Source organism: Lutra lutra, chromosome 15 (genome assembly GCF_902655055.1).
Source record: "Lutra lutra chromosome 15, mLutLut1.2, whole genome shotgun sequence".
Taxonomy (NCBI): domain Eukaryota; kingdom Metazoa; phylum Chordata; class Mammalia; order Carnivora; family Mustelidae; genus Lutra; species Lutra lutra.
The window spans coordinates 52,543,921-52,688,099 of NC_062292.1; the positions used below are offsets into that span (position 1 = coordinate 52,543,921).

A 144,179-nucleotide genomic window follows, 5' to 3' on the forward strand; every position below is an offset into this window, starting at 1 on the left:
CAACTGAGCCACCCAGGCACACCAAGTGAAGTGAAATTTTATAGGCATAAATAATTTCATTAAGATATATTTAATAATAATTACCTTCCATAATTATAATACAATTAATTCAGATTGTAAATGATCAAGTCTAAAATTCTGCTGTCTTATTTTTGAAATTTATTTTCTGTATCACTTTAGAGAGAAAAGTGAAAAAGAGGTCTATTAAGATAACTCAACATACTTTTGAGGAAATTAAGAGTAAAGCCCCATTTCATAAATTCTGTGTTTCACTATATATATATAACTGAAATATCCTTCCTGAATTAAAGGATAAAAGCCTTTTATGCACATCTAAAGTATTAAAGGACTTAGAGGGCTAAGGACTTGAAAAGTTTGAAGAATGTTTCTAAAAGGCTTTTGATGGACTCAATGTGGTCTGAGGAAAAGTGTGAGAAGACAGTAAGGGCATCGAAATAGATATAACTAAATACAAATTCTAGAATCTTCCTTCCTTTTACTATTCCTTCATTTTCCCACTTCCTCCTTCCCTTCCTTTATTCACCTGTCCTGCAGAAATCTGTGATTTTTTCCCCCAGTTCTCAACTTTCAAGGACTCCCTCACTTAGGAATTATTTGTTGTTATCCCCCATTTATCCCTCTCTGTTCCCATTCCTTCTCTGTGTATACACATACCAACTTTAGTGTATGTGGCATATGTCTTTGAATATGCACACTTCCAAAATAAGGATGATTTGTGTGTATGTGTTTTTAACTCACTTGAATATTACATGATGTGTTATTTTTTACTTTAAAAATCACACTATTTTAAAATATGACTGTTATTCTCTATATATATTAATCATAGCTTCTGCTTGCTGCATAATATAAACTGGCATCTACACATTTCACTTATCGATTATCCTCTTTATACATGACATGTGATTCCACACGTTAATGCTTTGCGCATAGGATTACTGGTTGGGTCATAGGGCAGAGACATACTAAACTTCATTAAGTGAAATGCCTTATTCATTAAATGAATGGCTTCACTAAGTGAAATGTAAGTATTAGCTTACACTCCCACTTACCGTATATATGAGTTCCTCTTTTCCCACGCTTCCTGTGATCTGGGATATTTCAGTTTTCCAAATTTGGCTATTCTGAGGGTTGGGTTGAGATGGGAGGTCAAGGGAGCTGTTAATGGCTAACCTGGAGGATGGCAAAGGAATTTGAGGGGGGCTAAGGAAAGGGGAATGCCTTGGTGACAGGACTCGAGGAGCATATAGTGGTCCCTCATAATTATTTTAATTTAAATTTGTCTGATTTCTATTGATTTTGAGCATCTCAATTGATAGTCTTGTTCTCTGTAATTTTTATCAACTTATGAATTGTATTTCCTATCTTTTTGAAGTTAATTTGTAGTTGTTTCTTATACACAATGACAATTTTAAATATTAATTTTATAATAATTAACTAAAATGATTACCAGTGTATATATTTTATAGGTAAACACACATATTTTATATCACATATAAATATATAATATGACTATATAATATATAAATGCATACAAATATGAATATGCATTATAAAATATACATCATATTTGAATATATATGAATGATTATGGACATTCTAGATACTAATACCTTGTCATTCTAAAGCTCTGCAAATTATCAGCTCACAGTTATCATTGACTGATTTGGAAAATTATGCCTTCTTTTGTATAGAAATGATTAAGATTAGTGTAATCAAACCTGTTATTTTTCATCATCCAGTTTAAAATTTTTAAATAGAATGAGGAAACTTCCTAGCCCATAAGATACAAAACTAGTCTAGTTATGTGTTCTGTTAGATTCACAATTTTCTTTTCACACTTAAGTCTTTACTCCAACTATTATGTACCTATGTGTTTGGTATCATGTGCCCATTTAGTATTATTTTACTCCATATTTTATATCAATTTTCACAACATAAAAATTGACAGGTTCTGCATAAATCTGTCCTATCTTACATATATTTGAAGACAGGTTATCAATTAAAATATTTTATTTTTAATTTTGGTAACATTGTAAATTTCAGAGACTATTTTTTTAAAAGATTTTATTTATTTATTCGACAGACAGAGACCACAAGCCGGCAGAGAGGCAGGCAGAGAGAGAGGAGGAAGCAGGCTCCCCGCTGAGCAGAGAGCCCGATGTGGGGCTCTATCCCAGGACCCTGGGAGCATGACCTGAGCCGAAGGCAGAGGCTTTAACCCACTGAACCACCCAGGCGCCCCTCAGAGACTATTTTGAAAAGAAACATGTTGTTATATGTTAAGTCACTCAGTTGAAGAAATTATTCATGTTATTATCTAGTCAGTAGTAAGAAATGCTTAGTGCAGGAATGCCTGGGTGGCTCAGTCCGTTAAGCAGTTGCCTCTGGCTCAGGTTATGATCCTCAGGTCCTGGGACCATGTCTCCCATCAGGCTCCTTGCTCATCGGAGAGCCTGCTTCACCCTTTGCCTGCCTTTCCCTCTGCTTGTGCTCTCTCTCCGTCTCTCTGACAAATAAATAAATAAAATAAAATAAAATGCTTAGTCCAAGAGAAAGAAGTTTTTGTCCTCAAAGATTCAGATTATAGTACATACTATAACATTATGATATGTATTCCGACATTTTATGACCAGTAACTTATGCATTTCATTGAATTTACTAGATTTTTATATTTATTAATTGTATTATTTGTAATACTTATTTTAATTGAGGTTAATTTATACGCCATAAAATTCATCCTTTTAAAGTGTAACATTAAGTGATTTGTACAGTGTTAACAAAAATATACAACTACCACTAGTACCTGGTTTCAGAATATTTATGTCACCCCCAAAAGACACTCCACACCTTTTAACAGTCACTCTCATTTCTCCTTCCCCCAGCCCCTGACAACCACTAATATACTTTTTATCTCTGTGAATTTTAGTATGGACATTGAGTTATAAATCAATATATAATCTATTGTATAATTATATAATTGCATGACTGTATGGTTGTATTGTATAATACAATATGTGACCTTTCGTTTTTGTCCCTTTCACTAAGAATTGTATCTTTATGACTCACTATGTTGCATGAATCAGTACTTCATTATTTTCTATGTCTGAATATCATTACATGCCAATTTGTTTACTGGTTCATCAGTTGATGGACATTTATGTTCTTTCCACTTTTTGACTATAAGAATAATGATGCTGTAAGAATCCCTGTACAAGTTTTTCTGTGAATATGTTTTTAATTTTCTTTATACTTAAGAGAGGTATTGCTGAGTCTTATTTGATCTTCATATTTAACTTTTCCAAAATATCTTCCTTATCTGAGTCTGGTTCTGGTGCTTTTGCTCTGTCTCTTCAAACTGTTTTGTTTTTGTTTGTTTGTTTGTTTTGTTTTGTTTTGTTTGTCTTTTCCTATATCTTGTGATTTTTTTGTTGAAAGCTGGACATATTGTATTGGGTAAAAGGAACTTAGGTATACATACCTGTAGTGAGAGGTTTTATGTTTATATGACTAAGAGTTAGGTTATATTTACTGTTGGGTATAGCTGCAGATGTCAAGGCTGTTAAGTTGCTCTAAGGTTCTTACTTGTGTCTCCCCTAGAGATTTCTTTTAAATAGGACCTAAGACATGCAGGTCATTCTGTTGTAATCTCTGTTATTATACAATGGACTCCAGTGATGCGGTGGTGAGGTTCACGTTGGGGGGGCAAGCATTCTAGTGTCCTAAGATTAGGACTTTCAGTGAGCCTCTGTTCCTTGCAAGTGTGTCTCAGGTTTTTGGATATATGTAAGACAGGAAACCAAGAGGGAGCTGAAGTCAGATATTTTCCTTCCCCAGACTAGCTGGGTTCTGATAACCTGAGTTGGTTGGGCTCTGGTAAAAACAGTTTTCCTTGAGGGCAGACCTTGTTAGGGAGAACAGAATGTTTTAACATACTTCAAAATAGCACATTTCCCCTCCCACTGCTGGAAGCATGAAGGGATTTTTCTCTGATCTGAACTGTGAAATACTGGTATGGCTTCTAGAGATGAAATTCAGTAACATGTGGGGTCTTCTCTAAGAATGGGTCTTCCAGAGTTTTTAACTGACAAGTTTGTCTACAATGAGCATCTAGCAATTTTTCAACTGCCATTTAAGTTTTCCCATCACAGAGTTGGCTCTAGCAGTGGTTTCTGTTCCTGGGTTTCTCCCAGGTAAACTGTGATTCTCGGTACTTGTCTGCCTTTCCATTTTGGGGGACGGAAATTTGCCTTGCAACCTCAATTCTCGAATACTCTAAGTTAATTTTCAAACTGTTCTTTTTCCTTGTTATAAGGAAGGGGATGATGTCTGCTAAGCACCTTTTATGTTCAGACCAGACTGTGTTTAAATTTTAGAGAAACCATATTTTTTTTCCAAAGCAACTGCACCATTTTTACATACCAAACAGAAATGTATGAAGGTTCCAATTTACCCATAGACTTGCTAACACTTGTAATTATCTCTTTGTGATAATAGCAACTTTAGTGGGTATGAAATGATATCTCATTGCTGCCTCGGTTTGCATTTCCCTGGTGACTAATGATTTTGAGCCATTTTCCATATGTATATTGGTTATTGTATATCTTCCTTAGAAAATTGTCCATTAAAATCTTGTATCCACTTTTTAAATTGGTATATTTGTTTTTATTTTTGTTTTTCTGAGTTATTAAAGTTCTTTATATATTCTACGTACCAGATCTTTATCAGATATATGATTTTGCAAATATTTTTCTCATTCTATGGGTATTGTTTCACTTAATGGTTACTCTCATTTGAAGTACAAGTATTTTAAATTTTAATAAAGCTTATTTTATCTATCTATCATCTATCTGTTAGTTGATGTGTTTTAGTATCATATCTAAGAAGCCATTGCCAATTACAAGGTCACGAAAGGTTATACCCACATATTTTTCCAAGAGTTTTATGTTTAAGTGTTCCACTGCAAATTAATTTTGTATATAATGTGAGTTAGGAGACAAACAGCTTCTTCTTCCTTTTTTTTTTTTTTTTTTTGGTAGGTAGATACCCTGTTGACACAGTACAATTTGCTGAAAAGACTAGTCTTTCCTCAATTTAGGGGAAAAAAACAAGGGGACTTATTAGGCAGATTACCTCATCCTTCTTTGGGGGATGGAGAGTGTGCAGGTGGAAGACTTGTTGGTATGGCTGACGGGGTCAGATTACATTTGTGTGAGGGACTGAAACTGCAATTAGAATACAGAGTAAGCAACATTTTGGGAACTCGGAGTGATACCATTTGGGGCCTGTGGTTTTCTTTGTAACACCATGTAAGGCAATATATTCCCCGATTTGGAGGATTAGGAAATAAATACCTATGGAGGAGACCATTATTCAGCCTACCACAGTCTGCCCTCCAATTCCCCAAAATTCATATTCACCTCACATGCAAAACTTATGTCACTCCAAAGTCCACAAAAGTGTCATCCTACTGCACCATCAATACACATGGAAAATCTTATCTGCATTTCATCAGATTCAAGTTCCTAATTTCCCCATATAAATCATCTAATTTCCTATGGATGAGGATGGAATGATGTATGGTCGTAATCTATCCTGAGGCAGAACTCCTCTCTGTCCACTTATGAAACTAGACATTAAATTACCTGTTCCCAAAATACTTGGTGGGACAGGAACAAGATAACAGTTATAGATGTTCCTGCTCAAAAAGAATAAAATGACAAAAAAAAAAAAAGAAAAGAAAAAGAAAAAAAAAGGTCATCAGTCATTTCCAACCAGACAAACTCCATTATTTTTTCAAGTTCTGGAATACTTTTCTGTGGCTTCTAGCTCCTGCCTTTTAAGTTCATAGATCCACTCCCTAAACTTCCCTTTCTTTTTCATGAAAGGTACCACACACGAAGCTGAGTAGTTTTATCAGTCTGTTTCTTATGTTTAGAATTCAGGGAGTCCAACTGTCTTCTTGCATTTTACACTTTATACCTTTCACTCTATTTGGCAGGTTTTCTGCTCTTAGTAAATTCTCAAGATCCTTGTCTGTCTTGTGCACATAACATGGGTATTCACTCTGTAGAAAACTGTCTTCTCCATAGAGATTTCTTGGATAATCACATCTCTGTTACTAACTTCCTCTTTGATAGCTGAGGAGATCCATGAATCATAAACACAGCATCTTCAAGAAGCCCTCTGCGTGATTGAACGCTCCGACCTTCTGATTCAAGTTGCTCTCCAGTGTTATTTCATTTCAGGATGGCGTACTCCCTTTATTTTTAGTTCATCATGCCTGCTACTGACACATTTTCTCTGTTTTTGATATCCGAGAATGTTTTAAGTTTTCCTTTATTTTAGGAAGAGTAATTTTATTGATTATAGACTTCTTGACTGACAGTCTTTTGGCACTTCAAATATGTCATCCCTCTGCTTTCTGGCTTTCACGGTTTCTTAAAACAACTGGTAATTATGTTGAATCCCTTATGTCATAAATCACCTCTCCTTTGCCTCTTCATGGTTCTCTGCTTTTTGTTTTGATAATTTGATTACAATGTGTCTGAGAGTGAATCTCTTTAAATGTACTTGACTTGGAGTGGTTTAGATTCCTAGACATATAGGTTAGTTTTTCATCAAATTTGGGAAGTTTTGGGCTACTATTCATTCACTATTTTTCATACATCTCTCTCTCTCAGCTCTCTGGGACCCCCATTCTCCCTACACTAGCATACTTGACAGTGTCCCCATTATCTCCGAAGTTTTGTTCATTTTATTCATTTACTTCATTCTTCTTTCTGTTCCTCAGACTGGATAATCTCAATGAATCTATCTTAAATTTTCCTGATTCTTATAAATCTTCTATTGAGTCTTTCTAATAAATTTATCATTTCAATTCTAGACTTTCTATTTTATGTTTTAATTTCTATATCTTTACTATCTTTTATATTTGGCAGGAAATTATCCTCATATTTTCCTTTACGTGTTTAGACAATTATTTCTTTTTTTTTTTCTTCTGATTATATTTAAAATCACTGCTTTGAAACTTTTGTTTAGAAGTCTACATCTGGACTTCCTCTAAAAGAATTCCTACACACTGTATTATTTATATACATATTTCTGCTTAGAGGCCACCAGTTCTTGTTTCTTTGAATGTCTTCTAAGTTTTAGTTAAAAATCGGATGTTTTAAGTAATATAATTCGGCAACCTCATTCATCATTCTCTCACCTCCCATGATTTGTTTTGGTTTCTGTTTCTTGTTTGTTTAGTAACATTTTTGAAGTAAGTATGTTATGTCTGTATTCTCTGGTGTTTGTGACCACTAAAATCTGTTAAATTAGCTTACTGGTCTGTTAACGACTGGACTAAAATTTTTTTAGACACCTAAAGTCAATTAAGTCCTCTGTTCATCGTCAAGGGTCTCTGCATATGAAGGCTCACTCAGGCTGTGTCAGCCTTCACTTGCTGTTTGTCCAGAGCCTCATGGTTCACCAAAGGTGAGAGTTTAGAGTCTTTTCCAGCCTTTTCTAAATACACCCAACTTGGGCATGCACACAGCACTGCTCATACATGTGGCCTCTGAGATCCTCCAGAATATGTTGAAGCTTTACAAAGACTTCCATAGATATCTCACTTCCCAGCTTTTCCTTTAAAACTTTTTAGTTACCCTATTGTGTGCCACAACTGTTATCCATCACCTCAGGCAGCTGAAATATTCAGCATTTCCCTCTGATTGCTTTTGACAAATGGCCCAGGGAAAAGGTGCACTCGTAAGCTCCAAGTTTGTTCAAAAAAAGCAACTTTGCAAGTTGAGTCTTCCAGGGAACCAGCAGACTGTCTGCAATAATAAAAATTCTCTGGAATGGGGCCCTGAATGAGCTCCAGTTCTAATCTGCCCATACCCCAGGGTTGTCAGACTGCTGTTTCATCATCCTGAATTTAGTTTTTGGTAGTCAAGAATGCCACAGAGTTGGGGTGGGAGTGTTGGAAGTGGGGCAAATTAAAATATCCTAAAACCCACTGTTCTTCCTGAGATTCCATAATTTTTCTTGAAAAACCACTCTTGGGACTGTTGTCAATGATTGGTTAATCTTCAGAATTCTGGAAAAAAAAATTGATTCTAAAAAAATTGATTTTTTTTGGTTGTTTTTTTTGTTTTGTTTTGTTTAAATTAGTTTCCTTGTTTGTTTAATGGAGATGAGCACTTTGGGAGCTCTTTGCTCTGCCGTTTTGCTGTTGTCACCCTGCCTATATGACTTGAAAAAGTTGGGCAAAGTACTATTGTATGTTTCTGTTAACTTCTTTTTATATTTGGTTAATCTTAGTATTGTCACTTTTATTATTACATATTGCATTGAGCTACATACATTTTTCACTAAAAATTATCTTTTCTAATTATCACTTTTCTAACTTTATTTCCTAATTTCTATTTTATCAGTTATATTAACTTTTTGAAAATTTATTCCTTGTGTTTTTGTCATTCTTAGGAAGAACAACTTATTCAAGTCATGGCACACAAATCGCACACAGATAACATTTTCCTTTGAAATTTCTGAAACTGAATATCACAGTTTCAGGTATGTAATATTTTACTCACAATATTACTCACTGATTTATCTTTTTGTTGTTTGTTTTTGTTTGGTTGGTGTATTTTTTGGTCAAGATTGTTTTAAGATATTTTAGCTAACTTTAGCAAGGACAGGAATTTATTGTAAGCTCTTTTATGAAGCTCACACACTCACCTGGAAGACTAAAGATAAGGTGTAGAGATGAGAAGGTGGGGAGATGGCTATACAAAAGAAGTTTTGTTAGGGCAAACTGAACATTCTCTCTTAGTCGTTTATTACATTCTCTCTTAGTCGTTTATTACATTCTCTGTGCTATTTATGTATATTTCTAAAGCACTATTTGATACTTGAAACATTATTATTTATTTCTTCATTATAATAGAAATTGGCTGCTTTTTGCCTTACAATGATATGAATCACTTAAGGACAAGAACTACTTTCTGCAATTAACCATGCCTTAAAACAATAATTTCTGATTCATTGATTCTGCTTGATGATATATATTGTATATAATAAGTGATTTCATTTCCTCAGGATATATATATATATATATACATATACGTATATGTATATATACATATGTATATATATATGTGTGTGTGTGTGTGTGTGTGTGTGTGTACATATATATATAAAATTTATAAATATATATAATTTCCTCAGTGTCTCAATAGTTGTAGGCACAGAGTATTGGAAAACAATAGAGAGGTCTATTGGGAGCTAAATCTGTTCTTAAATTCATTGATGAATATCATTGATATTTGAACGTTTGGGTATGGAAGAATTACAGAAACTGTATCAAAAGTTCTTGCCTATCATTTACCAAACCAAGAACATTCTCATTACCTGCTCTCCTCTAACTTCTGCTTTCATCTTGTCAGTTGTTTTCTCATTCGGGTTGTCTGGAGATTGTCACTTTTTCTCTCTGAATGAGATGACTTTATTATGTTTTTCTCCTCAAGATGACATCTATTTTCTAGCACACACTGTTGATCTTTCCTGTTTGCCTTTCTATCCCTTATATAATTCCATACTCCTTTCATCAAGCTTTGGTGGGTTTTTATTTTCAATGACTACAATTTATGAACACATAGCCACTCCACTTCTGGAGCTGTTGTGTCTGTGCGATGCCTAGAGTGGGAGTTTTCATACCTCACTATGACTCCTTTTGACTACACAGCTCTTGGGGCATGAATAACTTTCAAATATGAAAGCCTATTTCCCAGAGCTCCCTTTGGGTTAGGCTAGACTTTTATTGAAACTACACCCATAGTTCCTTCCTCCCTTTGCTCACCTTCTTTCCTGTTTATGCTCCATTCTATTTCTCTTTTCCTGGCCTGTCTCAGATACCTAAATCATTCTTCAGTTACTTAAAACCTACTGCTAAATTCATACATTTAGATCTTAAGTTTAGTTACAATTTTAGATAGTTTATTTTTCCTATTGGCTTTTTGAAATTGTCAATATTATATATTTCTTTTCATTAAATATAGTAATATGATTTCTATTCAGATATTTGAAAATATTCACCTTGTTTTCTTATTTATCTGGAACTTATGAGGTTGCATTTTATTGTTATTTTTAATGGAAGTTTTTGCTCTCCATTGAGTGCCTTATTATGAGAGCCACTTTTTGCACATGAAAATGTATAGAACGTGAAATCAAAATGACGTTATTTTTCCCCTCAGAGATGCCTTGCTTTTCTCTTGTTACCTAGTTAGCATTTTGATGTCTTTGATTACAACTTTTATATATATATATATATATATTTTTTTTTTAAAGATTTTATTTATTTGTCAGAGAGAGGGGAGAGCGAGCGAGCACAGGCAGACAGAATGGCAGGCAGAGGCAGAGGGAGAAGCAGGGTCCCCGCCAAGCAAGGAGCCCGATGTGGGACTCGATCCCAGGACACTGGGATCATGACCTGAGCCGAAGGCAGCTGCTTAACCAACTGAGCCACCCAGGCGTCCCACAACTTTTATATTTTTATATTTATTTATATTTTTATGTTTTTTTCAACTTTTCTCCAGCAAACTATGGTTTTCTTAAGGACAGTGACCTTTTTCTTCTTAGATACTAGGTATCTTCCACAATGGTGCGCACTGTAACTGCTTTCCATAAGCATTTATTAAATTGTCTATGGAAGATCAGTGGACTAAGATAGTTGAGAATAAAACAATAGGGATTCTGAGAAATTTGATAAACATCCTAGACAGATAGAGGCATTCAGGAATTACGACAGGCATCATAGCTACTGCGGCCTGAAAGATCTGGCATCATATCCTGCTGTTATAAATTCACTAGCTCTCAGAATTTGTGCAACTATTAAAACTGTTCAAACTCATTTTTTTTATGTAATATGAACTAAAGTTGTTCCAGTGATAAAATGAGTTAATGGACAAAGTGCTTAGCAAAATAATGATGCTTGAGTGCTCGAACATTGAACTTTTTATTATTGTAATTATTATCACTTGATACGTGTACTACACTAGCATTCAGCCTGTACTTATCAAGTACCGTGTCAGGAGAAATTTAAGATGGAAGAATCAGAATGAACAGGGCCAGAAGAGCTAACACCTTTATAACTTAAAATTACTAAGTTAACCATAGTATTCATCTTATATAGATAAAATTTCTTTTAATTATTTCTCACAGGCCTTATTCTCTAATCATTGAGTATTTTTCCTCTTGCTTTCTGGAAACTCTTCAAGAACCACTCATCCCTTTTTACTATATTCTAGACAGGAAAGAGAAATGCAGTAACATGAAAAATGTGTCAGAATTCCTGAATTACCTTTTCTGTTTGTATCCCCTCAAAATTATTAGTAACTACAATTTCACCTGTTGATTGGCAGTAAGGAAGGACATACAACCAAGGGGAAAAAAAGAGAACTGAACTTTTGTAGCACATACACGCTTTTGCTGTCCAGCATTCATACCACATCTGCCATGCTAACTATGCCTGGAGGACATCTCTTGGGGAATCTCTCTTCTCTTGTTTGAAACAAAGCTATTTCGGTGACATTCATTCCAATCTCAGATTCATTGCCAAGGTCTCAATTAAACACACGCCTCAGGGACTGTCATATAATCCAACTCAGCCATGGCTAATTTTGAAGATACTTAGTAGGAGTCTGGGGGAAAAAACCAACCAACCAACCAACCAATCAACCAACCAACAAACTTCACTTTCTTCACTATAGTTTCAGAAATGAAATATTCTCTTCCCACTGAACCTGAGCAAGAAAGCTTTAGCCCACAAAAACTTTTGGCAGCCAATTGCTAAAGAAATCATTTTGAAATGTAGAGAGGGCCTGAAATGAAAGTATGATTTTTATAACATTTTCAGCCATATCAATTCTTACCTGACTTCAAACTTTTAACTTCCTATTTCTATAAATCACTCAATTATATTTTAAACTGGTTAAATTAAGCTTTTTAACTCCAGTTGGAAGTTTTTAATAATTTGCAAATAATTCTGAATGACACACATTGTCTGTTCCTTTGATCTGGAAATACATGTCTTTCTTTGAATAGCAGACACATGCTTTTGATTTAGTTAGTAAGCAAAAGCAAAGATTTAGGAACTGGAACAAGTATAAACCCCTTTTAAGATAGTGTCCATTTGTTGAAGATAATTTAAAAGCTTTTATTGTGTACATTTTCCCAGCTTTAACAACTTTACCTTGATTTTGAATGGCATGTATAAACAATGTTTATTACTTCAGTAGATAATCTTGAATCTTACTTGTACCGTGCATTGTTCTTAGCCTTAATGGTACAGTAGTGAATTAGGATGAAACGTTGTACCTCTTCAGCTTGGGTGTGAGAAGGTAAGTAGGCAAAAAAACACAAATAAAAAATCAAAACATGTATGTCAGATGGAGATGCTTACTATAAAAAATAATCTAGGGAAGGAGGGAGGGTAAGGAGGAGTTAGTTAGTGTGGTCAAGAAGGCCACATTAGTTAAATAGTGTTTGGGTAGAACATGGCATGCCACACTAGCCACAGCACTGCACTCTCAGAGACTCTTTTTTTTTTAAGAAATAACACCATTATCTTGTTAAAAAGGATATTATATGTAACACTGTTAGTTCTTCTATTTATTTGAGTGTTACAAAATGTGCTGGGTATTGACAAGAAATACATTATGTATTACTCCAAAGAACACTGATAATTTATGAATTTCTATTAAATCTGTTCTACTATATTTTATTAAACTTGAGAGTTGTGACCTATCTAGAGATTCCAGTTAAATTAAGCTAATTAAAGCAGAGAAACAGCAAGGGTGAAAATGGGATACATGTAAATTTCTTAATGCAAATATAAATTAATGAGTAAAGCAAATTTAGGAGTGCTCTGTTTTTATGCAGTTAATATAAAGTTGTTTCTTTGCCAATACAGTAAAGTTGCAATTATTATATCTATAAAAAGTGAACATTTTTTTGAAGCCCAGCTTTTGTACATTTTTATATTTAGAGATTCAGGATAAGTTTAATAGAAATACTTCTTTTTGAATTTTACTGATGTGCTGGCATTTTATCTTAGGGTTATTATTATAGAATTTACTTTGTTAAATCAGTATGTATTATTTTCAGTGAAATCACATTGTATTATTGTTTTATTGTTCTCCTTATCTGTAGCACACACACATACATATATATTCATATATTTAGTATATTAGTTTTATTGTATAAAATAGTAATATGGGAAAATGCAAAAACAAAAAGGTTGAGATAAACAAAATTGATCTAATTTAAAAAGATATTAAAAATGGAGAAAAAAAGAGCAAGCTAAGAATTAAAGATATATTTAGATGTTGCCTTGGATATATGTGTCCCTGTACACACACACACACACACACACATAATTTAAATACAATTTCATGGCCTGGATTTTTCTTAGCAGGTTTTTTTCCAGCTTTATTAAATATAATTGACAAATAAAAATAGTATATATTTAAGGTAATAACATGATGATTTAAAACATATACACTGTTAGGGACTGGCTCAGTTAGTGGAGCATGTGACTCTTGATCTCACGGTTGTGAGTTTGAGCCTCCTGTTGAGGGTAGAGATTAGTTAAAAAGATAAAATCTTAAAAAAAAACTATACATTGTGAAATGATTATCACAATCAACCTAATTAACACATTTATCACCTCAGATAGTTACCATTCTTTGTGTGTGAGGATGCGTGTGTGTGAGAATACTCAAGATCTACTCTTGCAGCAAATTTTAAGTATACAGTACAATAGTATGAACTATAGTGACCATGCTATACATTAGATACTCATTTTATACATGAAAATGAACATTTTTTGACCAATATCTCCACATTTCCCCCACCTACCAGTCACTAGTCCTTAGCAATAATTCAATGAGTATGGTTCTTAAATTCCACATAGTAAGTGAGATCATACACTGTTTATCTTTCTTTGTCTGGCTTATTTTATTAAACATAACATCTTTGAAATTCATTTGTATTGTTGCAAATAGCCAGGCGCCCTTCTTTTTCATGGTTAAATAATATTTCATTGTATGTATTCATCACATTGCCTTTATCTATCCCTCAGCTGACAGACACTTAAGTTGTTTCTGTATCTTGGCTATTGCAAATAATAACAATGAACATGAGAATGCAGATTTCTTTTCAAGATCCAGATTTCATTTCCTTTGGACATATACCCAGAAGAAGGATTACTGGATCATATGGTAGTTCTATTTTTAATTTTTTGAGAAATCTCAATGCTGTTTTTATAGGGGCTGTACCAATTTACATTCCCATCAAAAACATACAAAGTTACTTTTTCTCAACCTCCTCACCAACATTTAACACTTTTCTTTTGGGTAATATCTATCCTAATAGTTTTGAGGTAATATCTCACTGTATTTTGGATTGCATTTCTCTGATGGTGAAAGCCCTTTCATATGACTATTGGCCATTTTTATGTCTTCTTTGTTTTAAAAACTTCTATTCAGATCCTTTGTCCAATTGTAAAATTTGGTTATTAGTGTTTCTGCTACTGAGTTGTAGGAGTTTCTTACTAATTTTAGATACTAACCCTTTTATCAGATACATGGTTTGCAAATATTTTTTTGCAATGTGTATGCAGATTGATTTTTCATGTTGATAGTTTCCTTTGTTAAACAGAATCTACTTAATTGACGTAGTCTCACTTATTTTTGTTGCCTGTGCTTTTAGTGTCATAGCCCCAAATCATTACCAACAACAATATCAAGAAGTTCCTCTGGGGCACCTGTGTGGCTCTGTCAGTTCAAAGTGCAACTCTTGGTTTTCGCTTAAGTCATGATCTAAGGGTTGTGTGATGAAGATCCAGGCTGGGCTCTGAGCTGAGTGTGGAGCCTGCTTAGGATTCTCTCTCCCTCAGCCCCTTTCCCCCCATCTCTGCTTGCTCTCTCTCTCTCTCCTCCTCCTTTAAAAAAAAAAAAAGAGCTTAAAGCTCTTAAAGCTTTCTCTGTTTTTGAGAAGTTTTAAGATTTCAGGACTTACAGTTGATTCTTTAATCCATTTTGATGTAATTTTAAGTATGTTATAAGCTAAAGATCCAATTTCATTATTTTGCCTGTGCATAACCAGTTTTTCCAACATCATTTGTTGAAGAGACAATGTTTTTCCCCACTATGTGCTACAAATTGGAAGGAAAAAAATAAGTTAAATTGTCCTTGTTTGCAGATTTTACATACAGAAGACCTTAAAAATCTCTACAAAAACAAACAAAAATATCTATGAGAGCTAAAAAACCTATTATAATAAAACCTATTAGAACTAATAAGCAGGGGCACCTGGGTGGCTCAGTTGTTAAGCATCTGCCTTTGGCTCAGGTCATGATCCCAGGGTCCTGAGATCAAGCCCTGCATCAGGCTCTCTGCTCAGTGGGAAGCCTGTTTTTTCCTCTCCTACTCCCCCTGCTTGTGTTCCCTTTCTCGCTGTCTCTGTTTGTCATATAAATAAAATCTTTAAAAAGAAAAATGAAAAAAAGAACAAATAAGCAAAGTTTCAGGAAAAAAAAATCAGCATACAAAATTTTAATGAACTATTAAATAGGATACTAAGAAAACAATCTCATTGAAATATTATCAAAAATAACTAAATTCTTAGGAATACATTTAACCAAGGAAGTGAACGATCTGCACACTGGAAACTATAAGGCACTAGTGAAAGAAACTGAAGAATACACAAATAAATGGAAGGATATCCCGTGTTCATGAATCAGAAGAATTAATATTGAGATGACCACACTACCCAAATCTTCTACAGATTCAGTGCAATCCCTATCAAAATCCCAATGGCATTTCTCACAGAAATAGAAAAACCCCAAATTTGTATGAACCCACAAAATCTCACATAGTCAAAGGAATCCTGAGAAAAGTACAAAGGTGGAGGAATCTCATCTCCTGATTTCAAACTACATGTTCAGAGTTTAGCTAAACTGCTCCATGGTGTTACTATCTCAGTATCCATTTGGTTTGGCCAAGTAGCCTGCAGTGATCTTTAATTGACACTGGCTCCCTATACAAATACAAGCCCTAGGTTAACAGCCTGTGGAGTCATAAGCAAATCTAAGTCTTTGAAAGGACATTATGACTTCCCCAATAGTCCTTGTGATCACCAGTCTCCCTGTGCTTCCCACAGTCTTACGTACTCTTTAGATAAAACCCCCATGTAGCTTACCAATATCCTGACCTTTGGATTTGAACTGACCAATGTGGCCCAGGTACCCCTAAGCAATCCATCCATGAACCCTAGTAAAAGCATGTGTCCAGGTCCCACTTCTCTGCACTTCTGTTTTTGACTTCCCAGGTGGCCCCTTAAGACATGCTAGGCACTTCCTCCAAAACCTGTAATAAACTTCTTTATTTCAATTCCTCTTGTGGACTATTACTGAAATGGTGCTCATCTTCTGGGATCCTGTACTCCACTTAATGCATTAATTTGACAAATTCATGACACCATAACTGCTTCTTCATGGGTCATACATTTAGTTATTAGTTCCAGTACATTTTTTTCACAATTTAAAGAAAACTGAAGTTACATATTTTTTAAGATTTTATTTGAGAGACAGAGAGAGAGCATGAGCAAGATGAGCAGCAGAGGGACAAGCAGACATCTCACTGAGCAGACAGCCTAATGTGGGACTCAATCCCAGGACCCTGGGATCATGACCTGAGCCAATGGCAGATGCTTAACTGACTGAGTCACCCAGGTGCCCCTGCAATTATATATTTAAATGCTAAGAACTGTCTTTGGCTTTGATTACTTTAACTCATAGCTATCTGCCAGTTAATTATGATTGTTACATCATCATTTTAAGCTTTATGGTAACTTTTAATTAAAAACAATTTTAATGTTTTTCTCTGTTCCACTAATTGTCTATTCCCTCTGGTGTCAGCTATCCTCTTTATTCAATGTGTACCCCCATCTGAGATGAATGTTTTATCACAAACCTTGGGAATTTAAAAAATAAATCCTTGGGCACCTGGGGGGCTCAGTCAGCATCTGCCTCTGACTCAGGTCATGATCCCAGGGTCCTGGGATCAAGTTCCACGTCGGGATCCCTGCTCAGTAAGAAGTCTGCTTCTCCCTCTCTCTCTGCCCTTCCTCCCTGCTCATGCTCTCTCTTGTTCTCTCAAATAAATAAATAAAATATTTTAAAAAATCCTGGGCGCCTGGGTGGCTCAGTGGGTTAAGCCGCTGCCTTCGGCTCAGGTCATGATCTCAGGGTCCTGGGATCGAGTCCTGCATCGGGCTCTCTGCTCGGCAGGGAGCCTGCTTCCCTCTCTCTCTCTCTCTCTCTCTCTGCCTGCCTCTCTGTCTACTTGTGATCTCTCTCTGTCAAATAAATAAATAAAATCTTAAAAAAAAATCCTTTATTATAAGCTAAGAACCAGGATTATTTTTATTTAAATGATTTTTTTTGAAGATTTTATTTATTTATTTGACAGAGATCATAAGTAGGCAGAGAGAGAGAGAGAGGAAGAAGCAGGCTCTCCACTGAGCAGAGAGCCCAACATGGGACTCGATCCCAGGACCCTGAGATCATGACCCGAGCTGAAGGCAGAGGCTTAGCCACTGAGCCACCCAGGCGCCCCAGGATTATTATCATTATAGATAGCCATGGAGACCTCTTTTGAAGTTAGGGTTGTCACTCACTAAGATTTATATAAAAGACTGACCATGTATATTTTTTATTGAAATATTTTATCAATAAAATGAAGTATCTCTTCACTCTTATGAACTTAAACTCCCCAATTATTTTAATATTTTTTTCTATTTTGTAATTTCTCTTATTATATTGCTCTAACTTTGTATTAATCTTTATTATTCCTATTCAGGAATAAAATATAATTTCACATCAAAAGCCATACACAATTGTCTAAAGTATTTTTCCTATTATGACTAAAATATTTGAAGTAGTAAATGATAGGAAAAAAAATATGAAAATGTGTCTGGACCAAAATCCCAATAAAAGTCAAATAATTTAGGCTTTTGTGTGTACAACACCAATGTACCTGAATAGCAAGTACAGTATTTTAAGTTAAATAATTTCAAAGTGCTACTCTTTTGGGAATCTCTATGCATTTGACTTTTTGAAAACAAAACATTTAATTAAACAATTCATATGTTTTGCTGCTTTTTGAGATATTCTTACCATTGTTCATCTGTAAAATAGTAACAATTTTAATCTCATTTTACTTATTTTTTTCCTCTATTTTACTTAATTTACTTTTCTTCTTCTTAGGGCCCAGCTTTTCCTGACTTTTGATTTTAAATTACACTGACATCAGTTTACATGCAGTTAGTAACACTGTATACTACTTCTAAAAGGCCGGGGCGCCTGGGTAGCTCAGTGGGTTAAAGCCTCTGCCTTCGGCTCAGGTCATGATCCCCGGTTCCTGGGATCGAGCCCCACGTCGGGCTCTCTGCTCAGTGGGGAGCCTACTTCCCTTCCTCTCTGTCTGTCTGCCTCTCTGCCTACTTGTGATCTCTGTCTATCAAATAAATAAAATCTTAAAAAAAATAAAATAAAAAAAAATAAAAGGCCAAAAGTGGGGAAAAAAAAAAAAGAAAGAAAAAGAAAAAATAAATAAAAGGTCAAAGATGTTTCTTTCTGATTCATCAGTATTTAAATAGTGGGGGGAAAAAGACATTTGGTCTTGCTTATTTTGGAAATTTTGCATTCCATTTTTTTCATACATTGAGGGCAGTCACATCTGAATTTAATAAAATGACTTATTTGTTGTAAACCTTACATTAATCTATGAAATACAATTGTATTCAAGCATATATTACCTTAAGATATTAAGAAGAAAAAAAAATCTTGCTAAATGTAAGGACGTAAATTATCCCATGAATACTGTTTGATGTGCATATCAGTGATAGCCACAGTCATTCTATTTGCTCACTACCTATCCATATATTTTGAACCTCACTGACATATCATAGAATTAATCACTCATTAAATTACTTATAATCTGCTAATGTTTTGTACAAGCAGAATGGCATAAAGGCTTGCTGAGCATTGAAATAAAGTAAAGAAGGCATAAATTCAAATAGAATTTTACTGACTTAAGCTAGAAAACTGTACTTTAAAAGATAGTTTACTTTTTATCACTCTTTCACAAAATGATCAAGAAGACTGTAAAATGGTCTTTGTCCTTTCTGAATTTGAAAAGTCCTTATAATACCATACATCTCTATAGTCAAACAGAAGAAATATTATTTGAGGAGACTTTTAATTTTCTTTTTTTATAGACCTGAAGACGGAGACCAGATAGGAAGAAAGGGCCTCTTCCATACTGGGTAGGAAAAAACAACAACAACAACAACAACAACAAACAAAACAATAACAAATACCAATAAAACAGAAAAACAACATTTTTGTTTTCATAAAAACAAAAACAACTTTTTTTTTGTTTTTGATAAAAACAAAACCCAAAAAACCTAAGTAGCAAACTAAGTAACATAGAAATTGTGTATATACTCTGAAAATTGGGAAAATGAAGCAAAACCAGACAATCAATCACTATTTTTAAACATCCAGTCAAGGGTATGATGAATTCCACAAAGCACAAATGACATCATAACCTGAGAGGAGCTTACTTAAGACATGGTTCTTAAGATGATGATGGGTTGTAAGAAATACCCATAAATCAGTTAAAAATTGCTTTTATTTTCTGAAAATGGTTTGAGGAAGAGTCCAGGCTAATTACATATATTTGTAAAGTTTGCATGTTGGTGAAACATCTATCTCTGACTTATCTCTACCTTCCTTTGGCTCACTAACAGGCCAGGTTTACCAACCAGAGGGACTTCAGCTTATTCAGTTACTAAGTAATTATGCAACATTATTCCAATTTAACGAATAAGAGTATAAGCCCTAAGAAAGTAAGTAAGTTTTAGGCCAACTGATTTTTGGAGTTTTGAGCCTGTTGATTTGAACCAAGACTATGTCACATCAAAACACATGGTATCATCTCCCTATTGAGAACACAGCATCAATTTCAAGATTTCTGAAATAGAATAGAGAATTTGGTCACTGCTAATTATACACCATGTTAACATGGATCTTTGTTTGACAAAACAAGAAAACCTCATCAAAGGATTACAGAATATTAATTCTTAATTTATCTGAAATTGTATTACATAACAGCACATACTTAAAATAGCATCGAAAATCCCAAAATACATCGCCTGTATTTTAACTAAATGGCCTAGGAATAAAATAGCCACAAATCTACAACAGTGTCTGGCTGCTTCATAGAACTTTAAGGAAGAGTTTTATAACATTTTTATACCTTTGTTCAAGTGAGACTATGTTATAGAACATATCACTTGATTTCCCAATATTTCTAAAAATATATTTTTATATTCAAATCTCAGAACAAATCTTAGAGGCATGTTTATGACAATAATATTATAATCATGTACAAAACCAAAAGGATCACATTTTTAAAATTATCTTAATCACAGTAACGATTAAACTGTATTCCATTAACATGAACTTATGAATATATTTCTTTCTAGTAATTATATTTATACTTGTGTTTAGATTTATAGTTATATATACAAAACTAACTCTGGTACATATAATGTATCCCATTTATTCCAAGTTTCTTTCTTTTTTTAAGACTTTATTTATTTATTTGAGAGAGAAAGAGAAAGAGAGAGAGAATGAGTGGGGAGATGAGGGAGAGGGAGAAGCAAGACTCCCCACTGAGCAGGGAGCCAGATGAGAGGCTCCATCCCAGGATCCTGGGATCATGACCTGAACTATAGGCAGATGTGTAACCGACTGAGCCACCCAGGTGCCCTCACAAGTTTCTCTTGTTTTAATATCTGTCTCTTATTTTAAATGTTTTTAAAAACTATATTCTTTACTATATAGTGATGATATTTACCCTTATCTCATGTTTGCTTATGCAACATCTAGTTAAATATACTTGTTTGCGGGATACTCAGTGTGACATTCATTTCAGTTTGCTATGGTACATTCTGTGTTGAGCAATAAACTTGTATATCAATTTTTTTTCAAATTACACAGAAAGAGAAGATAAATAAAATCCTATATGTTATTACTGATCTCAGTATTAGAGCAGAAAAAATTATAAAAAATTGGAAAATAAAAAAATTGGAAAATTATATTTAAAATTTAAAGGGTATGCATAGAAGAAAGGATAGTCAATATGCAAGCATAAACCTTAAATTGTTTATTAGGTGAGTATTAAATTTCAAATGCTTTATCAGGTGATTAAAATTTCACTTGGCAAGTTTCAAAAGCAACTGAAATCAAAGAAGCTAAAAATGAAAACCAGAGACACATTAATCTTTCTATCTCACCTTGGTAAAGTGCATTTAAGTAAAATGTATAAATGAAGTAGAAATCTCACATACCTGCTAGCTATGCAGAGAATAAGTAAAAAATATAAAGGGCAGAACCTTAGGAAGTGAAATGCATTTCAAATTAAATACAAGGTCTTCATATGTGGAAAATGAACAGACATGACTCACCATTCCTTACAGCTCATCTTACATCTTATTAAAAAAATTGGAAATTTTATCATATGAAAAAGAACTTCACATTGAAGGGCATGCTACCCTAAAACACATCATCTCAGTTCCTCACTTAAGAACATTTTGTAGGGGCACCTGGGTGGCTCAGCGGGTTAAAGCCTCTGCCTTCAGCTCAGGTCATGATCTCAGGGTCCTGGGATAGAGTCCCGCATGGGGCTCTCTGCTCAGCGGGGAACCTGCTTCCTCCTCTCTCTCTGCCTGCCTCTCTGCCTGCTTGTGATCTCTGTCTGTCAAATAAATAAAATCTTAAAAAAAAAACAAAAACATTTTGTAGAACTTATCTACTAGACCAGTAATATCTGCAATATTTTTAAGTAAATATTTTATGAAGAAAAAGACTGTAGTCCTCAGGAAGGTAGGAATTTTCTTACTTCTGCCCAACATTATACTTATGTCACGTGATTTTCACACAACCCTGTGAAATAAGCAGTTATTATTATCCCTTTGGAGCAATTAAAATAATTACAATAAAAAGAAAAAAAGTTTTATGTGACTGGACTAAAGTTACACAACTTGTAAACAGAGAAACAAAGGCACAAAAGTGGTCTTCTGGCTGCTATTCTTCTGCAAGATTTTGCAAACACTTGAGTCAAAAAAAAATATATATATATATATAGAGAGAGAGTTCTGTAAATTAAGAAAAAAGTTAAAATAATGGCCAATGAAAATATAAAGGACTTTCTTTATCATTTTATATCCTTAGCCCATTTTATATAAATGCCTATAAGGGGGGCGGGGGAAACGGAACAAAAAATCAGAGTGTATAGCTTTGGTTAAATATTTCAAAACTGTGTGTACTAAAAACCTGAACATTAGAGAAATTAAGTGAGATCATTAGCTTCATAAGCAAGTAGTGGCATCTGTGACATATTGATTTGTGGCAATAAACTACATGTCAAAATTAATTTATACATTTTATTTAAATGTTCTGGATATAACACAGGACTCTCAAGAGATTTCATGCAATTTTTAAAAGTGCATCACTGAGTAATAAAATGGCATACTTAATATTTGTAATCTAATACCTACAAAAAATTGGTAAAGCCAGAAAATGATGAGTTATTGACAAATTTATCAGGTAAGAGTTCTTTATAAATAAAACAATAAAAACTTCCTGAGAGCAGGGAAAAAATGCATGAGCATCAGCAGGCAAATCAGCTTGCACCGGGATTGCCGGAAAGGGCTTGATGCCTCAGCAATTCTCTTCTCTGTGGAAAGAGACCTACTCTTGAATTAAAGCTGGCTAAACAGATAAAGGTTGAACTTTTCAACTGCAAAGTAGGTATAGGAATTGCTCCCTTTTTTACTGAGACAAGCAGTAAAATTTTACTACACATCACCAATTGGGCTTTTCAGCATTAAATACCAGAAAGTCTATTGTGTAGCTGTCTGCAATATAAATGAGGACTGGAGAGGTAAATAGTTATCTAAAATGTTTCATATGAAGATAGAGAATCAAAAGGTAGTAAAGCACTTGTTTTTCTTTGATGAGGTTTCTGACTTTTTGGTATTTCAACATTCACGTTACAAAAGCACTCTAAAGGAGTGGAAAAGAAGGGTTGAATGAAAATAAGAAGAGTGAAAACTGAAGTTTGTATGGCTGGGCCAGATGTATAAAATCATTAGTTTTATCCCAGTGACAGAATTTTATGGAAAACAATAAAAGCTACATAAAAGAATGCTGATAGCATCACTTTACTCTCTATTAGCATTAGTTTAGATGTGTATGAGAGCGAATATGCACCAGGGAGAAGAAAGTATGGAGAAATTTTTTTTTTTTGACCATTAAGTTAATGGAGCTGATAAATGGAATTGTAACATTGACACTAAGTGACAGTCTTGTTCCTTTAAAATCTGCTGTTTCATTCTAGTTACTTCAACCTTGAATTTCTAATGTGTGCAGCTATTACATTTAATAGTTGTGTTTGGTGATTTTATGTGATTCCAAAGAATAATAAAAGAAATGCCACTTCTGCCTGAGTAAAGAAAGTTAAAACACATTAGTGAAATTTCAGATATATATCTACATATCTCTTAGAATTTCTTTAAATAAAATCCATTGATTTTCAGGCTGAAGATCAGAAAGAATGGTCCCTAGTAGCCAATGACAGAGCTTTTTTTTTTCTTCCTGTACTTAAAGAACCAGAGTAGGGAATAAAATTATCTTTTGTTTTCATGTAATTGTTCTGCTCCTGTGAGGGCAAAACACATTCATGTGTACATTCCTGGAGAGAGAAAAGTGGTCACTTTACAACTTTTCATATGCAAATCTAACATCCAGAAAAAAAAAAAAAAATACTCATGGGCCTATATATTTTTAGATGAGTAAAATTTAACATCATTTTTAAAGAGAGCACATGCAGTTCTTTGTGTCAGTATTCTTGGGAAAATGTGTTGTTAGAAGTGAAGAATAAGGACTGAGTTTCCCCTTTGTTAAATTTACTTGAATTCCAGCCAACATACTGAATTAGTCATTTATATTTTCTTAGAAATCTAAATTCTTTATCAAACTTTTATATCTTCACAAAATTTTAGAAAATTATATTGTAATATTTTTAGTAAGACTAATGAAAACTTAGTGCCAGAATTTTTAAAAGATTATTTATTTTAGAGAGAGACATGGGGGGACAAGAGGGAGACCGAGGGAGAGAGAATCTCAAGCAAACTCCCTGCTAATCATGGAGCCCATGGGAGCAGGGGTTAATCCCAGGACCCTGAGAGCATGATCTGAGTTGAAACCAAAAGTCGCTTAACCAACTGAGCCACCTAGGTGCCCCTAGTACCAGATGTTTTTTACTGGGAAAATTAATCATGAATTTAGAACATAATTTTATGGATTTTTATACCAGAAAAAGAACAACTCTGTCTTAAAAATGACATCTGTTGAAAGGAAAGGGTGGGGGTTTGTGAAGAGAAGGTAAAAGGAGGGGAAGCAAAGAAGATGGAAAAAAGGAGGAAAGAAAGGCAGGCAGGCAGATAGGAAAGAAGACAGGAAGTCCGACTAAAGAAAGAAAGAAACAAACAAATAGATTAAAAACCGATCCTTGAAGTTGTTCAACAGTAAGTTATTCTGCTTTTAATAATGAAATTTTAGAAGATTCAAGCTCTTAAAAATACAAAACTGGCTAAATACATATATGAATGAAGAAACAAACTCAGGGAACAGCTGTTCCCAAAACCGCATCTTCCATATTAAAACAAAACAAAACAAAATAAAACGGACCAAAGGACTACTTTTGTAAAGTTATCATGTACATAAATGCTTTTGTGGGGGTTGAGGGAGGAGTTTTCTCTAGTTTACATCCATATTTAGAAGGAAATATTGAAATTGTTGATTTAACTGTTGTGACTGAAAGTAAATTAAGATACACTGACATAAGCATTTTATAAAGCTATATTAAATAAGCACTAGCTAATCCTGGCATGGTTGATCAATAACCAAAAGTTCAAGTTGACTAATACTACTGTTTTGTGTTTTTTTCCCCCAAAGGACATTTCAATCATGTGTAATCTTTGACTGTAAAATTAGCTAGCATAAACAGATGCTTTTACAACTTGACTGTATTTATTGATTAACCATGAGAAAAATAGCTACTCAGGTTGTGTAGCTCACCCTTGTGATATGAAAGAGAAACCAAGACCTTATCCATTCTTACTGTCACTTAGTTGTTCATTTATTTAAATAGTTTCAACACGAGTCTATAAGAGATCTAGGGGAAGAATTTTAGCCAGTCTTTCTATTATATATTGTTGTGTAACAGGTAACTCCAAAACATAGTTATGTAAACACAATTCTTTTTATTTTCTTACATAATTCTTTTTTCTAATTTTATTGAAGTATAATTGATGTATGGAATTATATTAGTTTCATGTGTACAACATAGCCATTTGACATCTATACAATTATGAAATGATCACCACAGTAAATCCAGTTAACGTCTGTCACCATACAAAGTTAATACAGTTTTGTTGACTGTACTCTTCATGGTATATATTACATTCCCAAGACTTATTTAATTTATATCTGGAAGTTTGCACCTCTTGATTCCCTTTACCCATTTTGCCCCCCTCCCCTTCTTACAGGATTTTTTTAGGGTGAGCTGAGATCAGCTGGGCCACCCTTATGGTGTGGCTACATTCGGATGGAGAGTAGCGATTAGAATCAGCTGGATCACTGAGGTGAATGGTGTACTGGGTTGAATGGTAACCCCTTCCAAATTTATGTCTATCTACAGTCTCAAAATATGACTTTATTTGAAAAGAGGGTCATTACAGAAGCAATTAGTTAAGATAAAGTCATGCCAGATTAAGATGAACCCTAAATCCCAAAACTGGTGTCCTTAAAAGAGAAAGGAGAGAGACTCACAAAAACACAGAAGAGACACACCCAGGAAAGAACACTATATAAAGATATTGAAATAGTCCGTATAATAGCCAAGGAATTCCAAGGACAGCTGATAACCTCCATAATCTAGGAGAGAGGCATGAACAGATTTTCCCTCCAAGCCTCCAGCAGAAACCAACCCCACTGAAAATTTGATTTCAGACCTTTGAGCTCCAGAACTGTGAGGGAGTAAGTTTGTTGTTTTAGAGCACACAGTTTATGATAATTTGTTCCTGCAGCTCTGGGAAACAGATACCACTAGCCAACTCTCTTCATGAGCTTAGCATCCCCTCCCTTTCATGGGGCTTTGCCACCATGTCTCTCTACATGGTCTCTCCAGCCAGACAAATGAAATTCTTCCATGTGTCCTTAGGGTTCCAAAAGAAGAAACTGTCAGGATTCTAAAGGCTGAGACCTGCAAGGATCATAGTGTTATTTCTGCTAAATTTTATTTATTTATTTTTAAGATTTTGAATATTTTTAAAGGTAATCTCCATACCCAATGTGGAGCTCGAATTTACAAAGCTGATATCAAGGTTCTCACGCTCCATTAACAGAGCCAGTCAGGCTCCCCTCTGTTAAAGTTTATTAACTGAAGCCATATCCAGATTTGTTGGGAGGGGACTGCAGCAGAGATGAATGCCAGCAGATATATGTTTCATTGGTGACCTCTGGTGTCAACAGTGTAATACAATAGTCTTCCTCACACAGTTAACAATGACAAATCTCAATCGGAGGTATGTATTAAAATATGTTGTAAAAGCTTTAAGATTTTATATCAAGAAACAGTCATATTGTGAGATGAAGAAATTGGAATTTAACATTTTCCTTCTTACTATTTCCATTTTATTAATATCTACTAAAATGAATTTTTTTGGTATACACGTATGGAATATTTTGACTAGTAACTACTCAGGACAAGCCAGGTTATACTGCATTGTTCTTAATTATTCACATCTGACTTTGAGTTCCTTAGTGAAAAGGCCAAAATTCATGCAAAAATAACAGCTTTTAAGTTCTAAGAATTTCCTAAACATCTCAGTTGGAGAAAGACCATTGCTGTTTAACTATGTAATGTGATGCTTTACTGTAGAGTGTAAATGTGACATTCAAAGATAATTTACTTGCCTTCATGAAGCTTTTAATCTACTGGATAATATAGGCAATGCACAAGAGTAACATAGCAAACAAAATTCCAGAAGCAATAATAACAATGATGAAAAATAGAGTAGAATAAGTGGTGCAGTTTTCATTAGAGTTCACAAAGTTCTTAGACTATAATTTGAACAGAGACATGAATTAGCTAAGAGAATAAGCCACTTGAAGATACAGGGGAGGGGCGCCTGGGTGGCTCAGTGGGCTAAAGCCTCTGCCTTCGGCTCAGGTCATGATCTCATGGTCCTGGGATGGAGCCCCACATCGGGTTCTCTGCTCAGTGGGGAGCCTGCTTCCTCCTCTCTCTCTCTCTGCCTGCCTCTCTGCTTACTTGTGATCTCGCTCTGTCAAATAAATAAATAAAATCTTTAAAAAAAAAAAAGATACAGGGGAAGTTGCAGGCATAGAAAATAGTGAGAAAAAAGTTCCACAAATAAGAATACAGTAGCAATTTCAAGAATTTGGACAGCAACATTTCATTAGTTTTAGTTTGGTCCTAAATAAAATAAAGATTTTTATTTCTTCCATGCCTTATTCTTCCTTGATGAGCCAAAACCACGTGACTCAGCTAAAGCTTCTATACTAATCCTTGTCAATTAGCTCACCATTTAATAGCATCTTGCCAAGGCACTAGATTTTACTGATGGCTTTTAAATCTTAGCTGCCAAAAAAGATTTACTTCTTTAAGGATTTCTTGGCAAAAATTGACGCATTACTCCCATGAAGTTAGACTCACGACTCAAAATCAACTGAAAGAAATCATATGTGTGCCTGAAAAGCCTATTATTTATCTCAATTCCAAATACAACTTTCTAAATAAAGGTTCCCAGAACTTTTTGGAACCTTGTAAATTACTGAAGTACAAAACCTATCAAAAAAGTTGGAATGGAAATTCTAACTTAAAAAAAAACCACTACAATATTCATGTATGCTTACTATTTCATTACCCCATTATATGAAGCTTCACCTCAAAGAGACATATGTTTAAAAAAGTGAGAAAAATATTCACAACAGGCATTATTGAGCTCATTTTACCAACATTAAAATAATTTTGAGAAAAGTACCCAAAAAGTACAAATGCATTTTTCTATCACCTTTGTCAACCTGATGTCTTAAGAAGAAACACATTTTCTTCGACAATTATTTCATTTTATGTGGTAGTCACCATTCTAAGGGCCTTGGTGTTTTGTTTGTTCATTTGATTTAGTTCCCCACAGAGTTTCCCTTACTTTTTGTACTGCCTACAGTACAGTCTAACTACTGAGATTATTTTAGCAAAATGTGGCTACCATCACTGGAAAACAAACAATATGCTGCAGAGATTTCTAAGGCCTACCAACACTGTTCTCTTGGAAATGTAAGTTTTTTCTTTCTAACTGCAACTAGAGTCAATTAATGTACTTGTAAAATTATCATTACTGTCTTTACCTTTTAATCGGAGTGTTCAGGTAATTTATATTTTGCATAATTTTGATATGTTTGAGTTTAAAACTATGACTTAGACACCTGTTTTCTATTTTTCTCATTTCTTTATTCCTTTTTCTCTTTTTCTACCTTCTTTGTAATAACTTCTTGTGATTTTATCTCCTTTTTTGCCTCTTGCCTATAACTCTATGTTATTTTAGTGGTCATATAAGTACAGCACTGTACTTTATCATATTCTGTCTTCAAGCAATATACTATGTCCCATAAAATCATAAGAATCTCCTGCAATATACTATGATTTGTCCTTTCCTGGCTTTGATGTTCATGTTGTAACATTTTATTTCTATATGTATTATAAGTCCCATAATGTGTTGTTTTCAAAATTTGGTTTAATCAGTTCATTACATTGTGTAGAGATTTATAATTAAAGCATTTTATATTTCTCCACAATTACTCTTTTCTGTGGTTTTCATTCTTGTTTGTATGATTTTCCTTCTACTTGAGGGTTTTCAGTTAATATTTTTTCTAGTACAGGTCAGTTGTTTATTATTTCTCTAAGCTTTTTATATCTGAAAAAAATTCCTCATTTTTTCCTTCACTTTGAAAGATAATTTTATAGGAGATCTCTTAAGTTGGCAGTTTTTTTTTTCCTTTCAGTACTTTGTTTCTCCTCTGTCTCCTAATTTATACTATTTTCAATGAGAAGTTTCAATGAGAAGTTTCAAAGAGAATAAGGAGACTTATCTTGACTTACCTTTGGAACTCTGTCTATAATTTGTTTGTGTTTACTTGGGTCCCATGCCGCTGTCCTCTGAGCCTGATGCCCATGAGTTCCTGTATTTTTTTGGTCAGAATCTTATCTCCCAAGATAGGGAACACAAGATATTTATCTGGAGCAGGGCTTGAAAATCTTGGGGTCTGTCCTGTGCAGTGAGTTGGCTTGGAGTCAAGGACGGAGTTGGAAGCATAGGCATCTCTGGGGATTGAGTAGTTTTTGCCCTTCATCATTTGAACCATCATCTATGTCTTGCACTGGGTGGTCCTGATCTGCTGGAATGGAGGCTGCCTGGCCTTGCACTGTTTCTCAACCTCTTCATCAGACTGACTTCCATCTTGACCTCCTCACTTTCCCCAATCTTCTTCTAGTGTTCCTGAATGAGGATTGGATCCCCAGCTCCTTGCAGGTGGTGGAGAGAGAAAAGTTCAAATCTATTGTTTCCACTACCACAAAATCATGCTGACTGATCTGATGATCTGCAAATGGGCACCTGCTCCTTCTTCTCCTTTTCTTTCTTTCTTTACTTCTCTTAGAACTTGGCTCACTCCACTCAGGAAAAAACCTGGTCCAAAATTCCTTTTTTTTTTTTTTTTTTTAGCTTTGCAAACAAGCCTTTGAGGGGAATTAATATCTTGGTATAACGTTCTGCCAGTTTGCTGAAATAGTTGAAAAGTTGGGCTGCAAGTGGAGGAAGTCAAACGGACAGGTGTGCTGCTCTTTCTAGATTGGCTGTGTGAGAAACTGGTGTCCATTCCTAGCTACAGACTGAGTCATCAGCTTCATCACATCCAGGTAAAAGGCTGAGATGAGGCTGATTACAAGAATGAGGGACATGCTGTGGTTCAACTTCACCAAACTCAAGAGGGGGCTCTTTGGGCATGATGGTCTCCTAGGTCACCTAGGCTTAGGCATTCTTAGGCAGCTGTTACTGGGTAGCCTGCTGCTGCTGCTGCTGCTGCTGCTGCTGTATGACCTTGCAGATGGTGGCTGGAGCCTCCTGAACCTTCCCCTTCTTGAATTCACTGACCTAGTAACATAGTAGGCATGGTAAGGGTCATTGGGGTTCAGGAAGTTGAACTGAGAGTTGATCTCATTCTGTTGTATCTTGGTTTCAAATTTATGTTTGATTCTGGTCACAAATTTGTCAGTGCTATCCATGATATTCCTGACCTTTGGAGAAGGGTTAATAATCCCCATCACTGGTTTGGAAGGGGTAGGATCTTCCTTTTAAGATGCTCCCTTTCTCTGCAGTCTGGGCATGGTAGTGTGGGCAGTGGTAGGGGCACTCCCCTGGATGGGTCTGGCCTGCACGGCTGCAACACTCAGAGCTGTCCAGGAGTAGTGCTGAATGTATCAAGACATGCACCGGTTGAGGACGGTGTGCATATGTTTAAATGTGTGTCTGTGTGTGTGTGTACTCCTTTTAAGAGTTTATCTGTGTCACTGGATTTAAGCTATTCGATTTCACAGTGACTTGATTTAGTTTTCTTTGTGTTTCCTATTCCTTTTTTTGTTTTTAGCGTATTTGTAAGTTTATTATTTTACCAATTTGTAAAATTTTCAGCCACATTTATTCAGATACCTTCTTTTACACCCATTTCTTTCTTCTCCTAAAGAACTCCTAAAGTTTAACCTATATGAGAGTGCTTCAAGTTGTGACTCAACTCACTGATGTTGTATTTATTTATTTATTTATTTATTTCCTGGTTTCATTTAATTTCTATCTCTATGTTTTAAAATTGTTTTTCTCTTATAAGGTATAATCTGTTATTAATTTCTTGTAGTATATTTTGTAGACTTTCAGTATATATCTCCTAAAGATAAGTTTTATTTCCTACATAAAATAATTATCAATTTGAAAAAAATTAACAACAGCTTGATGAAATTATCTAGTATCCAGTCCACAATAAAATTTCACCAGTTCTTCCCAAAATATCTCCTAAAGTCATCTTTCTCTTGAAAAGAATTCAAGTAAAGTTCACATATTACAATTAATTATTATCTTTTTTTAATTTTTTAGCTTAAGTATTGTAGGGTTTTCTTTTTCTTTTTTTTAAGGGATATTTATTTATTTATTTATAATTAAGTTTTTATTTCAATTGCAGTATAGTTAATATACATTGTTGTATTAATTTCAAATATATAAATAGTGATTCAACAAGTCTATACATTAATCAGTGCTCATCAAGATAAATGCATTCTTAATCCCCTTCACCTATTTCTTTTTATTTTTTTTAAAGATTTTATTTATTTTTTTGACAGACAGAGATCACACGTAGTCAGAGAGACAAGCAGAGAGAGAGAGCAGGAAGCAGACTCCCTGCTGAGCAGAGACCCCGATGTGGGGCTCGATCCCAGGACTTGGGATCATGACCTGAGCCGAAGGCAGAGGCTTTAACCCACTGAGCCACCCAGGCGCCCTCCCCTTCACCTATTTCATCCCCCACCTACCACCTTCTGATATGCTAGATATTGTTGTTTTGTCTATATAATTTTGATGTAGGACTTCTTTACTGCTCCATATTCCTTCTAACATGCTATATAGTCCCTGCATCTTCTTGATATGAAATGTACACTTTAATAATAATTGAAATGCATTTTCATAATCATTGTAATAGTCTTGCTTAATAATCCTATCATCTAGGTCGTTTCCAGGCCAGATTTGATTGATTTATTATTTCCATTATATTCCATTATATATTATTCCATATATATATATATAGTATATTTTGTATAATAGTCCATTTCATTCTTTTATTTATTTTTATTTATTTAAATATAAATAAATACATATTTATATTTATACAAAATATAAATATAAATATACATAAATTATATTATTCCATTATATGTAGTATATTTTGTATAATAGTCCATCTCATTATTTTTATTTATTTATATTTTATATAATATAAATATATAAATATAAATATATATTTATTTATATTTATAGAAATATATTTATTTATATTTTAATATAATAATATAAAAATAATATTATATATTTTGCATAATAGTCAATGTCATTCATTATGTACATAATGGACTATTATTCAGCCATAAAAAGAATGAAGTCTTGCCATTTGCAATGATTGGATGGAGTTCAAGTGTTAAAAAGTAAAACAAGTCAGTAAGAGAAAGACAAATACCATATCATCTCACTCATATGTAGTCTTCAAGAAACAAAACAAAGGAGCAAAGAAAAAAAGTAGAGAAAGAGAAAGCAAGAAACAGATTCTTAACTATAGAGAACAAACTGATGGTTACCAGAGAAAAAGGGGGGTGGGGAATGAAATAGGTGATGGGAGTTAAGAGTACTCAAATCATGATAAAAATAAAATAATAAATCAAAATCAAATCAAATCAATTGATACATTAGAAATCAAAGTTTAAGTAAAAAACTTTAAAATACACATACTTAGGTCCAAAAACCATCATTGTATTCAAAAGGAAAACATTAGAGATGGTATTACTAAGTCAAAGATGTTTACTATACCCTCTATCACTGAATTAGAGGAATTAGTTAATATAATTAGGGGAGATAAAGGAAATAGATAACAAATATTAGAAAAGGAGGAATGAAATTATCTCTAATTTTATGGATTATAAAGATTATGTGGAAATCTAGGACACTCTCAAGCATGTCTTTATGCGATTTGGCATGAGAAATATGAAATTCCAGGGGAAGGTAAGGGTGGGACACTGAGAAAAAGATGAAATTTGAAGTGAATAGAGAGCAGTGTTAGGAAAACCATTTGCAAACTGAAGTGTTTGGGGACTGTAAGATAGATATCATTTAAGCCTAATTAGTAATAGCTTTTCTCATTTAAATTCAGTAGACTTTCTTAATGATGTATATAAAACCAGTCAGCAGTGATATCTTAAATCACGTTTTAATAAAATTCATTGAGAAAGGAAAAAATTGATTTTCACATATATACCTTCCCTTTTTAAGAGAAGGGTTCATATTTGAAAGCAATTGGAAATGTATCTGGATTTCAGAATATGTATATAAATCTATCAAAAATTATCTGAAAATATCAATTAAGAATCTTTAGTTTCAGGAGACTGTGAACTTTTGGGAGGTTGAGAGGGTTTGGGTGTGTGTGTGTGTGTGTGTGTGTGTGTGTGTGTGTGTGTGTGTCTGTGTGTATTATGCTTTCATTTCAGCCCATCTTGGACACTTAATGATGGTAATAAATTGCCTTTAGTTTTGCCATGCAAGGAATTTCTTTGATTTGAAGAGTATTTGAGAAAGCTTCCTGTATTTTAGGGGAAAAATAAATGCTACAGTTTATGAAACTTAAGTTTTGATTCTTCTAAATTTCCAGTAAACACACCCTTGGATATTCCACATATATTGACTTGAACATAGCCCAAAGGAATTAGGAAGCCTTGTAGACAAATATTTTGCTTTCTCTTAAACATTTTACAAGGTAGGGGCACCTGGGTGGCTCAGTGGGTTAAAGCCTCTGCCTTCAGCTCAGGTCATGATCCCAGGGTCCTGGGATCGAGCCCCGCATCGGGCTCTCTGCTCAGCAGGGAGCCTGTTTCCTCCTCTCTCTCTCTGCCTGCTTCTCTGCCTACTTCTGATCTCGGTCAAATAAATAAATAAAATCTTAAAAAAAAAATTTTACAATGTAGAAAATACACACACAAACACACAACAATAGAATGTATTACCCTTTTATAAAGCAAATATAGTGATTGCTTTGGGACACAAATTGAGAAAACTGCACTCATATTTGAAATTTTTAACAACATCCATATTTTTGAAATTTTAAATTCTGTAATTTGGGAAATAAAAGGCTCATCTTTCATTCATTGTTATTGCTTTAAGATTCAGTTTTAGTGATTGAATTAAATATTACATGAAATGCTCTACCTTATTTAGGCAAATAGATTTATTTAGTTAAAACAGTTAAGAATATTGTTTAATTTATATTTGCATTTAAAACTTACTTCCCCAGCACAATGTCTTATTCTCATCTTTGTTTCTAATCTTCCAAGATGAGAAATGTCATATCAGTATTATGAAAGAAAATGAATACCTGCTCTATGGTTCGCCATACAAATTTGAAGATAAAACAAAAGTAAACAGACTTTAAATGTTAGTCCATACTATTTTTAAAAAGTTTTACTATTGCCTATCAGCCAAAACATGACATTATAAAAACATAAAATCAATCATGTATCAGTCCCTCAATTACATGAAACCATATCAATTATTTCAGATTTTTTTCTTTGAGAAGCAAACATTATGGAATAATTGAAGCCCCAATATCTTATTTATCAACATATTTCTTAAATCTCTTCTGAGAAAAAACTATTCTAAATTTGTTTATGATTCCCATTTAATACATTAACTACATTTGTATGTCCTCCTAAACCATATTTAAAATTGCTTTAGGGCACCTGAGTGGCTCAGTCGTTGGGCATCTGCCTTCAGCTCAGGTCATGATCCCAGGGTCCTGGGATCTAGCCCCGCATCAGGCTCCCTGCTCAGGGGAAAGCCTGCTTCTCCCTCTTCCACTCCCCCTGCTTGTGTTCCCTCTCTCACTATCTCTTTCTCTGTCAAATAATTACATAAAATCTTCTTAAAAATATATGAAAATAATGAAATTCATATTTTTTCAGATTCTCTGATATATTGGATATTAGTAAAAATGCCAAAATACCAAATAATATTATTAAATATGTAAACATACTGTATATTTTGAACAGGTTTCAACAGAGCATCTTTTATATAGAAGTTTCTTTATGAATTTCTGCATTCTTTTTCATTAGCCAGAATTCACTCACAATCTTAATCTTCACTGTGATAGTTATCAATGAGTAATTGTGAAAGTTTCCTAATGCCAGACATCTAGGCAGTGTCTCCAAGAACAGTTGTTTGGAAAAGTGCCAGTTTGTAATGGAGTTAATAATATAAGACGATAAAACGGGCTTTTCACAAAACTTGAATGACTTCAATTAAAAGGAGGTAACATTTTTAAATATGTACTGGGCATATGACCTTTGCATTTTTATTATGCTGTTTTTTTAAATTGCAGTAACATTAATGGTAATAGATACAAACTTATATATATACATATATATATATATATATATATATATTTTTAAGATTTTATTTATTTATTCGACAGAGATCACAAGCAGGCAGAGGAGGAAACAGGCTCCCTGCTGAGCAGAGAGCCCGATGTGGGGCTCGATCTCAGGATCCTGGGATCATGACCTGATCATGACCTAAAGGCAGAGGCTTTAACCCACTGAGCCACCCAGGTGCCCCATAAACAATATATTTTTATTTGAGACTCTTGGAGAATAATTTATTACATTTTTCTTTTACAATGAGGTAGTTTGGTTCAAAGATCATGAGATGTAAATGCAATAAAACAGTAACAGAAAAATAATGTCATTTTAACTGATTAATAAACAGCCTCCATCACTGACTTTGGGAGCTTTTGATGTAGGTTTTATTAATTTTAACAAATGTACCTTTCTGGTGTGGGGGAATGTTGATAGGTAAGGTGGCCATGTGTGTGTGTTCACAGGAGTTTATGGGAGAACTCTGCCTCTCAATTTTGCTGTGAACTTGAAACTGCTTTTTAAAAAATAGCCTTTAAAATTAAACAAACAAACAAACAAACAAAAAAACTAACCATCATAGTCTTAATAGTTTCCTTAGCTTAATTAAACTGCAGACAGATTTCTTCCTGCCTTTAGGCCTATGACCACCCTCCTACTTTGGCCTTCCCAGATTCCAAATAGCCTAACCGATGAAGTCCTTCCTCTCTCTCCTCTTGGAGCATTTGTTTTAGAAAACTTATCACTGTAATTTCTTAACGTGACTCTTTGAGATGTACATCTTTTTTTCAAAACTTTCTTAGCAACTTTTCAACCCAGGACTACCTTTCTCCAGGACCTGGAAACTATCCATTTGAAATGTCACCATCAAGGAGGCTAGCTAGCTTCCCTGTGTCTCTGTAGTGAGCATAGGAGCCCAACCTCAGTGAGCATCTTGTTCAGACTTGTAAAACTACTTCCTGTTATGAAGAGAGGAGAAAGTTTACATTTCCTATGGCAAGTCCAATAAGCAAACACGGGTGGCCTAAGATTCCCCCAACTCTGCTCTTAAAAACTCCCCTGCCCCCTCTCCCCACCCTTTAAAAAGGAGTTAAGGCTGTGTTATATTCTCTCTCCACTGTTGGCAAGAGCCTCCAATAAAATCTTCTTTGACCATTTACTGTGTCTAGTGCAATTTTTGCTTTAAGAATGTTTAGTGTCATTTTTGTTTTATGAAATGACACTTTCAAGAACTGTAGGGTAGAAAGTACAAATGAATAATACTGATTATAAATAAACTGTATTAGAAGAGTCATCTCTTTTATTTTCTTCAAAATGTCCTCAAGCACAGATACATACAACTTTTAATTCTCAAACTAGAGATAATAGCTTAAAAAGGTTGGACTAACAAAAATTCTTTTTCACTTCACTACGATAGAAGTATAGCAATTGTGTTCATTTTAATACTTCTGATTTAGGGCCGCCTGGGTGGCTCAGTGGGTTAAGCCGCTGCCTTCGGCTCAGGTCATGATCTCAGGGTCCTGGGATCGAGTCCCACGTTGGGCTCTCTGCTCAGCAGGAAGCCTGCTTCCCTCTCTCTCTCTCTCTCTCTCTCTCTGCCTTCCTCTCCGTCTACTTGTGATCTCTCTCTGTCAAATAAATAAATAAAAATCTTTAAAAAAAATTAAAAAAAAAAAACTTCTGATTTAATGTGTAATTATCAGAATTTGCCCTGCTTAAAAGGAAATACCTCAGACTAAAAATCAATAATAGCAGTTTTGAAAATCATTTTCTATTGATGAGGTTCTGCTTCCAGAGTAAGACTTAGCCCACAATTTGAAACTTTGTAGTAACATGAAAACAGTTCACAATTACTGTAATTTAGAATTTAACTCACATTCAAATTGAAATGAGTGGAAAAATAAAACCTTGTATGAAACTGTTTTCGCTGTATGTGTTTTGAAGTATCTTTTAAAATGTAAAATCAACATTGCTATTCTAGTCACAGCAAAGCACTTTCCCGAATGTCGTATTAAACTCATTACTGGGAGAATGACAAGACTTTCTAATGTGATTGTTATTTTCTCATAATAAAGGCCAAAATTGCCAGTGCTTCTGAACTTAAAATAAGATGTGATCAGAATTGGATGAATTAACTCTGATGAATATGTATATCAAATGGTTATATTTAAAAATATTAATATATATAGCATATATAAAAATATAAATCTGTATATGCTTTGTTTCCATTCAAACCTGTATTTGGCAGACTTTTTACTTAGAATATCCTCAATATTAACTTTCTTGATATAAAAGTTGCTTTGGAGTTACATTTTTAAGAAAAGGTTTTACAAATTAAACATGCTTTGGCTGTCTTTCTCAAGTCTTTGTTGTTTATTTTTATCATAGTCATACTCTTCATCACTCTGTTTCGTATTTCATTGGCTTGTGTTTAGAATACTATAATGTGTTTTTCTCTTTACTAAGTAAAATGGTTGTTAGGAAAAGAAAATTGATGGACATTTCGTGAAACATTTTAACTCTATAAAACAGAATTCCAATTTTTAAAGCAGATTATAATAGGCTATTTACAATAGACATTTATTATTATGTCTCAACTAAATCCACAACTGTTAGATTTATGATATATAATTTTCTTATTTTAACAGATTACGTTTTTGATATGTGTGAATAGTTTTAGGCAAATGATAAAAGCAATCTTGATTAGGGAGAACATTTGACAAAAATAGAACCATTTTAGTCTAGAAGATTAAGTTTTCAAAGATATGTCTTTGCATGTAATTTTAATTTCTCTTCAATAATTATTGAATGAATACCAAATACTTTCTCTTCTCTAGAACCTCCTCCATTTTGAAATTACTGTATTTTTTCTTCTCTCTTTTCTTCACTTCACTGAAAATGACCTTGCTTATTAGGTTGTTAAATTGAAATGACATTTTTCATTCTTCATTTTTCTTGGCTTCTTCAGAAAACTCCAAATATTTGACCAACCTCTGCTTCTACAAATGCTCTTCAAATTCAATTCCTCACAATATAGAGAATAATTATTTCCCATACTTTACCAGCTTCTTCTAAATTATATCCTTCACTGAGCCAAAAATATTCTATCAGAAATGAATGCTGAAATTCCTTAGGGTGTGGTCTTAGGGTGTTTTCTATTCTTAGGTTTCACTTTATGTCTAGTCCATTTGTTCCCAAGCATAGTCAACATCAAAATCATCTAGGAAAAACTGAAAACCTGCACATTTTTGAGACACCTCTTCACAGATTTACTAGTAAAATGACAAACACTGTGGACTGTCTCCATAGCTCTTGGAGTGGATACTGAAGACAGGAGTCCTACCAAATCAAAACAATATCCAGACTCTAGCTTTTAGACTTGCCGAAATGATTGAGGAAGGAAATCATGCTCAGAATTTTATCTGACCCAGGTAAAAAGACAGACTTGAACTTCTACTAAGTCTTGGTGCCGTAATGTGACTGTTAAGACCTTAGTTTTCAGGGGCGCCTGGGTGGCTCAGTGGGTTAAGTCGCTGCCTTCGGCTCAGGTCATGATCTCAGGGTCCTGGGATCGAGTCCCACATTGGGCTCTCTGCTCAGCAGGGAGCCTGCTTCCCTCTCTCTCTCTCTCTGCCTGCCTCTCCGCCTACTTGTAATCTCTCTCTGTCAAATAAATTAAAAAAAAAAAGTGTTTAAAAAAGACCTTAGTTTTCTTCACTGAAGGGATATTCTATTGAATCTGAGTACTGTACACACACTAGCACATTTTCATTATGCTAGAGAAAGAACTTCAAGAATATCATTATTCTGAGTTGCATCTATTTTGAGCAAAAGGCTGTGTTTACATTTGTTCAATTTAGAAAAACTTACCTTACTTAATAAGAATTATTTTTTAAAAAAGTGTTGGCTAGAATGTGGAGAAAAGTGGCTCTTGCACATTGTTGGTAAAAAAAAAAAGTAAATTGGTATATACATTATGAAAACAGTATACAAGTTTCTTAAGAAATTAAAAAGAGAATTACCATATGATCCAACAATTCCATTTCTAGGTTTATATTTAAACAGACTGAAATCAGGATCTTTTTTTTTTAAATTTTTTTTAATTTATTTATTTGATAGAGAGAGATCACAAGTAGGCAGAGAGGCAGGCAGAGAGAGGGGGGGGGAGGCAGGCTCCCCGTGGAGCGGAGAGCCCGATGCGGGGCTCGATCCCAGGATCCTGGGATCATGACCTGAGCCGAAGGCAGAGGCTTAACCCACTGAGCCACCCAGGCGCCCCTGAAATCAGGATCTTAAATTGATGTTTGTACTTCCATGTTTATTGTAGCATTATTCACAATAGCCAAGGCATGGAATCAACATAAATGTTCATCAGTGGATGAATGGATTAAAAAATCTGGTACATACATAGAATGGAATATTATCAGCCTTGAAAAAGAAGAAAATTGTGCCACTTAGATAACATAGATGAACTTGAAGGACATTATGTTAGCAAAGTAAGCCAGAAAGAGAAGTAAAATACTACCTGGTACACTTATATGAGGCACTTTAATATAATCAGACTCCAAAAGCCAGTAGTAGCATGGTGGCTTGCCAGTGACTTGGGGAAGAGGAAACAAGGGGGGTTTGAAACAAACTCAACTAACTTTGAGTTATGCAAGATGAATAAGTCGTAGAGATCTCTTATACAGAATAGTGTCTATAGTTAACAACACTCTATGGTATACATAAAAATTTGCTAAGTGTGTAGATCTTGTGCTGAAGTGTTCTTACTACAAATAATAAATATTGATAACAATAAACAATAACAATAAAGAAAGAGGGTGAGAGAAACTTTGGAGTGTTGGATATGTTATGGCATAGATTTGGGTGATGGGTTTTCACAGATGTATACACTTAATGCAAATCATGAATGTGGTGCACACTAATATACGTACAGTTATTTTTGGACAACCCTACCTCAATAAAATGGTTTAAAAAAAAAGAAGAGGAGGAGGCATGCAAAGTAGCAGGAAAATATTAAACAAAATAATAAAGGCAATCACTTCATCAAAATTGAGAAATGAGACCAATTATTATAATCAGCAGATGAAGGTTATTAAGAGTAAGGGGAGTCCAAGGCACCTAGAGATCATAGGAGAAATCTCTGATTCTGATAAGAGAAGTGGGAGGAGGTTATCATATGTTCCTTACTTCCAAATAACGTTTATAAAAGCTATAGTAAGCAAAACAGTGTGGTACTGGTATTAAAACAGACCTATAAACCAATGAACACAGAATAGAGAGCCCGGAAATAAAACCACATATACATGGTCAATGGATCTTCAACACTGATTTAGGTTCTTAATCCCTGGAAACCTATACATGTACTTTATGAGGAAAAGGTGTTTTGCAGATGTGATTAAATTAAGCATCTTGATGTGGACAGATTAATCCAGACTATCTGAGTAGGCCCTAAATTCAACTATAGGTGTCCTTATAAGAAAGAGGCAGGGAGATTTCATACACAGAAGAGAAGGAGGCAATATGACCATGGTGCAGAATTTGGGGTGATGGGCCCACAAGTCAAAGAATGCCAACACCACCACAAGCTGGAAGAAGCTAGCAATAAATTCCTACAGCTTCTAGAGGAGCAAAGTCTTGCTGGCACCTTGATTTCAGCTTAATGAAATTGATTTCAGCCTTCTGGCTTTCAGAGCTGTGAGAGAATAAATCTCTGATGCTTAAGCCATCAGGTTTGTGACAATTAGTTACAATACACAAAAGAAACTAATACAGTAACCAATAAACAATAACAAAAAATATGCATAACAAACACATGGAAAAACTGATCTGTTGAAAAGAAGGAAGGATGAGAGAAACACATGTGAAACAAATAGTAAGATCAAGGACTATTTTTTAAAATTTTTTTAAAGATTATATTTATTTATTATTTATTTATTTATTATTTATTTATTTGACACAGACAGACAGACGTGGAGAGAACACAAGCAGGGGAGTGGGAAAGGAGAAGCAGGCTTCCCACAGAGCAGGGACCCCACTGTAGGCTGATCCTAGGGACCCTGGGATCATGACCTGAGCCAAAGGCAGACACTTAATGACTCAGCCAACTCAGGTACCCCAAGATCAAGACTTTAAATCCAAATACATAGCAGTCTGTTTCATGAATTAAAACATGAGTTTTCAGCTTTTGCCCCATGCCTGGTATTGACAAGTCCTGGGGAAAAAATACTGAATATATCAGTTCCTCATTCTGTGATATCCTCCTTTTTTTAAATGCTGGCCCTTCTATCGTGGTAACCTCAGCAACCCTCCAATGATTTAATGTATGAACATATATGTATGTTTGTGGTGTCATTAATGCATTTTCCATATAAGCACTCAGTATAAAAGTTGTCAATTTTATTGTTTAAGAAAATTCCCTGAAATAAATGCATTCAAATGGAAAGTTCACTCATTATCTATTCTCTTAAGTTCATCAATTATCTAAATAAATTTATAGTATCACCATGAAGACTAACAATATACAGATATGAGTTCCCGAGATTACTACTTCCATTTACTCCAGAAATATAATTCACTCTAATCCCGTTATTTAAAAACAAAGTTATTTTCATAGGAAAATTGTGAGTAATGGAGGCAAAGGGAATTTTCAAGGAATAAAATAGTGAATCTCTAGGCATACACTTGAAATAGAAAGAGCGGGTGAGTTTCAAGATTATCCACGATTTATCCTTTTTAAATAAAAAAAGAAAGAAAACTTAAGAAGTTAAGATATGCTATAAACCAAAAGATAATTTTAATTGTCAACAAATAAGTGAAACAATGTAATTAGCAACTTATTAACTAACTGCATGGTTGGTTCATAAGAATATATTCAAATTAAGATATGCAAACATATTATACTGCATTATCCTATTACAAAAGTTAATCGTATGTTTATTAAAGTCTGTTAACTTATGGCCTTTTAATATTCAGAGATAATTCACTTGCAATGTCATTTAAATCTCAGTTTATGTTGTCATGGCCTATCTTCCTGGAGTTTATTAAAGAAATTGTGAGACAAATGATGTCTCTTATTATTAGCCCGACCATATGAAGATTCAGAAACTGTACCCTTTGCGAAAGGTAGTTAAGTAGTGGGGGAAACAGTTATTTGGTTTTTAAGTTAATGTGATTAAAAAATAAATCTTGAATCAACTTGGTTATTACCTTCTCCATAAATGCTATTTCTTAGTCTTTCAAGTAAAGTTACCCACTTTCTTCCATAAGTTTTGTGATATTTTATTTGCAATTTTTAATTTAAGTTTTTTACTTATATTGTGTTTTCATTCTTTCTGTTTACTTCCCCCATATACCGTGAATGGTCAAATCCAGAAAACTATGACCTAACAGTATTTTGTGTTTCAAAGCTAAAGGATTCACTGAAGTCATCACTAATGGACAGACACATGGAGTGAATTTCTCTGGTTAAACTGAAATAATCTCTGCAGAATTGTTCATCCTTTCATCAGATAATTTTTAAAATTTAGATAAATTTTCCATGTACAAACATTGTATTCATTTCTGTCTTTTTTTCTCTTCTTCAACTGCAGAACCAAAAAGCTACATCATGATTATCTATTGTACCTGTTTTTTCATTGAATGAGAGCAGAAATTTTATCTATTTATCATTTTGTTCTGAGATTCTAGAATCCCATCTAACATAAATTGTAAAATATCATATCATACAATGAAACAGTTATCCAGTTTTCAAATTCATATGAGGACATGTTATTTGTTTCTCAAGCAATTTGGATGAACGCCAAGCAAATCCTTAAAAAGTGACCTCTCTTTTTAAAATTCCTGACCACTCTCCATTTGATAGAGAAATGCTGTATTTCTCTAGCCATAATGATTAAAGCAATTAATAGTTGCATATGGCATTAAGATAGAATGTCAATTTCAATTTGAAAGTAGAAATATGATAAGACATATATATTTAACTTAAAAGACTTAACTTTACATTATCTATCAAAACAATTAATTCATACTCTATGTCAGTAGCCAAATTGTTAATTTACTCATTATTTATGATTTTAACTGTGATTGAAGTGTTTTAATATATAACATACATGGTTCTTATACTCTATAAATTATAATATGTCCTATCATCAAGAATATCAAATGTTCATTATCTCTGTAATAAAAGTTTTCTGTCACATATGATCACAAACTGAACAAAGACTGTTGATAAAAGTCTATTTTTTTATTATTATTTTTATTATTTATTTTATTTTTATATTCAAACCAGGATCAGTGGAATATGTTTAATGTAATTTTACTCATTCGTATATGAAAAAATTATAGTTTATGACTTAGCCATATCAAATACTTCTTATTCCAATAAAGTAATAAAAACTGGCATTTAGGAACTCTTTCTTCCTAATGATAAAGAATGGTGGGCCATGGACTCCTTTCTTATGAAAAATATCCAGATATGTTGGCTCATTTTTTTTCCTGTGTAAGAGAATTTTGGAAAAACAATTATCTTTATAGATTGTGAAACACATGAAATATGTTGAGTGGTGTTCCAAAATTGCAATAGAATAACAGAAAGAATAGATTTTTTTTTTTTAAAAAGCACAAGACTAAAGAGGTAAACATTCAAAGACTCTTTTTTTTTTTTTTTTTTCCAACCGTTATGGTCCCCTGAAGATAATGTTATTTCCTATTTGTAGGAAATTTCTTATTTGTAAGATATTTTAATTTTTAAAAATCCAAGTCAACTCAGAGCTATTACTCTTCCTTTACCCTGAATGATTCTCTAAATGTAACTTCACATAAGCATAATTGAGAGATACTTTTTTTTTTTAAGATTTTTGTTTATTTATTTGACCGAGATCACAAGTAGCAGAGAGGCAGGCAGAGGAGAGAGAGAGAGAGAGAGGGGGAAGCAGGCTCCCCGCTGAGCAGAGAGCCCGATGTGGGGCTCGATCCCAGGACTCTGGGATCATGACCCGAGCCAAAGGCAGAGGCTTTAGCCCACTGAGGCCACCCAGGCGCCCCTTGAGAGATACTTTTATGTCAACCTGTTTATATATCAGTGTCTTCACCTCTTTGACATAACCTATGAAATCTCATTTAAAATATCTACCATGTTATTATTTGTACTAGCATGCATATATTACAGATTAGCTCACTTATGTGTTAAATGTTCATTAAGAAAACAAAGTTAAAATGGAAAGAATTTTTCATTCAAATTTGTTAGTACTCTCAAAGCTTCACAAGAGAAACATCTCAGTTTAAAATAAATAAAAAGAAAAACATTTCATGTTTAAAATTGTGGTATTGTGTTTTGAACAGATTATTTTTAAAAATAATTCCTATTTATTTAAGAATTTTTCCCCAAAAGAAAAACATATAAATATAAGAAGTGATTATTTAATTTGAATTACTTTTAATTTTCTCAACAGGAATTAAAACTACTTTTTTTAAAATTTTTAAAGATTTAATTATTATTGAGAGGAGAGCGATGAGAGCAACGCACGTGCACAAGAACAAGGGAGGGAAGGCAGTGGGGAGAAGCAGACCACCCTGCTCAGCAGGGAGCTGGACACAGGGCTAGATCCCAGGATCCTGAAGATCATGACTCCAGCTGATGCTTAACTGACTGAGCCACCCAGGTGTCCCAAAAATACCTTTATTCCAGATTCTTGTGAGAGAATTCATGAGGAGTTATGTAATTAAAATTAAGAATGATAATGGACATAATATTAAGATGATAGCCTAAGCTCAAGGTAAATCTGATGATTAGTTTTGAAAGTGTTTCATATGTTACAATGTAATTTATCTTCAAATCTCATGTGGGAAGGACTGCTATCATTTTCCCTTTGAGATTTTAAAATGTAATGAATTATCCATATTCATCTTATGCAACAATGTAAAGTAATAATTATTTACATTTCTTAAGACTCTTTGTGCTAGGGACGCCTGGGTGGCTCAGTTGGTTAAGCCGCTGCCTTTGGCTCAGGTCATGATCCCAGGGTCCTGGGATCCAGTCCCACATCTGGCTCCTTGCTCGGCAGGGAGTCTGCTTCTCCCTCTGCGTCTGCCTGTCACTCTGCCTACTTGTGCTGTCTCTCTCTCTCTTTGACAAATAAATAAATAAATAAATAAATATCTTAAAAAAAAAAAAGACTCTTTGTGCTAGGTATAAAATGATAGTGGATTTGATATGGATTGTCCCAATTAATCCCCAATGTTCAGAATGCTATTTTGTAAGAAATTTTTAGGGTATATACTGTATTTATTTCATAGGTAAAGTACCTAGAGTTTAAATCTGTGACTCAGCAAAATGCAATGGGTGTTAACTAAAACTTCAGACACTCAAATAAGGTCAGCTACCGCCACAAACTTGACCTCTCCACTTTGCTAAGCAGCATAATAAAAAGAGTTTCTAAAATTCTGATAAATGAAAAATGAACCAAAAATCAAAACAGAGAGAGAAAGAGAATGCATACTTCAATTGATATATGTATATATAATGTGTCAACTTTTTTTTTTCCTGATTTACATTTTTCTATTTTGGTATTCATGATAACAGAAAAACTTAAGATTTGTTATACTTATTTGAATTATCTCAATATATCTTATTATAAATCATATAGAACTTCAAGGACTTATAGAAGAAGACAAAATAAATATAGAACAAAACATGAATCCAAGTAATTGTATGTAGGATAAACAAAGTAGAAAGAGTGAATGGAGAGCAGGAAGTTCCTTTTTAAAAAAGATCCTCATTTGATATTTGAGTATTTGAACAGAAACCCCAAATGATCTGAGAAGGAGGTCTTATGGTTATTGGAGATGAGCAGTCCAAGCACTTCAAGTACAAGCACTGTAAAGGCTGGGAGGGGATATCTGGGGATGAGCATGGAATCACAGGATGAAGGCGAAGTTGAACAGAGAGGAATGAGTAGAGGTACATGGAAAAGGGTGTGTCTTAGTGAAAAGGAAACTATTTTTATTTTTATTTATTTATATATTTATATTTACATATAAATATATATTTACATATTTATAAAACTATTATTTATTTTTTGGAGTGCAATAGGAACCCTTTGGAGGGATTTGAGTCAGAAGTGACAGGATCTGTGATATTTAAATAAGATCATTTTTGGAATTATCTCTTTGGGGCAAGCATAAAAAACAGAGAAAGCATTTCCACTTAGAGGATATGGATATATTCCAAGTCAGAGATGAGGCTCATTTGGGTTCAGATGGTGGTAAAGTGTTCAGATCTTGCATATAGATCGAAAATAACTCATAGATACATTGGGTGGGATTATGTACAGAAACTGGTTAAGAATGACTTCTGAGATCTGGAGCTGAGCAAAATGGAAAGAATTAAATTTAGAGCTAATCTGCAAAACCTTGCTAAAAAAATAAATACTTAAAACCTTTTTTACTCCTTTGGAAGGATTATCTCTGATTACTTTCATTCAAATTTCTAACTTTCTTTTGGAGTAAAACTAACTGAATAAGTAAACTTAGAGCTCTGCGAGTTGAACTTCTATTATGTATAAGATGCGTGAGTTTTAGTACTTCTTTATTAATGGACAAGCAATTATGTAAAATCCTTTTTATCCTATGAAATTTTTTTTGGGTTAAATACTTAAAACCTCAAAGAAGTTTTTCAAAGTTTGGTTAATCAGAGGAATTAGTGAGGTGCCTTTTAAAAGTGATCATCATGAGAAAAAGAGATATCTGAAAAAGACTTGAGCAAACTAAAATCCTATCCTTGGACCAGGTTTGAAATATACTTCTTTCCCATAGTAAGAATTCTAAAAAAGAGTTTTGCACTGGATAAGCTTGCTATGACCTTTGCAATTTCAGAATCACCAGTTATGATATAAATTAAATGCTTTCATTTTCAAGTACATTTATGAGTAGTTGAGAGACATTTCTGCCCTGAGGCAGCAAGGCTTTGTTTTGTTTCCTTTCATAGTCTTACCTGAAGCTGATCATCCCAGCAGTGACAACACGTTAGCAACTACTGCAAACATTTTCTAACCGTGTTAATACTATTTATTTCAATTCAATACAAATTTTATTGTAGTATATTTGCTATTATTGGAAATACTCAAATATTGGAATTATTGTACACTTGGAAAACATGCAATTCAAGTTAAAAAATATATACTTGGACCCCAAATTCAAACCACAGTCATGGAATTGCAGCTCAGGGAAGGCAAAATAGAGGAATTTTATATGTTGATTAACCTGACTCAATGACAGATCTTATCTGCACATGGAGGCAGAGCCAAGGAGGAGGAATAATTGCTCATTTCATGAGTATTTGAGCTTAATTACACTTTCATTACATTTAACACCTCTGTCTTTAGTATATTTCATAATCTCTCTTTTAATTGGCTTATCTAATTTTATATCATTTTTTCTTAATTTAAAATGTTCTTTGCTTTTTATTTACTCTCAGTATAAATTAAATTTCATTTATTTTTGTTTCTCAGCTGATTTTGGATACTTACTTCTATTATTTAAGTTTATTTTTCTCATTTTGCACAAGCTAAGATATAACTATACATTTGTCTTTTCATGTTTCCCCCCTCTAATTAGCTTTCTAACAATTCTATATTCTATGAAGTAAAAATTTAATCCCAATTGTCTTGAATCTAAATCTGCTAGAAAAATTATAATCTAGTACTTTGCTTAAAACAGTAATATCCCCTTTGCCCAAGATGGTGACAATTTCTGCTGAGTATTTCAATAGTACATCTAGACATTAAAACTTGGCTTCACTGTGATCTACCTCTTAACCAAATACATCTGGAGATTAATTGTAAACCAAAATAGAAGTTATTTGGGAGGATAATACTTCTGAAAACTTTCACTATGTATTCTAGTACTTAAAGTGAATGAAAAAGCCCATGGTTAACCCTTGACAAGAACCCCTAAAATGAGAAATTATAAAACAATTACAAAAATAAAATAAAATAACATAATTAATTATAAAGATATTTCAGAATGAGCGTGTGAGAATTTTTTCCCTGGAACTTTTTTTTTTTTTTTCTTTAAGTAGGTTCCACACCTGGTGTGGAATCCAGCATGGGGCTTGAATTCACCAGGGTTGTCCCTGAGATCAAGACCTGAGCTGAGACCAAGAGTCAGACACTCAACTGACTGAGCTACCCAGGTACCCCTTTTCTGTAACTATCTGATAAACATACCATGACATATATTCCCCTTCCCATCAATAGAGGATTTTGATTTTCTTACTGGGTTTGTTTCCTCAACAGGGTTCTTTTTGAAAGCAAAGCTAAAACAGAAAGCAATAAGACTCTGAGACATAATGCACCTAATTTATTTTATGAGATAAATTGATTTCACATGATTTAATAATGGCAGTTTCTCTCCAGATCAAGTCTAGACAAGTAGGTACCTCATTTTTGCATAAAAAGACTAACAGAAAATATGTATTGAAATGCGAGTGCAAAAGTTAAACATGAAATTTATATTTCATTGGGTTAAGAGAAAGCTCTTTCTCAGGGAATTTGAATCATAAATGTCTAAAACTCTACATCAATTTTAGGCACCATCATTAAAATATACTGCCAGAATTTTGTACAAGTTCATTAAAATATACTGCCAGAATTTTGTACAAGTTCATAAATGGTAGTATTTTCATTCATTTAAATCTAATATCATCTCATAAAAGGTGAAGGTTTGCTACTGTTTTTGTCATGCCTAGGGATTTCCATGTTTTTCTAAATGGTATGGAATTTATGAAGTTTCCATTCTCATCACAGGTGTCATTCTTACTGTCAGTTTTCTCTCACTTTGGAAAAAACAAAAGTGAAGCAAAATTACATTTATTTAAGTTCCTATACAAACTAGCATTGCTCTATTGGCTCAGATTAAAAGCAAAATTGCAGTTGACTATTGGCTTGCATATTGTACCTTATGCCTAATTTCAGTGTTAGTAGTATCAACCAGAACTGGTGTCAAAGGGCCATTTAACAGGTCAGTCTGTAATGTGTGTAATCAAGTTGTCCAACTCAATGTACAAAATTGAGTTCCTGACCTCCCACTCATCACAAACTTGGTCTTTGTGAGGTTTATGATGATACCGTTATCTTGTCACGCAGTCGAAAAATGTCAGAGTCAATCTCATTCTCATACACCCACTACCCAATCCACCAGGAAATCCAGATTTTTACTACATTTGACCATATCTTAGCCTTCGCTGAAGATAGAATCACCAGTGGCTCACTTAAATTATCAGGCCACCTAAAAAGTCTGTCGGTTTGTTTGTTTTCCTTATCCTTAACAATAGGATTGTGACAGTGTTCTTTTAAAGTCAGAATTCAGATTATGTCACTCCTTTGCTCTGAGACTTTCATCAGCTATCCATTCCCTCACAGAAAAGACATGCAAAGGCTTATGTGACCCGCCACCCCTCCTTTGACTGCATATGCTACCATATTTCCCTTGCCCTCTTCATCACTTCCATGCTGTTTTTTACAACATGCCTTGGACTTTTCTACCTCTGGGAACTTAAGCTTGTTTTTCTCTTCTGTTGAAATGCCCTTTCCCCAGATAGCCACAAACTTACCTACTGCATTTTCAGAACTCTACCAAAAATCAGATCTCAGTGATATTTTTATTTTTAACTTTTGGAAATGTCTTAACATGTCTTACCTTTTTCTTTGCTTTAATTTCTTCTTCTACACATAAGAATTGTGTTTATTTTATTCATTGCTATAACCCTAGATCGTAGACCATTGCCTGGTACATAGTGAACACTCAATATATATTCACTGAAAGACTTAATAAATGAATAAAGCTATGTCTCTATGCAAGTAACAAGATCTAGACATTTTCATAAATCAGTAATTCTGTATCTTAGTTCCAGGAAAAAAAAAAAAAACTTTAGAATGGGGTTTCCAAACTATAATAATGCTCATACAGTCTCTTCATATTTATGAAATCCTAAACCGAAAAGGTAATGATTTCATTTTCTATATGTAGTTGAATCTCTGAAAAGGACTTCACAAATTCTATAATACTTTCCTGGAATAGTTCAGATTAAGATAATAAAATAAATGAACTTGATTTGTTACATATCCTTAAGAGGATACTATTTTCTTATTTTATAAATCTGAATAAAAGAATAATTTCAGGAGTTTTGTTCAATGAGTTACCAATAAAGTTTTGAATAAACAAAAAAAAGAATAATTTCATTTTAAAGGAGTTTCATATTTGTTAGTATATAGTTTATAACAAATTGAGCCTGCTCATTTAAATGGCTCAAATGATTTAATCATATGTATATATGAGTCTATAAACATATATGTTTATATATATTAGATATATAGAAATAGACCTATGGAAATGGGTATTTTTCCTAATTATAGAATTACTGGTTTGCTTTTACTAAACAGCATTATTTTATCCTAATTATGAACCATATACAGGATTATAACATAATATATATTTTATTTCCAATGTGAGTGAACCTTCATAATCATTCAAAGTCAATGAACCAGTATTTTTTCTTAGCTATTCTGGGCCAAGATCAGCCTTTCCTTTACCTATTGCAATCCTGTTTTTTAGCTCATTACCAAGTAGCATGGCATTTTTGTTTCAGCTTAAACACAAGCAGCATCTGTTACATTAAGGTACACTGCTGGATTAATTTCTCTGGAACTAAGTACTTGCTATGTTGCATTTGTTATGTTAGGATTTTATATTATATATTATCTTTTTTTTTTTTTTTTCTTGAAGCCCTGAAGCTGCCTCTCAGTACCTGTGCTTTGGAGAGCTCAGCACCACCTGGATGAAGTTGTGCCCTGGAATCTGAATCTAAGTTCTTCGTTCATTCCACCATGGTTGGAGATGCCTGTTATGTGCATCTTAATTTGTTTTTCTTTACTTTTCCCAAAGCATTGCAGACTGTTAACTTCCTAAGCTATAATAAATGATCCAAAACAGACTAAAAATACATACAAAATAAGAATCCCTTAAAATATTAGATTTAATAGACTTGAATTTACTCATTAAATTATTATAAAATTTTCCAAGTGTTTTCTCAAATTTTGTACTTATTGTATCACAGACATACGGTAACAATTTATGGTCTGACATTTGTCCATGGAAAGTACCTGTCCAGGGACCTCACTGTTCTAGTGAAAACTAAACTAAGAATCATGTTTTCAACCAGAAGAAGAAAATGCCATTTAAAGAATGTAGTTAGACAGTTTGCCATATTTACAAGTGTCATAGGTATCACATTCTTTGAAATAATCATACTTATTGAAGATACCTGTCATAGTCTAATGGTATGTGTTTCTGTGCGGAATATTTTGAGGGGTCAGTGTGGCTAAGACTAATACAATGTTCAGGAATCAGCAATGAGGAGTTAGGAGTGTAACTATCTCATGGTAAACCCAATTTAAGAATGATATGAAAGAAAAGAAAAGAAAAAAGCCACTTGAGAGACCCCCAGCCAAAGTGTTGTTCTCAAGAGAGACTCATATTTTAGTCAAAAGATAGAAGTTGAAGGAAATAGAGAGGATAAAGCTATAGCGTATTCTGATTATATTGGCAATAATTGTTTTGGAGTTGGGAATGGGTGCATGTGGGGTTAGGTAAAGGAATGTACAGAACTATGTGGAAATGAAAGAGAGGTGATGAGCGATTTTAGGGTTTCTTGGGTGACTGATGAAAGACACGGATGAAAGACACGGATGGGCTGTGTCTTGATTGATTCTTAGGCAGATTGGGATGGTTGTGGCTGAGAGTATTTTTCTGTTTGTCACTAGTGAAAGGCACATGGTCCTTTATGTTCCTCATTTCATTCTTGTCTCAGGAGGAGCAGTGTAGCAAGGGACACGCAGAGTTCAAGAGTTTGGTCCTCGCTTTTGCTAATGGTGTTTTACAGATAGAAAAATATTTCCATGATCGAAACAAGCTCTGAATTTCCCTCACTCTTGCCTTTCAAAGAATCTCTCAAAAAATAAATGTTAATGGCAGGACTAGATTTGTGGTTTACTGCATTTCAATTTCAATCCCCTTGTCTTTCCCTTAGACAATGTTGTCTATAGCTGGTGGAATGTTACAATTAATATAACTAATAACCATTAAGTAAGTGTTTGTTGTGTGCAGGCACTTTATATGGATAATCCAATTTAATTTAATCACTACATCAACCCAATTTGATTAGGATTGCACAGTCAGTAAGTTGAAGAACTGATATAGCACGCCGCAGATTCGTATTCTACAAGCTGCTTTGTACCAGTTTCTCCCATTTTTAGATCATTAGGGTCAGAATGAGGACAGTGAATGTGGCAGACTAGACAGCATGGGTCCTGATGCAAATTGTGCTTGCTTCTCATTTCAGAAGGTTGCCCTACTTTATAAACTTAGTATGTTTTGAAGTAGGTTAAATTATCTGATCATGGCTTTTTTATGAAATATTTCAGCTATATAAACATGCTATAATGCATAACATGAAAGCTAGTCAATATGAGTTTGTTCAAGACATGTTCTTGAAAACATGCTGTGTGGGTTTGAGAAATGAACATGGTTAAACTTATTTGAAATCTAATAATGGTTGAACTGTACCTCTGAAAATTTCTATAATCCTGGGGTCAAGCATAATGTTCACAATTATATAAAAATACTTTTTTAAAATTAAAAAAAAAATCACCGAAGGGCCAATAGACTGACAGTCTCAATCAAAGCAAGCTCACAGCTGATGTGCTTTTGACGAAGCAAAGAGGCCTCTGGAGACACCAAGGGTCCCTTTCTGAGGGATTCCTAGAATGCAGATCATCATTAGGTTTGGCAGGGGTGCACAGCAGGGCAGTCATTTTCAGAGCAAAATCAAGTAGAAATGAAGTGAGTAATCCCTGGGCTGCATATATTCCAGATTCAGTTACTACTATTTTAATAGCCTGTTGGATAAAGGAATCTTTAAAAGTTACCTCCTCTGGTTAGCTCATTAAAAAAGCATCTCTCAAAAATTAAGTTTATATGGGACAAAAGGCCCAGATATACACTGAATGTGAATGGAGGGAAATTAATCAAAGTAATCTATTAAATAACTACTTGAAATCTATTTTTAATTGCATTTTGTAGTTAGATTTGAATCTCAGTGCAGTTTTTTTTTAAAGGCAAAAGAGTACACAACCATGAGAAAGAACAAATTCTAAGAAAATATTTCTCCGTACCATATACAGTTTTCTGTTTTCTTCAATGACTATACCCCCAGTTTTGCTCTGACCTGTGTTTTTTTTTTTTTTTTCATAGACATTAATAATGTATTTTAACCCAAAAGTCAGTCTGAGTCCTGGGGTCTGTAAGCCAGTGGATTAATATTATTCTACAAAGAAAGCCAACCTATACCATTGTTTGCATTTTATTTTCTTCAGTGGCTCATATTTCTCCAACATTGGAGAAATAAATTCTTCTTATTCTCAAACAACTTTCAATCTAGTTAGAGAAAAACAGTATGGATATACAGAACCTGTAGCATACTATTGTTAATCTATGTTATATTTTAAGACAAATGTTATTAAACAAATTTTAAATGTACTTTACATGAGAATGAAAGGCAAAAAATAATATTGTATGTCAGAGAAAAACAAATTCTCTCAAGGTAGAAAAGGAAGTAGATAATAAATGCTAGCAGAGTTTATTCCTCTTTTCTTTCAATCAACAAAGATTTAGTAACATTTGCCACACTCCGCTCAAGGTTCCACGGAAATATCTAAGGATTAGTAAGACAGACAAAGTCTCTGCCTTCATACAACTTCTACGTTGTTGAGATTTAGAGACATAAGAAAAATGAATGTACATTAGAGGAAAGAGAACAAGTAAAGGCACAGAAATGAGGAGGCAAATACATTACTTGGAATAAAATAATAATGATAATACTAAGCTATGGTATACTCTCTAACTTGGACATAATGTGATTAATCAGAAGTAAGGCTGGAGATAGCCAATCAGGGGAGACTGTGAAATAAATTAAGAACAAGCTTAAATCATACATTTCCATTGGCAATAGGGAGGTGTTGACAGCTTTTCAACAGAGCACTGTCATGCCAAATAAATTTTGAGGAAAAAAGAGCAGGCTACAGGATGAATACAAGGCAAGAAACATAAAAAAGGGTACTGTTTAGAACAGTTTGAGGGTAGTTGGTAATTAGCTCCTACAGAGGATGGTACCTCTGAACACAGGAAGAATGACACTTTAAATAAGAAGAAGGACAATAACATTTATTGATAGTCTAGGATATGTGTGCTTCATTTGTCAACCTAGTTAACCCCCACAAAAACATTTTATTGCATTCTGAGCATGAATAAACTAAACAAGAAATTTTTTTTTTTTAAGATTTTGTTTATCTGACAGAGAGAAAGAGAAAGAGCATATAAGCAGGGGGAGTGGGAAAGGGAAAAGCTGGCTCCCTGCTGAGCAGGACACCAGATGTGGGGCTCAATTCCAAGACTCTGGGTTCATGACCCAAGCAAAAGGCAGATGCTTTACCTGACTGAGCCACCCAGGCATCCCAAGAAAATTTTTTCTTAAAGAGGCAGAAAAGAGGTTCAGATCTAGGCTTTTCTGAATAAAATACTCAAGAGTAGGAATGGTAAATAAGCATATGAAAAAAAAAAAAAGCTAAATTAGAGAAATGCAAACTAAAACCACTATAAGATACCATCCAGGAGAATAGCAAAAAGGAAAGAAAAAGAAAGAAAGAAAGAAAGAAAAAAACAAACAAACAAACAAACAAAAACAGTGTAAATTCCAATTGCTAGGGACACTTTGAAGCATCTGGAACTCCTATGCAATGCCATTGTCAATGCAAAATAGAACATTCTCTTTGGAAATTTCTTGGTAGTGTCCTATGAAGTTAAGCATGCATTTATCATATGGCTCTGCAATCTAGTACTCTCAAGTATCTGTCAAAGAAAAATAAAGACATATGTACACACAAAAACCTGCACACCAACAATTGCAGCAGGTTTATTCGTAATTGCCAAAAGCTGAAAACAAACTATCCATTAACTTGTGATGAACAAATTGTAGTGCATTTGTATAATATACTACTACTTAGCAATAAAAAGGAATGAAATACTGACACATTAAAAATTAAAAATCTGTATTGGGGGACATTTCAAAAACATTATGTTAAGTTAAAGAAACCAGACATACAATCATATTCTATGATAACATTTGTATGACATTCTGAAAAAAAAAAAAAAAAGTAAAGGGATAGAAAACAGATCAGTGGTTGACAAGAGCTTGGATCCAAGGAGGGGAAAAGGGGTTTGATTATTAAGTCATGAAGCTATTTTCGGGGATGATGAAAATATTCTGGATCTTGATATTCTGGATGGAATTTACAAGACATAAAGAAAAATGTTGACATTTGTCAACATTCTTATGTTTGTACACTTGAAAGGAATAAAAGTTAATGTACCTAAATTATAAATCGATTTTTAAAAAAATCCATGTGTATGTCATACAGAATGGTAGATGATGAAGACGGGCCCCTTAGGAAAGGCCTCTAACTATTAATATCTACATGTCTTTGAGAGTGAAAAGGTTTAAGCGTGACTTTTAGCTGTTTTTTGGTTTTGTTTTGTTTTTGTAGCTTAAAATAATTACTTAATTTCTATGTGCTTTAGTTTGTTCATCCGTAAAATAGTAATTCAAGCATTCCTTCATTCATCTAACATTTATTGAGCTCTTACTATTGTGAGACATGGATTTTTATATTGGAAACAAGTTGGAAAATAACTAAATCCCCATCTATTGGTCCTCTTGGAACTTTCACTATACTGGGGGCAAATAGAAAATAATATAATAATAATTTTTCTAATTCATCAAATTGCTGTTAAGATTAGTAGTTACTATATATTTAACTTAAGGATATGTGCATAGTACATATTAAGGCCAGTATATATTATTTGGTAAGTGGCTTTATTATTTGATCAGAAACAAATCTTCCAATATTATGCCAAAGTTGAACACCTGGCTGTCATTATTTTGTGAGACAAGTGATACAGAAAGGGTTGGGTAAGGAATGGAGGTGGAGTGGAGGTAGTTTCACTTAACAGAGAGTGAACGTGTGTTTATATCTCACGGCTTCAGCTTCCTTAATGCCTTTATTTCTACATACAAACTCCTTGGACTTGTGCCCAAAGTCCTGTATACAAAACTCTAATAACGCCTTCTTACAAGCTGAAATGAGATCCTGGTGCAGAAATGGAGGTGAGTGCAGACTCCTAGATTACTACAGCTTCCTACATAGGCTTTACAATCTGCCCTCCTATTCTCAGTCACACCCACACTCCCACTTTCACACCAATTCTTTATACCTTTAAAATTTCTCTTATGGGACACCTGGGTGGCTCAGTTGGTTAAGCAGCTGCCTTCGGCTCAGGTCATGATCCCAGCGTCCTGGGATGGAGTCCCACATCGGGCTCCTTGCTTGGCAGGGAGCCTGCTTCTCCCTCTGCCTCTGCCTGCCACTCTGTCTGCCTGTGCTCACTCTCGCTTCTCTCTCTATGACAAATAAATAAACAAAATCTTAAAAAAAAAAAAAGTTCTCTTATGTGAACTGATATGTTCAGAGATACCCCTTTCCTTCTTTGGGTTGTCCTGCTAACTTCATGGCTGTTTGTTGATTGTGTCTCTTTTGCTATCTTTGTGGGTTTATGTTCTTTTCTCCCTTTACTGCCATGTAAGTGAAGATTTAGGAGGTATATCTTAGTTTGGTAGGGCTGCCACAGTAAAGTATTACAGGCTAGGTGGCTTAAGTGACAGAAGTATATTTTTTCATAATTCTGGAAGCTAGAAGTCTGAGATAAAGGGTAGATCTCTTCTGAGGCCTCTTTCCTTGACTAGTAGATGCCTATCTTCTCTCTGCATCTTCATATGATCTTTCCTCTATGCACCTATCCTAATCCCCTCTTTTTATAAGGACATTGGTCATATTAGATTGGAGCCCACCAGTGTGACCTCATTTTAACTTAGTTGCCTTGCTGAAGACCCTATCAACAAGTATAGTCACATTCCGAGGGGCTGGGTGTCAGGACTTCAACATACGAATTTTGAGAGTCTACAATTAAGCCTGTAACAGGAAGTTTTTGAAATCAGTTACTTCTATCAGGAGACTCTACTAGGCATTTTTCTTGTTTTATGCTACCAAGTGTATGTAAATAAGAAAATAAACACAGGCCATTTCAGCCTGATTGCATAGAGAAATACAGAGAAGTTTTTTAATTAAATTGGATTTCTCATCTAATCTAAAAATAGCTATGTTCCTTATAAGAGACATTTGTAGCAACTTGTAATCCTAAAATCTAAATCTGAATGACCTATACTTCAGATTAATGTCATTACTTCTCTGGAGCTTATAGATTACACTGAATTATGGAAACTATAAACCTTAAATAAGTATTTCTTCAATGAATAAATGAATAAGCAATCTAGGATATCTGTGCCATTTTGGGCTACAAATTTCGCCCGAGTTCTATTTAAACATGCAAATTAACCCTCACATAATTACATATTTGCCTCCTTTTTGAGTCAGAATCCCTTTAAAACAACAGTATGGTAATTTTTCAAGAGACAAAGATGATAGGATAACACAAATCACTAGAAGTTGTATCAACCAATTATCTGGAAGTCAGAAAGAGGATGGAGTGTGCCAGGGCAGATTCTTCTCCAGAGAAACTAAATATTTGAATGAAAAACCTTACTGGAAGTGACACTTGTGAATCTTACCAAAATGTTGTTAGCTTTTTCTAATGCCACCCTCAATAAGTGGTTCTCACCAGAGGGGAGGTTGCCCGCACATGATAGTTAGCAAAATACAGAGGCACTATGACTGACACACCAAGGAGGTGTTACCAGCCTCCAGTTGATAGTCATCAGGGATGTTGCTAAACATCTTACAATGCCCAGACAGCTCCCAACAGAGAATATCCAGTTCTAAATGTCAATAATGTTGCTGGTGATAAATCCTGTGCAATATAAATCCCACGACTTTATACTTTTTAATTAGCCTTCAGTGCTTCATTCTTAAGAATCTGGTGTTTGAGGGAAACTATATGAAAGAAAAAAAAATTGAATTAAATAAAAATAAAATAGTACTCCAGAGAGAAAATAATAGCCCTGATGTTATTGTCTTAGTGGGGGGGGATGATTATCAATATCCTTCTTCAGTATCCCCCTACCAATAGCAAACAAACTGAGAAATAACTAAGAGTTGGCAAATGAAAGATTAAAATGTCATATTGCTAGTGAATAAAACCATTCCTAGGCCCTTCAACTTAGATCTGCCTACAAGACTTCAGAATTACCCAGACATGGCAGCATAGCACAGTGTCACATCCAGTCCTCTTCACCTCTGCCTCTAAGGCACAAAGTTTGTACCTGGAACATAAATATGTATGACCTAGATAGGCAACTTGATTCCAGGAAACAACAAAGGAAAGCATGAAATTTCTATACATGTTTATTTTCTGCTTCAAAACTCACCACTGGGTTTTCAAATTTCACCTCCTTTGGGTTACATCATTGTAAGGGAGCAGAAAGATCGGGTATGTTATGCTACAGATTTCCTTCCACTCCCCCTGCTTGTGTTCCCTCTCTTGCTATATCTCTTTCTCTGTCAAATAAATAAATAAAATCTTTAAAAAAAAAGTAGTTTATAAATAATGGACTACTACTCCACCATAAAGTAGAATGAAATCTTGCCCTTTGCAACATATGGATGGCTCTAGTGAGTATAATGTTAAGTGAAATAAGTCAGAGAAAAATAAACACCGTATGATGTCACTCTTATGTGGAATTTAAGAAACAAAACAAATAGAGAGGAAAAAACCCCAGACTCTAAACTATAGGGAACAAACAGGTGGTTACCAGAGGGGAGGTGGGTGCTGGGATAGGTGAAATAGATGATTTGGATTAAGAGTACAATTATCATGATGAGCATTGAGTAATGTATAGAATTGTTAAATCACTATATTGTGCACCTGAAACTAATATAATACTGCATGTTAATTAATCTGGAATAAATTTTTTTCAGTTAAAAAAAAGAGAAATTCCACGTGAAGAAAAGACACCAAAATATGGAAAATAAGAGACCTAAGAAAATTGGGAGATAAATTCAGGGAAGTTAGCAATCAATCATTATCTGTATCAGAAACAGAGAACAGAGGAACTAAAGCATGGAAATAATAAAAGAAAGGAGAACTCTATGAATCACATGTGTCCAATTAAAAGGTTGATCAATGAGGCCAACAAACATCAACCCATTCTGAAATTTCAGAATCAAAATTGAACATTTTGTTCTATATTAATATATACTAAATTTATTTATATACTAGAAATATGTATATTCTACTCTTTATTAAAAATTAGGATTATATACCTCAAATGGCTTACAGCCTTTTCCTACTAACTATAAAAACTATAAACTTTTTCCATCTCACAAATCCGTATTCTACAGTATACATTTAATAACTGTCCATGTTTTAGATATGCCAACCTTTGTTTCTATCATTTATTTCTTTGGGAAATGTCTGAGAAATATATTATACCTATTTATCATGTAATTAATGTATAATTGAGCTTTTGATAGCTCATTTCCCCACTTTATTCAGTTTTTTTCTAATATGTGTGATAAATAACTTCATGTAAACTCTAGCATACATCTTTAATATTTTCTTGGTTTAATTAGTTGAAGTAAAATTTCAGGGCAAGATGAAATGTATTTTACACATTAATAATCATAACAAATTACCTTTAAACCACTCTTCCATTTTAAAGATACTAAAGGTTTAAGGGGGTTCCATAATAATTCATTAAAGTTTACATGGAAAAACAAAATTCCTCAAATAGTTAATAAAATAGGGAGGAGGAAAAATAAAATTGAAGGACTGACACTACCTGACATCGAGACTTAGTATGAAGCTACAGTAATCAAGACAGTGTGTGGGGTACTAGGAAAAAAAAAAGAAACGAAGAAAGAAAGAAAGAAAGACAAAAGGAAAAGATAAATAAATCAATGGAATAGATCTCAGAGCCCAGACATAGATCCATATAAATGTAGTTGAATGATTTTTGACAGGGGAGAAAAAACAATTTAATGGTAAAAGGATAATCTCCAACAAGTGATCCTTAAGTGTTGAATATCCACATTCAAAAAAATTAACCTGGACAGAGACCTCATACACCACAAAAATTAATGCAAGATGGATCATAGATCTAAGTGTAAACATAAAACTATTAAACTTTGAGATGAGAAGATAGTGACAGGAAACCTAGGTGATGACCTAAATAACACACAAAAAACACTATTCAGAAGAAAGAGAGAGAGGAAAAAAAAAAAAAAAGGATGAGTTGAAGTTCATTAAAATTGAAAAAATTTGTCCTGTGAAAGATACTTTTTGGAGAATTAAGAAAACAAGCCATAAACTGGGAGAATATATTAGCAAAACAAAGCTCTGATAAAGGACATGTATCCAAAATATATCAATAACTCCTAAAAACTCAACGTTAGTAATAATGAAAAAAATACAAAATGGACAAAAGATCTGAAAAGATACTTCATCACAGAAGATATATAGATGACAAATAAGTATATTAAAAAATGTTCAACATCATATGTCATCAGAGAAATATAAATTAAATCTATAATGAGAACTCACTACACACATAATTACAGTAGTTAAATCCAAAACACTGATGACACCCCATGTTGGGGAGAATGTGAAGCAACAGGAACTCTCATTCATTGTTGGTGGGAATGCAAAATGGTGCAGTCACTCTGAAAGCTAGTTTGGCTGTTCTTAAAAAGCAGAACACAATCTGAGCATAAACATCTAATAATCATGCTCCGAGATATTTACATGAATGAGTTGAAAGCTTAACACAATAACTGGGGTCCCTGGGTGACTCAGTGGGTAAAGCCTCTGCCTTTGGTTCATATCATGATCTCAGGGTCTTGGGATTGAGACCTGCATCAGGCTCTCTGCTCAGTGGGGAGCCTGCTTCCCCTCTCTCTCTGCCTGTCCCTCTGCCTACTTGTGATCTCTCTCTCTGTCAAATAAATAAATAAAATCTTAAAAAAAAAAAAGAGGACACCATAACCTGAAACTACTGTTCATAAGAGGTGTATTAATAATCATCAAAGTATTGACACAACCAAGATGATCTTCAATAGGTAGATGGATAAAGAAACTGTGGTACATCCATGTAATTGGGTATTAAGGGGAATAATGAAGTGAGCTATAAAAACTATGAAAAGTCATGGAAGAACCTTAAATGTATATTGCCAAGTAAAAGGAGCTAGTCTGAAAGAGCCACATATTATTTAATTCCACTTTACCACATTTGGTAAAGGGCAAAGCTGTAGAGCTGTATAGAGATCGATGTTTTCCATGAGTTCAACAAGAAGAATGGAGGGATGAGCATACAGAGCATAGGGGATTTTAGGCCAGTGAAACTATTCTGAAAGAGAATGAAATGATGGATACATACATTACCCATTTGTCAAAATCCACAGAGCTGTAAAACACAAGTAAACTCCAATGTAAACTATGGACCTTAGCTAATAATGATGGATTTAGTTATGCCAAATACATCACAGGGATGCAATATTTTATTTTATTTTTTAAAGATTTTATTTACTTACTTATTTGACAGAGAGAGAGGGAGTACAAGCAGGTGGAATGGCAGGTAGAGGAAGAGGGAGAAGCAGTCTCTCCATTGAGCAGAGAGCCCTGAATGCTGGGATCCTGACCTGAGCCGAAGGCAGATGGTTAATCCACTGAGTCACCCAGATGCCCCAGAAGAATGCAGTATTTTAATTAAAAAAAAGAAAGAAAAAGAAAAAAAAAAAAGATCTGTGACAGAGTGGAGGAATATGGGAACTTTCTGGCAATTTTTTCTGTAGACCTAAAATGATCTAAAAATAAAGTCCATTATATTTTTAAAAAAATATTTGTTTTTTGTTTAATTTCTATATATCTGGGGTTTTTCAAAATATTTGTTATTATTTCTATGAGAAAATACAAAGTAAGTTGCTTACTAAAAGTAAGTTATTATAAAAGATGTAGGAAATCATTACTTTGCAGTAGTTTTGTTTTTAAATTTTCTTAGAAATATTTTAAAATATTTTTCTTCATCTCTTTTTGTCATTAAATCACTAGTAATAGTATGAAATTTGCTGGAACATCTCCTTCAAGATTTCCTTATTTGTGTTTTGTATGTGTGTGTGCGTGTGTGCACACTAGTATTCTGATTTAACTAAACCTGACACCAATTAAACATTGCTTATTTCAAGAAGAACTGTACCCTTTTTCATCTAGTAGATGATAGTCTTTCATTTAATTGATGAGTTGGAACAAAACACTATATACTAATTTAATCATACTAATCACTCGCAATTTTTATGGTTCTTAAATACTTGAGGTTATAATTATATAAAAGAAACCACTGATCAAAGGGAGTTCACATGCAAAAACAAAGAGATATTTGACTTGTAAACTCCCTATTATGAGATGACACTATTTTAATATATAATCAACAAATATCCACTGACTTCCAAGTACACTTTATTATAAAACTATTGTGATGGTAAAAATCTATTACTACTGCCAAAATTATAAGCCATTCAAAGAGGAGTTAATCATTTCTTTTCTTGTGTGAATTTAGTGATGTTAAAAACAACAAAAACTCTACTGTTCCTTCCAGTTTGCAATATTATAATACAAGACACTGTATTTCCCAGATTTTCTCTTTTCCTAAAATTTATGGAGAAAGTTAGTTAAAATATAACTTTCTCCTAAAATGACTATAAATATTATAATGCCAATCTTCCATTTAACCATCATCTCAGCTGAAGTATCCATGGCAACAACAAAGATTTTTAATGCATCTGCAGTTTAATTCAGTTTTCAAGTCAGTTTTCTTTGAGGTAACTGGCCGCCAGGGAACATTATATAAACTTCTTGGTGGCTCTGAACTATACCATGTCCTCATTATGATACTCTAGGTATGCTTGAGAAATGAGTGTAGTTCCACAGAAAAGAGGCAATTTCACAAATTACTCATAAAAATGCTGAGTTTAGGTCTGTATCATTCTAGATGGGAAATTCTGAGACCTAGCCAATAAAGTATCTGTACTGATTTTTGAGATGTAGGGACTCGGTTTAGCTTTGACTCAAGTTAGGTAGTCTCTTCCTCTTTCATATATACCTTAAACCAGGTACTGGTGTCACTGACAGAAGGAACACTGTTTCACTGACAAATTCAGCATCTGGATGGGCTCAGAGTCCTTGAAGCAAAGCTAAGTTCAATAGCAACATTTTTAATAATATTTGATAACTCTTGTTTTGTGATTCATTAAACTCAGCATTCAGAGAACAGCTGTTCAAGAAAAAGAGCTTCTTTTTTGGCAGTGACTTCAGGTTCCACTTTTTTTTTTTTTTTTTTCCTTGAACAAGTTGAGAGTTTTGAGATTGCTTATTGGATGAGTCAGCAAATCAGGAATAAGACATCTGGAGCTAAGGGATAGAAAGTTTTTACCTGATTTCTTTTAAACTGTCATCTTAAAACTGAATATGAAAAAAATCTGTCATGGACAAATTTCAAGATGAGAAGTAATTTTAATAAGGCAGATTCATTTATATTTAAAGGTTATTGGACAGTGTGGTCTCATTTTTTTTTTCTTGAAAGAATGAATTAATTACAGTTGACCCTTGAACAATGTAGGTTTGTATTGTATGGGTCCACTTACACGCAGTTTTTTTTTTTTTTTTTCTGGTAAGTGCAATATAGTACTATAAACGTATTTTCTCTTATGAATTTTTGACATTTCCTTTTCTTTAGCATATTTCATTTTAAGAATACAGCATATAATACATGTAAAAGACAAAATAACTGTTAATGAACGGTGTACAGGTCGACTGTAGGCTATAAGTAGTTAATTTTGGGGGAGTCAAAAGTCACATGTGGATTTTGACTGCATGGTGTGTCAGCACTCCCAACTCTTGCACTGCTCAAGGGTAAACTGTAATATTTTTAAAAAGTTTTTATTTAAATTCCAGTTAGTTAACATACAATTGAATATTAGTTTCAGGTGCACAATACAGTGGTTAACACTTCCATAACAATATCTGGTGCTCAAGTTTTATAGAATGTCTCCTGGATGTTTTCACAATATACATCCTTAAATCTGTGAAATTAGGCTGTATATGAAATGGAATGTGTCATTTCCTTCCTTTCATTTTTTCACAATTATAAAAATTTAATATCTGTAATTAGATATGAGCACATTGTTGCATCTGGAGACTTAACTAATGCTTTCATAAGAAAATTCTGAACCATCATAAACATGAATGAAGAAATAGCACAAATAGACTGATTCTTTTTTTTTTAAGATTTTATTTATTTATTTGACAGACAGAGATCACAAGTAGGCAGAGAAGCAGGCAGAGAGAGAGGAAAGGAGGCAGGCTCCCTGCTGAGCAGAGAGCCCAATGTGGGGCTCGATCCCAAGACCCTGGGATCATGACCTGAGCTGAGGCAGAGGCTTTAACCCACTGAGACACCCAGACACTTCATAGACTGATTCTTGATGTACAGAAAACATACTGAACAACATATTAAGGAGTCTGGACAGGTAAAACAGACATATAACTTACCCAGTAAATAACCAATGAAATTCAATAATATGATATCTGGCATAACCAATATTCTCCAAGATGGAACTATGTCCTTTGATGTAAATTCTATTTTAAATTTTTATTATAAATTTCTCTATTGTGTAACTGAGGAAAAATGCATTCATCGGTTTTATTACTCACTTGGAAAGATTATCAGTTGATGTCTACTCTTCTCTAAAAAAAAAAAAAAATCTTATTTTCTCGTGACTAATGCTAATATATGATTACACAACATTGAAAAAATCTTTAAATTTGTCCCATAAATATATAAATATAGATACAAGACATAGCAAGATTAGTCATTAAATTATCTTAAACTGTGTCTGTTGGCCATCTGTCTTCTTTGGAGAAGTGTCTATAATATGGTGTGTCAAATTTACTCAATTAAAAACCTATAGAAAATAAATCTTAAACCATCATTCCATTCAATTCCTCCCCTTTGTTTCTGTTTTACAATATTTATTGCAATTGTAGCTGTATTATGAACAATATATTCATCATAGACAGTACTTGGTAACTTAATTAGAGAAATTTTTCTTTAACTCAGTATTTATATGAGGCTCTTCCACCTAGAATAATAAACACCATTTTAAAAATAAGAGCAGGAAGGGGTGCCTGGGTGACTCAGTTGACTTATCAATTGACTCTTGGTTTAAGCACAGGTTATGATCTCAGGATCCTGAGACTGAACTCCACTATAGGTTCCATGTTTAGTGTGGAGTCTGCTTGTCCCTCTTGCTCTGCTCCTCCTCCCGCTCTCTCTCTCTCACTCTCTTGAATAAATAAACAAAACAAAACAAAACAAAAAAACCTTAAAATTTTTTTTAAAAAGAGGGAAGACTAACTCAGTTTTACTTAACACTAACTTGTCATGAACACATTCTACAAATATTACTGAATTCTCAAAATTATGAAACTATTTTCCTTATACTACAGACAAAAAACCTAACTATAGAGTTGAAATAATTGCTCTAGCTAATAAATTTGCAAAACCAAGTTTTATGTCTACTGCACTTTGCCCAAAGATGTGCTTGTAACTATTATGTGGCACTATCTTCCAGAAAATTCATTTGTAAGAAAAAATAAAATTTACAATATCCTTATAAAGTGTTGTGAATGACGATCAGATATTTGAAGTTAGAATGTTTTGATCATTGTTAACCTTCATTTATAAGAAAGTAAATCCTTGCTATTTAGTTATTCAGTATTTTTCTGTGATACTGTTTCAGAAATTTGTACTACCCAGTATCAGTTTGTGAAACAGAATAACTTAGGTAAGTTTGATATAACTCTTTGGGAAGTTTGGTCTCAGGAGGATATAGATTGATGATATTCAGTGCTAAGTTCTGAGCTCAGCACTTACAAGGTATTTCTTAAATCTTTCTTACACTTTCTGTTGAGTCAATTGCCAAAAAAAAAAAAAAATCTGTCCTTAGAGTAATTGAAAACTGCTCTAGATTGTCATTGAATGATATACAGCAATACACTTTGATCATAGTAACAGACATTTTTACTTTTTACTATCACATTGAAACATGAAAATAAATGATTTGTCAACTGTCCACAAGCAGATAATTGGTGTAGTTTGTTCAACTAAAATTACATCTATTTTTAGATCTTCTGCAAGGTTGAAAATATTAATGCCGTAAGTCATGTTTCAATGAAAATTTGATAGCCTTACACAGTAATCTAAAGTCTGGTCAAATATTTGTTTTGCTTCACTGCTATATATTGTCCATTAAAAGCAAAAATGCAGGAGTGCCTGGGTGGCTGAGTGGGTTAAAGCCTTTGCTTTCAGCTCAGGTCATGATCCCAGGGTTCTGGGATGGAGCCCCACATTGGGCTCTCTGCTCTGTGGAGAGCCTGCCTCCTCCTCTCTCTCCCTGCCTGCCTCTCTTGCCTACTTGTAATCTCTGTCTGTCAGATAAATAAATAAAATCTTAAAAAAAAAAAAAAGCAAAAATGAAAAACGTAGCAGTATTACCAGGATAACCTATAACTCTTTCAACCAATGGTTTAGGAATCATTTGATAAGAACAGTGTGTATTTAAATATTCTGGCTTCAAAGATCTGAAAGTATAATTTAAATAAAACCCACTGCATTACCTAAATGCTCACGTCCTAGAAAGCTTTCACTGTTTCAAATGAACACATTTGAGTTTTTCAAATCATCAGTAGAAAGGAACCTAGTGAAACCAGACTCCAAAGCTTATATAATATTGCTAATATAATCCTATAAAATACTAATCTAGTAATATAAAATAAATTTTTGAATCCTGCAAGGCATCACAAATCCAAAACTTTGTACAGGGTAGCCCAAATGAATGACAACCCTACGTAGCCAAGAGAAATCTGGATATCAGATAATTTTAGTTATTGAAAATTCTGACAACCAATTACAGATCAAATTTCAACAAATGCAATTTTTCTTTGTATTACCTATGATATATACATATAATATATAGATATATGACATATATGTGTACATATACATATGTATACACAATATGTGTGTAGATATAAATTATATACACATAAACAGCCATATGTACTCATGTTTCATGTTGGACCAAAGCACATGAGAATAGATCCATACTTTTTGTATTTTTATGTCTTCAAAATCAAAACTTGATCTTCCAAAATGAAGTAGAAAATATCAGCTTTCATACAAGAAAGGAGTTTAAAGAAAATATATTGTATGCTAATAGTTTTCTTCTGTCACAAGAATTGAAAATCCTATTTTGAGAAACTACTCAAAGATGAGAAAATGAAAGACAAAAAATAATTTAAAATATTGAAAAATATGGATATTATTCACAATAGATTTCATATCGAGTATATTTAGCGTTTCAAGATTAAATGGTAGTCCAGTAGAGATAGCCAGTTTGCATTTATTTCCAGGATAAGCACATTAAATAAACATTAGTAAATAGCTATGTTCATATGCAGTCATCGTAATTATTATATGTAACTGTACATGTATACGAATAATTTGAATGCATTTAGGAATTACTATATGACTAAACTGGTGAGACTAAACATAGAGAAATTAAATGATTTACAGAAAATAAGACTGTCAATCTATACTTAATAAATCATTGAGGGGTGCCTGGGTGGCTCAATCAGTTAAGCAACTGACTTTATCTTGGGTCGTGATCTCTGGGTCCTGGGAATGAGCTCTGTATCGGGCTCCTCACTCAGAGGCCAGTCTGCTTGTCTCTCTCCCTTGGCCCCTCCCTCCCTACTTGTGCTCTCCTTGTCTCTCTCTCTAATAAATAAAATCTTTAAAACAAAAATTGTTGAATTCAAACAAACAGTAAAGAAGTTTAAATTATTATTTAATTGGCTGTAAATTTTTATTAGACACAAATTATTGTTTTTAAGAAATGCCCTTACATCTGTGTTATCTGATGAATATTTTGTATTTTTTGAATAAAATTAGTTGTTACTTTTATTCTGATTATGTAAAGAAAAACTCTAATTGATCAAGTAATTAGAATTTATTTTTGTCTAATTGCAGATTTTTGAGACAACCTCCCTAATGTCTTACTGCCACAGTCAAGGAATTCATAATTTGTTGCAGGCATTTTATTTTTAAAATTCCAGGTTATCATGAAAAAGTGATCAGTACACTAGAAAAGCATTAATTCATTAATCAGGATTTATCTAGCTAAGATTAAAAAAGATGTTTGTCTAAATGTTGGTATGGACTCACTCTTTATAAGCAGTACTATTTTATAAAATAGAACATTCCCTTGGGGCACGTGGGTGGTTCAGTCCATTAAGCGTCCAACTCTTGATTTTGGTTCAGGTCATGATCTTACGGTCCTGGGATCAAGCTCCATGTCAGACTCCATGATAAATGGGAGTCTCCTTGAGCATTCTCTCCCTCTGCCTTTGCCTCTCCACCCACCCATGCACACACATGCCCTCTCCCTCAAATAAAGGAATATTTGAAAAAAATACAGTATTCCTCTTATTCAAAATTCTAGAATTTGCCACATATTTCTGTAAATCTGCTTTTGTCTTTTGTCATTAAATTATAGTATCAGAAACTATGTTGGGAGTGGAAACTGTGTGAGAAAGAAACACCTAGCACTGAATAAAAATTAAACATATATAAAAATCTGTGAATAGGAAAGCAATACCTAGACTTAAAAAATACAATACAAAGTGATCTTAAAAATCCATGGGAGAATAATAATAGCTCTGTGACACTTGTTGTTGCTAAAGCATTAAAAACTTTCCAACTGCTGGGCGAATATACATTTTTTTTTAAACTTGGTACAACTAATAGATACATAGGAAACTCTAATGCAAACATTAGATACATTGAGAATTATAGTATTATTTTCTCCTTTTTAAAAAACAACAGAATCTTACCAAGTTTGAATAATGCTCTTCTTCTTTGTTTACCATACAATTTATGATATACAGTGATAATCTTTTTATGCCTTGATGAATTATAATTATTTTCTCAGTTTGGATAAGCTTCCATTTACTCTTTGAAGTTTTAATGTCATGGAATATCTCTCAGTGCCTTTAATTCAAAGTTTTTGTGGATGTCATTTCCTCTGGGACATTTTCATCCTTTTCATCATAATCACTTCTCTCATTTATGTTGGTAAGTTTGCCTAGAGTAAGTTTCTCTGGCTACATATCTAGAATCTCTAGATAGGAAATCATATTAACATGTCCATGATCACCTATTATTTCTATGACTTATCATAGATTCAATTTAAATTTTCCTTTCAGAACCTAGATGTCCATCAACAGACAAATGGATAAAGAAGATGTGGTATATATACACAATGGAATACTACGCAGCCATCAAAAGAAATGAAATCATGCCATTTGCGACGACGTGGATGGAACTAGAGGGTATCATGCTTAGTGAAATAAGTCAATCGGAGAAAGACAGCTATCATATGATCTCCCTGATATGAGGGAGAGGAGATGCAACATGGGGGGTTGAGGGGGTAGGAGAAGAATAAATGAAACAAGATGGGATTGGGAGGGAGAGAAACCATAAGTGACTCTTAATCTCACAAAACAAACAGAGGGTTGATGGGGGGAGGGGAGTTGGGGGGGGTGGGGTTATGGATATTGGGGAGGGTATGTGCTATGGTGAGTGCTGTGAAGTGTGTAAACCTGGCAATTCGCAGACCTGTACCCCTGGGGATAAAAATATATGTTTATAAAATTAAAAAAATAAATAAATAAAAAAGAATTAAATTTTCCTTTCAGCATTATCACTTTTGTTTGCTGCAGTTTCATCTTTTTTGGGCAATTATCTCCTGATTATCCATTTTTGTAAAATACATAAAAGTTTACCACTGGTTCACAAGTAATAACTGGTTATGAATAAACACTTTGCTGTTTGTGTAAGAACTGAATAGCATAGTGACCAAATACTGACCAACTTTGATGGAATTGTTGTGATTGGTCACTGATCATAACATGTATCAGTCATTTACATATTTGTGGACTGAAGAAGTAGCAACCAAGTTTATACTTATGAAATTACACATGGTTGATATACTATGGTAACTAAAATTTATATCATGTTTGGGGGAAATTAAACCTTTAACTAAGCTATGATAACAAAAATTTGTGTATATAAGAACTGTGCATAATGAGGACGGCCTATATTTTTATGTTAATGTATAACATGAAATGGAATTACCATATGATGGAGGTAATAAAAAAAAACTAATTATTTCATTCAGGATGCCAGAAATAGGTTAACAACACAGTCAGGGAAAAATCACAAACATAAGGATTTGTGTGCAATGATATGTATCAGCTTACTTAATCACAGAAAAAAGGAAAAAAAAAGAAAAAAAAAAACAATTTAACTATCTAGAAATGTCTACAGATAACAAAACCACTGCATTTACTGGGCACACTACTAAGCCTCTGTTTTGAAGTCATTTATGGAAGTAAATATTTATTTTGTATGTTGATGATAAATTGATACAAATTAAATAAAAACAAATAGTAAATTGTTAATATAACAAGACTCAGAATAATGTCTATAGTAGAAGCCTATTTTTGTGAAAAGTGAAAAAGGGATTTCTACCTAACATCCTCTTTTTTTCTTTCTAGCTAGTTTAATTTTTCTATAACACATTAGGAAGATAATTCACATTGGCTAACTTACACTGATTACCATCGGTTAACCTGGTGGTTGAAAATGATGAAGACTGTGAGATACAGTGTATGCACTCAGAAAATATGACTTTTGTAGTTTTATGTATTTAATAAAGTATTTTAAAAACTGGGAAGTAATCATCAGGCACATTCAAATGAGAATGATCTTATTTACTATAACTGTCAATTTTTTGTTAAAGTGTCTTAGTCTGTCTTCCCTGAGATGTTATGTCAAAACACTAGGCACCTTCAACAAACATTTGTTTCTCACTATTCTGAAATCTGGAAAGACCAAAATCAAGGTGCCAGAAGATTCAGTTTTTGGTGAGGGCCCTCTTTCTATCCTGTAGATAGCATCTTCTCACTGTGTGCTCACATGACCTTTCTTCAGTGAGTACTCATGGAAATAGGGATCCCGTTATGAGGTTCCCACTACCATAACCTAATCTTTACCTAATTACCTCCCAAAGGCTTCATCTCCAAATACCATCACACTGGGGGTTAGGGATTCAACCTTTACATTTTGCTGGTACAAAAATGTTTAGTTCATTACAAAAAAGAATTTACTTTTCAACAAATTGTTTGGGAGGATTAAGGATGACTATATCAATTAGATTATTAATTTGCACCAAGCACCAGAATAAAATCTAGCTGAAATTCAGTGTGGAACTTGTCTTGATATATGTGAACAGTGAATTCAGACTGATGGAAAGATGACATGTCAGCACGGTGAGGGATGCCCTGCTCAGTACTTGGATAACTCAAACAAGATTTACTTACCTAAAGCATAGAGAGAAGGAAGTTAGTCAACTCAGGATTTGCTAGGAAAGATGACACTACAAGCTATCAGGTTTCAAAAATCCTCACCTAGAGAGATGAGCTGCAGATAATAACATCTGAGTGAACCAGAGTCACATCAGTTCTTCAATCCTCTTGATTCAAGTGCAGAAAGAAGTCTAGAATAGTTCTGCAAAAAGGCTATTCTACACCTATTTTGTTTAGATAATATTCAGTGGGAACACAGGATTTGGTGGGAAGAAATTGGTAATTGGTAATACCTATGATCTATAAAAATTTCAAAAATGTAAGCCTGATATTAACCTCCTTTTATATGACAACACTCTCATTAAGCTATGCATGTAACACCTAATTTAATGGAGTACATATTACATTTGCATAAATCTCAATCCTCACTTTTTAATCTTTAGCCTTCCCAGACCAGGGTGGCCTAATTCAAGTGCTCTCTTGGAGTTAGAGCAGGGGAACTAAAATAGGATTATTTATTAGTCTACACAGGCTAACTCCAACCCCCTCAGTGCTTAATAGAAAGGAGGTGGTTTTCATTTGTGCTTATATTCCTTCTCTCTCACTCACATCACTGTACATTATTAGTCAAGGCTCTTGTTCACATTTTTATCAGGAACTCAGATTGCTTCAATCTAGAGGCTCTTCCATCCCCCAGGGCCTTATAATTTGACCAACAGACAAGGGCCTAGAGGGAGAGAGTGGAGGACTATGGAGAGAGTTTTATTAGAAACATTATGAAAGTGGCATCCATGACTCCCCCACTTCATGTCTTGGCTTGAACTCAGTTATATAGTGCCCTCTAACTTCAGGGGCTGGAAAATGAAGTCTAACTGAATTTCCATAAAGAAAGGAAAAGTGACTTGGTGGACAGATAGCATTGCCAATTCCTGAGAAATCTCTGTGAGTCATTCTGATAGAACTTTAGAACAAGTATGGAGCCTATGTTTTAAAAGTAACATAAGAATGAAAACACATACACACACAAAGAAAATACAAGTAGATACTTTATGGACTTTAAAATAAGGAATAATTTTTTCAATTTTCAATGAAGTACACAAAATCAACAAGATATATGCCAATGCTTTGTGCTAAAGGAAAGTTTAGAATATATAGAAAAACATGATCCATAAATATTTATATGAAAAAAATTACTGGGGAAAATATTCTTACTAAGTGTTGGAAAAACATTAGTAACTATTCTCAAAATATTAAGATTAAATATTCTCCAAGTATTAAGATTACTATTAAATATTTTAATGTGTCAGATCTGACACTTTCACAAAAAGTTATACATGTACTGTCTTATTTATCTTAAACCAAATCTCAGTGATTGTTAGTCTCATTTTATTGATAAGGATACTCAGGTTTACAGAAGTGAAAATAATCCGCCTAAGACCACAGAGTTCAAAAGTTGGTGAACAATCAAAACTTAAAAAGAAAAAAAAAAAAAGCAAATTCAAAAATAGCAACCAGAAGCAAAAGATTAGGGGAAGCAGAAAGAACTAAAAGACACTGCCAAGAATTAAATTTAGAGTGTAACAGAAGATTAGGAAGCAAGAGATTAGAGAAAAGGCAGGGAAGGATACAAATGCCTATTTATGCAGTAATCTTTTGTTGTTAGTAGGCATTGCACGAAGAGTTATGGGCAAAAGAAGAGATTCCCCAACCGCCCCGCAAAAAATGTGCTCAAAGAACAAATACAAGTATACACACACACACACACACACACACACACATTGTATATACAGAACAGGGACCCCCAACAGATGTCAACATCTTTGAAATCTGAAACTGCATGCAAATTAAATTATACGGCAAAGGGGGATTAAGATTGTTTAGGAACTGAGGCTACCACTTGTGATAGATAATTGTGTGGCAATTTGGCTAGGCCACAGTACCCAAATGTTTGGTCAAACAGCAGTCTAGATGTGCTATGAAACTTTTAATTCAATAGATTTTACGTGAAGATTACCCTCCAAAATATGGGTGGGCCTAATCTAATCAGTTTAAGGCTTTAAGAGGAAAAGACTGAGGTGCCCTGAGAAAGAGAGGATTCTGTCCCCGACTGCCTTCAGACTTGAACTGCAACATGCACTCGTCCCTGTGTCTCTACCCTGCCAGTCTTTACCTCAGATTGTGGACTTGCCAGCCCTCACAGCCCCATGAGCCAATTCTTTAAAATAGATCTCTCTCTACATACATGTGTATACATCCTATTTATTATGTTTCCCTGGTGAACTCTAATACATTGAACTGATGTTAAAGTAAGAAAATTATTCCTGAATTGTCTTGGGGTACCCAATGTAATCACAAGGATCCTTAAAAGTGGAAAGAGAAGTGAGAATCCAAGAGAGATGTAAGTATAGAAGACATCATTGAGATGAAACGGGAGAAGCACCTGGCCCATCTTTGCTGGTTTTGAAGATGGGAGGAGACCACAAGTCAAGAAATGTAAGCAGCCTGCAGTACCCGGAAAAGATAAGGAAACATTCTCCCACGGGACCTCTAGAAAATAATAAAACTGTTGACACCTTGATGTTAGCCCAGGGAGAACTGTTAAGCTTCTAATGTACAGAATTGTAAGATAACAAATGTTTGTTGTTTCAAGCCACTAAGTTTGTGGTAATTTGTTATAGGAGCAATAGAAAACAAATTGCACTCTTTTCTCCCATATAAAATGAGGGATGCATAACCCTATTAGAAATATGCTTACTTATAAAAAACATTTAATGAATTCTGAAACTACCTGCTATATGTCTTTAAGCATTTGAGTAGCATCCTTTCTTTTGTTAGAAATAAGATAAGCCTCTGTACATTATATTTACCTCAAAGATAAGGGAACTTATGGGATAAAGTGTGCAGAATATTCTGTTACTGAAATCAAATAAATAAGCCAGATAAATCATGAATTAATAATAGGTGGAATTTACATATGAAATCTTTATATTTAATTTAATTTCACTTAAAGTGTCAGATCATGGTTTCCATCTTATTCACAGAAGCTAAAGGCATAGCTACTAAATGCACTGACAACTGGAAATGTTGCTAAATGTGAAATTTCTGCAAGATAAGATTTTCATTAAACATGTTACATATTTTTTTATTTTTGTGGGGAAATTAGAATGGGAATGTGTATTATTTTCCATTGTTTTGTCCCTATTTGTTTACTATGCACAATCTGACCATGCAGTGGAAGAGAAGATGACTCAAAGGTACATCCTGTCAAGGAGCATCATCATCTTACCATGTTTTGTATTACAGTAGGTGCCAGTAATTATATTAATGGTTATTTATCCCTTTACATGAGTGATATCAAACTGCGGATCTGATCTATTTATACTGTGGTCAGTCACTGACAAAACCCTTAGTCAGTGACAATGGGCAGAAAGAAAAGGACATAAAGCAGCCATTATCTATTTTTAAGTATCCATAGAAACCATCCTAGGTAAATTAATTTCAAGGACCACTTAATTTTCAGAGGCCTCTTATCCCTCTCAAAGTCAGTGTGATCAGGAAAAGAGGTTGACTATTTGTCAGAAATTTAAAGCTATTTAGTAATCTTTATACTTCAGTAACACAGGGCATGTTGTACAGGAGGATTTTTTGATTTTTAAGTGGATTTTTTGTTGTTGTTGTTGTTGTTACTGAAAGTATCTTTAGCTTTTTCTAGTATGTGCAAATAAAATGAAAATTAAAACTAAAAATTCTGGGAATAAAACTGTCATATGGAATTGCCATTATCTACATATTGTTTATCAAATAAGTTAAACTTTTAAAAATTGATATACAATAAGACATGCATATTTATTAACTTTTACCCAGCCAGCAACCATTGAGAATTGTGACTGGAGATGATTTTTGCCCTGTGAGTAAGTGTCAGGAAGAAAAAACTTTTCCTTTTATCATCTTAAATTTTGAAAATGGAGACCTGCAAATTAAACTAACAAAGGACATGGGGCACCTGGGTGGCTCAGTGGGTTAAGCCGCTGCCTTCGGCTCAGGTCATGATCCCAGGTCCTGGGTTCAAGCCCCACATCGGGCTTTCTGCTCAGTGGGGAGCCTGCTTCCTCCTCTCTCTCTGCCTGCCTCTCTGCCTACTTGTGATTTCTCTCTGTCAAATAAATAAATAAAATCTTTAAACTAACAAAGGACACACTAAAAGAAGGAAGAAGTGCACAGAAGTTCACAGCAAAGAAGTGAAACTCAAAGAAGTAGGTAGTCTCGGGGCCTTATACACCATTTTAACAAAGGAAAGGGGTTTGGGTCTTCAAAAGATGATAAATCGTGGGGAAGTAACAAAAGTATATGTGGAACTGATGGAAGATAGATGTCATTTTATCCATATTTTAGTAAGGTCTGTTTCTGCAAATTCATCTCTGTATTAACTCTCAGTCTCTAGTGATAAGAGTGCTCTTCTCTTCCTAATACAAGAAGGACATTGTCACAGAAGGAAATTTATGTCCTGCTTTTAAGTAGGTAAGAGGATGGCAGAAAAACTCTTCCTAAATCTGTTGATTCTAAATTGGCTTGAGTTCAAAATACTCCTAATGTCAACGTGGCATATTTGGGGATGGCGTAGTCTATACCCCTTCACAAGGCACCATACTTAGACCTTGACATATACCAGGACACTGATTTCTTGCAGCTACCTGATCAAGTAAATACCACAATTACTTTCATTTTAAAGACCTACAGAGTCTTAAAACATTTTTCAACTCACATTTCAGTATAAATGGCAGAGTTACTATCTCGACTCAGATTTGTCTGATGTGAAGTCCTGTGCTCTTTAGCCATATACTTCACTACGTAGAAACTTGACTTGTGGAAAGAGATGCATTCCAAGAAGAGCAGAAAGCTTGCAAAAAGACCGAGACATAACACATAATATGGAAAACGTACATCTGAACATTAGAGTATAAATCAGAGAAATGACAAGAGATGAAGTTAGAGCAATAACCAGGGGTCAGCTAATGAACTGTTTTAATGAATGTGGACAATATCCAAGGAATTTAAACTGAGAGATGATTAGAGAGAGATTTACACTGAAAGCTCACACTACTGGCATGCAAAAAAGACTGGAAAGGGAAAAGTCCTGGAGGAAGAAACGCCAGTATAAAGAAGCTCTATGTCAAAATGATATGATCCAGTTGAGAGATACTGGTGGCCCTAGACAGTCACACTGGAATGGCAGAAAGTAAATGGGTTACAGAAACACTGGAAGAAAGTAGAGAAGATAGAGCTCACTGAACACCTGAAGGGATGAAACTGAAAAAAGAAGGAGTCTGATTGATATATGGAATTGATATTGGGAAAAACTGAAAAGAGCTTTAGAGGAAAAAATGAGATGGGGTTTTAACTATACTAAATTTGAAATGTCTTCATAAAACCCAAATGCAGAAGAGCCCTTGGTAGTGAATATAAATCTCTGGTCCTCTGGAGAGGGATATAAATGTATATAACTCAGCAACACGTGGACCAGAGGGCACCTGGGTAGCTCACTTAACTGTCAGTTTTTTGCTCGGGTAATGATCTCAGGGTCCTGGTATCAAGCCCCACATCAGGCTCCAAGCTCAGCAGAAGCTTGCTTCTCCCACCCCCCTGCTTCTGCACCACTCTCTCTCACTCTCTCTCAAATAAATAGATAAAATCTCTCTCTCTCTCTCTCTCTCTCTCTTTTTTAAAGGGATTTCTTTCTTTTTTTTTTTTTAAAGATTTTATTTATTTATTTGACAGAGATCACAAGTAGGCAGAGAGGCAGGCAGAGAGAGAGGACGAAGCAGGCTCCCTGCTGAGCAGAGAGCCTGATGCGGGGCTCGATCCCAGGACCCTGAGATCATGACCTGAGCCGAAGGCAGAGGCTTTAACCCACTGAGCCACTCAGGCGCCCCTCTCTCTCTTTTTTTTAAGACATGTGGATTGTAAGTGAGGCAGAGTAGATGAAATCACTTGGTGTTATGTATGTAGGGTGAGGAGAAAAAAGGTTCTAGATGTAGAAAGGAGTGCCAAGAAAGCATGCATGGCTCGTGAAAAACCTGAAGGAGTAACTGAGATAGATGATTAAGTAGTTATTTGTTTAAAAAAAAAAACAAAAACCAAAAAAAAAACACCAGAGTTTGCTAAAGTCACGTAAATATTTCAGAAGAATTGTTCAAGTTTACCATGATAATGAAACAAATATCAATCTTTTGGATATTCTTTTAGTAATACAAGTGTCCATAATCTAGCTAGACCAGTGGTGGGGAAGTATGGGGGGAAAAAGAGTGAGAAAAGCTAAACATTAAGTATGATGGTACGTATGTATTTTGTCTATTTTTCATACGTGTTTGTCTACTTCTCACACTAGGAGGTAAGTTCTGTGAAGGCAGGAATTTCCTTTTTATGGCTGTAACACCAGCACACACAGCAATAAGATTAACAATTAGAGGTCTGGTTGAATATATGAGTTAACCGAATACTTTCTCTAAAAAAAAAAAAAATCAGAGTGGTTATGAGTATAAACTCCAAATATTTAATTAAAAATCATAAACAAAATCAATTAAAAATAATTGATAAAATAATAATTTAAAGGGTTATAGATCTTTCTGAAGGACTAAATAATATTTAATGCATTTCTTTCCCTCACCAGGTATTGCAATTTGAACATGCCAAGGGGTTCATTTCACATTGAGAGGCTTTCTTCTTGGCAAGAGCTTTTTTATAATTGCTTGCTCTTTCTCAATTGTCAAAAGGCATCTAGAAAAAGAAAAGTTATTTAACACTTTTAGAGAACACCTTCTAGGGTAAGGTAAGCTGAATTCTCATGAAAAAATGTCAAGACAAGAGGATACATTTTTGATTCAGATACTAAGATACCTTGAATATATATTCAGTAGTGCCATATATTTAAAAACTTTATGGAAACTATTTTTGTGACTTGATTACCACAAAAATTCAGGCGAAGCAAACAAAAAGTGGAAGGTTTGGCTATAAAAATTTTAACATACTTCCTAGTCAACGCCTGCAAAAAATGTAGTTACTTTTTAATTTTCTCTAAAAAAGTGACATATTGCTGAGACTATACTAAGTTGAAGACCAGGGTAATAAATATATTTATGGGAAGAACTATTAGATTAGCTCAACAAGCTATTATATCAGAAATACCCCATGGACATTTATATTCAACTCAACAATATTTCCAAGGGCAGACCACCTGATATGGATGTCCATGAAATGTACATAACTTAAATATTGGTAAGTCCCAATATAACCTCTGCAGAAACCATACATGTGAATATTTTCATCGGAAATGGTAAGAATTTGCTATTATTTGCAATAGCATGTTTTCTTCCTATTTGCATTTTGCCAAACTCTGCCTACCTGACAACGCTTTTCAAAACATCATGCTTATTTTAAAACACATTAATGTTAAAAACCACAATATCATATTTAGAATTTTAGATAAATAATTATTGGCTCTGGACTTTACTACATCTGGTTTTTTGCAATGTATTTTCCAGTGGAATTCAATGGTCACATTAGGTGTATTTTCCTATAGCTAAGTAAAAATTAGATAAGTTCTCTTTCAATAGTGAAGAGCCTTCCATAGTTGGTTCTTATATTGTGTTGATAGAAAATCAACTAACCTTTATGAAGTTGATATGCAGTCATATAACTTTTTAAAAAAAATCTATTGAGATTAGAGTTCTTTCGTCTCTTTTTTAGGTCCATAGATCAATTATTTTTTAAGGATTTTATGTAATTTCATTTTGTTCTTTAATGGGGAGTTCTTCTGCTTTCCCATAATTATTGCTTACCTCTAATCTTTAGGTATGTTTAAGAACTTTAGTTCTTTTGCTTGCATTTATGTATTCTGTATCCTTACTTTTTATAATAGTAAAAAGAAGTTTCAAGAAAAGAACAGAGGTCAGTCTCCCTCCATAATTTTTTAAAAGCTCTTGCTCTCATTCTCCAGTCAGGAAGGTCACCAAGGTGATCTAGTCACTAGTTTAATGGAGCAACTAGTCTCTCAACTGCTGACCTCTTTTACACTTTTCATTCTGCTCAATCTCCCCCACCTTATAATGAATACTTTCATTAGCCTTGATTCAGAAACATACTGCTGTTAAGACCTGACATTTTTTTCTTTTATAGTCAATCTCATTTCTTCAAATTATTTCTTCTCCATTTTTATCACAGTTCTCCTTAAAGTGCTCAAATCATTATTTTTTACATATCCCCAATTAAACAAAATTAAACACAGTGTGTGATTGTACAAAACCTTAGTTTCCTAAATAGTCTTACTGGGAAATCGGTTGTTTGAATATGGTTGAAAAAGTACCTTTATTTTCAACCAAAATGCATGGTTTCTGCAAAAGTTTCTTCATTCCTTTCAGCTAATCATATTCCTATACTGACAATATAAATTAGACAACTGATACGTGATATCACTATTAGCTCCCCACTTTTCAAGTGAATTCACTGTCATTCCCTCTCAGTAGCTGTTACTTATGTAACATTATCTAAATATACTGCTTTTCTAACTAGCTTCATTATATGAAATGATTTTAGTTATTAAGCTCTGATCCAACACCAACTGGCAGTTCCACAGCTTGAATTCTGTAGGGAAGAGAAAACCATTTTTGCAATGTGGCCATTTACTCAAGTAGTATTTATGAAAATGTGTTCTACGGAACATAGATCTAACAAACATTTCATGAGTAGGGAAAGTAAGTTTTGAAAATGCTGCCAATTACAAATATGTGAAGAAAAATGAACCCTCATGCACTGTTGGCGGGAATGCAAACAGGTGCAGCCACTCTGCAAAACAGTAGGGAGGTTCCTTAAAAACTAAGAACAGAATTACCATATGGTCCAGTAATTCCACTATTGGGCATTTAGCAGAAGAATATAAAAATACTAATTCAAAGAGATATATGTACCCCTCTGTTTACTGCAGCATTATTTATAAAAACCAAATTATGGAAGCAACCTAAGTGTACATCAATAGATGGATAGCTAAAGAAGAGATCGTATATGCACACACACACACACACACACACACACACACACAGGAATATTAGTCATAAAAATAATGAAATCTTGCCTTTCACAACAAGATAGATGAATCTAAAGATTATAATGCTAAGTGAAATAAATCAGAAAAAGAACAATTATCATATGATTTCACTCATATGTGGAATTTAAGGAACAAAATGAATGGACAGATTAAAAAAGAAACAAAAAACCAGAATTTTAGACATAAAACCAAACTGATGGTTACATGAGGGTAGGTGGGTGGGGTAATGTGTGAAAGGGGTAAAGAAGGATTAAAAGTACATTTAGGATGAACATTGAGTAATGTATAGAATTACTGAACCACTATATTAAACACCTTAAACTAATATAACACTGTACATCAGCAATACTGATGTACTGAATTCAAATATTAATGAATTAAAACTTTTCCAAAAAAAAGGAAGAAAATGTTGCCAGTTATCTTCCTCACAAATTGATTTAGTATATTAAAGGCTCTGAGAATGCTTGCAAGAAGGAAAATTATTTGACTTTGCTTAACATGGGAATTCCCAGACTTGTTTATCTTAAAAGGAATCACTAAACTTTATTTTTTTAAAGATTTACTTATTTTATTTTATTTTTTTTTTTGGAAGACAGTTCACGAGTGCAGGCTGGGGGAGGGGCAGAGAGAGAAGGAGAATCCCAAGCAGACTCCCCACTGAGTGCAGAGCCTGGTACAGGTCTTGTTCTCATGACTCTGAAATCATGACCTGAGGTGAAACCATGAAACAGACACTCAGTTGAATGAGCCACCTAGGCGCCCCTAATCTTTATTTTTAAAAGCACGTATTAAAAATACTTGGGAGTAGTATTTCATGAAACATTTATGAGATGTTATTCTAAAATAATTTGATTGAGAAATATAACCCTATCATGAGCTCAGACCTAATTCCTGAATAGGCAAATCCTGACAATATGGTTCCCCATGTTAGCTAGTTATTAATTTTGAGGTGGCTGGTATAACATACTTGCCAATGAGATTTAGGCAAAGTTGTTGAGAATTCTTAGAAAGTTTCCCATATTTATAAATAGTTACACATAGGAACAACATTAGCTCTTAATTCATAAGCTATTTTCATCTCAAATTATTTGTAAAGGATCTTGCAGATGGGTAGTATAAGCAAGCTATAGGTATAGAATGATTATGATGAAGCACAAAATTCAGCTTTTAGAAACCAACAAAACATCCAAGTGTTAACACAGCAATAAGCACAGAGAACCATATTTGGATGGTGGAGAAAAAGACCTTCAGGAAGTTACACTACCATCTGCTCTCCTTTGACAGGCTCCTTTCTTCAGCTGAGTTTTGGTATATCTCATTACCCATAACACAGAAGCCCAGGATCTTGTTCCAAATACTAGAAGCCATTTGAGACTTTCTAATAATAATGTGTAATAAAATGTGACATATCAATTCAATAAATTTCTCATTTTCAATCTGATCCCTTATAATATTAAATAAATAGACACAAATATGATGCCTACGACCTTGTCCCAAATTCACAAGTACCATTTTGTTTCTGTAAAACTGAAATGACATTTACCTATTTCAGAGACTTGAGATTGGTAAGTCCTAACTCAGTCCTCTGAATTGAGTAGATATTTACGAAATTAGAAAATTAGAGCAATATACCTGCAATATAGGATTTTGATGGTTTCCTGTATCACATTTAGGTCTTTCATTCATTTTGAATTTCTTTTTCTGTATGGTGTAAGAAAGTGGTCTAGTTTCATTCTTTTGAATATTGTTGTCCTGCTTTTTCAAAGATTAGCTGAGCATGGAGTTGTGGGTCAATTTTTGGATGAGTTGTAACAGTTTATGAAAGAAATTGTCTTTCCCTCCTGTAATATCCCTATTTTAAGTGCATGTGAAATGTGTAAAGATTTTATGCAGGAAAATTTGGAATTAAGCTTTGAAAACCTAAATTATTACTATATACTGAAAGATCTTAAATACTAAAATATTTGGACTGTTCAAAAAGAAATGAGACAATTTTAGACTGTGAGTAAAGTATGATGCAATTCTATACAATTTTAGGTCAGAAAGAACAAAGAGTAAAGGCAAGGAAATAAATAATAGTCATATTACAAGAGGCCACCTGATTGTAATAACTTAGGAACGGACTTCAATGGATGTTGAATGAAAGGTCCAGATGCAAGATATAAGGTGAGCCAGTAAAACACAAGAAGAACATGGCATTAAAAATATAAACTTTGGAGACAGAATGTCAAGATTAGACTAATTAGTGGTATGGCCCTACAACCCTGCAAACATTGTTGTTTCACTTAACCAAACCAAAGTTTACAAATCTCTAAAGAGAGGATAATAGCCCTTTTTTCTGATGGTTACAAAAAGTAATCTGTGTAATGCTTCTGGCATACTTCTTGGCAGAAAGTTCAATAAATGTTAGTTATCCTTATTACTACTCTGCTATTTTTAGAGTATTCAAATTCATCTTTGCTTATGCTTTGTTTCCATACAGCTAAATAGCTTGAATAAATAAAGCTTGGATAAGTACTATGTCGCCCACAAAAATTTATTAGAAATCAAGTGAATATAAAGGTCAGACATGCATAATTAAATTGTATGATATATAAATCTTAAATTTGCATACTGAAGTTCAAAAGACTGCAAATAATTTTTCTTAAATGAAAATCTCAGAAAAGTTAAAAGGTCATCAAGATATCGACTTTATCATTGAGATATAAACTGAAAGCAGTTATTTTACCTTATTGAGCACTGGGTGTTATACGTAAACAATGAATCCTGGAACACTACATCAAAAACTAATGATGTACTGCATGGTGACTAACATATCATAATAAAAAATATCACTTTTGCTAAAGACAATTATTTTATGAACATTTTAAATCATTTTTTAATCTAAATGCATCTTTTAAAGTTATGACACTTCTATACTTACTCTCTACTTATAATACCATACACTTGAGGAGATCTACACTGATGAATACATTAAATAGTGATACATTTTTAGAATGTTTTAACAAAGAATAAATGTATAAAATGTATAGAAATTTGGGTGTGCCTGGGTGACTCAGTTAGTTAAGTGACTGCATTTGGCTCAGGCCATGATCCCAGAGTTCTGGGCTTCCTACTATGGGGGGCCTGTTTCTCCCTCTGCCTCTGCCACTCCCACTGCTTGTGCTCTCCTGCTCTCTCTCTGTCAAATAAACAAAACAAAAAAATATCTTTTAAAAAGAATGTGTAGAAATTTCTTTGGCTTCCAGATTTTCTCTGGGAATATATCAGAAAGTGGGTTAAAATTCACGTGTGATATCTTAATTTGGTAGGAAATGTTTTCTCGTTGCTATATAGTTGATAGTCTGCTGGCACTTACACTAAATATTATATCCCATTTTATATTGTATCTTAAAATTATCATTAATCAAAGGAAAAATCTCCTTCCTGTATTACGCATTTCAGCAATACACGTATAAAAAATCACTAAGCTCTTTCTCCTAATGTATGTGTCTAATAACAGTATTGTGCCATTCTAAAAAGTCATTTGTAATGAAAATGACGTGTTGGCTTCTAATTACTTTGATTATATCTCAATGAGATTACATACAAATTAGGCATGTTAACAATGAGAAAAAATAAATTGCCCACAACTTATTCTTCTTCCTGTGTATATTTTTCACCAACTTTTAAATCTTGTTTTAAAACTTGTTTTACACTTGGGGTGCCTGGGTGGCTCAGTGGGTTAAGGCCTCTGCCTTCGGCTCGGGTCATGGTCTCAGGGTCCTGGGATCGAGGCCCACATCCGGCTCTCTGCTCGGTGGAGAGCCTGCTTCCCTCTCTCTCTCTCTCTGCCTGCCTCTCTACCTGCTTGTGATCTCTGTCTGTCAGATAAATAAATAAAATCTTTATAAAAAAACAAAAATCAAAACAAAAAAAAAACTCGTTTTACACTTTCTTAAATATACCATGTACTAGTTTTTGAGTTGTTTTCCTCATAGGTTATAAATTTAAATGACATCTAAATTTGGTGTATTCACTGCTTTCAATGACAATATTTAGTAATTTAGCCACGCAAAGCATTATTTTCTGTTTATTCTTGAAAGATATTAAATTTTAAAGGGAATCACTGCGTTTTATTTAAAAATAATCCCAAAGTCTTTGTAGTGAGTCCTACCCTGATATCTATTTCAACATGGTCCTAATGTTATATTACTTTTTTCAATAGTTACGATCTTGCCACTGTGTTATATGATTTATTACTGGAGCCATCCTGGATTACTTGTAGAATATAAAACTAAATTTTCAATTGTTTAAAACATCAAAATTTTATTTTTGTTCAGTGGATATGCACATGGTTTGGCACAGAGACCTGATCACCACTGTCTTCCAGAGACCTTGGCTAACAGAGCCTCCAACATGACACATGTTTCCATGATATCAGATGCAAAAAAAGGAGAATGTGATGACTGATTCTAAAATCTTCTTCCTAAACACTTCACATATATATGAATATATATGTGAATATAATTGTGAACATAAAACTTCCTCAGAAAAGCAATGCCCATGTTCCAGTGAACAAAGAGTTATCTCAGACTGTCTCTAGAAGGAAAGAATAGGACATTTATGAATAGCTTTAATGATGATCACACTTCAGTTCAACAATGCTCATATCAAGCTTATATTCCTTTTCGTGCACAAAATATAACTATCCTCTTTTTTTCAGAAAAGAAACTAAAATGTCCCATCCAATAGCAGCCTAAAATTTCAAAGCTCAGATGTGATATTTCTTGGTTCAGACAACTGCTAATTTAAAAGGTATTTTTTTGGTCACTTTATACTGGTATTTATATTGGATAGAGTTGGTATAATAAACATCCTTATGATAAATAGGAAAAAAAATAGAGTCATAGCAGCCATTTGTCTGTAGCTTTTGTTAAATCTCACTGGGCTGACATTGTGGTGGGCTCCTACTCAGGGCTGGGTTCTGCCCTGATAAGGCCCTGATTCCAATTCCTTGGGAAGCTCCCTAAAAGAACTGGCTTCATTAGTGTAAGACAAATTTAGTCACACAGAATCCTACATTCAGGAATGTCCACATCCTGGTCCCAGAGCATCTGCACAAATATTAACTCTCTGGAAGAACAGAAGCTGCTGACTCTCAAGCAGTAAACTTTGTCAAGAAATTGTTATAAAACTGAAGTACAGACATGGTCAAATAAAGACAAATCAGACTTAAGAGATATTTTATTAGAAAATCCTACTGTGGGCTCCTGGGTGGCTTGGTTGGTTAAGCAACTGCCTTTGGCTCAGGTCATGATCCTGGAGTCCTGGGATGTAGTCCTACATCACACTCCCTGCTCAGTGGGGAGTCTGCTTCTTCCTCTGACTTCTCCCCTCTTATGATTTCTCTCTCTTTCTCTTTCAAATAAATAAATAAAATCTTTAAAAAAGAAAAAGAAAATCCTACTGCAATATAAAGGGTCCTCCAACCTCAGAATCTATAAGCAACTCAAAAATCAAACAGGAAAAAAAAAAAAATCTTTATGTTAGAAGGGATAAGCAGGGTGAACACAAACTTTTCAAAGGATCATGGCAAGAGAGGGGAGTGAGCAGATAACATGATCCAGATAGTTTGCTAGGAAATTCGTATTTCTGTAATTCAAATGAACTATTATGGGAAGTTGTTTGCTTATATAAGCTTGAGGATGAGCCAAGTTGAGGCTCACGTGAGGAGGAGACAAGCCTGACTGAAGTTTGGTCAAGTCAAGTCAGTTTGTGACTAATGGGCAACTGTGTGCACTTGTTGTTTAAGACAAAGTAGGTCTTTAAATGCAATTAGGGATAAATTATGAGTTACTGTAGGGTTAAAGCTGGCCAAAGTAGTTTTCATGGTGGAATGGACTTCATATTCTCCTTGGCCTTGAAAGACTAGCTGTATCATCTGTTTAACATGCTGTGAGACTGACTGTTGGAGGAATTAGAGATCAGGTACTTGATGAGAGTATGCCTAGGAATATATAAAAAATAACATATATATCCAAAGGACACAGAGTGATTCGAAGGGGCAACTGAACCCCAGTGTTTATAGTAGCAATGTCCTCAATAACCAAAATATGGAAAGAGCCCAGATGTCCATCAACAAATGAGTGGATAAAGAAGAGGTGGGATATACATACAAGGGAATATTACTCAGCCATCAAAAACAAAATCTAACTGGGGGTGCCTCTGTGGCTCAGTTGGTTAAGCAACTGCCTTTAGCTCAGATCATGATCCGGGAGTCCCAGGATTGAGTCCCACATCAGGCTCCCTGCTCAGAAGGGAGTCTGCTTCTCCCTCTAATCCTCTCTCCTCTCAGGCTCTCTCTCTCTCTCCCTCTCAAATAAATAAATAAAATCTTAAAAAAAATCTTATGATTTGCAATGACGTGGGTGGAACTAGAGGGTATTATGCTAAGTGAAATGAGTCAATCAGGAAAGACAATTATATGATTTCACTCATATGTGGAATTTAAGGAACAAAACAGAGGATCATAGGAGAAGGGAGGGGAAAAGAAAATAAGACAAAATCAGAGAGGGAGACAAACCATAAGACTCTTAACTATAGGAAACAAACTGAGGGTTGCGGGAGAGGAGGGAGGTAGGGAGATGGGGTAATTGGATGATGGGCATTAAGGAGGGCACTTGATGTAATGAGCCCTGGACAAAACATGCAAATGATGAATAACTGAACTCGACCTATGAAACTAATAATACACCATCCGTAAATTAATTGAATTTAAATAAAAAAATAACAATTGGGGAGGTTGAGTAAGGAAATGAAACAGATTTCTGAGGTTTGAACAGTGCCACTAGGATGATTCCAGGACACTGGGACCACAACATCCTTAAATTGTAGAGTGCAGGGGCACATGGGTGGCTCAGTGGGTTAAAGCCTCTGCCTCAGCTCAGGTCATGATCCCAGGGTCCTGGGATCAAGCCCCATATCGGGCTCTCTGCTCAGCAGGGAGCCTGCTTCCCTTCCTCTCTCTCTGCCTGCCTCTCTGCCTACTTGTGGTCTCTGTCAAATAAATAAATAAAATCTTTAAAAAAATATTGTAGAGTACAGTAAATAGTGGAAATATAATTTCTCAGTTTTCTTTTTGAAATAGTTTTGGTTATGGTATAGACACCTGAAAAAGCCCAGGGAACTTATGCACTATAGTCATTTTTAGCCCATGTGTAAGCAGTGCCTCTAAGAGATAGAATAATACCTAAAGGTAGATGATTGTAGACCACCTACTGTAGTCACTGTGGCTTTCTGGCAATGATGGTGGTTTCGATAAAATTGTCCATAGTCCTAGTTATCTCCTGGAGTAGAGCATGGAAAATGCAGGACTTCCCGTGAACTCCCTGAGTGCAACATGTGGCAGCTGCTCCAAGCATGAATACACTACTGAAGCAATATTAATCTAATTCAGGTTTACTTCTGACCTTTTAGCCTCTTCTAAACCTTGTCAAAAATCTGGTTAAAAAAAGGTAGTCTTAATATCCTTCTGGGACTGGGAGTTTACATCCAGTAAACATGTTTTCTCACCAGCGCTGTTAGAGGCCAGTCCATGGCAATTGCCTTCACCTTCTGCACACATAGTTGACAAAAGGCATGTGTCTTCCTGAATCAAGATGTTAGTTCGAAGTTGCCTGCTGCCTACCCAGACTTCTTTCTCCAAATCAAGTTTATGGCACGTTCCTTAGGCTTTCCCACATACTTTCACAGGTGTGACTGGCAAGATGGTTTCTCTGCGGGGTTCTGTCTTTGAGCTGTCTGTACAGTCCAGCTGTGATAGTTTTTTTGTTTTGTTTTGTTTTTGTTGTTGTTTAAGGCCTTCTGGATTATATAGTGCTTAGAAAACTCAAATTCAAAGTAATAGGATAGTTAAGGTGAGAAAAGAACAAAGTCTCATTAAAGATTTGACAAGAGCTCATAAAGTTAGCTTGATAACAGGATCTAGTCCAATTAGGAGGCAGACACCAATAAGCAACATTGCCATAAATAAAATATTTCCCATTAAGTCCTATCCAGGTGTGTCATAGAAATAATTGTCCCATAGATTTGAACTTCAGAGTTTATATTAGCCTTTTTGATGGAGACAATGTCCCATTAAACTGGGAAGAGAAAAGTTCTTGGGTTTTTGTTTAAGGGATGATCAATCCAGAGCATAACAAATGGAATTATACTTAGGGTCATCTGGGCCTATTAGAGCATATAAGAAGGCAATGAATATGTATCCTTGACTTTCAGAATAAAAATGTAAGTATTTTTATTGTTAGAGTATGTGTAATTACAAATACTTAGGCTCATGAAAGGACCCTTGATAATGTTAGGGTGAAAACAAAGATGGCCCTTTTGGAAACATATGGAAGAAAGTTCATTTTCAAATCTAGAGAGAGAACCCAAACAACCCCTGAGTGATAAGTGTCTTTAAATCTGAACTAGGTATAGGAATTTGGAGGAAGCTGGAGGCTTCTAAAAGAAAATGAGTATATAACCAGAAATCAGATACAGGGTTTGAGACTGTGCTATGAGTTGAGTGAGGGAATGGGAAAACAGGTTGGATGAGGTAAGGAAGGAGATAATACAAAGTAAGACTCATTACTGAAGGTTTTAGTTGCAATGGGGGTGGGCAATTATGTGGATGGCAAGGGTTACACTGGAGAAGGTAGAGGAGTATATAGAAAAGAAGGACAATAAAAGTGGTGAAGATAAGAAATAAAAGAACCCTACAGGGTCTTGTTCCAACATCTTGAGAAGCAGCCAACTAACTTGTGTTGCCATCTGTTTGGTCCAAAGTACTAGGGAAAATGGTATACCTGGTGGTGTCATCTTTTTCTAAGGGATCTTGACAGAGTCATGATTAAGGCCTGCAACTGGGTGCCTACCATTCCGAGTAGCTTTTGTACCTTTTTGGTAAAGACACATGCATCTAGTTTGGCCCTCCTGAAGTTTGATAGCAATGTTAGTGGTAAGAAGGATGACATAAGGGTCTTTCACAGAGTTGAAGGTCGGTCTTCAGATGATGTACTCACCAGAGAAGTAAGTTTTCAATTTGTAGGTTATACAGTGGGATAGATGGAAAGACTAGAAGAAAGCAACCTCAACTCATTGATAAGAAGGGTGAATATAATTAATAAGTTCCCCGAAATATTTTACAATGCCTTGATTGATCATGTTAGAATCTTCAAGAGCTCAGGAAGAACAGAGAATTTTGAAAGATTAGCCAGTTACTATTTTATGTGGGGATATTAGTGTGACCCAGAAGAAAAAGACTGGAAGGCAATCTGATCTAAGATTAAAATTTCAGACCAGGGGAGATTAAGTCTTCTCATCAGTTTAGCAATCTTTAATTTTAATAGTCCATGAGCTCTGTCCCATCTAATTCTAAATGATGGGATGATTTCATCTCTCAATACCTTACATCCCAATACAGCAAAATTCTTTAAAAATAATTCTTGGGTACCTTGCAGAGAACTGTTGAATGCTGTAGAACAAAGAAAAAAAAAAGTTATCTAAATGTTACATAAGAGTGGAATTGCAAGGCAATACCAAAACCCTTAGATATGTGTTTGATGTCTCAACAAAATAAATTGGTTCTTTCTGTTAATCTTTATGACATGTCTATCCAGGTATATTACTGATTTTCCATGTAAGGGAGACTAGGAATTGGGAGTTAGGGTGAATGTATATGCTGAAGAAATCAGAGTATAAGCAAACAATGGCAAAATGAATAATACTGGATGTATGAACTTGAAGACATAGCATTGGAGTTTGGAACACAAAGAAATCTGGTTTTATAATTTTATTTATGACTGGCAAATCTTAGACCAATTGGTAATACTTTGTGTTGACTCCTCCACCTCTGGGTAAAATGGGTGTGTTGCAGATGCTAGAGGTGGGAACAAGAAGCCCCTTGTCAAGGAGTCTTTGAATAATAGGTAAATAGTAATAATAATTATTATTCTTAAATAGTAATAATATTTAATATTTACTTATAAATGTATTATGATTAAATATATTAATGTAATATACAATATTTGATAGCAATTATTAATATTGTCTGAGGTTTTAAAGGGTACTCAGATAGGCTAGGGAGGTTATAGTTAAGATCTACATTCACTTCTGAGTGCTTTGCTTCCCAAATATGCCATATGTCTCTAGTTTTCATAGTCAAAGTGAGTCTGGCATGTGAATGAACATGTTCTGAATATAGAGATCGTCAAGGGCTTGGGGTAGTGTGAGAGGGGCAAGAAAATGGAGGTGCTCTGTCAGAGCTCTCAGAAGGCAAGGATGAGGCTAAAATAAATTTACCCTTAGGTTCTCTTCATTTACATTTACAATTAGATTCTACATTATATGATTAATGCTTTTATATTTATCACTGCTATGATACTTCAAAAAACCATTTCAATAAGCCATTGATTTATTACTATGAATTGAAGCTCTGATGCACGATGATAATATTAACAAAGTGAAAATTTTAACAGACAGTAATAATAGCATTTTCATGATGTGATAAAATGATAAGTGGAGACAAAATGCATTGTGTTAACATATAATAAACTATACAAAGTGGTCAACATAGTCCTAGTAGTACATACACAATCTCTAGACCTCTAGTGATTTCTGTAAATGAAATTTAATGAGTGGAAATATTGACTATTCATGCATTTTAGACTTGTAAAATGTGAAAACAATGTTTTAGCTCCCATTTTCTATTTACTCTGGACATTATAAATTGCCTCTGGGATCCCTTTTTAATCACAAGATCAGATCAGTAGTCTGTGGACTCTATTTGTTAAACAGTGTTTATTAAACATGCTTTGCAAATCCCTAGTATTTTGTTGAGGTAAAATTTACCAAGGTCTCTTCCTGTTTAAACATTTTGACAGCAAAAACAATTGTGAGTTCCAGTGATATAATCCTTATTCTGATCTACTTCAATCAAAAATGTTAAAGAACAAATTATGTACATTTGAGACAGTAACTGTGTTTGTGCTTAGATCCAACTGAATAACCAATGCATATAATCTGCTTCAACAGAATTGGTTTACTTCGTCTTATTGGTGAACTCTTTTCTGATAGAGCAATACTTTTTTTTTTCCTTGTTTATTTATTTTTTAAAGATTTATTTATATATTTGAAAGATAGAGAGAGACAGGGGCGCCTGGGTGGCTCAGTGGGTTAGGCCGCTGCCTTCGGCTCAGGTCATGATCTCAGGGTCCTGGGATCGAGTCACGCATCGGGCTCTCTGCTCAGCAGGGAGCCTGCTTCCCTCCCTCTCTCTCTGCCTGCCTCTCTACTTGTAATCTCTCTCTGTCAAATAAATAAAATCTTTAAAAAAAAAAAAAGATAGAGACAGAGCTGGGGCAGGGAAGGGCAGAGGGAGAGGAAGAGATACAGTCAAACAGACTTCATGCTGAGCACAGCGTCCAACACTGGGCTCCATTCCACAATTCCCAGATCATGACCTGAGCTGAAATCAAGAGTTGGATGCTTAACTGACCAGACACCCCGTTTGTTTATTTTAATCATAATTTAGGTCCTATTATAATCCTTACTGACTGCAAGAACAATGGTTATTTTTTTAAATATCTCCCAGATGAAAATGATAATGAAATATTCTAAAATAGACTAATTGAATTATCACAGCAACAAAATTTTCATTCATTTTCACATCACCCCATGATTTATTTTCATTACACAGTAGTTCACATACCAAGAAATATTCTCTCACAAATGAGAAAGGAGTACACAAAAGGTAGAATGAAATTTAGTAGTGGAAATATTCATACAAATGTGGTAGGGCAAAAAAAAACAATTTTCATGTACAAATCAATCTGTATATTATTGCATTTATAGTATTGCTTAAAAGAAAAATATTATTATTTTCAAACAAGCCACATATTCAGATATCAAACTTATTTATGTTTTAGTTATCACTAGTGGAAATACTATGTTATGAACCTAGTCCTTTATTTTAATTTTATTTTTATATTTTATTTTGTTTTTTATATATTTTATTAAATTTATTTTTGCAATTTTATTTTATATTTATATTTATTTTATTTCACATTTTTTGTAATTTTAATTTTTTTCAGTGTTCCAAGATTTATTGTTTATGCACCCCACCCTGTGCTCCATGCAATACTGTCCTCCTTAATATCCACCACCAGGCTCACCCAATCCCCCACCTCCCTCCCCTCCAAAACCTCAGTTTGTTTCTCAGAGTCCACAGTCTCTCATCGTTTGTCTCTCCCACTGATTTCCCCAACTCACTTCTCTCCAAGTCTCAATGTCCTCTGTGTTATTCCTTATGCTCCACAAGTAAGTGAAACCATATGATAATTGACTCTCTTTGCTTGACTAATTTCACTGAGCATAATCTCTTCCAGTCCAGTCCATGTTGATACAAAAGTTGGGTATTCATCCTTTCTGATGGAGGCATAATATTCATTGTATATATGGACCATATCTTCTTTAACCATTCATCTGTTGAAGGACATCTTGTCTCTTTCCACAGTTTGGAGACTGTGGCCATTGCTGCTATGAACATTGGGGTACACATGGCCCTTCTTTTCACTACATCTGTATCTTTAGGGTAAATATCCAGTAGTGCAATTACAGAGTCATGGGGTAGATCTATTTTTAATTTTGTAAGGAATCTCCACAGTTTTCTAAAGTGGCTGCACCAACTTGCATTCCCACCAATAGTGTAAGAGGGTTCCCCTTTCTCCACATCCTCTCTAACACATGTTGCTTACTGTCTTATTGATTTTGGCCATTCTAGTTGGCGTAAGGTGGTATCTCAATGTGGTTTTGATTTGAAACTCCCTGATGGCTAATGATGGTGAACATTTTTTCATGTGTCTGTTAGCCATCTGTATGTCTTCTTTGGAGAAGTTTCTGTTCATGTCTTCTGCTCATTTTTTGACACAATTTTCTATTTTGTGTGTGTTGAGTTTGAGGAGTTCTTTATAGATCTTGAATATCAGCCCTTTGTCTGTAGTGTCATTTGCAAATATCTTCTCCCATTCTGTGGGTTGCCTCTTTGTTTTGTTGACTGTTTCCTTTGCTGTGCAGAAGTTTTGATCTTGATGAAGTCCCAAAAGTTCATTTTCACTTTTGTTTCCTTTGCCTTTGGAGACATGTCTTGAAAGAAATTGCTGTGGCTGATGTTGAAGAGGTTACTGCCTATGTTCTCCTCTAGGATTTTGATAGATTCCTGCCTCATTTTGAGGTCTTTTATCCATTTCAAGTTTATCTTTGTGTATATTTATTTTTATATTTAAGAAAGTCAATTTGCTATGATTGCCTAATTCTCTGTTGAATACATCTTTCCACTTTAATCTAATATTATTATATATGTATTTTCAAAAGTGCCCACAAGTTAGGGCTATCTGAGTATTTCCTTTATCTCCTGTGGAAGTTGGAATATTATATTCATATAGTGAACAAGCTATTTCACAGTGAGTCATCCATTGTCTACACCCTTTCTGTTGCTTGTTTCATCTTTCCACTCTTCATCTTTCCACTCTTCAACCTCATTCCAACCTTATCAAGTCCTTCTGAAGTTACTTTTGAATATTTTCTTGCTATCACATCAAACTCAACATGTCCAAAGCTAAACTTTTTTTTTTGAGCCTATATATTTTTCTGTCTTCTCTATCTTCAGAAAACCACACTCTCCCACATAACAACCCAACTAAAACTTTCATTATAATATTCAAAAGCCATATTTCCTTTACTCCTCACAACCATTTAAAATGCTAACCATCATCTAAGCTTTCAGTGAGTTATAATCTTTTTGGTGGTGGAAGGTCTTGACTTCATATTGACGGCTGTAGCCTCACCAGGGTGCTGGTGGCTGCTAAAGGTTAGGGTGGCTATGCAATTTCTTAAAAGAGAAAACAATAAAGTTTGCCACATTGACTGACTCTTCCTTTCACAATTTCTCTGTAGCATGAAATGCTGTTTAATAGCACTTTACATACTGTAGAACTTGTTCAAATTTGAGTCCATCTTCTTGAAACATGCCACTGATTATCAACTAAACTAATGTAATATTCTAAATCCTTCCTTGACATTTCAACAGTCTTTACAGCATCTTCACCAGAGGTAGACTGCATCTCAAGAAACCACTTTCTTTGCTCATCCTTTTGAAGAAAACTTCATCTATTAAAATTTTAATCATGAGATTACCTCAATTCAGTCACATCTTCAGGCTTCACTTCTAATTCTAATTGTTCTGCTATTTCCAACACATCTATAGTTACTCCCTCCATCAGAATCTTGAATCCCTCAAAATCATCCATGAGGTTTGGAATCTTCTTGCAAACACTGCTTTTAATGTTGGCATTTTAACTTCTTCCCATGGATCATGAATGTTCTTTTTTTTTTTTTTTAAGATATTATTTATTTATTTGACAGAGATCACAAGTAGGCAGAGAGACAGGCAGAGAGAGAGGGGGAAGCAGGTTCCTCACTGAGCAAGGAGACTGATGTGGGGTTTGATCCCAGGACCCTGAGACCATGACCTGAGCCGAAGACAGAGGCTTCACCCACTGAGCCACCCAGGCACCCCTGGATCATGAATGTTCCTAATGGCATCTAGAATTGTGGCTCTTTACCAGAAGGTTCTCAATATACTTCGCAAGATATATCAGAGAAATCAGTTTTTACAGCAGCTATAGTATCACTGAATATATTTCTTAAATAATAAGACTTAAAAGTAGAAATGACTCCTTGATCCATGGGTTGCAGAATGGATGCTGTGTTAGCAGGCATGAAAACACCACTGACATTACTATACATCCTAATCACACCTTGGGTGACAGGATGCATTGTCAATAGGTAGTCATATTTTAAAAATAATCTTTTTTCTGAGTGTTAGGTTTCAACAGGAGTCCTAAGCTCTTCAGCAAACCATGTAAACAGATGTGCTGTCATCCAGCCTTTGTTGTTCCATTTGAAGAACACAGAATAGATTTAGCATAATTCTCAAGGGCCCCAGGATTTTCACAATGGTAAGTGAACACTGGCTGCAAGTTAAAGTTGTTGGCTACATCAGCCCCTCACAAGAGCAAGCCTGTCCTTTGAAGCTTTGAAGCCAGGGATTATCTTCTCCTCTCTAGTTATGAAGGTCCTAGATGGCATCTTTCAATAGAAGACTGTTGCACGTACTTTGAAATCTGTTGTTCATTGTAGGCACCTTCATTAATTATCTTAGCTAGATTTTCTGGATAGCTTGCTGCAGCTTCTTCATCAGTACCTGCTACACCACATTGTACTTTTCTGTTATGGAGACAACCTCTTTCCTCAAACCTCATAAACAATCTCTGCTGGCTTCAAACTTATCTTCTGTAGCTTGCTCATCTCGCTGAGTCATAGGATTGAAGACAGTTAAGGACTTGCTGTACATTAGGCTTTAATTTAAGTGGATTATGTGGCTGGTTTCAAATTCTATCCAGACCACTGAAAACTTTCCCCATCTCTAAAACTTTCCCCATCTCAGCAATAAGGTCGTCTTGCTTTCTTATCACTTGTGTGTACACTGAAGAAGCATTTTTAATTTCCTTCAAGAACTTTTCCTTTACATTCACAATGTGGCTTTTTGGCTCAAGAGGCCTAATTTTTGGCCTGTCTTTCCTTTTTGCATGCCTTCCAATTAAGTTCTCTGTCTTATATGGATGTGGTTTGTGGTGTCCCAAACCAACTGCAATGGTAACATCAAAAACCAATGACCACCATAACAAATAATAATAAAAATATTTGAAATATTGAAAGTATTACTAAGATGTAATACAGAGACACAAAGTGAATAAATGCTGTTGGAAAAACAGCACTGATAGACTTGCTGGATGCAGGGTTACCCCAAGCCTTCAATTTGTAAAAAAAAAATGCAATCTCCATGAAGCACAATGAAGCAAAGAAATAGAATAAGGTATGCCTGTATGAGTATTCATTAATCAAACGATTAAATATTTAAAATTCAATATCACATATTTCCACCAAGAAATTTTTCACTAAAGAAAATGTTCATTCATATTTCTAGTAAATCTTAAAAATTGTTAAAATTTAAAAAAAAAATTGTTAAAATTTCCCAGCTGAATGGTCTACCACCTGTCACTTTTTAATTAACTGTAATTGAAAATAATTAATGAATATTCTTATAGAGAACATGGTGTTTTTTTTCCTGTTTTGGAAACTTTTCCTTGTCCTGATTATTTCAAGAATCAAATTTATATTTTTTCCTCTATAAAATAGTGAAAAAAAATTCTTACCATACCTTGTGTTAGATATTGTCAATTTATTTATTTTTTTATTTTTGTTTTTTAAAAGATTTTATTTATTTGAGAGACAGAGATCACAAGAAGGCAGAGAATCAGGCAGAGAGAGAGGAGGAAGCAGGCTCCCCACTGAGAAGAGAGTCTGATGTGGGGCTCGATCCCAGGACCCTGGGATCATGACCCGAGCTGAAGGCAGAGGCTTTAACCCACTGTGCCACCCAGGTGCCCCAGATATTGTCAATTTAAAGAATCATATTGTATTTCTCTGATGTCATGGGTCTTTTACTCTGAAACCACCCCTTTCTTCTTCTGTTGACTTTTTGTCCTTCTAAAATGACATATTTCAGAGGCAAACTTACTAGCTTATTTTTTATATAAAAATAAAGGATCAGATTACGTTCTCTCTGGATGCACTGTGACTTCCAGATCTTTAACTGTAAAAACAAATTTCAGATTGCAGCAATCAGTGTATTTACATGCTTTATGGTAATTGGAAATACCCCCTCCATTTCCCTCAGGCTTAATTAGGAAAAACATCAAGAAGTTTAGTGACTTTAATTAGCCAGTTATTCAGCATGTATTTTTTTCATAATTAAACAGTTCTGCAGCTACTACTCTCATCACCACTATAATGAGGAAATAAATTATCTCTTAGAAATTGACCAGATTTAGGGACGCCTGGGTGGCTCAGTTGGTTGGGCAGCTGCCTTCGGCTCGGGTCATGATCCCAGCGTCCTGGGATCGAGTCCCACATCGGGCTCCTTGCTCATCGGGGAGCCTGCTTCTCCCTCTACCTCTGCCTGCCATTCTGTCTGCCTGTGCTTGCTCTCTCTCCCTCTCTCTCTCTGACAAATAAATAAATAAAATCTAAAAAAAAAAAAAAAAAAAAAAAAAAAAAAAAAAAAAAAAGAAATTGACCAGATTTAATAAGCAATTTCAATGAAAACTAGATTTATCTTGACTCCAGTAGTCAATGGGTATGACCATCTCATCTTTTCAGATTTATGGTATTCAGAGCTTCCCTAAATTGAACATAAACTACTTTAGCTGTAATAGAACAATGAATCCCTAACCTGGTAATATGAGTCTCAACTGAAGTTTGGTAAAAATCTATTGAAATAGTTAATACATCGCAAAGAAGAATTTTTACTCACATAGTCATAGTTCCAGAAACTTTTGATTGTCTACTTTTGTATGACAAAATATAAATATAAAATGAAGAGGGCATTAGCAATTAACTACTATTCACAATCTCAGAGGAGAAAATAGTAGGATACAATCAACTCAGATATCCAGTGACCTCAAACAAAATGAGAAAACAGCCATTATCTAATTTCTAATTGTCTATACTTTAAAAACGAATACTGATAGTTTTAATCACATGATTTCCTCACAATTATTAGTGCACGTAAAATCAATTAAAAAATCAGTCAGAGACAAAAACAAAAGCGATGCTTAACTTAATAAAGAGAATAATTCAATCTTTTTATAGGCACTTTTACATATCTATATTAAAGTTATGAAGGTTAATTATGAAGAAAATCAAACACTAAAATATTTTTCTGCAAAAGTATGAGTCATATGTATTATAAGTCTTACTACTATTGTGTGTTATGTAAAAATAAAAGATAATTCTTCAGTAAGTGACATTAAATAACTTAATAATGCAATACAACATTTTAAAATATACTACCACATGTTTTTAGAATTTATGATATATGTCAAGAGCCAAATAAAATCATGGGGAGTAATCTTATACATTTAAACATACCAAAATTATCTTTAAATCTTGGAAAAATGGAACACATTTATAAAAAAAAAAAAAGGAAAGAAAAGATAAAGAGACTTAATTTAAGTAGAAGTACTATGGGAATTAGATATATGTATTTACACTTCATGCCCTCCTTCCACGTTCAATGTCAATCAAATAGCTTGTCTTTGAATTTCTATCATTCTTCCATGCTCAGGCATTAAATACTCCTCTAATTTTCAACTATTCAAGGACGGGAAACCTGACAAAAATCAATAAATAAGGTAGATAGATATTTAGATAGTTGCCTGAACAAGGATGAATGAAATGTTTCTTGTTACAAAAGCTATCCCTTGAACTCAGCATGGTGTGCAGTGGGGAGGAAGGGGCCGGGTTACCCTGTTTCTGTAAGTGGGACTCTGGAAAAGAGTTGGCTGCCAGGGCTCAGAGGAAGACATCAGCACTCTTTCGGTTTCACTCTCTCCTCTTCTTTTCCTCCGTATTGCCTTATTTTCAAACACAGCCACTCATCACACCAGCCTGTGTTGGACGGATTGCAACCCCCTAAAGTACTTTAGCAGTCATTTAGTCAATGTTCATGTCTTTCCAATCCATGTGTTGTTAGTAGCCCAAACTTCAGTTTTGTTATCTTTAAATAAGATCTGTCTTTAGGATTTTTGTCCTTAAATAATGGATATCAATGTTCCACTTAGTTTCCTTGCCTGAAGCTAAGTGACCGCTACTTTAATCACTGTCATTTTTGGCCATTTCTTCTTCCTCTTAGCTGCATCCTAAAGGTTTACTCTTTTTTCTGTTGTTTTGTTTGTTTTTAGTTTCATTGACATAATTGACATATAACACTGTATTAGTTTTAGGTGTATAACATGATGTTTTGATATAGATATATTGTGAAATGATGACAATAAGTTTAGTTAATATCCATCACCTCACTTTGTTACAGTTTTTTTTTTCTTGCGAAGAGAACTATTTAGACCTACTAGGAACTTTCAAATATACAGTACAGTATTGTTAACTGTACGTACCTTGTCGTATATACATCCCCCAAATTTATTAATTTTACAACTGGAAATTTGTACCTTTGGACATCCTTTATCTATTTCATTAGACAAGAACAAACATTGTATGATCTCACTTACACGCGAAATCCGAAACAAAGCAAATTCATAGACACAGAAAAAAGACTGTGGCTTACTCTTTACAGTGAAGTTTTGCAGTGGCTGAGAAAACAGCTAAAATGGTCTTAGTCACATTGCCTATTTTTCCTAGCTCCCTTACCTCTCCATTATCAACTTGAATTTTAGAAAGAGAATTCCACTTTTCAAACCCTGCAAGGTACACGACCCTCTCTCTCAAACACCTTGGCTCACTAACTTCAGGCATAGTGTCTTCTTTATAAGGGCAGAATCTGTCTCTCATTTCAAATGTGTCAGGACAATTGTTTGACTCTTTGTTACAGGTTCTTCTCTTTTTTACTGAATCTCCCTGACATTTTGATATTTTTTCTGATATATCACAGCCTTTAGCATTAATAACTGTATGGTCTGAACAAGAAGAAACAACAAAGTTTTCAATAGCCACATATTTTGTTATTGTTGGATTAGGAGAAATAGATCATAAGTTTGATGTCAGAGTTGCCTCTATGTGTCCCTGTAACTATTATAAGCAATAAGTGGAAGATTCTGTGTTATATTTCTCTTGTTTATAACAGTTGGCATATTATGTAGATGCTCAATAAATTCCTCATAAATTAATAAAAGTGGTTCACCTGCTATCAAAAAGATATAAAGAACCATTAAGAGATTTTAAATCACCTTAAAATTTACTGGACATGTGACATTTAATTTGACATAAATGGAATATGTTATCTATACTTTCCTTCAGATTGGCAGAACTCTTCAAAATAAGAGAGATGAGCATATATGTGAATGTTAGTGTATTCCATTTCAAATTTCAATGATGAAAATGAATTCTAAATTTTATGGTATTCTGTTGATTTAGTGTACTGTAAAAGTCTCCACCATCTATTGCACTTTATTTGCTAACTGCTTTAATATAGCAATTAGAAGTCGATTAGAAATGTCCAGAAACAATAATACTTAAAGATCAATTAGGAACCCATGCTGCTAGGAAGATTAAATATTTACTAAAATAACAACAGCCTTGAAACTAATGGTTCAAACTTCATTACTTGAATACATTTTTTGAACTGCTATTTTCTGCCTCACTTCACTGTAATTGCAAAATGTAATAGTAGCAGTAAACGTTTCAGGCTAAAGTACATAAAAGGCACAAAGCTTTTAGGTCATAATGACACTTTAGATATTGTACATAGAATCACAAGCACTTTTTGGTACAAGTTTATAAAGGTCTGATTGAAAAGAAAGCTTTGTAATTATATTATTTAAGACTAATTATATTTAATGCAATTGATGGAAAATAAAGCTACTGAGTTTATTTCTTCTGGAGAAAAAAACAAAATTGAAATGTGTTGAACTACACATTATGTCTTAGTAATTTACAAGGTAACAATAAAGCCACAGTTATGTGAAAATTAAGTCACAAGATTCCAAAGAAGTTGTTTCCAGTCTTTCACCACTGTAAATGTTGCTACTATAAAAAAGTCTTACCTATAAAGTCTGTGCATTTATTGTGTAGAAAATAAAAAGGCTCTGGGTTGTTTTTAATAGCGACTTACAGACATTTCATAGTTATACATTTGAGGGGGAGTTTTGTCCACATACAACAAAACTGTTCCATCAATATTTTCTGAATAAGGAAGCAAAGATCGCCAGGTATATAGTTGCACTGGACAACCACTTATGATTTTAAGAATACCAAGGTAAATAAATACACAAATGCATACATAAATAAATATGTGGAGGCAGCCAGTCCTGAATAGATCTTTAGGCAGGGCCAGATCTTAGAAGGAAAAGTAGCCTCGTTTGCTGTGAGGCATAGAGGGAATACTCAGAAAAAATCTAAATAAATTGAGCATTATGCTTATCTCCTTTCCTGGTTGCTTTTCTCAGAGAGGAGGGAAGAATAAATGTCATTTGAAGCTGTCCAAAAGAAACTACACAGTTCAAAAGAATGACTATGTTATTATTAATAATGTAACAGGGCGATATACAAAATTGGAATGTTATGCATACTGTGGGATATATTTATCCCATATGTTTAGCTGGAATGTTATAGAATTTACATACATATGAATATATATGCATTTATATATATTATATTATATATTAAAAGTATGCTTTAAATATAGCATTTCTCTTAACAAAATTCATTAAAAGTAATATTCATTCAGAGAATGACATGTAGTTAGGAATTATATGTGGAATGATAAAGAAGAAAACAATATTCTAGGTCATTTTTTCTATTAAACTAAAAAATGAAAGAAATATGATAATATCATTAATTCATTCTTGCAATTTTTCCAACATATATCTATGCTGTATATATTTCAGTATAATATATTTTTAAAGATTTTATTTATTTATTTGACAGACAGAGATCACAAGTAGTCAGAGAGGCAGATAGAGAGAGAGGAAGGGAAGCAGGCTCCCCGCTGAGCAGAGAGCCCAATGCGGGGCTTGATCCCAGGACCCTGGGATCATGACCTGAGCTGAAGGCAGAGGCTTTAACCCACTGAGCCACCCAGGTGCCCCTCAGTATAATATTTTTAAAGTTACATTTATTTAACACATTACTAATCTGTAATAGTGTACTAGCACATGTATTAGAAATGTCTGCTCCTGAAATGAATGCATTTGAATATATACATGACCACTTCAACTCTCTGTAAAACCCATGCCATTTGGATATCTGATATAACTTGTAGATGTCCCAATACTTATTAGACAGTGATCCATTAAAATCTATTATCATTAATTACATAAATGACAGTCATTTTGAAGACAAAATTGCTTATTATACTTACACACATATTAAATGAATGTAAGCTGAATTAAAAATAAACATAAATAAAATCTATTAAAATGGTAAAAGAGAATACAGATCATATTATTAAATTTCCTCAATAAAAAAATTTTTCTTAAGACAAGAAATCCAAAAGCTATGAATAAATAATATAGACACTTGGGAAATTTGTTCATTTTTATTTGCAAAAGATATTTACAGAAATAAATGAAAATAAAAATAAATAATCCATAAAAATATTTTTAAAGCCAATCAAGATTCAAGAAACTTGTTTTCTTTTCAAATGCCCTTTAGTGTGTCCTTTGAAATGCAAAATGCCGAATGAGCAATAAATTCCATTAGCAGAGATTCTTAAAATTTAATGTGTCTGTAAAGTCTTCTTCCATCTCTTCAGCTTCTTGAGGTCGAAAATCTGGAGTCATTCTTTATTCCTTTCTGTCTTTACCATGCATACTCAAATGATCACTAACTGTATTGAAATTCTCTACCTCCTCGGTGTCATCATTAAATTGAACTATTTTCTGATATTTCTCTCTCAACCACTCCAAAAGCCTCAAGTGTGGGTCTATGTATTCACTCTTGGAACTCCAATGTATTCTCCAGTAGCAACTGCCAGAATGATCTTGTTAAAATGTAAATTAGAGACAGAGTAGAATTAAATGTGGGCAGAAAATATATAACTATGCTAAATACAGTATAGCAAAAGTTTTAACTGAGGCAATATCTATGTTTAAACAGTGTGAATGAGGCTTTATAATAGAATAGTTTGAAATGCAAAGATGAAAATGTGTTGCTGCATTTTCAGGTCCCAGATATACTGGAGGATTTTTTCTTTTTCTTTTTTCTCCTTTCAAGCATCTGGATATTAAACCACTCTTGGCAAAGGATGTGAATAAATAGACAAGTTAACAGTTTTAAATTCCTTGGTCCCTCTGTTCTTCTTAAGCAGTTAAATAATTTGAATTTCTACAGGGAAACTGTGTTCCAGTCTTGTTACTCTAGTAATAATGGTGGGTTGTATGAAAAAAAGTGAGAAATAATGATTTCATTATGAGTACTTTTTGTGACTTTATACTGAATTTTTAGCCTTTACAAAGCCTTAACATATTGTGAAAGAAAAAAAACATCTTGCTTTCAGCTTTTCCCCATCCCTTATATCATCTTTCCCATCTCGGTAAATAGCAACACTACATATTCACTTGCTCATGCCAAAAACCTGAAATTAGTTCTTGATTTATCTCTTTCTCATACCACATACTAAGCCAATCTTTCAAATTATAAATATTATTTATCAACTCTACAGCTAATACCTGAGCCTATACCATTATCATGGTCCCTTTCTTTTGAACTACAGGGTCACCCAAAAATCTATTTGTATTTTTTTCTTTATCCCAGACTTACTTTCTTTATAGAATTTATAATTATTTTGGTTACATCATATATTATAAAGTCTTAGATATTAAGCTATATTAGAATCTATAACATCACCATACACTAATTATTTCCTTCTTTCTTGATACTCCTTTCCCCAACTAAAATGAATAGGGACATTCTGATGGAGTTCTAAATCACTAAAGTAAACTTCTAAAAATATGATGAAAAATATGCAATTGGATAATTGTATGTTAAAACAAAGAGAGACCACTATACATCTACTAGAATGGCTAATTTAATTTAAAACATTGACAAGTCAGTGAAGATGATGTGGAGCACCAGGAACTCTCATTAATTGCTGATGGGAATGTAAATTGTACAATCAATATGGAAGATAGTTTGGTTGTTTCTTCAAAACCAAGCATATTCTTCTTTAAATATTTTTATTTATGTATATATGTATTTATGTATTTATTTATGAGAGAGAGAGAGAGAGAGAGAGAAAGATAACAACAGAGAGAGCAGGAGAGGAGAGGAGTGGGAGAAGCAAGCTCCCTGCTAAGCAGAAAGCCCCATGAGGGATTCAATCCTATGACCCTGAGATCATGACCTTAACTGAAGGTAGACTCTTAACCGACTGAGCCACCCAAGTGCCCCCAAAACCAAATATATTCTTACCAAATGATCAAGCAATTGCATTCCCTGGTATTTACTCAAAGGAGCCGCAAACTTTTGTCTACACAAAACCCTGAACATGAATATTTTAGAAGTTTTATTCAAAACTGCCAAAACTTGCAAGTAACCACTATGCCCTTCAATAGGTGAATGGATAAGCAAACTGTGGTAAAACCATACAATGAGATATTATTCAGTGATTAAAAAAAAAAAGAAATGAGCTATCAAGCCATGAAAAGAAATGGAGGAAACTTCACCACATATTGCTAAGAAGCCAACTAGATAAAACCCATACCTGATTCTCTATGATATTCTTGAACAGGCAAAATTATGGAGACAGTAAAAAGGTCAGTGACTGTGGTAACAGAGACGGAAAAAAGAGAGGCATAAATAGATGGAGGAAAAGATATTCTTAGAGCAGTGAAACTATTCTGTATGGTACTGGATACATACCATTACGTATTTGTCAAAACCCAGAGAACATAACAATGAAAACAGTGTACCCTAATGTAAACCTATAGACTTTGGTTAAAACAATGTATCAATATTGGCTTATCAACTGTAATTATATTATAAGTATATTATACTAATGCAAGAGACCACTAATAGAAATTATGTGTAGGGGGATGGGTATATGCAGGGAGGCAGTACATCTTTAAAACTGAAACTTCTCTAAAAAAGTCTTAAATCAAAAACTTAAACCTTATCTTTTAAAAATTTTTAAAGATTTATTTATTTTATTTGAGGGAGAGAGAGAGAGTACAAGTGGGGAGTGAGGTAGAGGGAAATGGAAAGGAAGAGCATGAACTGAGCCAAAACCAGCAGTCAGATTCTTTTTTTTTTTTTAAAGATTTTATTTATTTATTGGACAGAGAGAGATCACAAGTAGGCAGAGGCAGGCAGAGAGAGAGGAGGAAGCAGGCTCCCCACCAAGGAAAGAGCCCGATGTGGGGCTCGATCCCAGGACCCTGGGATCATGACCTGAGCCGAAGGCAGAGGCTTTAACACTCTGAGCCACCCAGGCGCCCCAACAGTCAGATTCTTAACAGACTAAGCCACCCAGGTGCCTTAAAACTTAAACCTTATTAAGATAAAAAATATGAAGAAAATATATTAATTAATGACCCACAATAACAATGAAAGAAACCCACTGTGAAAAAGGGAACACTAAGTGAGCAATTCACTGAAGATAAAAAGCAAAACTTAAAAAAAGATTATTAAAATTGTTTTCTCATGTCACAATCTATGTTTCTTCATGTTTGAATCATCATAATTCTAGATATAAAGCATTTCATATTTAGAGTCTGAAGCTGTACCATGAATATTAGTAGTATATTTATAATTCTAAGGGGAATGTACAACCAAATACACATAACTTGAAAAGCAGGAAAAACTAAAGAGATAAAACTTACTGTTTACTCATAAATCTGAGTTCATCTGTGAAATTAGTAAAATTAATTCTACTCTCAAAGTGTATGTAATTTTATTTTATAAAATACTTTGGCATGAATATCAGTTTCTGGTATAAACTAATTATTAATATCACGATTGACTTAAATGTTGAGAACCAAGACCATATATATATATTAGAACATGACACTTTTGTTCAAGACCTATCAAAGGCATCTTATTTCAAAGTAAATTCTACATTCACACAAATGACCCACGAAGCCCTCATGACCCAACCCCATGTAGAGCTTGTTTTGTTCTTCCATTCCTACCCTTCAGGTGCTATTGCTTCTTGCCAGTGTTTGAACATATCAGTCAGACTTCAATCACAGGGCCTCTGAACTTGTTATTTCTTCTTCCTGGGATGATCTTCCCCAGATAATCTAATGGCAATATTCCTATTCTTCAAATTCACAAATCACACTTTATCGCAAAGGTGTTTTCTGACTACCATTTTCACCCACACCACCATTATCATCCTGAGCAACTCTTACCCCAGAGGTTTTACTGACACTCTGCATAAAATGTCAACTCCCTAGGCCACACTCTTTTCCCATTTTTTTTTTATTTTTTCACTTATACAAATAAGTCACTTAATGTAAAAACGAATGTCCTAAATATATTAGTTTCTATAGATGTCTTTTTTCCCCATAAGAATGTAAGTTCCGCAAAGGGCAGAGATGTGCTGACTTTAATTCAATGAAAACATTTTCTCTCATTATCTCTCTCTCTCCACACACACACACACACACACACACACAAATGGACATGTATGCATTATAAAATTGTCATGAATTAAAATAAAGATTATATATAGAAAGTTACGCAGTATATTCAAGATTTTTTTTAAGTTTGTAAAAATAATTAGCTATCAGAATTTTCTCAAATTAATATGTCAGTCAAATTTGCTTGAACAATTGTATTGTATGGTATCGCATATAATTATTAGAATGTGTCTAATCAATGTATTCATTAATATTTTATGGTGATGAAATAAAAATCATTAATGAGAGAAAGAAATTTGGTTTAAATTATATACTTATGGCTTTTCTATTAAACATCACATAGCAAATTTTTTTAGCTTTCTGATTCTCAGATTCTTAAAAATTTACTTATTTATTCAAAAGAAAGAGGGAGAGAGAGTATGAACAGGAGGAGGAGCAGAAAAGAAGGAGAGGGAGAGAAGCAGACTCATTGCTGAACATGGAGCCTGATGCAGGGTTCAATACTGCTACCCTGAGATCATGACCTGACCACAGTTCAAGAGTAAGACACTCAACCGACTGAGCCCAGCAGGTGCCCCTCTAATTCTTATTTAAAATAACTGTATAATGGGGTGCCTGGGTGGCTCATTCAGTTAAGTGCCTGCCTTTGGCTCAGGTCATAATCCTCATGATCCTGGAGTCCTGGGATCCTTCCCCACATCAGGCTCCCTGCACAGTGGGGAGTCTGCTTCTCTCTCTGCCCCTCACCTTGTTCGTTCTCTCTCTCATTCTATCTCTCTCAAATAAATAAAATAAAATCTTAAATAACTGTATAAGATGGGGCTATAATGCTTAAATGAGACAATATTTATTGCTTAGTCTATAATAAGTATACAATAAATGTTAGCTGTCATCATCATTGTAATCAATATCATATCATTATTGATATTGTAAATTTTTATATATATGATTCATATTGCAATATAATTCTCATATGTATGTTTTAACATTTCTCTTAAATTATGTCTTTGGAAATATTCTAAGAAATAGAATTACCATATCAGATTAGTTGACGATTTTTGAAAAACATTAACAATTGTCCAAAAAACATGTAACAATTTAGAACTAGAAATGTAAGGGTAGCTATTTCTTCACACTATTATTTGGATATCTAATTTTAAATGTTTATATGATAACACAAATAATATGTCAAGCTGTAATTTTATTTTTCCAGATAATTTATCTCTGATTATAACTTTTATATGATTTCCCTCTGGGCATATTCTTTTCTGAATTCAATCAAAACCTCATATAGTTATCCCTTAACTGTTCAAAGTGGTTAATAAGATTCTATTTTATATATGAATAACATTAACACTTTTTTTATGTCCATTATTTTATAAATGCTGATTCAGAGTTTACTGTATACTGTTTCATTTTGCTTATGATGTTTTATGAAAAGTAGACTAATTAAAAACTTTTTATTAATCTTCTCTATTATGGTATACTCAGAGTTTATAGAGCATGGAAATAATCTAGACCTGGGAAGCAGTATTGATTCTTGCCCATAAAATGTTTTTATTTCCTTCTTTTTTTTCGAAGAAATTATTGATATCTCTTTAAGTTCTTACAATGACTTTCCAACTATTTCTTAAAGCAATAGTAGTAATTAATATTATTCTAAAGAAATGAATTTTAGGTTAAATTATTAATCTATAAAAAGCATAAATTTAAAAAAGCATATATTAGTTTATAACCGTCTCTCCAATGCTGTATGTGCAGAAATATAGTTTATTTTAACTGTCTTTACTTTAAACAGTATTAAATTCTCTCTTTGTGTCTGTCTTTCTCTCTGTATATTTATATTTTTGATAGACATCAATATATCTACTAGATAGGTATATTAATTTATGTATCTAATATAGATATGATAGATATAGGTATCTATATTATATCATCTATATTATAGATAATATATAATGTATAAGGTGAATATAGATATGCAATGATGCTATGTATTATATATTTATATTTTACCTATAAATATATATACTAGATATAAATGATATGTAATATGGATACAAACATGTATATCATATTATATATATAGTGAGCGATTGCACAAATGACTGAACAATATTGATGTTATAAAAACATAATTAGATGTTTCACTAAAGTATATAACTGAATGAAAATATAATTATCTAATAAATTCAGTTCACATGCATCAGATCTGAATTATTTGATCTGAATTTACATTGAAGATTTGAATACTTATATTTGTTAAATGGAATATTCATATATCCTCAGAATGATATTCCAAGTTGAGAATTATTTTAACTCAAAGCTTACGTATGTATGGTTTAAAGATCAGTTAATCCATCATAGGATTTTGCTTGATTTTACTTGAAGTTTCTTCATTCAAATTAGGGTACTCACATTTCACATAAATTTGAGTTTAAGATCTCAAAACTCTCAGGATAAGCTTATTGGATTATTAGATTATTCGTAACTCATATTTGTGATAGAATATGATTTTGACATAGATGTATAGACTTCAATTAAGTTGTCTCCTTAGTAAAAGAAGTGTTTATTTGTGTGAGACTATTTGCAAGCTAATTTACGTGTATTTTGACTGAGGTTATTTCTTGATTATGTGAATTATTCTATATTGTCCTCATGATTTTTATTCAGTGTTAGAGTTGTCCTCTGGTTGTAAAACATACTGTTATGTTTTATGGAATTAATTAGTCATTTACACTTGGTAAGGCTTGAAAAGTTTCTAAGTATGGAAGGTTACTCAATATGGTTTCCATCCTAGTGGAAAATATTACAAAGATAATGATAATGTGTTTTTGGTCACTGTAGATCAATAAATTTTAGAGTGAATGGAAAAGAAGAGAATAATGATGTTTGCCTAAGGCATTACAGTATTAATCATGTTAATAAAGTCATTCTAAGTTAAAGAGGAAAACCTAACATCCTGTAATTTACAGATAAATCCCAAGTTAGTAAAGCTGCATTTACAGTAGCCCAACAGGAGTTAATATAGAAAAATAAAAATGATGTTTTTGTGACATTAAGGAAAATCTCCCGTTTTAGATATGGATATAAATATCATGCTTTTCAAGGGCAGAGAGGTCTGAAGGTCTTTCCTACCTATAGTTCCCACCTTACCCTATCTCCATGACAAATAGATTCCAAGGCTTTTTTTTTTTTTTTTCTTTAAGTAGGGGCTTTTTTCAACAAAGACTTTAAACTTATTACCCTGAGATCAAGACCTAAGCTGAGACCAAGAGTCAGATGCTTAACGGATGGAGCCACCCAGGCATCCTGATTTGCAGACATTTTTAAGTTAATATAGCACTATTTTTTTTCTGATGTCAGAGATAAAACACAAATAACAGTAAAGGCATAATAAAAAATAATGACCTAAATGTAAGTAATAGTGGTTAACATTATTTATTTTTTTGTTATTTGTCAGTGTAAAGAACTGTACATGAATTATCTAACTTAATTCTCACAACAACCTTATGGGGTTCTTCTATAAGCTATTTAATGTGTCAGAAAACTTAAATAGCTTGGAATAATTTACCCTAAATAACATTCTTAATATAGGGTGATACCAGGATTTAAATGCAGTTTAGGAAGATTGGAATGGTTGAGTCATATAATTTTATGCTCTATAGAAATGGTTGATGAATGATGGCCCATTGGCTGACCACCTGTTTTTCCAAAGTTTTATGGGTTTAAAAATTTGCATAAAGGAAACTCCATTCTCAGAGATGACCATAGAGTACAGTCTCAGTCAGCATTGTGGAGTGGACTGAGCAGAATGCCCAATAACCTGTGTGATAAACACACACTACTGAGGGCCCTTCCTCTGACTCTAGCCCCTCTTAGAGAAGTTTATGCACTAGGCCATGCCAGCGGCTAAGGGTGCTCTGGGTTTTCACCCCGCCACTGTTCCTAACCTCAGAGAGGAAATATCCCAATCCTTTGGCACTGACCCGCCCCAGGCGTTGTCTGTCTTGGTCCTTTTGTCAATGTTTCATAGTTTTTAACCCTCCCTCCATTCTCTCTTTTAGTAGTGGTCTGGGTGTTAAATGATAAATTTTAACTGCCTCTTGGTGAAAAAGAGTTTTTAATAAATGCTTTATTATCTCAAAAAAAAAAAAAAAGGAAGAAGAAGAAGAAGTATTGATGAGTATTTATTTAGTTGTGTGTGCTTAGTGTGAGACCCTGAAAGACTTGGCACAAAACAATAACTAGGCATCTGGGAGCTCCACAGAGATTCCACAAGTTACATTATACTAAAAATTAGAGGCATGCACAAGCCAGAGTGAAAAACACAAACTGAATAGGCCAAACATTCAGCTGAGTTTCCCATAAGGGCTCCATTATCAGTAGTACTACCCTAGACCTAGAGTAAGGTCTCTAAAGTGTCTCACTAATAAAACTTAAATATAAGGCTCAAGATGATCAAGTTCACTTCCCAGCAAATTACCTGCCTTCTAAAATAAAATTCAATACCCTTTATTGAAATGCCATAAAACTTCAATCTTCAACAGCAATGTCCATAATGACCAACATAAAATGTTTTAAAAAAGAAAAAATATATCTGTGACATGGTAAGAAGCCAAATTATGTGACCCATCAGAAGGAAAATAGTAACAGTTAATAGAAATAGATCCAGATATGACATGGATTTCAGCACTGACAGATGCAAACTTTAAAAGTATAATTACAAATGTGATCAAAGAAGTAATGTAAAAGATTAGGAGCAGCAAATTATGCCTCACAAACTGGCCACCTATTTTTACAAATAATGTTGCAATAGTAAATAGCTAAACCTAATCATTTACAGAATGTCTGGTGATGCAATTGTCAGACAAGAGCAGAACTGAGTAGTTGTGACATAGGCTATATGATCTGCAAGCTTAAAATACTATTAGGATCTTTAAAAAAAAAATTCTTATTTGGCTCCCGGAAAAGATAAATATAATGAGTGAGCAGAAAGGAGATTTCAGTATAGAAATAAACACAAAGGAATGAAGAGCATAAGAAGTAGCAAATATGTTATAAATGTAAAGCCTGTTTTCCCATTTTTGAATTTCTTTAATAAAACATAGTTTACTGGTTATACAAAAATAATAAAATTATTCTGTGAAGTTTGTTTCCCTATGATCAAGTGGCCCAAATTAAAATCTTTTAGAAACAGATTATTTTCTTCTTGGGATATGTATCTGTTATTCCCCACTGGGGATTTATTCAAATATAATATACAGAACAATGAGGTATTAACTAATACCTCACTTTGTATTTGTCATAAGAACAACTGTATTATGGGATGAATAATATATTAAGAAGTAAAATAAAGGTCAACAGTAGTAAAGATTTCAGACTAGGACTCATAAAAATATATTCTTCTATTAAGACTTCTATCTTATAAGTAAAATGGCATAAAATTAGCTCATGGAATTCTATAGTAATTTAAGAATCCATATTGTAAAGCCTTAAAAAAATGCCCTAAAGAATATTGTTTAAAATATAATAAAAAAAGAATTAATACAAAAAAGGGCAACAATAAAGCAAGAAAGAAGAAACAGATGGGGCAAATACAAAAGAAAAAAAACAATATGAAAAACTTAAACCTACTCAACTATTAATTTTCAGGAGTTTTTATTTAATGGACTTAAATGTGGCATTCTTCATGTGTTAATTGCATAATATGTAGCATGATTTCTACTACCCATTTGGAAACTTATTTTTTCCCAAAAATCTCTTCAATGATTGATTCTATCCTATTCTAACTCTTCTTTTGTGCAACAGTATTTATATTCTTGTTAGTCTTTGTATTTTGTTCTATATATCTCATATGATCTCATCTATATTTTCATACCACTGCCTCTCTATTCTTCAGTCTGAGTATTTCTCAATCTATTTTTCAGTTCATTATCTCTATTGCTCATGAAATCTATTACACTCATAATTTATTAGTTTTTTTAATTCCTATTTGCTTCTCCTTTTAAACATCTGCTAATATTTTCTTTGTTGTCTTTTATATCCTTAGATTTATTTATCATCATTATTTTAAAGTTATTTTAAATGTTTGGAAATTATGGGGCGCCTGGGTGGCTCAGTGGGTTAAGCCGCTGCCTTCGGCTCAGGTCATGATCTCAGGGTCCTGGGATCGAGCCCCGCATTGGGCTCTCTGCTCGGCAGAGGGCCTGCTTCCTCCTCTCTCTCTGCCTGCCTCTCTGCCTGCTTGTGATCTCTCTGTCAAATAAATAAATAAAATCTTAAAAAATAAATAAATAAAAAATAAATGTTTGGAAATTAAAAAAAATATCTCTGGTCACTTTATATATTGAATTTTTCTTCTTTTTAAAAAGGTTGTGTTCCAAATGTTTTGTTTGTATACACACACACACACACACACACACACACACACATATATATATTTTTTTCCCATGGAATATGAATATATATATAGAGAGAGAGAGAGAGCGAAAGAGAGAGAGAGAGAGAGATCCATATAGGAGGCTTTTATTGTCATCTTCCTTCAGAACATTTATGGTTTCTTGGGGCAAGTAGCTATTCTCTGCATAATGCAGTAGCAATCACATATGAGTTAACCTAGTTAGAGACTATGATGATGTGAAATCAAGCTTTAGTATTTATACTTCACCTTTCATTCCAATGTGGACTTTTCAGATTCTCAATTAATAGTTTGGGAAATTTATGAAGTCTTCCTTTCAAAAGGGTCCTCAAATTCCCATGAAACTGTAAAAAATCTCTGCTCAGTTTCTCAGCCTACTGCCACTGCTTTCCCTTCTTAAATCAATAATAATTTCAGAAGGAAAAATGGTCCCAAACACCCATATTATCACTCTGTACTTTGCTTGTATCCAAGAATATAGCTCCCCAAATATTCACAATGTTTGCTGGTTTCCTTTGCCTTGATACTAAAGATTTTCACATTTCGTCAAGACTTTTAAGAGGAAGATTTGATTATGACCTCATGTGATTTTTAGAATTACCTTCTCTTTTATCTTGTCTTCTTAGCTTACTCAGGCTTCTTACTGACCAACGGGTATTAGTTTTCATGTCTGTGATCTTTTTTCCCCCCACATACTGTGATCTTTGATTTCTAAACTGATGAGCTTTAACTTATTTTTTTTTAATTTTTAAAGATTTTATTTATTAATTTGATAGAGAGAATTGATGGGGTAAGAAGTAGAGGGAGAGGGACAGCAGACTCTGTACTGAACACAGTGCCCAATGTGGGGCTCAATCCCACAACCCTATGATCATGACTTGAATCAAAATCAAGAGTTGGACACTTAACCAGCTGAATTACCCAACTTCCCTAAGCTTTACTTTAAAAAGAAAAAAAAATAGGTCTTCAGGGCTAAAGGTTAGGATAGGTATTCAGAGTATAATTATAAAGGGTCTAATAGACTGGAATACTCAATAATGGAAATATACGTTCATAGACTATAATACAATAACAAAGTTAAACTGAAATTGAAGGACATTTTCTCTTGAATTTGAAGGGGAAAAATCACAGAAAAATCAATAACTATAACATTAGCATTCATTCAATAGGAAGCGATTCATAATTAATTCATTTCACCACCTCATCTATATTTCACTGATGTGAACAAATAGAAATGTATGGTTTGTAATAAATAAGTTATGGCTATGCTTTATGTTTAATATATGTAACCTTGATTTAATACAATTTCTTACAGATCCAATAATGCTGACTTCTATGATTTATAACTTTTTTCCTAACATTTTGTGGTCAAAAGGTAACTCTGAAACTCTCGAATGAGTTTTTTTTCAATATTATCCAGATACTATTCATTTATTATTAAATTTTGTGAAATTTCTTAGAGTACTTGATACAGATTCTTTTCCAGATAGATCATATTCCTCATTACTCCTTTCATAACAAAGTATCTTTTACATATATTTCTGTCTAAACACCTAAATAAATAAAGCAATCCACCTATAAAAACAATTAAGATTGGTATAAACTTGTACAATGGAACTACAACAGCAGATTTTTAAGTAATAGTTTCTTATTGTCATATCAAAATTTTTCCAGTAAATAAATAATGAAGATAACAGGAGAGAGGAATAAATTCAGAGTGGGAGAGGAAGAAAGTCAGAAACAAAAACAAAGAAAGAAAAAGAAAGAGAACAAATATTCTGATGAAAAAAGTGGAGATCTAAAAGTTGGTTAAGTTGATCAAAGTTGATTATATGTGAAATGTCAATTTGGTTATGGTTTTAAGTATCATATTTTGTGTTTTTTTTTTAATTTTTATATGCAATTATTTATTTTTGTTCTATTTTCTTTATAGAAATAGAAGAGGTTTATGCTTTTGGGATCCTGGTGGGGAGAGAGGAAGTAGTGATGTTTCATGTTGCTTTTAAGTGAATTGATGGGAGGAATGAGTGATAGTTTTAGTCTATTAGGGCTACTATAACAAAATATCACATACTGGTTGGCTTAAACAACAAACACTTAAATCTTAGCAATTCTGAAGGCTGGAAGTCCAAGATCAAGGTGTAAGAAGATTCATTTCTGGGAAAGGTCTTTCTGGTTCATAAATGGCTTTCTTCTCATGGTGTCTTCACTTAGCAGATGAGGCAAGGGTATTCTTTGGGGTCTTTTCTAAGGTCACTAATTGCATTTATGAGGATGCTGTTCTCATAATCTAATCACCTCCCAAGAACCCTACTACCAAATACCATCATACCCAGGATTAGGTTTCAATATACAAATTTTGGAGTGGTCACGGTCTCTAGAATTCTGCTCTGCTTCCCCCAAATTAATGTATTTGTCACATGAAAAATAAATTATTCCATCTCGACAGCCCAAAGTCTTAACTTTTCCAGCATTAACTCAAAAGTCTAAAGTATAAAATCTCATCAAAATCAGATATAGGTAAGACTGTATGTATGATTCATCCTGAGGCAAACTGCTATCCAGATGTGAAACTTGTAAAGCCAAATAAATTACATGCTTCTGAAATACAAGGGTGAGACACACATAAGATAAACATTTCCATTCCAAAAGGGAGAAATAAGAAAGAAAGAGGTAATATGTCCCAGGTAATTCTGAACCCTAATGGGGGAAAATAACAATAAACCTTAAATCTCAAAAGTTATTTTCTTTGACTCAATGCTTTGCTTTTATGGCTCTCTGAGAGCAGCAGTGTCACTCCCAGGGCTCAGGGGGACAGCCCTATAGTGGCTCACTGTCTGGGTCTCTCCAGTCTGACAGGTGGCTCCATCTTTTGAAATCCAGGTAGACATGCCTCTTGGGCTTTCACACTCTGCTTGCCCGTTACGACTTTAGCTAGAGGAAGCTGCCAGATTTGCTTCCTGTGCATTCCTGAGAGGAGGCCATCACTGGACTGGGGCCTACCAAAATCATACCTGGGACAGGGGAGGAGCTTGGTCCCAGAGTGTGAAGGGAGCCTGCAATGAGAGGTGGCATCAGGCACTGTGCAGGAAGTGTGCAGCTGGGTCCCACAGGCATGGCTGCTCCTTTGAAACCACACTGTCTCCCAGACCTTGCATTCTGGGCCTGTGACTGGTATGGCAGCCTTGATAATCTCTGAAATACCTTTGGGGTCATTCTTCCATGATCTGGAACAATAGCACCTGGTTTCTTTTGAGATGGTTGACTCATACAGATCTTATCAACTGGCCACGCCCTTAGTGTTCTCATATTTTGCAATATTTCCCCAAATTGTAAGTTCTACTTCTTTTTTTTTTTTAATTCCATCTTTAGATTTGGGAGGGGCAAGATGGTGGAGAAGTAGGAGACCCTATTTCAACCAGTCCCCTAAAGGAAGCTAAATATCTACTTAGCCTGAACATCCAGGAAATCAGCCTGAGATGTAAAATCTTACACTTCTGGATCTCTACCGGGGCAGAAGACATCAGTGGAGAGGTAAAGTGGAGTGGGAATGCTCAGACTGATATCAGAGGGTAACAATTCCATCTTTATGTCATTTCTCTCTTCTCATGGTTTACTATAAGCATCCAGAAGGAAACAAGCTAAGTTTCAACACTTTGCTTAAAAACAGCTTCAGGGGCACCTGGGTGGCTCAGAGGGTTAAAGCCTCTGCCTTCGGCTCAGGTCATGATCCCAGGGTCCTGGGATTGAGCCCCACATTGGGCTCTCTGTTCAGCAGCGAACCTGCTTCCCTCCTCTCTCTCTCTGCATGTCTCTCTGCCTACTTGTGATCTCTGTCAAATAAATAAAATCTTAAAAAAAATGCCTTAAAAAATAGCTTCAGATAAATATCTTACTCAAAAGTTCTACCTTCCACAAAACAATAGAACACAAACGCAATTAAATTCTCTGCCACTTTATAACAAGGTTTGCCTTGCCTTCAGTTTCCATTTATGAGACTGCACTGGATGGCCTCTACTGCTCTTATTTGTACCAACATTCTCTTCAGGATTACATAAATATTCTCCAAGTCTGAGGATTTCTCTATAGCTCTTTTCTTTCTGCACTGTCACCAAAACTGCCTTTAAAAGTGTAGGTCTATGGCAATCTAGGCTTTTTCTAACATCATTTCAAAATTCTTCCAGGTTCTACCTATTCTCTAGGTCCAAAGCTGCTTTTAGATTTTTAGTTATTGATTACAGAAGCATTCTACTTCTTAGAACCAACTTCCATTTTAGTCCATTTCAGTTTCTGTTACAAAATTCTATAGACTGGATGGATTAAACAACATTTATATGTTATACTTCTGGAGACTGGAAGTCAAAAATCAAGTTGCCCATAGATTCAGTGTATGATGAAGGCCACATCCCGGTTCATAAATGGCTGTATTCTTGCTGTATCCTCACATGGCAGAAGAAGCAAGTGAGCTCTGTGGAAGCTCTTTTATAAGAACAATAATCTCATTCATGAGGTCTCCATCCTTGTGATTTCCTGAAAGTCCCACCTCCAAATACCATCACACAGGGAATCAATTTTCAGCATATGAATCTAGGGCAACACAAACATTTGGTTTATAACAAAGACCAATATTCTTTAGTTAATAACTTGCTTTGGTTAAGAAAAACTCCCTTTAAGGGCCATCTGGGTGGCTCAGTTGATTACATGCCAGAATCTTGATTTCAGCTCTGGTCATGATCTTAGGGCTGTGAGTTTGAGCCCCACTTTGGGCTCCGCACTGGGGTAGTGCCTGCTTAAGATTCCTTAAGGTTCTCTCTCTCTCCTTTTCCCTCTGCCCCTCCCTATACTCTCTCTTTAAAAAAAAAAAAAAGAAAGAAAGAGAGAGAAAGAAAAAGAAAAAGTGCCTTTAACATCTATACAGTAAGGTCAAATGTAATCCATGATTAACCAAGAGATTTTCAGAAGAATATAAATCACTTAAAACTATCACAAACTAGTTTGTATTGCAAACTACTGTCTCTGCAAGGAAGTTGTATATTTGTTAGAAAGTTATCACAATCTCATAGGTTTTCTTTTTTTTAATAATCCATCAATTCATGCATTGGCTTATTAATTTACTTTTTCTATCTTTTAATATTTTATTTAAAGACTTCAGTTTTAAACATCCGTAAGACATTCATCAATCCATGTATTATTTTACTTTTAACATTAAATTTAACTGCAAATGGCAGAAGAAACAAAATTATGTAATGAGACTATATTTTAGCACTATGTCTTCAAATATGGAAACAGAAAAAACTACTACCACCAAAATAAACCAACCAACTTAATTTATTAGGCATGTCTACATTTTAGCTTCCATTACATGATTTTTTTGGGGGGGGGATTTCCTTTCAAAGAATCAAGTCCTTGCAAACAGAACAGCTAATATTTCCAAAAATAAAACCCAATATCTATATTCTCAAAACTCACAAAGCTAAATGGAAATGTCTGGTTGTCAGCCAATAGTGTCATGCTCAAGTCAGCATCACATCACAGGGAATAATCTATAACTAATTTCAATAAGCAAATTCCAATTCTAAACATTATTAGAGACTACCATTGTTATTCCCAACTGTGTTGGGACTTGTCATATTGGTGAATTGTATAGGCTAAATTTTCTTTGGCAACTTTTTATACTATCAAATAACAAAACTGGACAACTATAAGATTTGAATTAACTTAATACTTCAAAAATTTCAAACTTCATTATAATTATTTAGATGTAAATTTCTTATAGATGCATCTTATAAGAAACATGCCTACTGTAATATAATGACAACAAAAGAACTACTAATAATCCTTACTAAAAACTTTTCAGATATATGTACAATTGAACTCAAACACCAGTGAAAATATTATAATGTTAGCTCCAATTCACTGTCAGACTTTCTGTGATAAAGGATAAAAACTAAAATCTGGGTATCCAAAAATTTTTCTGGAAGGCAATTTCAAATGGATTCAAAATGGTCTAAACAATGACCAGTATATAAAATGAATTCTCACTATATACCTCATAATACTGATAACTTAATAATTCTTAATCCTTGTTCTAAGGAATAAACCTATTTGGGAAAATATCATGAAGAAATTTAAACATGAAAGTCAAGTCCAGTTATATAACTAAGAAATATTTGCTATATATAAGAAAATCACCAATTTAAATTATAAATGGCTTCCATTAAATATTACTACTCCAAAATTCACACAATGTAAATTAAAATAGGTATGACAGAAAGTACAATCTAAAGCATGTTCACATTTCAAAGATAAGTGATAGAAGTTTACTCCAGCAAAAATTCAAATAGGCATATATGTAAACATTTTTATGTAAACTTTGATGAGTAAGATACAAGAAATAACTAATTTCAATAATTTTATGCACAGCTTTTATACATCTTAAAACAAGTACAACTGAAAACATTTCTATGTAAAAGCCATAATAAAGTCCAACCAAATACTAAATAACAGTCTTACAAACTGGTCTCCCAAGAGTATAACAACTGAGTATGGTCTTCTAAGAAATGTCTTCTTGGTCAATTATTTCTGTTTTAACTGAAAAGACATCTGCCAGCTTATGTTTTGGAATTTCTGAACCTCTGACTTTATGGCATAACAAGCATTCTCCACTTTGGCCAAACTTTATTTTAAGGAAAAAAACTCCTTAGAAACCTCATAAGGTCCAGTACTGCCAGTGAATGAAAACTCATCATAAACCTGACATAAAAACTGGCTCACTTCAAAGGGGGTGCCAATGTCCCCATCCCCCACACTGTTTATATACATCCACATCAACTCTCCAGTTAAAATAGCCATTCCCAAAAGGTAATCAAAAGGTGTGATTTTCAGTCTCCAAGTTCCAAACTGCTTCTTCTGTGTATCAGAAGGGTGTGTGTGTGTGTGTGTGTGTGTGTGTGTGTGTGTGTGTGTCTTATTTTCTTTTTATATTCTCCTGTTGTAAATATCAATTATTTAATTTCATCCATACTGATAAGTGATCATGTTTTGATGAAGTGTTGAAAAGAGACAGCCTCCACATATTCCTTCATTTCTGTATTAATGGCTCTATGGATGTATGGCCTCTGCTGAGAGTTCCTGGGCTACTTGTAACATCTTTTGTCTAATACTCTCCAATTTAATTTCTGATTCAGTCACTATATCTTCTGGATCAGGAACTTGAAATCCCATGGAGGAGAAAAATTGTCCTTTCACTTTCAGCAGCTATATCCTAAGTCTCTCATATTTGTTATGTTTTGCATCAAGTTTCTGCTGAAATGATCAGAAGGCCAACATCACAGGTGAAGATGAATTAACATCCTTCCCTTCTCTTCTCTAGTTATATGGGGAATGGTTGTGCTTCCTTTATCTGAACCTCCTGATCCTTATTTGCTGTTCATGTTGTCATGACCTACAATGAGATGAGTGGAGGCTGAGGGCCTTTGGAGCCAGCGGAATGCCTAAGGTGCTAGCTGGAGAGAATGTCCAGTAGTCCTTTGCAGCTGGCCAAAGTCAACACACTCAATTTAATAATTTACTTGTTTAAATAACAAACACACACACATATACTTGGCATAACTTCTAATGGTATAGCACATTCTTATGACAAATTTTGAAAATCAATAATAATAGCTTTAGGAACTGTGGTGAATCTTGGTGTTTGGTTTTATATTTAAAGGCTAAAGGCTCTTGGTGTTTGGTTTTGTGTTTATTTGACTAGGATTTATGCTGTGTTTAATATCTGCTTTAGCTGCAGATGTCAGAGACTAAAATTTTTTCTGCAAGAGCTTTTGTGTTTTCTTTTGTCTTGAATTTCATTGCGACTCTTTTTGAATAGGGTCTGAGGCTTGCAGTTCTTTTCAGCTTTAATTCCCAGTTATCATATATAAACCCATTGATGTGGCAGTAAATGTGGGGGACGGGGAAATGTTCTCTAGCAGTAAGATCAAGTTAGGTGTCAGACTTTTAGTAAGCCTGTGTCCCTGAGCTGTGATCTTCACAAGTGCTTCTCAGTCTTTTTCTTTTTTTCTTTCTTTCTTTCCTTTTTTTTTTTTTTCCCCTTAGGTGAGACAGGAAGGCTAGGGGGCTGGGTGGGCTAGAGATGGGCATCTCTCTTCCTTCACTTTGGTAAAAGAGTTTCCGTTATGGGCAAGCCTTTGTTAAAGAGAATAGAATTCTCTGAGCATATTCCAAAATGGTGACTTTACCCATACTTCTGTTGGAGGTGATTTTTCTCAGATCTTCAGAGTGAGAACCTGGCAGGATACCTGGAGGGAAAACTACAAAAAAGAAGGAGATGCCTAGGACCGATCTGCCTGAAGTTTTTATATCTCAAGCTAGTCTACACTAGTCTCTAGCAATTAGTCAACTATCTTTTATTATTACTGATGCTGGCTCCAGTGTCTGCTTCTGCTTCCAATAAACTATAGGCTCTGCATCTGCCTTTCTTTCCACTTTCTCAACGCACTGATTTGCCCTGTGACTGTAATTCTCTCCTGGATCCAAGAAAGGTAGTGATGTATGGTTCTTTGGCTTTTTTCTTTTCATGAGCATGGAAGAGACAACTTCCAAACCCTTTGGACTGGGAACCAGAAGTCTAATATTAACTCTGATTTGTATGGCTAATGAACTGTTAGTGGAATATGATATGGATTACTTTGGGGCCAATGTTTAAAGACTTAGCGTTTAAGATTTCCAAGTTTTAAGTATATCACTCACATTTATATGATAATTATTGTCAGAAAATTACAGAAGAATTTGAATCTGAAATTAAATAACTTCAAGGCAACTCATCCAAAGATGTGTTTTTTTTTAATTTTACCTAATTTGGGTGTGTTGCAGATTTTATTCCAAACAAACTTATATGATACCATTTCATTTAAACTTTTAAAATAGGAAGAACACTAAAAAATGCCATTGTATTTTTATTGGAAAAAGAATGACGGTAACAAAGTCATGCTTTGATAACATTTTCAATTACTTATAAAATGTGTCAAACATTTTCTGATATAAATTAAATTTTTGAGAAACGATATACTTTTTAAAGACAAATCATTATGTAGTCTAAAGAAGGGCCATCTCTACCACAATGTTCATAGCAGCAATTGTCACAGTCACCAAACTGTGGAAAGAACCAAGATGCCCTTCGACAGATGAATGAATAAAGAAGATATGGTCTATATATACAATGGAATATTATGCCTCCATCAGAAAGGATAGATACCGAAATTTGTATCAACATGGACGGGACTGGAAGAGATTATGATGAGTGAAATAAGTCAAGCAGAGAGAGTCAATTATCATATGGTTTCACTTACTTGTGGAGCATAAGGAATAACACAGAGGACATTGGGAGATGGAGTGGAGAAGTGAGTTGGGGGAAATCAGTGGGGGAGACAAACCATGAGAGACTGTGGACTCTGAGAAACAAACTGAGGGTTTTGGAGGGGAGTGGAGTGGGGGTTTGGGTGAGGCTGGTGGTGGGTATTATGGAGGTTCCATATTGCATGGAGCACTGGGTGTGGTGCATAAACAATGAATGCTGGAACACTGAAAAGAAATAAAATGAAATGAAAAAAAAAGACAAATCATATGAAGATAAAAATTATTATACATTTTCTAAATACTGAAAACTTACAATATATTTTTGATTTCCATGGTTTTATTTCATATGTGTATGAAATTATATTATATATTAGGTGTCATCTAAAAGATTTTCAGTCTTTTTTGCTGTTGTTATATTTTCTCCAACTTCTTCTTCTTTGATAGTGTAATTATACCAGTACTATTGAGAAGGTAATCTTAATTAGTATTTTTAAAAAAAAAGTAGGATTCACATATTCCAAGTTATTTTCCTTTTAACATTCAAGACAGTCTTACTTTGTTGAGGGTTTTTATAATGAATGGATGTTATACTTTGTCAAATGATTTTCTGCATCTATTGAAATGATTATATGGCTCTTATCCTTTCTTTTATTAATGTGGTATATAATATTGATTGATTTATGAATATTGAATCACCTTTGCAACCCAGGAATAAATCCCACTTGATCATGGTGAATGATTCCTTTAATATATTGTTGGATTCAGTTTGCTATTATTTTATTGAGAATTTCTATATCCATGTTCATCAGGGATATCAGCCCGCACTTCTCTTTTTTAGTGGCATCTTTATTTGGTTTTGGTATCAGGGTAATGCTGGCCTCATAGAATGAATTTGGAAGTTTTCCTTCCTTTTCTATTTTTTGGAATAATTTGAGAAGAATCGGTATTAACTTTTCTTTAAATGTTTGATAGAATTCGCCTGTGACACCATCTGGCCCTGGACTTGTTTATTGGGAGATTTCTGATTATGGATTCAATTTCTTAGCTGGTTATTGGTCTGTTCAAGTTTTCTATTTCTTCCCTTTTTAGCTTTGGTAGTTTATATGCTTCTAGGAATTTATTCATTTCTACTAGGTTGTCCTTTCTGTTGGCATGTCTTTTTTTCATAGTATTCTCTTATAACTGTTCTTATTTTTCCTCTCTCATTTGTGATTTTACTTATTCATGTTCTTTTTCTTTTCTTTTTGTAAGTCTGGCTCGAGGTTTATCAATTTTATTAATTTTTTCAAAGTGCCAGTGCTCTTGGTTCCATTGATTTGTTCCACTGGTTTTGCTTGTTTGTTTGTTTTCTAGTTTCTATATCAAATCATGCATTTCTGCTTGAATCTTTATTATTTCCTTTCTTCTACTGGCTTTAGATTTTGTTTGTTTAGAGGGAACATACCTCAACATAATAAAGTCCGCATACAAGAAACCTACAGTTAATCTCATCCTCAATGGGGAAAAATTGAGAGCTTTTCCTCTACCATCAGGAACAAGGCAGGGATATCCACTCTCATCATTGTTATTTTACATAGTCGTGGAAGTCCTATACTCAGCAATCAGACAACAAAAAGAAATAAAAGGCATCCAAATCAGCAAGAAAGAAGTCAGACTTTCACTATTCACAGATGACATGATACTCTATGTAGAAAACCCAAAAAGACTCCACCAAAATATTGCTAGAACTGATCTGCGAACTTAGTAAAGTCACGGGATACAAAACCAATATACAGAAATCTATTGTATTCTATACATTAATAATGAAGCAACAGAAATAGAAATTAAGGGATCGATTTCATTTACAATTTCACTAAAAGCAATGATACCTAGGAAAAATCCTAATCAAAGAGGGAAAAAGCCTCTACTCTGAGAACTATAAAAGACTGATAGAAGAAATTGAATACAGCATAAAGAAATGGAAAAACATTCCATGCTCATGGATTGGAAGAATATTGTTAAAATGTCTATACTACCCAAAGCACTCCACATATCTAATGAAATCACTATCGTAACTTCAACAGAATTTTTCACAGAGCTAGAACAACAATCCTAAAATTTGTATGGAACCACAAAAGACTCCAAATAGCCAAAGCAACCTTGAAAAAGAAAAGCAAATCTGGAAGCATCAAAATTCCAGCCTACAAGTTATATTAAAAAGCTGTAGTGATCAAGACAGTATGGTACTGGCACAAAAACAGACACACAGACCAAGAGAAAACCCAGAAATGAACCCACAGCTATATGGTCAATTAATCTTAGGAAAGCAGAAAATAATATTCAATGAAAAAAAAAAAGTTTCTTCAACAAATGATGTTGGGGAAACTAGACAGCAATATTCCCAAGAATGAAACTGAATCATTTTCTCACACCATACACAAAAAATAAACTTAAAAAGTAAATTAATTAAAAACAAAACAAAACAAAAAGCAAAAGTCTTACATCTCTTTTCTTTATAATAAAAATGTTCTAAACATAAAGCTTTTGAATATATCTACAAAACTAATACATATTACCAATTTTTTAATTTTTCTTTTTTTAATCCTGATTCTAATTTCTGAATATTTCTACAAATTCTAATAGTCTAAAATGATCATGCTGTCCAATCATCTGACCAATTACATTATCTTGCAGGAACTTATGTACATGTATGCAGTGATATGCTTCCAAGTATAGATGATTTTAACTGTATTGTTTATTATACATATAGACAAAAAGTGTCTTCTGAAAAGAAGTCAATCAGAAATTTCCAGTCAGTATTTTCTTGGTAGACAATGCAGTTAAAAGAATAAAAGCAGTGGGGTGCCTGGGTGGCTCAGTCAGTTAAATGACTGATGCTTGATATCTATTCAGGTCTTGATCTCAGGGTTCTGCGATCAAGCCCCACATCAGTTTCCATGCTCAGCTCAGAGTCAGCTTGAGGATTCTCCTCTGTCCGCCCCCATCTGTGTTCTCTCTCTGTCTCTCTCTAAAAAGAAATAAATAATCTTTAAAAAAAAAAAAGTAAGACTAAAAACAGCACTGAGAATCAAGATTGCTCTCTGTATAATCCTTTTACTTAATATCTAGTTGTGTTCCTTTGGCCCAATCAATCTTCTAGTCAGTCCTCTGTTTTCCCTATGAAAGAGAAATTATACCACATGTTCATTCAGCTTATTAACCTATAAGAATTAAATAAAATGTATTCAATACATTAAGTCATCTAAATAGAGAAACTGAATTTGCCAAGTATAGTCTTCTTCAATGTTCCCAAACTCACCAATAGTGCACGTATTAATACTGTTGACATGATAACATATGAAAGCACACAGAACATTACAAGGTTTTGAAAAATAGCTGATGCTGTTTTCTTAATCATGGGTTGTGTTACTCTTATGTATTTGTGCATCTGCATTCTTTCGATTTTGAATCAACTTTTAATTAACTGCAAAAGAATTCTCTAATTCTAGCATGAATCTTGATGAAATAATATCTTAACCCCAGGGGCATGGAAATAAGTCAATATCCCTCCAATGTAATGATTAGAGGAGCAACAATTTTTCCACATGGCAGTTACATTTGCTATACTAAAAATCATGTGTGAGGTTTATACAACAATCTTTATCCCTAACACACCAAACGAAAATAGATTATTTTAGAACTAAAATTTCTCCACACTATATAAGTCGGATTTCAACTTAAATTCATTCTAAGCCCATTTATAACTTTTAGATCACTGCTTTTGGGGAGTGTTGATGCAGAAAATCACATTATTTAAAGGGAAATGTTTTAAGATGACTTTAATTTTAAAACTCAAAATCATATATCTTAACAATAGATACTGGATAGGAAGCTTATCTATGTCCTCTGGGAGTTATACATTTTCCCTATCTTCTTTTAAGTCAGGGAATACATTTAACTAGTCAGTGTAAGATGTAGTAAAATCCTGGCTACAACTTATTTACAACCATTCGAAGAATGGTTGATGGATTGATATATTCTGAAATTGTGTAGTGAGCTAGAAGAAAACAAATCTATAAAATATATAAATTTTTTGTCAGGCTTTTCAAGTTCAAAACCATTTGAAGCTTTTCTACATCTTTCCTGATGTTTAAATACCTGTGTGATGACATATTGAGGTTAGAGTTCTCAATGAAGCAGTGCTGTGTATTTGAAAGCACTTGCATTGATTTTATCACTAGATAGCAGCTATGTGACAACTGATGGATTGTAGGGACCACAGTCCATTAACTCTATATGCCTATCTGTTAACAGTAGACTTTTAAAGTCTCCTTATTTTTTATCTGCACTTTTGATATTTACTAAGAAAAGCACTTTTATTTGACTGATATATTTTATGCTTAAGAAATCAATTATATTAATTACCTAGAGTAGACTTAAGTAATATGTATCCAAATCGATTGGTGTGTCTTAGTACTTTATTTTAACCAATAACATAAAATAAATGTTGATTCCATAAAGAGGCAGAGCATTGATTTTTGTTTTCTGTTGAATTCTTAGTTCTTAATAAATCATCCTGCTTATTGATAGTATCGCTGGACATGGGGAATTGTTGGTTGATATGTCATTAACAAAGCTCAGAAGGCTAAATTCACTTCCTCACCAACCCTGTGTAATGTCAGTTGAATCTTTAACACAGAGAAATTCTTTTATAATAATAAATTTATGATAATTTATGAAAAATATCAATAAATCTAGGGAGGCTGAAGGAGCATTTTTAAATCTCATTATTAGGAAGTTTTGAAAATCTTAAGGTATGGTAAGCACAGACAGCAATTTCTTCTCTATCTGATAGTCAACAGTTTGATGGCTCTTTTTATACTAAATGCACTTGATATAATGAAATCCACAGGATCTAGTGAGCAGGTAGTCAAATTTGTATGGTAAAAAGATCTGGATGGAGATTCTAGTACTATAACTTACTAGCTGAATTTCTTAATCATCCTAAATTCCGGTTTTGTCATTTGTAAAATATGGATATTATAGCTACCCTGTTGTGAGAGATACAGTCTGAGAGGACATAAAGTAGATTCTCAGCAAATGGGTTAATCACTTTATAGACCATAGTTTCAAGCAAAATTAATTTAGACATTTGGTGTAACTGAGAGATGTCAAAACAGGATCAGAGAGGAAAGAAAGCCTTTATTATGGTCACGGAAACATAGTTAAAGCTTTATGAAGACCTAAAGGAAATTTAATGTGTGGACAGCACAAAACTTTCTCAGCTGAATGATTAGATAAATCACAGAAAAATTTTAGGTTACATAACATATAAAAATAAAAATAAACAAATAAATAAATAAGGGTCCTACATTTTTTTTCTAAATTTCAGACATCAGATTTTAATAATCTTTTTAATTGATGAAGTAGCATTAATGATATATAACAGAAACAGTGACACATTGCTAGTATCAGTTTAAAAGGCACAATTCATCTGGAAAACAATCATGAGCTTTAAACATATTCATGTTAACCAGGTAACTCCTACTGGAGAATCACTGCTAATGAAATAATGGCATACATTTGATATATATGTTTTTGTAATACATTAGTAATAAAAAACAACACATTAAACATATTTACTAGTTCCAGGTAACCTTTGTTCCTTGAGATTAAAGCAAATGCAAAATTTTGAGTTAAAATTTTGAGGGAAAAGACAAATATTCTAAGCATTAGGGCTTTTTAAATTCTTCATTTGTTTTGTGGCATATGCAAAATTATCCTGTTACCTGGTTTTTGTACCTCTTTTTTAAAATGACATGATTATATAGGGAATAATATATACAATTTTTAAAAATAATTCATAGTCTTTTATAAAGTGGCAATGAAACTATCTTGCATGCATAGTTTATTTTACTAATGATTTTTCAATTATTTATCATAGTGAACACTACATTACTCTATTTATAAAATGTAATTACTTACTCAACATCAAGTTTTGTGAAATTCATACTTAGAGTTTTATGTTCAACTAATTTAAGAGGAAAAAATAACGAAAATACCGTGGCTGATACATTTGCTGATAAGAGCTATTTAATGATAGAAAATCTAATAAAAAGTAGGCAAACATTGAATTTCTCTTCAAAAATGGTGCTAAAGTTTTAATAGTTGATTTCTTATTGTTGTTTATGAACTAGTAAAATACAATATATACCCAGGCACCTTTATAATAGGTGGAAAAATAGAATCTTCTTAAAAAAGCATGCTAACACTCTTGAAATTCCTCCATATATCATGAAATGATACAGATATGGAAAGTTAATTTATTTCATATTGTTATTCCTTATTAGAGAGAAATTTAATCACTTCCCCAGGGTTAGTTTTTATAGAAGTTCCTGTCCACCACTTAACATACTCAGGTTGGATGTTTGGGAAGTTTTTTCCAAATCTTCTGTACATCCTGTTTGAATCTACATTATTCTGTTCTCTTCCCAACCACGTTCATTATGTCCCTCACTGAGTTGGAACATGTGTACCCCAAGTGAATGACACTTTGCTCAACTTTCATTACTTCCCAAATTCAAGTCACCATAATCTCTCACCAAGACTGATCAAAGAGCTACTCATACTGTCTCCTCAATTTCAAGCATCAATTTTCATGAACTTTCTTCCACAATGACACCAGTGTAAACATCCAGGAATATAAGTAAGATTATATCTATCATTTGAAGGCTTAAAACATTCCAGTGGCTTTGAACTGAGAAAATATGCAAACATTTTACATTGGCCTTGTGGTCCCTGAATGATAGAACTCTGATTTCTCTAATTTCATCAACTACACACACCCTTATTCACCATGATCTTGTCCTGGATTGCCAGACTTAACCAAAAAATGAAGAAAAAGAGAAAACATGCAGTTAAATTTAAATTTCAGATTAAAAAAAGAAAAACAAAACCAAAAAAACCTCTTTTTAAAGTATGTGCCATGTAATAGTTGGGATATAGTACTAGGAAAAAAAAAGGAAAAAGGTATGTATCTTTTTATTTAAAATTCAGTTTTAACTGAGTGTCCTCTATTTTATCTGGCAATGCTAATTCTAGCCCTCCCAAATTCCTTTCTCTCCCTGAACATTGTCAAGCTTACACATGCCACAGAGTTTTTGAACATGCTCTTCTCTGTATCCGAAATGTTCTATCCCCAGGTTTTCACATGTAACAAATGTTAAAATTTAAATGGCAATTAGGCCCCAAAATAAAACATGTGAAAATGTAGTGTTAAATAACCATATGCAGTTTTTTCAAAGATTAGAAGAGCCAGTTTCACAAGTCTATGACCCCTCCATGACATCAAACATATAAAAAAGAACATACACACAAAAAAAAAGGGAGGATTTTGTGAGGAAAAGTTCCTTGAGGAGAGGAGAGAAGTTCAAAGCAGGCAAAAAGAGAACAAATCACTTGAGGTAACCTGAATGCCGGTCCTCCAAATATGTCTACGTCTTAATCCTTGGAACCTGTGAATGTTATCTTTTACAGCAAAAGAGGTTTTGCAGATGTGACTAAATTAAGGATCTTGAGAAGAGGAGACCATCCGGGATTATCCGGATAGGTCCCATCATAATTGTGAGGGACCTTATCAGAGGGACCCACGAAGAGTCAGAATCAGAGAAGAGAGCTCTCCAATGACAGGTGCAGAGACTGGAGAGATACAACTTGAAGGCAGAGGAAAGGGCTGAAGCCAAGGAGTCCAGGCAGTCAGTAAAAGCAGGAAACTGCAAGGCAATAGATGCTCCCCTCGGAACCTTCTGAAGGAAGCAGCTCTGCAGATACTTTTGATTTTGGCTCCATGAGACTCAGTCCTCAAGACTATATAGGAATATTTGTGTAGTTTTAAGCCATTAAACTTGGAGCAATTTTTGAGGGTGACTACAGGAAGCTACTATACCAGCAAACTCACAGCCCCAGCTCTGTTCCCATTACATCTTCTAAAAATTTAAAGCAGTCTTGATATTGGAGAGAAAAGAGCAGTAATTGCTAAGTCAGGGTCACAGTTTATAGTTATATCTTTGGGTATTTTAATTAGTAAATTTTCAACTTAAAGTGAATTAAAGTTTATCTTTTGCCCAAAATGGATCAGGAGAGTCATTGGATTTGCAAGTATTCTCCTAGATTCTTAGAGGTGAAATTATTGATTACAGACTGTTTCCTCTTAAAAGGAACTTTATTCACATTTGTCTTAAATTTGGCATTCAGTCAGCACTCCAGTTAAAGTCTTACTTAGTCATTCTTCTCTATTACTCTGAATTCATTTTAAAATTTTGGTAGGGGAGAGTGGTTTCAACCCTCAACCTATTTTTTATAACATGTATGATTAAATATTTTGGAATCTCTTAAAAAATAAGCCAAGCAAAATGCATTTAAACCTTTTTAGTTAGCCACTGAAACAGTCTTGTTGACTAGGGAAAGTGCTTTCAGGCACTCCTTGAATGATATGTAGTATGTGTACTTCTCTTCAGAAATCAAGCACATAAATAAATGCATCTGGTAGCCTCTCTAGTCTGTTGCTAAGAGACAGCAAATTACGTGGTTTTAGAATTGGGGAACAAAGAAAATTACTATGTTTAAAGCAGTTCTGAAAAGAAGAGAAAAAGAAAATACAACAGGATTTTTATCAAATACAGCATTGCAAACATAATAGTATTCACCAATATAAAACATTACAATATGAGTACCCTTATGATGGGTGATGAGAGGAATAATAATAATAAGCAGGATGACAAACAGAACTGAGAACATTAAGAAATTCTCATCATTTCAAAATCCAGAGGCATAGTATAAGCTTTGTTTTAATGTTAGGAAGACTACTTATTAGGTTAATTTTTCATCACAATAGAACAATTTCTTAAAATAGCATGATAAAACATCATCAACATACCTATTCTATAGAAGTAAGTAAACTATTTGGCAACTTGAGGGAAGATTTATATTTTGGCTACAAACATGTATCTAAAATTAGTCCAGTCATCTTCAAATTATACAAATATAAAATAAAGAATGTACTAAGAATAGGAAAACAAAAGATATCATTGCAATTTACTTCTGTAGGCTACTATTCTACTGTCTGTCTATCCTGTAAGTACTGGCTTGTTCAAGACTCCATCTCACTTCTTCTTTGTATTTTATACACTCTCCAAAGAAAAACCATGCAAAAATTGAAAGTCAGTAATTCACATCTCATTTTATCTCACTTCATGCTAAATTTTATTTTTATATACTTAACACTAAACATCATTTCCTAAATGTTCATGATCATTTTCAACTCAGTCCAAAATTAAACATCTTCAGGAGTCTCCTTCTTGTTCTCCTGTATTTCTAATATCGATTAATGACATTCTCCTTAATCATTTGCCCAAATTACAAACCAGAAACCATCCTAGATGCCATCCATTTTCAATATTTAATCTATTATTAATACTCTGTTCCCTCATCTTCATCCCAATTCCGCTACTTACAAGTTAATCACCTACCTTTGAGGTTATCTCAAATCGCTCTTTATTGATCTTATTAACTCTCCTTTTGCTTCCCATTATTAAATAGCACTATTAGCATTTACTGGAAACTGAAATTCTTTACCAAATCATCAGAGATGACATAATAAAGTAGAAGTGTTTCAATATATGATTTTTTTTTCTCCTCTGAAAACTATTATGCCCACTTGACCCTGCATGACTTTAAGTTATATTCATTTTCTCAATTTTTCTTCAGTCTGCATTGTTCCTGTGAAGCCTTTCTTGACCCCTCCAGGCACATATAAATTCTCATTTCTCTGTATTCCCACACTGCCTTCTTTAAACCTCATATATCAGTCAGAGTTTATTGTTGCGACAACAGACAATATTATGGTCATCACCATCTTAACACTGGGTGGTATTTTTCTTGTTATTTCCTATTGTACTTTACTAACTGATTGATTTCATATCTGCCTTCCCATGAGAACTTTAATCATTAAAAATACTGAAATAGTATTGAACAAAGTTCATGGCATGCAGTAGATATTCCTTCTATGTGTGCTAACTGAATTTTAAAGTTAATCACATGTAATAATTTAGATGAAATGAATTTATGTGTTTTATAATATGATTAGGCTGAAAATAATTCACTGTTGGTGGCAATAATGTGAACTGGGTACTCTGAACAGTCATCTCACTAAAATGAAAGTATATGCTATACAAATTGCAACAGGCAGAGCTTAATATATTAGAAACTTTTTAGCTGACCTCCAAAATAAAAATAAAAGCAAATTTGATTAAAAAAATAGAATGAAAATCAGTACACCAAAATAAGAACAGGGACACTAAGGTAATAAGCAAAAAGAAAAGGAAGGATAACCTTGAAAGCAAATAACCATTTCATTACTGTTTTCTGAAAATTAAGGTTAAAAAAAAAAAAAAAAAGCAAACCTTAGGTACAGTCCCCAAGTATTTAAAATACTGCAATTATTAGATTTGAAATATAAGATTATTATGTAGGAAATACATATGAAATACAAAAGGTATCACAAAAAATGAGCCAGGAACGAAAGATTAGAAAACAGCCTATGAAATTTGGAAACTTTATAGATGTATTTTACACAAGCACATTCACACATGAAAAAAAAATTGTTTCTAAGTTCTAAAAACAAAAACCCCTAGCAGATTAGACACACACTAAATTGCTGGAATTTTTGATGTGACTAACTAAAGTGAAGCACAGAGAGATATAAATATAGAAAGAGCTAACAGATATTATAGGACATGAAAAATAGAATGAGAAGATACAAAATTAGCTAATCGGAGTCTCTAGAAGAGGAAATAAAGATGTTGGAAAAGAAGGAGTATTTTAGAGATAATACCTAAGGCTTTTCCAGAGTTGCTGAAAGATGCAAATTTTCAGATAAGCTGCCTTTGGGGTGATGCACAACATTTTTGGCCTACTTCTTACTTGTGCTCTAGGGGTTGAACAATTTTAAGTTTTACAGGCCATGCTTTACTTTTTGTGTTTTGGCAATACAGTGCTTAGAGAGACAGCTCCTCAAAAAAAAGTCTATTTGTTTCTGGTCATTTCTATGCACATGCAACTACAGATCTTGTCTACAACTACAGATCCTGTTGTTAAGCCTGAGGGCTTTATATTATATTAAGCAGTCTCTGTGTTCTGCTCATCTGTCAACTTGTTTTGCTTTATGAAACAAGCACCTTGGTTGGGACCTTGTGCCCTGTTATATGCTGACTCATTCTATGCTGGCCTCCATCACAGGGCAGAAACTCATAAAAGAAGATGTGTCCTAGGAGGAGTTTGGGACAAATATTTATCTTTTCATAAGACCATACTTCAGGGTTACAGCTTCTAACTCTTGTGTCTTGTAATTTGAAGCCAAAGGCTCCAAAACTCCAAGTTCTTCATCAAAGTGGACTATAAACCATAAGCAATTCTAGAAGAACCTTTTCTTCATCCATTACAACTTACAGTCAGCATGTGTCTAGCCTGTTTATATTTTTCTTGCAATGTTTTGTTTAAAGAAGAAAGAAATAGCAATAACATACACATTTTCTTAATATAGCATAACATTCTGACTAACATTACAGTGTGGAAGGTATATACTCTGCCTTCCACGGTACAATCAACAAAAGTTAGCCAAACGTTTTGCCAGGGACAACTCAATATTGTAAATATATTAATCCCCCCCCAAATAATTCTATAGATCCATTACAAGTAACTTTGCAAGATTTTTCCAGAAAATAAGTATGAAATTTAAATGAGGAAGTCAATTTCTAAAAGTAGTTTGAAAAAAAGTATGTTTGGATGTCTAGGCTTACCGGATGTCAGTATTTGATACGAAACTCAAATTCAGCACTGTGGTGCTGTCTTGTAGATTAATTAACCAATTAAAATATAGAGAATTATAGAAACTCTCGAGAGAGATGAACAGATACAGTAAACACTGCTATATTACAATGATAATATCATAAGTCTTTAAAATAATTGTTTTGGAACAATTATTTAAATTGTTCCCATAAGGACGGGAACTTTATTATTATATGAAAGTAAAATTATTTCTTTACTTTACACACAAAATTCAATTCTAGATAAACTTAAACTTTAAAACTAACATGTTCATGATCTCAATTTTTAAAGAAAAGAACCTTCACAAAAGCATACAAAATGAATAAGTCAAGAAAGTAAAAATTAACAATTTTGGAAATTGGTAATTTCTGTTGATAGTGGAAGGATAGAGCAGTATTTCAGAGAAAAGATTTCAAAAGCATAGCTCTGAAAGAATAGTATCCAAAATGTGAAAGAAATACACATCATTAAGAGAAAATCAGACATCCAGGGAAAATGCCACCTGACTATATAAAACTACTACTGCACAGAGAAGGAAAGATGAATGACAGTATGTTAACTCTTACTACTATTGGGAAAAATGTAAATTTTGAAAACATGAGATGTGCTTCCTCCTTTCTAGATTTGTAAAAATAGAGAAATTTGTTATTATCAAATTTTGGCACAGATAAGTAAATAAACATTTGTCTATATGTCAATATAATTGATAAAACAATTTGGAAAGCATTTTTGTATTATCTTTTAAAGATGAAAACACATAAACTCTAAGCACCAGGTATTCCACACTGATGAATATATTTTGCAGAAATTTTTGTCTGAGTACAGGGTCATGTATAAGAATGTATAATGCAGTGTTGTTTATGACAAGAAATACCCGAAACAAATGTTTATTAACCAAAGAATGGATAACTGTATTAAAAGAACAGATAGATATTTACACCATGGATTATTAAATATCAGGGAAGATAAATATACAATAGTTACCTAAAGTGACATTAATAAGATATAAAAAGGCAATACTTTGTAAGAAAGGCCAGGTATGGGTGAGTACATAAAGGAAGATGCTATTTGTAAAAAGCTGAAAAAGCACAATAAACAAAATGTTTATGAATAAATGCTTTTAGGATTAAGCTATAATAGAAAGGTAATATTTGATAAGCAACCACATTGGGCAAAAGGCAGGAGTATGGAAATGGAGGAGCACACAGAAGCATGCAAACTTGTCACTAATATTCCAATTCTTCAGTGTAGTTGTACCTCGTAGTACAGATTATCTCATTATGTTTCAGAGCTTCCATGTATATAATGCATATTGTTTTGTATCATGAAATACTGCATATCTCTACTGCAATTGCAATACCATTATTGTTCTAAGATTAATTCTTGTCCCGGGTACACACACTGATGAACAGATATGAATATGCACTTGCTCTCCATGAACTCTGATGTGTAGCACTGCGGCGATTCATCTTTGACTCTTCTCCATATCTTTTTCTTATGAAGAGTGAAAAAAAATGGCCACATGGGTCCATTTTTTTAGGAATATCACTTAACTACTAGGGCTATGGGTGGGTGAATGCACCAAGAGAGCACACCGAAGAGTTTTGTCTTTGGTGTGCTCTCTTAGTAAAGGACAGAGGGTTTACAGGGACACAATGGCAGGAAAGGAGTCGAACTGATCTGAGAAATCTTTTGAGAAAAGAGAAGAAGAAGACTCCCTAGAACTGCAAGGTTCTAAGGATTCAAGCAAAGTGTTTTTTCGCCAGAGTTGACTTTAGACTATTCATTCCAATCCCACTAAATGTTTAAGCAAAAACATAGTTCACAATGTGCTCCTTATACACCTACTGCTCTGAAATCCCAACACGAGCTCTGTATTTTCATACTTAACAACAACAAACAAACTGAGAACGGGCACCTGTGCACTTTTTGGTTAGAGAAGGTACATGACTTTCATGGTAGATCCAAAAGGATTAGTTGTAGGCATTTGCCAGACTTGTATGGCTACCCGATATTTTCCCTTCTTACCAATTATTACACCATGGAATATCTGTCTTGTCCTGAGACACTGATTCTTGGGCATCAGTGATAGCACTGCACTGGTTGTTACCTTCTAATCTAACCCTCAAAGTGAAAGTACAATGATCTACAGCATTTAATGTTCTGTGATGACAGCAACAATGTCCTCACTAGCTGAGTTTTGAAGCTTCAGGTTTTTTGCTTTCTTTTTCCTTGTCTGTGTACTCTCAACATAGGAGTTGGATGCTGGGCTATACAACTAAGACTAATGTAAGATCCACATTTATAGATGTTGAAAATTGATGTCCGCAAACCCCACGTCAACTTCCTTCTCCCTTGTGTTATTCTACTATAGAGGCCAGGAAGCAAATACCCAACATCTAGTCTTCCTTTGAACGTAAAATTTTTGAGTTTACAGTTTAGGCTAGTGAGAGGGCAAACATTTGGGTTGATGGTTTTCTCTTCCCACAGAAAGAAAGTAAGAAGGAAGGAAGGAAGGATGGGAGGGAGAGAAGAAGGGATGGAGGAAAGAGGAAAGGGAGGAAAGGGAAGGACAAGGGAAGGAGAAAAACAAAAAAATAGAAGACAAAGAAAAAGAAGAAATCCTTGTTGTAGTTTTTCTCTCACTGTTTCAACAGCAAAAAAAGTATAATAGCTAGATTGAAACTCTGAGATTTAAAGTCTTAAACAAAGAACAATGGTACAGGAAGATAAAAGCAGCTCATTGAGGGAGCAGATACTGCGCAAGGAAGGCCTCCCAACAGTTATCTTGTCATGTAAAAAAAAAAAAAAATACCTATCAATTATTCAGTCACTGTGTATTAATTTTTCTACCACCCAGAGTTTAACTGACATAGTTCATGGCACAAAAAGGAAAAATATCACTGTGATTGGTAATTTTGACTCTCTTTTTATTATCTAAATGATGAGCAATTAAGTCATTATGTGAACAAATGGGCACACTACAAACAGACTGAATTATGAAAATTAAAAATATGTCACTAAGTTCAAATCAAATATCGGATTAAACCTTCAGATTTAAAGGATTAATAATCCTTATTGTGCTTTGTCAATAGCAGTCTTTATTGATTAACATGAATTATTCATTGTAATTGGAATTATATTCATATTCTCAATATAAAGTTTAATTTTTATCTATACATCATAGTTGTTTCCCAGTTGTTTTTAATCAATGCTAACACTAGTAGCTTTTCCTATTAACACATCTCCTCAACAACTTTGGATTTAAAAATTGATATTATAAATATATTGTCTTAGTCTCAATCTGCTCTCACAGGCCCTCAAAATATCTGCTTGCCCATCCCAGGTATTTCTGGGAATCAGCAGAGTTATATCTCTGGTACTCAGGAGGAAGCCAGATCGTGTTTTTCTGCTTCACTATCCTCCTGATGGCTTTCCATGTGGCTCCTGCGTGAGAACAACACTGTTCAGCACAGCACAGCACAGCACAGCTGTTGTCTGCCAGTAGTTTCCTCAGGCCCTCAGATAGAGACCCATAGCTGTCTCTCAGCTCTGAGTTAGCCCCTGGCATGTAGGCACTGAAGACTCAAATCTCAGAAAATATTTGTCAGCTACTTCATGTCTCATGACATTAATCCCTAAAGATTTCAAAGAGTGGCATGACTTTGCTGATTGCTTGAAATAGAATTTTGTAACAATATTGCACCATGTAAATAAGCTTGTGATACAAGTCAAGTTCAATTTGTGGTTCCTTTTGAGGAAAATGTGGTTATTAAACGTTCACCGGATAGCACAGATTCAAAAACGACTACCAATCAACAAACAAACAAACAAACAAACAAAAATGAGCAACAGCAGCAACAACAACAACAAAAAACAAAACTAGCACTGAATTCAGGAATGGGAAGGAGATGGCATAGAACTTTTACCATCATTTGTTTCTCCATCTTTTATCAGAATCTGGTGCACATAGCAAAATTACTCAAACCAACCAACTACGACAAAAGCCACCAAAAAACTCTATTCCTCTGCCGTTAGGCAAAAGCAAGGGACCTATTGTATTAACTCATGAAAACAAAAGCTCGAATGTATTAACTCCCCACCATATCTGCAAATAACTATACTCTGAATTTTTATTTGAATCTTAGGGTACAAAATCAATACGTTTACTGAAATATAATCTGACTCCCTTTTCAACATTTGACTGATTCACAAAGTTTAGGCCCCACCACTGCTGTTGACTTCCCCTTCTGCCCCACATCAGTCAGTGCACATTGATAAGAAGCTCTGGGTGCCCCCTACTTTGATATAGACAGGAAGTTCAGATCTACAAGCCCCAGCAGGTGTGCGGGGATCATCATCCCAGCCCTACCTCCTAATTACCAAAGAGCCCCAGAGCCACTTTCCCTTCTCTCTCAAGTCATTTTCTGACCTGCTTCAAACCTTGCTTTCTCCAAACAATCTGATTATGTGAATGATAAATACTTTTACAGTCTTTTGTTTTGCATATAGCACCATTCTCCATGACATCTGAAACAAATTAAGCAAAGCCCATCCTATCTGGATGACATGATTAAAATGTTGACAAAGGCTATTTGGGCTGTATTTTGTCCAATACTGGGAAAGAAGAGCTGGGGAAGCCCATAAGGAAAGGTTGACTAAAATGGAATTCATTTACATGGAATTTAACAATGTGTGGGAGAATGCTAATATTATAATTTGTCTATCTTCCTTGGTGTAGTGTAAGGTTTGCATTGCTTTCAATGATGCCATTATTTAATACTGCATCTAGAATCCAGTAAGTGGGAAGGGATGCAGTACAAGTAACTGTACGATCATTAACTGCAAAGTAAGGCAAGAGGCTGTGTGTGACTTGCTTCAGCATTCTATCTTCTAGTAGCTGAAACAGTGACTTCTTTGAGCAGAATATACAGAGTACAATATTAGAAGTATCATACATATTTTAGGTTTATTTAGAATATCAAGGACTATTCTTTGGCTGAGAACAGAGGGGAAGAAAAAAAGTGACAAGGAGTGCATTGTGGAAGAAGAAGCCTTTGAACTGAGACTTGAGAAATGTTCAGGAATTCCAAGAGCGAGGTTGGCAGAAAACAAAGTTGAAGCTAGGAAATAGCATTTTAAACACTGTGTATTATAAACAATAATAAAGAGCTGAGAACTCAAACCTGCTAGAATACAGAAAAAGTATAAGTATAAACAACAACTTGAATGAATCCCATTAACATAATGTTTAGGAAAAGTAGACAGAAAAAAGTTTATTCAATATGATTTAAGTATAAAGTTCAAAACAGACTTTGAACAATTTGGATCCTGGTTACCCTTGGTGGAAGCAACTTCCTAAAGGGTCATGAAGGGGGCTTCTGGAGTGCTCCTAATGTTCAGTTTCTTGACCTACCTGATGATTAAGCAAATATATTCATATTATAAAAATTTATTAAGGTACATAGTTATGATTTATAAGGTTTTCTAAATGGATGTTATACTTTAATAATGCTTACTTTCAAAATTAAAATAAGTATCAATAGGTTCTGAGTAAAAGTATATGAATGGTTAAGCTAAAGATTTAATTAATACTGAACAACAGTGAGATATCCATTTGGAAATTGAATGGTACTGTGAAAATCTATAAAAACAGTTCTAAGAAGTTTTGGTATGCCAAAATTATACACAAAAGCCTAAAGAGTAGCCTAAACATAGTTTTGTTTTACCCAGACTAATATGAAATTACTGTAGATAATGAAGGGTAGGCAGGAAGTGGTGACAACCCAGTTAGGAATGGGAACAGCTGATAAAACAAATCAGATAGTAGTTTATGCAGCAATGCATTAGTGTGAGAACATTGGGAATATATCCTTGCAAATCAGGCACTTTATGTACTAACATATCTTGCAGTTTAATAAGGTTAAGCCAAAAACAAAGTGTAATGTAAACCTACTAAACCTCCTACCTAATGACACTGATGATGCTCCTAAGAGGAATTTGAGGCCTTAAGAGTTGAAATGAAGGGCTGTCAGGATACGTTTGAGTTCTGCTTTTCCTTATATTTTACGAGAGTGAGAAAAATTGAAACTGCTCTTTGTTTGGAAAAGTTCAATTAAATCAATGTCTCAGTGCTTTTGGGGAAAGTCAGCCATTCACTGTATGGTGTTTGGACTCTATTTCCAAGTGGCCCAAAGGTGTTATAAAAAGTGGTAATTAGGTTTATCAAACTGATTTGTATAGACTTTTGCCTGAAGCAATGGCTTATTCATTTCAATAAACTCAGTGATAACAGGCTTAAGCCTTACTTACTTTCGGAGGAAAAGTCTCTTGACCATAATGCAGTCAGGCATGAAAGAAGGCAAAATCTTCAGCTCTGATCCATTCAAAGTATAGAAATATGCAATTTGAGCTGGCAATAAATTGATAGGACATTAACTGTACTTCAACATGGACTGATGCACTCAACCCAAGAAGAGTGCCTTCTCCTTGGCACTGGCAAGAGAAGGTGTAGTTTGTCAAATCTAGATGACTGCAGTAGTCTCAATGACCACTTTAGGGCTCTTATAAGACACTAAGTATTGGTATTGCTACCTCAACATATATTTTAGCTCCCTAAAATACTTGAGTGCTGTTTTAGGGCAAGTATTGTATATTATTTTGTTCTTCATGCTTTGCCACCTCTAGCAGAACAGTTCAGACAAGGAAATCAGATTATGGGTCTCTCTCAGAAACCGTCACCAGTTCTACGCAGCTACCTGCCTTGGCCCCCATGTCTCCTTTTCCTCCTGTCAGAATGAAATGTGTGCTCCTCCTCCTAACTACCAGCTATCTGCATACAACCCAGTTCCTATACATATCTGTCTTTTTTATTGAACATCATTTGGCTCTGTACCCTATTCCACTTGTCCAACCTATGGATAAAAATATATATTTTTATGTAAATATAAAATGCATATTTTATATTTATCTAATTTAAAATGAGAAGAGAAAAAATGTATATAAATTGAATTCATATGTTTTCAGAATCAAAAGCAACTTTGTCCAAAAACAAAATAGGTTAAGAAGAAAAGCTTAAAAGGCTTAAAAATGTACATAAAAACAGAGCCTTATTATTAATTTCCTTACGGGACTATGTTACTGACTTAAAGAAAAAAGAACAACTTGTACGGCATTGACCAATTCAATAGAAGACAAATTCTACTGACAGGAATGAATTAGGCACCTTTTATATTTTTGATTCACAAATTATTCATCAGGTTCTGTCCCAGGAAAAAAAACCCAAATAGGGGCAGAATTTCTTTAGAAAAAAAATCATAGTAAGCAATTATAGAAGACTTTCTAAGTATTTCTATACTTCCTTCTATATATGTGCTATAGATTTTTTTCCCAGAACAATGCAAGTGTTTCTGAGTCATGGCATAGTGAGTATACCAGGAGTTCTAATAACCAAGTAAGAGTAATCATTAAATGATGGAAATGCATTGCCTCCAAGAGAATATATTGTCAGAGGGGAAGTATGATAGGAGTGTTAGTATGAAAAAGTCCCTGGGAATACTCATCAGCCTCTCTGCTGTCCCCAAGTCATATGCATCGGATACCTAACCAAATGCATTGGATACCTAGTATCAAGGCAGAAGGATCTGCTTAGCTGTGCTTAGTTTGTTTCACCCAATATATTATTCACAGAAAAGACCAGTGTGCTATTGAGAGACAAATTCACATCTTCATGGGTTCAAATTTTCTCAGAAAATTGCCACATGCCTTACTTTTTTAGTCCTTAAATTTCATTAATAAAAACACCTAAATCTTGAAATATCACAAGGCAAGTAAATGAGTCATTGATAAACATCGTGGAAGGAACACTTGAAAGGGTAAGGGAAAGGTCACCCGAAGATGATTTTACTGAAGCTCTTTTACACTCAGTTGCCTTATTGAAGGGTCATAAAAATCTCTTAACTTCAACATGAACATTGAGTTTACTGCTAAAGCACTACGTTCAGAATTATAGGAAAACTAGGCCATGTTATTTTCACATGAAATTATTTGACTATTCTCTGAAGTGTGTGTGTGTGTGTGTATATATATATATATATTTATATATATATGCATATTTATATATATATGATAACTACTGAATTGCTTTATAGGCCATATATTATTTTTCAACAAATGTTCTTTCAATACCTATAGAGTATAGGAAAATCAAGTATGAATTCATTTATTCACCAAAAATGTGACAGCACTGGAGTAAATGTTGAGATTTACAAATATAAATATGATATTACTATTATATTAGTCATGATGACTAACTCTGATTATTATAAGACATAATCAAAATATCTCATTTTGTTAATAATTTCTAAATGTATCTCTTATAACACGGTCTAATTATAGTTTTCAATGGGAAAGTTTCCATGTGATGTTTCAGGATCTTGGCTTCTTCTAAATTTTGACACTACCAACTTCTAGGGCTATGCTCTCTGCTGCTCTAGCTATAACCACATGTAGGTTGTTAAGTTTAAATTAATTTAAGCTAAACATGAAATTTCTCCAGTGCACTAGCCACATTTCATCTTCTCAATGTCTACACGTGGCATGTGGCTACTCTACTGGACAGTGCAGAATTATTTTTTCTTGAGCCTTTATATATATATATATATATATATATATATATATATATGTATGTATATGTGTGTATATATATATGTATATGCATATATATATGTACGCGTATATATATGTATATGTGTGTATATGTATATATGAATATGTGTGTGTATATATACATATACATATACATATACATATATACATATACATATAGAGAGAGAGAGAGCAAAGAAAGACAACAAAACAGAAAGATCTCATTCAGGAGGTTTTAGAATTCAGACCTGAAAGGAGCTATTTTACTTTCTCCCACTTTAAACTTGTTAGAGTTAGGTTCTAGACCCAGCATAAAAGCAAGAGGAATTGTAAATATGTTTTGTGGCATAAGGAAAATTACAACAGTTCAATGAAGAAACAACACGGTCTCTGCTACA

The 144,179-nt window shown here is 34.0% G+C and overlaps 2 pseudogenes; both read right to left on the reverse strand.

The window, feature by feature from the left end:
- Positions 1–29,398: 29,398 nt before the first annotated feature.
- On the reverse strand, positions 29,399–117,225 carry LOC125085598 (splicing factor 3A subunit 1-like; annotated as a pseudogene).
- Positions 117,226–120,469: 3,244 nt separating this feature from the next.
- On the reverse strand, positions 120,470–121,349 carry LOC125086293 (translin-associated protein X-like; annotated as a pseudogene).
- Positions 121,350–144,179: the final 22,830 nt, after the last annotated feature.